The 143,326-nt window shown below is 40.7% G+C and overlaps 7 protein-coding genes and 1 pseudogene across 8 annotated transcripts in view; 5 read left to right on the forward strand and 3 right to left on the reverse strand.

Moving 5' to 3' along the window:
- The window catches only part of calb2a (calbindin 2a), a 16,476-nt gene extending 3,646 nt beyond the window's left edge, over positions 1–12,830 (forward strand). Inside the window, exons 2-11 of the mRNA XM_068603160.1 lie at positions 668–744; positions 814–903; positions 1,644–1,724; positions 3,931–3,987; positions 5,532–5,609; positions 7,147–7,202; positions 7,340–7,379; positions 7,510–7,563; positions 10,501–10,572; positions 12,237–12,830. Coding sequence (XP_068459261.1) covers positions 668–744; positions 814–903; positions 1,644–1,724; positions 3,931–3,987; positions 5,532–5,609; positions 7,147–7,202; positions 7,340–7,379; positions 7,510–7,563; positions 10,501–10,572; positions 12,237–12,353 — 722 coding nt within the window. The 3' untranslated portion in view covers positions 12,354–12,830. The remainder of the gene's footprint in view (positions 1–667; positions 745–813; positions 904–1,643; positions 1,725–3,930; positions 3,988–5,531; positions 5,610–7,146; positions 7,203–7,339; positions 7,380–7,509; positions 7,564–10,500; positions 10,573–12,236) is intronic.
- Positions 12,831–20,271: 7,441 nt separating this feature from the next.
- On the forward strand, positions 20,272–27,054 carry si:dkey-12e7.4 (uncharacterized protein LOC558132 homolog). The gene is made up of 6 exons (XM_068603894.1): positions 20,272–20,504; positions 20,754–20,805; positions 21,286–21,473; positions 22,653–22,820; positions 23,100–23,210; positions 23,310–27,054. The coding sequence occupies exons 1-6, from the start codon at positions 20,352–20,354 to the stop codon at positions 23,421–23,423; spliced, it is 786 nt and encodes a 261-aa protein (XP_068459995.1). The 5' UTR covers positions 20,272–20,351; the 3' UTR covers positions 23,424–27,054.
- A 1,832-nt stretch (positions 27,055–28,886) lies between these two features.
- On the forward strand, positions 28,887–33,839 carry syt19 (synaptotagmin XIX). The gene is made up of 8 exons (XM_068603488.1): positions 28,887–29,130; positions 29,237–29,310; positions 30,903–30,995; positions 31,381–31,566; positions 31,917–32,066; positions 32,173–32,292; positions 33,006–33,117; positions 33,210–33,839. Exons 1-8 carry the CDS (start codon positions 28,941–28,943, stop codon positions 33,515–33,517), a joined length of 1,233 nt encoding a protein of 410 aa, XP_068459589.1. The 5' UTR covers positions 28,887–28,940; the 3' UTR covers positions 33,518–33,839.
- A 3,439-nt stretch (positions 33,840–37,278) lies between these two features.
- Positions 37,279–48,347, reverse strand: LOC137803893 (myosin heavy chain, fast skeletal muscle-like). The gene is made up of 41 exons (XM_068602729.1): positions 48,313–48,347; positions 48,147–48,180; positions 47,602–47,823; positions 47,383–47,526; positions 47,133–47,289; positions 47,012–47,039; positions 46,830–46,926; positions 46,647–46,739; positions 46,496–46,559; positions 46,310–46,408; positions 46,116–46,219; positions 45,851–45,989; positions 45,635–45,753; positions 45,024–45,173; positions 44,754–44,924; positions 44,366–44,666; positions 44,164–44,234; positions 43,978–44,065; positions 43,735–43,852; positions 43,522–43,645; positions 43,020–43,156; positions 42,681–42,936; positions 42,347–42,589; positions 42,087–42,263; positions 41,861–42,006; positions 41,678–41,768; positions 41,191–41,580; positions 40,961–41,087; positions 40,753–40,871; positions 40,468–40,664; positions 39,988–40,171; positions 39,714–39,879; positions 39,476–39,600; positions 39,058–39,366; positions 38,760–38,963; positions 38,523–38,648; positions 38,264–38,434; positions 38,069–38,173; positions 37,869–37,964; positions 37,496–37,627; positions 37,279–37,379 (listed from the first exon to the last, which is right to left on the reverse strand). The coding sequence occupies exons 3-41, from the start codon at positions 47,806–47,808 to the stop codon at positions 37,359–37,361; spliced, it is 5,796 nt and encodes a 1,931-aa protein (XP_068458830.1). The 5' UTR covers positions 47,809–47,823; positions 48,147–48,180; positions 48,313–48,347; the 3' UTR covers positions 37,279–37,358.
- Positions 48,348–49,461: 1,114 nt separating this feature from the next.
- LOC137803766 (myosin heavy chain, fast skeletal muscle-like) lies at positions 49,462–59,895 on the reverse strand (annotated as a pseudogene).
- Positions 59,896–67,140: 7,245 nt separating this feature from the next.
- LOC137803767 (myosin heavy chain, fast skeletal muscle-like) lies at positions 67,141–78,488 on the reverse strand. Its single transcript, XM_068602487.1, has 39 exons — positions 78,269–78,488; positions 78,050–78,193; positions 77,800–77,956; positions 77,679–77,706; positions 77,497–77,593; positions 77,312–77,404; positions 77,161–77,224; positions 76,975–77,073; positions 76,780–76,883; positions 76,516–76,654; positions 76,300–76,418; positions 75,724–75,873; positions 75,454–75,624; positions 75,064–75,364; positions 74,849–74,919; positions 74,663–74,750; positions 74,419–74,536; positions 74,210–74,333; positions 73,796–73,932; positions 73,457–73,712; positions 73,123–73,365; positions 72,863–73,039; positions 72,637–72,782; positions 72,453–72,543; positions 71,966–72,355; positions 71,729–71,855; positions 71,521–71,639; positions 71,235–71,431; positions 70,755–70,938; positions 70,481–70,646; positions 70,243–70,367; positions 68,827–69,135; positions 68,537–68,740; positions 68,300–68,425; positions 68,043–68,213; positions 67,843–67,947; positions 67,648–67,743; positions 67,379–67,510; positions 67,141–67,161 (listed from the first exon to the last, which is right to left on the reverse strand). The coding sequence occupies exons 1-39, from the start codon at positions 78,473–78,475 to the stop codon at positions 67,141–67,143; spliced, it is 5,796 nt and encodes a 1,931-aa protein (XP_068458588.1). The 5' UTR covers positions 78,476–78,488.
- A 412-nt stretch (positions 78,489–78,900) lies between these two features.
- Positions 78,901–111,442, forward strand: nlrc5 (NLR family, CARD domain containing 5). Of its 2 annotated transcripts, XM_068602939.1 has the most exons (54): positions 78,901–83,005; positions 83,782–83,868; positions 85,663–85,848; positions 85,944–86,098; positions 86,747–86,878; positions 87,568–87,883; positions 89,016–89,481; positions 90,321–90,465; positions 90,959–91,089; positions 92,546–92,777; positions 92,872–93,113; positions 94,256–94,339; positions 94,524–94,607; positions 94,802–94,885; positions 95,019–95,108; positions 95,305–95,355; positions 95,478–95,507; positions 95,748–95,831; positions 96,123–96,206; positions 96,424–96,513; positions 96,754–96,831; positions 97,409–97,492; positions 98,133–98,216; positions 98,543–98,632; positions 98,871–98,918; positions 99,008–99,037; positions 99,156–99,239; positions 99,328–99,411; positions 100,325–100,414; positions 100,569–100,628; positions 100,739–100,822; positions 100,956–101,039; positions 101,242–101,331; positions 101,486–101,548; positions 102,273–102,356; positions 102,562–102,645; positions 102,903–102,989; positions 103,129–103,203; positions 103,774–103,821; positions 104,172–104,255; positions 104,362–104,445; positions 104,528–104,611; positions 104,713–104,787; positions 104,885–104,968; positions 105,609–105,692; positions 106,396–106,494; positions 106,597–106,680; positions 107,845–107,928; positions 108,433–108,516; positions 108,637–108,720; positions 108,825–108,902; positions 109,570–109,653; positions 109,914–109,997; positions 110,151–111,442. In XM_068602939.1, the coding sequence occupies exons 1-54, from the start codon at positions 82,684–82,686 to the stop codon at positions 110,230–110,232; spliced, it is 5,784 nt and encodes a 1,927-aa protein (XP_068459040.1). In that variant the 5' UTR covers positions 78,901–82,683; the 3' UTR covers positions 110,233–111,442. The 2 variants fall into 2 exon arrangements, with proteins under 2 accessions (XP_068459040.1, XP_068459041.1); XM_068602940.1 differs by lacking the exons at positions 95,305–95,355; positions 95,478–95,507; positions 95,748–95,831; positions 96,123–96,206; positions 96,424–96,513.
- A 2,746-nt stretch (positions 111,443–114,188) lies between these two features.
- The window catches only part of cpne2 (copine II), a 40,046-nt gene continuing 10,908 nt past the window's right edge, over positions 114,189–143,326 (forward strand). The window contains exons 1-13 of the mRNA XM_068602701.1: positions 114,189–114,464; positions 117,387–117,584; positions 123,484–123,663; positions 123,944–124,018; positions 124,661–124,732; positions 125,380–125,463; positions 125,705–125,794; positions 126,127–126,225; positions 127,696–127,782; positions 129,380–129,439; positions 139,007–139,140; positions 140,523–140,577; positions 141,055–141,106. Coding sequence (XP_068458802.1) covers positions 117,411–117,584; positions 123,484–123,663; positions 123,944–124,018; positions 124,661–124,732; positions 125,380–125,463; positions 125,705–125,794; positions 126,127–126,225; positions 127,696–127,782; positions 129,380–129,439; positions 139,007–139,140; positions 140,523–140,577; positions 141,055–141,106 — 1,162 coding nt within the window. The 5' untranslated portion in view covers positions 114,189–114,464; positions 117,387–117,410. The remainder of the gene's footprint in view (positions 114,465–117,386; positions 117,585–123,483; positions 123,664–123,943; positions 124,019–124,660; positions 124,733–125,379; positions 125,464–125,704; positions 125,795–126,126; positions 126,226–127,695; positions 127,783–129,379; positions 129,440–139,006; positions 139,141–140,522; positions 140,578–141,054; positions 141,107–143,326) is intronic.

Consider the following 143,326-nt stretch of genomic DNA (forward strand, 5'->3'; position numbering starts at 1 on the left):
GAGATAGGAAGACAATCAACTTCATTGTCATGATGGAATCCAAGGAAATGTACGATGACATCTTCTTCGGGTGAACCCCCATTTGACAAAAGTGACACTTTGTGTGTCAAAGTGATTGACAGCGTTCAGTGAAACCGGGTTGAAACACTTGAAAATGACCGTTCCTCGGGATAAAATATCACTGCTTTCGCAAGTCTGGTTGAAAAAAGTAGAAATTGTCACATACACTGTTATCCATATTGATTCATCCCATTTGCCAAACTCTCCCGCCGACAGCCGTATTGATCTCTCCGTGGAATAAAAGAAGCTGGCTGTGGCTCATCACCTTCAGAAACTAGAAACTCCCCAAAAAAAGCAGCTTTCCATATATAGCCTCTTCTCGTGAACAACCCTGTGAAACACAGTCTTTGAGTAGTGATCAGTTTGCAACGTGTCAGTCAATAGTCTAATCTATTGAGCTAGTGGGGGGAAAGAAGAGAGTTGCTGGTAAAGGCTCATGTTTGGATCAATACCTGGGCCAAACCGAGCCATGCTGGAATCTGTTTGACACTGTGGCCACATCTGCACATATGGGTTTCACTTAGTTATTTAGTTTGGCGATACTGAAATGCTCCCTTTGTGGTATGTTTCAGTGACATGTGTTCATGGTTCTGTGTGTGTCTCCCAGGTAATGGCTACATCGAGGGGAAGGAGCTGGAGAACTTCTTCAAGGAGTTGGAGATGGCCCGGAGAGGAGCAGGGGTGGTGAGTTCATGGACTAGAGATTAAATGCACACTCAGGTTTCACTTGTACTGAGTGCAAATGTTTTCCAGGATCCTTCAAACCCCATATTCAGAGAAAAGATGAAGGAGTTCATGCAGAAGTTCGACAAGAACAAAGACGGACGAATTGAGATGTCAGAGGTAAGGCCCGCGAGGCGCTCCTTTTATGTTTAGAAATCTGCAGTTTTATCAAAAGAGTATCGGTTGATATTTTGGGTAAAAAAATCTTTTTGCGGAGATAATTATTATTTTTTTGTTGGTGACATATTAGAACAGACAAAAGAACACATTTTTGCGGTGTATTAGATGGACGTCACTTCCATTTGTGTAGCCAGCAGCCGGCTAGCTTAGCTTAGCATAAAGACTGAAAACAAGGGAACACTGCTTTTATGTCTGTTTTCTATGGAGGGGGAGGAGGAGTAGTAAAAAGAAAAAGATCAGATAACTCACAGAGCCGGAGCAATACAGCACAAGGCTTTGGTCAATATTCCGATCGATTGCATAAATGCAGTCTTTATGATGGTCTCAAGCAGTGTCAGTTTGGCATATTGCTTTCCTTCAATTTTAACCATTTTCAGATCGTGATTTGAAAGAGATGCAAGAAGGAGGTCTTCTACACTGTCAATAATCCTCCGGTCGCATGGAAAATCTGAGAAGGAGTTTAAGGTTCAGTTGGAGGGGTAGATCAGATGAAAAGGCTTTGTCTGAACCTAAAACTTACTTAGGTACCAGCCCAACTTCTCTATTATTTATGTCAGAGTTGGCCATTTGAGGCTTTGCAGACAAAAAGCTCCCCGGTCGCCGTCTTTTCTCTCCCAGCACATCAGCCCCACCATCTTGTGTTCTCACCACTCCCGTTCTCCTGTCATTTCTCTCTCTAGCTGGCCCAGATTCTCCCAACAGAAGAGAACTTCCTTCTCTGCTTCAGAGAGTTTGTCAGCTCCAGTGCTGAGTTCATGGCGGTAAGAGAGTGTTTCTGAGTGTGTGTGGATGGGCCGATATATATATTTTTTCTTCTTCTTTTTCTTGCAAAGCTGCTGTTCCCACTTGCCAAACACTGTTATTTGAACGGTTCCTTGCAATGCTTTTTGTGCAAAGGCTTTTTTGTTCACTTGGAAATGCCATTAGTCAAGAAACACTTCCTTTTAACCAACCATACATTATAGACCAGAGTCAGTCAGCCATGAACGGGGAGACAGCCTGCATGGTCTCACTCCTGCCTACCAGCTAATTTCACGGATTAATTCCCCATGTATGGTTGAAGGTCTACTAATTAGTGACATAAACCGGTGTAACCTGGCAAGAAAAATGCAGACTTTCTGCTGTCGCACATGGTTGCCTGATTTCTGCTGCTCTGGTTTAGCAGTTGAATCACAAATCGAGCAACCACACCTGACGGTCCATCATGACCATTGGCTGCAGAACGGGCTGAGCCCAAAAAGGCTTGAAAAAGACCGCTGCGGTTTGTTAAAAGGAGGTGTGAATTGTTTGAATCGCGCTAATTTCCTTCAGCGGTTTGGTTACACACAGTTGCGTTGTATCACAGTTGCTGAGGCTGTATTTGTTCCCCCAAAGATTCATGGGAATGTTTCTGCTGGTGTAACAGCGAAGCTACGAGCTGTGATGTGAAACCATGGAGGTTTGCAGCAGAGGTTTCCCAACGCGCAGTGTGAATGTCAATCATGATCGGTTCAATTTTTCTTTCAGGAGAATACCAATAACATGTCAACTTCATGCCGTAAAATCTGTAAAATGTAGAAAACACATGTGACAATCTGTAGTGAAACATCAAGCACTGAGTTGTAATTTTGAGCTAGCTTTCCTGAGGCTAGCAAGGAAGCGAAAACAACAACTAGCATGCGCAAACAGCGGAATTAGCGGAAGAAAGCAACGAAGACCACTGGGAACTAGTCCAGTAGAGAAGTTTCAAGTGGTTTATGCAGACACATTTTAACATTTTTTCCTACAATTGTAACATCTTTGTCCAAGTGAGAGTTAACAGAGCACCTAACTCCCTTTAGCTAACGAGCATTGAGACGTTAGCGACAAACAAAGCTAACCCTGTGTGATTAGTTACAAGCAAAACCCAATATTTTTCAGTGCTGTTTGTGTATTACAGCCAAGCTGTGTGTTTAAGGAACCATTTATATAAAACACACGTCAACACATTTGGTGCAGCTGTGATTTATGAAGAATGAATGATTGTAGAGGTAACAAAAAGCCCTCAGCAGAGCGAGACGTGTGTTGAAATGTACCAGAAATAAGTGGAATCATTTATTCCACAAAATACCTATAGAAGATAAGAAAATGGCAGATTTCATGTACAATATGCCGCAATGAAAGGACGGGCCAATTAGAAACCAATTACATGACGGGAAGAGGCTGTCCCTTGTCTCCCGTGTCATATTGAAAAGGAATAATGAAATGGGTAAAGGAGGATGAATGAAGAGGAAGGTGCTTGGAGAGGGAAGGATACAAAGGGCGAACAAGAGAACGCAGGAACAGAGAAGACTTAAATGAAACGTCGATGGGAAGTTGAGAGCCAGAGTTTGAGACCATAAAACAAGAGAGGAGGATTAATCAGTCTTTGCTGAAGGGTGCAGGGAGGAGGAAGTGGGCAGAGAGGTTTTTTAAAGGGTTAGAATGAGGAAGCAGAGCCTTCTATTTTCAGAGTCATATATAATGGATAACGCCACTGTAACTCCTTTTCGCCGAGCCCAAAGGAGGAGCAGAGGGGCGGGGAGGAGGAGAAGGAGAAGGGCGGGAGGCCATCCATCTTTGATAAGGAGCCCCTTCTTCGGACAGGGACAGCTGCTAGATTAAAACATTCATTAAAATGACTTTCTCTCCCTCCCCCCGTCCTCTCTCACGGGCTCTGGCCGGCCCCTCGGCTCTGTATGCGGGCAAATGGGATCGTATTGAAGACCGCGTGGTTACAGTGACGGCCCAGGGCTTCTGCGGTCGTCTCCCCACGGAACGATTTCTGCTCTGCACCAGAGAAAAATGTAACTGTTAGAGCACTTAAAGAGCAAGCTGGGGGGTTCAGCCAGGGGAGGATTTATGTATAGGGGGGAAATAAATGTAAATGTCTTGGCGCTTTGAACAGCAGCGCTGTAAAAGAACTGCTTTCAATCCAATGCTTCTTGTGTGCTGTTGATTTTCTTGCAGGCATGGAGGCGATATGACACAGATCGCAGCGGTTACATTGAAGCCAATGAGTTGAAGGTTCGTTATGACCCAGTTTAACATATTGCATACATCATATACATTATGTTATACCTACATCTGCATACCAATGGAAAGCACAACCAATAACATAAATACGCCTTTTATGTATTCATCTGTTTACTTTGTCATACTTATTTCTCATTTTATTGTCTTTTTTTCAATCCCCCCTCCCCCTGCACACACATTCAAATCTACATTCAAATGCTTACTAGCAGAGCACCCAACCTAAACTGTAGCTGGCATATTCTCTGTCTTTTCCTGTATTTCCTATTATAATATATTTCCACTGTAATAGTCGTGTTTTTCTGTTTTTGTATTTCCTATAACTTTAATTCATTCTGAGTGTGAAGTGTGGATGCAATGTTTTCTATTTATTGCCTCCCAGATGCCATTTTGTTGTGCACCAATAAAAAAAAGGAAAGAACGAGACAAAAATAATTCTCTGCATTTGTTTGTGTTATGATAAGTAACTACCCTATTATAAAAAATGTATTCTGAATCTGCTAGCTGAAAGAAATAGTTATGGAAAACAGGTAGGAAATATGCTTATCCACTCTCATATAAAAGTCCACAGATAAACAACATTTCAAAACATTCGTTGCTGAGTTCCAGTCTGAGTCCCCTCTTTCTTTTAAAAATCATGCGAGCACACGGGTCAGTAGAGCCAGACAGCAGATTTGACTGAGGAGAATTAAGTGGCTGCTCCACAGGAAATCCCCCAATGACCATGAGTGTTTTTTTCCAGGTGAGGATTCAGATTTATAAAAAAAAGCTTTCCAAAAAAAAAAAATGTTATTCACTTCAACACCTCCACTGAAACGTTGTGTCAAATGCTATAAAGGAGAACACTCCACACTGGGGAGTTGAACGTTAATGGGGTCAGCGACTCCACGTCAAGTACAGATTCGGCTGCTCGGGTTGTTAGGGGATCACATTTCTTCCAGCTGACCAGGTGCAGATGAGTTACTCAGGTGTGGGCTTTTGAAAGCTTTGGAAAGGATGCAGATGAGCTCACAAACAGGAGACATGTGTCTCTACTCATGAATGTGAGCAGACCGGGAACACATCCCGAGTATATCGACTCAAGGACTGAACAAGTGATGTAAGATGCTGACTGCTACATTTACTGTGACCAAAGGCTGTTGTTACTATTTCCTTTGTAAATCAGGTTGTTGAATAGAAAAACACAAGATCAGTTCGTCATTTGTTTTCTGTCTCCATAGTTTATTTTCTTCTTTCAGTTGTCTTTCCTACCCTCCTCCTGTCCTTGTTCCTTTAGTCTTTCCTTTATGCCATCTGCCATTACTTTGACCTTTCTTTTCTTTTTTTCCTTCTTCATTGGTTCCTTTTCGTCCTTCATCAGCTAATCTGAAAGCCGTGGACACCCACAAACTCTTGAACAAACTCAACTGTGCATAATTTAAATTAGCAAGACAGTTAACGGAAGAAGTTCTTGCATTATCAATGGGGTCCTTGTATGTGCCATATTTCTGCCTCATTTATTTTTGTATTCTTTAATCTATGTGTGTCTCTGTCCTCAGGGCTTTCTCTCAGACCTGCTGGAGAAGGCTAACAGACACTACGATGACAAGAAGCTCCTGGAGTACACACAGACCATCGTAAGACTCACACACATCCACACGAGGAGTCCCAGATGCAGAAGTGTTATTAGCCAGTTATTACAATTCTGTTGGGTTAAACGTCATGCATTTCAACTTTAATTTCAAAAGGTTGCACTGATTTCTACACTGAGAATGCTTTGAAAGGGCACAAATACATAAGTAAGATGAAACAAATGAATCTAGAAGTTGTCTTCCCAGTTGGGTTATTGCCCAGCTCCCATCGGCAGGTGCTCCTCCTGGACCAGCAGGCAGCTCGAGGGACATTTTCAGGCTCCTCGGCTTCTCACAGTAGACAAGTTATTCAATAGATCTTCTGCTAAATATGACATTTTAAGGCCGCCGAAACGGTTACATCCCATGAACTGAAAACACACAAGACAAAAACGCGGACAACTCCCAGACCAGACCAAGCGAGTTAGCTACGCCCTGAAAGCACACCCTGCATTTCATGAACTTGTGTTCTTAATGTTTGCTGACGTCATAAATTAAATAAGAAAGATTTCTGAACAACTGAACTTCTTTTTGCAACCAAAGAAGTCGCCGCCCGACGGCCATGAGCAAGTTTAAGGCACTTTCACAATCGCTTCACTTTACTGGTAAAACCACAAATGAGGTTTATGCATCAGTGCCTCTCAAAGTAGTACAAAAATTGCCATAAGTGGCTTAACTTAAATCCAAAGTGACATCTCAGAGACGGCGATGAATCCTACAGAAACACCCTGAGCCAGATGCAGTCTTTATGAAATGTATATGTCAAGCGTCCATCTGCCCGGAGGACCTCAGAGGCCTATCCTGTTGGTGGCGGCGGCGCTGCGCGGCTGAGCGGCCGTGACCCATCATCATTATGTCCTGCAGGTTGTGGGGGTTTGTGAGCACAGATGTGCTCACATCTGCTTCTTCCTGGAAGCCCCAGAGCTGACCTGACCTGATTTTTCTGAAACAGAAGCAGTTTCCACACACTGAGATACACTTCATTGTTGTTCCTTTGTGCCTCCAGCTGCAGATGGCGAACGATATAATTGAGGAAAGACAGCAAGTTGATAGATTTTCTGTCAAATAATTGTAGATTCTAAATAATACGTAGTAGATAGGTCCGGTGGTAGTGAAATAATGCTAGGGATATCCTTCATGTAAAAGGAATCCTGTCGCGAAAATCAGAACCTCAATCTACAGCTCAGTCTTCTGACATAGCAGAATCTAAACTTTTCTCAAGACATTACAAATGCGTCAAACAACTGTGTGTACGATTAATAGGTTTCAAACCAAACAGTGTGCAATAACAATTTGTTCAGAAGCCAACAAAAATATGTTTGCAAACCTCTTTTGCATTCTTTTCAAGAAATGTGAACATTTAGCACACAAAAAATAAACATTTGGAACCAGGAGGGGGGAAAGTACAAAGTGTCCATTCCATTTCTCGGTCAATGAAATTCATTGGACCATATTTGCCTTCATCTTGACAGCGTATATTTATAAACAATTTCAGTCTTTCTCTTCTGTCCTTTCTTATCTCTGTTCTGCTTCCACTTTGTAGCTCAGGATGTTTGATCTGAATGGAGATGGGAAGTTGGGCCTGTCAGAGATGGCAAGGTAATGCGCAATGTCTTGCCTCTGTTCGCTATATAAACGTTGTGACACATTACTTGCTGATGTTCATTCTCCGTCGACAGACTTGAATCATTTCGCTAACTTTCGTGTCCGCTAACGAAGTCCTTCTCTCCCCGCAGGCTTCTCCCCGTTCAGGAGAATTTCCTCCTCAAATTCCAGGTACGGAACAAACATGGCGCAGAAAAAAAAGGCTTGTGTCAAAACGAAATGTCGACGCACAATCAGCATCTCTGGACAACTTTGGTGCAGCAGCGGTTGAGTTTTTGTCTTGTTGTTTTTTTTTTTGCAGGGTGTCAAGTTGACCACTGAGCAGTTCAATGCCATCTTTGCATTCTATGACAAGGTAGGTGACATCTTATTCAAGGGAGCAATAAATACACACCCACCAAACACTAAACGTGCGATGGACCCTGAAAGGCTGAATTACAGCAACATAAGGCAACTGTTGTGAGGTTCTTTTAAAAACCACGAAAACCAAGCAGGCTGAATCTTGAAATGTACACTTCATTGGAAAAGCTCCCTTTTCTCTCTTAATAATTCCAGGCACATAATCTACTCCTCATCATTCAACACTTCCATAATAGTTTTTTTCCAGCCATTGGAGTTGTGTTTGGCCAAACTGATATGGAACTACCTGCGGACAAGAAAACGTGAGAGCTCATTGGAGCTGTTGAGGCGTAAATTAAAGTTTTGTTGTGGTTAAATTAATATGCTGTTAGAAGTCGATACAAGCTTCATGTAACTGAGGCCGGTGGGATAAGAGCTAGCTGAAATATGGGTGGTAGGTGTGTGTCTGCATAATGATATGCTGTATTTGAAAGCTAATACGCTAACATGATAAGAGGACAAAGGATGTGTAGTGTATATTTACACTGTAAAAAAAGAAACAACAGGGCTACAAAAAAAACATAGCCTGGACTCTCAGGTCAAGCTGTCTGGATGACTCATCGCTGTTTGTTTTGGAGATTCCCCTTTTGGTAAAAGTCATGAACAGGCAAATTCCTTGTTTCGTACCTGGAGCGCTCCCTAATTAGCGAGGGAAATGAGTCGGACTTGGCACACCTGTCCCTTTGTCAACAGCTCCGGGTGGTTGAGCCGTGGTTCAGTTCATGGGCTCATTTTCCACATTAGCACTAGATTGGTGGGGAGAGACGACAGGAAGCGATGTGATACGAAACACAGCAGAGTTACAGGGGAGAGTTGTTCATCTGCTAAATCATTTCTCATCTTTATCATATCTTGTGAGGTTGTTTTGTCAGCGTGAACGACCTGCCTTAATCTAGGTAGCTGTGAGAATCTTTCAAGGAAATAAACAACTCAGCAGTTACCTTGGTTGTTAACTCAGCCATAATGTTGTAAAAGCCATCGTTTAGAGATGTACAACTTTGTTTTACATGAATCTACTCTAATGTTTTTTTTTGTTGCAACGATTGAGCCAATTCATGACACATTTATTGTCCTAAACATTCATTGTAATCTGCAAATATGCATAATACAACCATCTGAGTATGTTCACAGTAATGTACCAAATATACTTTAATACAGTATGGATACTAGAACTGCTTGAGCTTTGAGTTAAAAAAAACAAACATCCTTACTGTATTTGTAAAGTTAAATACATTTTAAATTGGTAGTCTTGGATGCTATGCTACAATGGCATTGACATTGTAGCATTTTCTATTGGAACATAATTGTATTGTGTAGCACTGTGCCATATTGCACCGTCAGCATTCTTTCATGGTCAATAATGTAGAATATTTGCTGTTTAATCGAGACGCATCAGCCTTCGACAATTTGGAGTATCTTGAGATTCCAGTGGATGGAGAGAGGCTTGTTTTGGGTTTGCGAGTGGGGATGTGTCGAATTGTTTTGAATAAAAGACTATTTGAAGAAGAAAGATGAACATTAAAAAAAAAATCCTAATAATTGTCACTTGGATATTCAACATTTGGCTGTAACAATAAAACCACTTCACACTATAGTTCCATGGCTTGAAAACCATTACCTTGACAAAACATTACTGGCCCAAGGTGCACATTTTCCAGAGCCACATTGTTATTTCCTTTTTAAAAAAAAAAATCAAAGTAGTATTTCCAAGTCATTAATGAACATATTATTTCCTCCGTGAAGACGGCAGGGCAAATAACAGCAGTGGGTGGTCACGTGCATGTCCATGTGTCTCGGGTTAGACTGAAGGCACGCTCGCTCTCGCTCGCGCTCACTCTCTCAAGCTAGCTCACTTGCTGAGGACAGGGTCGAATGTTCTGTTTTAGATAAGCCACCGCGGTTCATTCATGTAGACTATCTGCGGGAATGGAGCACGACCATTTGTGGGCGTAATTAGTTTCATCATTTCATTATGCGCTCAGCCCCTGCGGCGGAAAACACAGGCAGCCACTGTCACTGAGAGATCCGGAGAGCGGCCGGTCAGCTGAACGCTAACATGGCTCATGGTGCCCCCCCCCTCCAACCGACCTCCCCGAAATCTGTGCGAGGCCGTGAAAATGGCTGAGATTTCAAGACTGCACGTAACTTTGACAGACCGGCTGATACCGGATGTTGCTTTCCTTTCCCGCTACTTGCAGAGTTGCGGGTCTTTCAGACCTAAAGTGAGAGTGAATATGATTCACATTTTATTCCTGGGATCTTTTAGATCTGGGACACTTGAGTCTAGCTTTGTAAACATCAAAGAGCATCTCCTAAAGTAAAGCAAAAAATAAGACTGGCAAGCCACTCAGCTCTGAAGTCATCTTGAGACGGAGCCTAGATGAACAGAACATGATTTTTGTTCCGCATGCCAAGGGAAGATTTCCAACAATTTTGACGTATTTCTTGGCCCCAAACTCGAAAGTCTACTGCGAGACATAACTCATTAATTAGCAAAGTGGCTCCACATTGACTTTGCAGCTAACCCCCTTTACAGAGTTGTGAATGGGGAAGTCTTTTTTAAAACCATCATTCACGAATGCTCATTTGGCTGGTGCATTCGCGATGGCTGTCATACAATATTGAATGAGCAGCAGAGCAGAGCATCTAAATATAGCTGCTTCACACTGTTCAGGAAGGAATATTCTGATGAAAAATAGAAGAAAGAAACCCAGGTGTAATAGGCAGCTGCATACTGTTGAGCCGTAGTTTAAATGGCTGCGGTTTAATTTTGTTTTGAAGTCGGCCCGCTGTCTGCAGATCACTCCAACGATCTCATTTTTCCTTCCAGTCTTCTCTGAATGGTCGGTGGTGGAAATAACATTTGTGGTGTGTTTCTGTCAACTTCTTTCAGGATGGGAATGGATACATTGATGAGCTGGAGTTGGATGCCCTGCTACGAGACCTTTACCAGACAAACAAGAAGGTGGGTTGGGGGGAGGGGGGCGTTTTGTATACCAGTACATGCTGTGACCCTATGGCAAACAATATGCACCATTTACTATTCATGAGTTTCGACCTGCCTTGTGACCTCTGGCACCTGATGCTGTTTCTTTTCCAATCATTCATACTTCTCTCAGGTTTTGACTCCCTGTGCATTTTGGGTATCTTACTATGTATCAGAATCAAAATACATCCTGAAAAATAAAGCATTTTAAACATCTTTAATGCTACATGCTATGCATCTATGGTGGAGTAACAATATAAGTAAACATGAACATGCTGCATGTCACCTGGTGGGGTTCTTAGTGCCGGGGAAGCTCCGATCAAAAGCTTTACTGATACCACTAAATTATTTAAGCTGACTAACTGTTTTATTATGTGTATTCAGGATGTGTGTATTGGTGTGGGCCCTGACTGAAAAGTAATAGAGCACAGGAGGCGGCTTGTTAGCGAGGACTGAACGCAGACACATAAATATCTAATATCTAATTGACAAAGAAAACATTGCAAGTCACAGCATCTTGTATTTCAAATCATATTTGGTTGACATTGTGAGGATTAACATAATATTAGGTTTATAATTTATTTACAATATAGCAGTTCTAACGAGCTTCACACTACAATAACAATGTTGTTAAGTTACACAGTACTTCACGATGGAGAACTGGTGAAGATGCAGTCACAAAGGCTGGATCGCGGCCGCTGTTAGCAGCGTATAGAGATCTCCGATTCACAAAAGATATAGCAATTATTGTACAACGATGTCCATAAAGTGTTTTGGGAGGAAGGGAGAGGGAATACATTATTTGTTTATATTATAACTTTTTTTTTTCCATCATTTTTTTTCTTGTGTTTTTTTTTTTCCTCCATATATTTTCAAAATAACACGTGAGCGATCTTTATTCATTTATTTTTGACACGGCATTCGCATGGCTTCATTGAACGTTGCGATGTTCACCTGGTGCGAAGCCAATGAGCTTCAGTTACAACCAACTCTCTGAAGACGCTCATGAGTCCACTGTAACTGTTACAGATGCTTTTCAACCTTTGTGGTTGCTTTGAGACTTACAGGTGTTTTCATTTAACATTTTTTTGTCTCACTTTTGTGAATTCGCTCCTCCGTTAAAAAAAAACATTTTTGCATTTCATAAATGTAGCCGCCTTGTGCATGTCCAAGCATTAGACAATCAACACAGAAATAGACACATATTCAATTTCCAATAGAATATTAAACCAAAAATAAAGTGCACAGATAACAGTACTAAAAACAGGTGTACTGTAGGTGTATGTGAAAGTGTAATGTGAAAGTGACAAGTGTATTTAAATATGAGGTATGAAGGGCTGTGCAGGGTAGTGGCCGGTAGGAAATAGTCCTGCGGGTGATCGCTAAAGTTCTGACCTCTGACGTCAAAATCAATAGCACTCGACTGAAAAAGAGAGGCCTTGTTTTGTCACTTGTGTTGTGCGGTAACAGAGAGCTTGACAGCAGCAACAAGAAAATCTCACCGTCCTGGACAATACTGGTTGAATTTGGCTCCAAATAAACCATGGTATCTTTATAAAGACAAAGGTCACGAGTTCAGTTGTCCATCATAACCCTCTCTCTCTCTCTCTCTCTCTTTCTCTCTCTCTCTCTCTCTCGTGCAGGAGGTGGATGTGAAGAACCTCACGGGCTACAAGCAGAGCATCATGAGCCTGTCTGACGGAGGGAAGCTCTACCGTGGCGAGCTGGAAATTGTCCTGTGCAGGGAGCCCATCGTGTGACTCTTCCTCCTCTCTCTTGTTGTGCATCTTCATTTTTCTCTGCCTGCCCCGCCCTGCTCTCCCGAGACCACACCCACATCCAGCTGCCTGGCAGCATATACCAGGTGCATGTGCCAGACCACCCCCTCCTTGTCATCTCCCCGACCCCGCCCCGGCCTAAAGTTACAACATCAGAATGAATAAGTGGCCCGTCAGCACGCAAAAACAGCTCTTCCCCCGCAAACCCTCCTTTCTCTGCCACTTGACCTGTCTGAAACCTCTCCAGTAGCTTCACACCTTCTCAGCTCCTCACCCATTTCCTTTACTATTTCTGACCTCATGAACGCTCCTGCCATCCATGCTGTGCCTGACTTGCAAATCCTGAACAAAAGCCCAAACTCAGTTTTTTCACAGAAACGACCTTTAGACCCGTTGATAACCCCAACCCGATCCCTCCATCCCCTCGCTCTTACAACTTTGCATTAGATTATATATATATATATATATATATATATATATATATATATATATATATATATATATATATATATATATATATATATATATAATATATATATATATATATAGTGAGACAAAAACTGCAGACAGCTGTGTTTGAATTTATTTAATTTATAGTCTGTAATGGAATTGGTATTGATTTTCTTCCGCCTGTTTGCCCTGAAGCCCTCCTGTTCCACTGCCATATGATATGATTTTTCAATTTCAATGTTTGTTTTTGGCTGATACTGTCGATTGAAAATATGAATAAAATGTCTTAAGATAAAATCCGTTTTGGCGCTTTATGAACATGATTTCTGTATGAGAGTAAGTGCCTGTGTTGGTCATGCCTTGATGGAGAGGATCACCTCCTGAAGTTTCCCGTGGCAGTCTGAATATTTTTAAGCCATGCACCGCTGCGTCATTCTCTGTCTAAGTTAAGTTTGACCTTCTGCATTCCAACTTGATTGTTTCCTCAAGGCTGTAAATGACTCCCTCACCTTCAGCTCATTCGTGCGAACATAAAAAAGGATGAATGGCGGACGCTTTCCCCTGGAAATGTATCACTTAGTGCGCATTGGAATCAAGAAGTCAATGGAAACACTGAGTCTGTTTCAATAGCACCGACTCAGTCAGACGGCTTCATTTGCAGCTTGATGTCTGTCTCTCAGTTGCATAATGAAAAGGACTGAAGAAACAAGTAGAGTGACATTGCTGAGTCTGCACTCAGGCATCGCCTTGTGTTTTCAGGCAGCATAACAAAACACTTCACCGCCCCTTTCTCTCCCTGAACGGAAGCGAAAACTGACCTGAACTTCTTCCATTTAAAATCAGTTTCCAATAGATTCACAATTCAGCTCCTGTCATTAAGTCGGGATGTGAATTCATTTCCACAGCATCGGGCTTAAAACGTTTAATTGTCCATACGATTAAGCACTCAAGCTCAAGTGGACGCAAATATGAAAGAGCTTTTAAAATCACATTCAGAAACAAATTGGGGAACACTGACTGGGGTCTGATTTTTGAAACTCCTGAATGACCAAAGTGAATCTAAAAGGGAGATAATCGGATCTGACATCACCCCAAAAGGAAAAAAGTGGGTGTCTCAGAGCCTGTAAATGTCAATAAAAACATAAATATGGAGCCTGTTACATAAAACATGCAATTAAATACAACTACAAAACTTAACCGTACCAATGATCTGAACTGACAACAAAAATAAATTGTCTGGAATTTCAGCGGTGCCACTGGAAGCCTCCATCTTTTTTTCCGGTTGAATCTGGGGTGGGAGGCATTCCTCCTGAGCTGAGATGTTACTCCTGACATAGTAAGACAGGACTTGATATTTCTCTTAAAAACCCCGTAATTGAGTTGACATGCTTTTAAAGCCATCTGAATAATACAGCACGCACACAAGCTTCCATCTCAGTGTAGAGCTGGTGCCAACCCGCATCAATTAATCAGGGGCATTTAAATCTTTATATCACATCCAGAAAGCTGGAAGAAAAATGTACACTAGAAATACAATATGAATTTAGCTGTGAAGAAGTCCATCTAATATTATTTCAAGTGGTCAGAAAGTCAGCAATCTAAAATACATATTGGCCACCTTGAAGAGCTAGTGTGGAGCATGTGTTAGCTAAAATGGAATATAACAGTCACAACTATGTTTTTATTAGTGTATAATCCTCTGGAAACATCCCAAAAATGTTGTATTTTCTTTAGAAAGAGCCAATTTTATCTCCGTAGAGAGCCGGCCCTCTTTCACGGAGCCTGCCATTTTGCTCCGCCATATTTCTACAGTAGCCCAGAATGGACAAACCAAACACTGCTCCAGATGGGGCCTTGTGCTAGCTGAAGGCCACTGTAGCTCACTTGTTTGAAACTATAGGTTAAGACTGTGATAGCTATACAATGAGGCGAGGAGTGTTCAGTTGGTTGCGATCTGCGACCCCACCGCTACGAGCTGTTTCTACGTTCGCTAACCCAGGCTAAAAATTAGCCACCATAAACTGTCGAAAAATAAACTGTTTGTAAGAGAGCATTGTCCTACTTATGAAAAAGACCATATCCCGAGAATGAGATTTCTGTCCGAGCTCACGTAGTCTCGCTTTAAAGCACAAGTGATATGCAAAATAAAACACAGAGCTACAAGCAATATATCACAATCGTGCTGTGCTTTCTTCTGCATGTCATGAAATTACGTTGAATGTCATTGAAATCAGGCCTCAATAGCGGCCCATTTCTCCCTCTCAAGCATACATCTATTTATCTTGCCGTGTGAGACAAAGTGAGGTATTTATTTATATATTTGGCGTCTGGAAGACCCGGTGAACGAAACCATATGAGGGGACTCAGATGTTGTCGTCGGAAGTTCAAATAGTGGAGAGCGCTCTGAAAAGACAATGCTCGAGGGGGGGAAAGTGCATTGGCGTGGGAATGATTTCTTACAACAACCACATCATAAAAAAATAAAAATAAAGGAGCTGCTGATGAAGTTTGGAAAGGAAGCCCCATCTGATAAAACATTTTGCCGAAGATGCAGTCATTGGCTACATCGGCCAGCCATGGATGCCTCAGTGCCATGCTCGAAAAGTCTCTTTCCTCACAATATTGTGTCAGTCATCCACAAGAACGAAAGAAAAAAAGAGCTCTCCGCATGTTCTGTACCATCTGAGTGGATTTAGCATTTTGAATTAGACTGATCTCAAACAGACGCAGGATGAACCCTGTTGTTTAGCAATGAATCTGCTCATAAGAGGAAATGACAAACTAAAGCAAGTAGCATGTCATTTTATGACAAACATAAGTACGTGTTAACTTATTTCATATTTCTTTTCCAAAAAAGGTCAATCTCAAGACGATTCATTTGCTGAAGATTTGTTTAATGGTAAAAAAAAAAAAGTCATCCATCTTCTCTCTTGCCTTATCTACAGCATGTTAGACTGACAATAGACTAAAGGATCGTTAACAATTGCAAGGACAGTATTAAAGGGACAGTTCACCCCCAAATCAATAAGACATATTCTTACCTCTGATCTGTGGTGCTGTTTTGGTTTTGTTCTGGTGTGAGTTACCTAGTTATGGAGATATCGTCAGCAGAGATTTCTAGATTGATAGATAGCACTAAAGGTAAGAGGAACATTTTTTATTTTGGGATAAGCGGGCCCCTTTTGATTTTAGCTATTCTTTTGGATGGATTGTCATGGTTCCCAGAAGATGGGGGACATCTTAGGATACACTGAGCTCCTCTCTCCTCTTCTCTTCTTCTTCCTCTCATTCTGGATACATTATTGTCTCTTTAATTACTAACTCTAGGTCTTTGCGGGAGGCAATGTGCTCTCTTGCCTCAAGTTTCTATGGATCCTCTGCCATGGCGACCCTGCTGATGCCCCAACTCTCTACTTCCTTCTGCTGACATGGATCGGTTATTTGGATCATGGTTCATGCCTTCTCATAATATGAATAATTTCTGTCATATTTTTTGAATGTGCTGTAACTCCATTACGCTATTCATTGTGGTCACAGAACATCCATCGCTTCTATCCATCGGGGGAGAGGATCCTTCAGTTTTGCTCTCCTGAAAGTTTATTCTATTTTTTTTCCTGTAAAGTGGTTTTTACTATTTTTATTTGGGGGAGTTTTTCCTGATCCGAAGTGAGGTCCCGGGACAGGGATGTCATGTGTACAGATTGTAAAGCCCTTTGAGGCAAATTTGTATTTGTGATTTTGGGCTATACAAAATGAACTCAATTGAATCGAATGAATCTGACTAAAGTGATCGTTTATTTTTTCTCCACAAAGTCACCAGCAGATTGAATGTTGTCCCTTTAAGTGAAAAGTCTATTCTCTACTGTTCTTTGGCTGCAGTTAAATTATCGACGAATGTTTTCCTTTTGAACTCAACGGTACAGGGGCACCAGATCTGAACTCCAGATGTTCTTGAGCTATGTAAGATAGCAAATAACAAACTCTTTATCATCTGTTGGGTTTTGTGGTGACAGAGTTTGCAGTGCAACCCCCCCCCCCCCCCCCCTCCTCAACCCTGTACCATGTTGAATGCTCTGAGAAAAATAGTTCACAGCAGTCAGTGGGATGTAAATGTGGTGCAGCATCATTGCTGACCCAGACATTTTTTTTCATCAGGGTCTGTAGCATTGATAATTTACAAATTATGCATTCTTCAGATTTTCCATTGTGGAAAGATGATAAACAAAAACAACAACACTGCATGTGGTGCACAGATGTGACCCGACTTCTCGAAATAGAGGGCATTCTCCTTCAGCAGCTCAGCGTGAGAGGGTGATTTATTTTTCTGCTGATATGGTTTTTACTGATTTGCACTATTTTCTGTTCTCTTCTGGCAGACTGGATTTTTTTTCTTCTTTTTCTCTGGACATTAAATAGTATTGAATCTTAAAGTGTGTTCAGGGTTCCATATGACAGGGTTTTTGTAAACAGCATTCACGCCAGCAAACTCGATAGGTGAATTGCTGAGTAGACAGAATAACCGAAGGGTACTGTTGTGCATGTAAACACATCATCACTTCATCCATCATCCATCCAGCCCACTGTGATAAACCAACGTGATAAAGACTGGAGGCAGAGTACTACACTGTGTAGAGGGGAGGGAGAGAGAAGAGATTATGAATGTAAGAGGATAACGGCAATGATTTATGCATCGATGAAAGGAACCCTTATATTTTATTTATGATCCCCTTAAATATAGCTGATGTGAATTAAATAAGTGATTGGAAAATGGATGTTACAACCTAGAATCTTGTGTATCTCACACAACTGCACAGACACTGAATACGAACCCTAATGAAGTTTCTTCGGTGTTACCTGACTGACAACTTGACTCACTCTTAGGTGTCACACTGACACACAAGGAAAGTCATACGCAGCTGGATTGACTGCTACTGGTTGAAAAGCAGAATTCTCTATTTATTCATTTGGTTGTGTCAAGCAGAAAACTATTTCAAGATCTACTTTTTTTTGGTCATTTGCAGAAATATCCTAATTTGCGTTCTCTTTGTGAACTAGATGAAAAGAGCAACGCCACTCATCAAGCTCAAGCCTGCAGATGCTTAGCTTAGAATGAGTTGAAGACTGGAAACAGGGAGGAACACCTGTTCAAAGGTTCAAGGAATCACCCTACCAATGCTTGTTCAAGGGTACCGACAACAAAGTTGAGATTGTGCATGGGGGTAAAACTATTTCCTGACCGAGTGCTACTGCCTCTAGTCTGTATGCAAAGCCATAAACTGTAAACCTGCAATGACCAATTTTGGCCACTTGGGGGCAGCGGGAAACAACATAGATTCATCACCTTTTAAGTTGATAGGGCTAATTTGTCAGCGAAAAGTTGAGTATTTACTCATCCAGCAGTTCCAGAGCAACATGTCATAAGTTATTTGGAGCTTTTTGGCTAATAAACTGCAAATTCTAAGAGTTGCTGAGAGTTTACTAACACAGTAAAGCTAAACTGAAACTTGTTGTAAAGAACTGTTCTCACAGAAGATATTGGTACTTTTAAAAGAAAAGAAATGTCAACAGATTGACATCCACAAAACTGTGGAAGTTTTGTCTTAAGAAATAAATCATAATGATGATACTTCACATGTGTTAAACACCTAAATTCAATCTAATTTTAAAGCATAAACTTAAAGTTGGCTGACAACATTTACATAAAGGAACAGTGACCCAGAGTCGTATCAGCTTGGAATCGGGGGCGCCCTCAAAACCGTGAAATGGGAGAAATGAATACCCTTTTCCTTAGTTTGCATGCAGATTGCCAATGTGATTACGCTTCATCCTTTCATCTTGAAGGAGTACCCATGGCCCGTTAAGTGTTTATTCCTTACTACCGAGCCAATATTAGGTCAAATAAATATCGCACATTGAATTGTAATTGCACCACTCTAAGAAATTCCACTGCCTTTGCACCAAGTGTCGCTTCGCCTTCTTTTCTGTCACATTCTACTGTGAAGAATGGAGTTAAAGTTTGGAGTTCAACAACTTTATTCAAAGAACCTTCTGGTCACTCTGGGAGTCGGTATAGGTCTGATGCAGCTGTTTAAAGTAACAGCAGCGTTAAATGAACTCTGATGAAATTGGACTTTAGACTATCCACTTATCATGCAATTTTGTTGAGGGCTTTTGGGATTTTATGGCAAATATGGAAACATCACATTCTGTATGTCTACTCTGCAGAGCTTCCTGGACAGACCACCTCTTATCTAAGCCATTAACTGGTGGCGGATTTTTCCTGGAGAGACAATACCTCACTATTGTGTACGCTCAGTGGAGCCAGTTAACACCCTCCAGCTATGCACCACACATTGTGCCACTACCAACCCATCATCCACAATGTGTGCTCCTGTGCCAAAGTAATGTGTCTGTAAATGTAGGCATATAGGAGCCAAAATCCAAATTAACTGACCTGAAGCAGACCAGGGATATCGGCTGCTCCCAAGAACCAGGAGCTTTAAGAAAACCTGGACTCGGGAGGCTGCCAGAGAAACCATCTGTGTGCTGTGAGTGCATAAGCTCCATCAGCTGTGCCGTCACCCTCATCTCTGCACCTCAATCTCAGCTTCAATATTTGAAAACTAACTGAATGCAAAAACAAACCGGGGATGCCTCTCTCCTTTGCAAAATTAGAATTCATGAAAGCCAGACTATCTAATTATGAATAACAAATGGATCAGGGAAATCACATTATTTTATTACATCATGCGTTGGCCTCTTGGAAAGTATCCTTTTCATTTTGTCGAGTAATCTATTAAAGATGAAAATTGAAAACACTCTGCAAATCATGTAAAAATAACAGCTTTCAATTTTACTATTTAAATAAGTATTGACATATTAAAAGGCAACATTTTGCATGGGGTAACTTTGTCACTGACAAAATGGGTGTATTTCTATATACTCCATTTTTGTGAATGTCATAAGCACATAATACAACAAGTGTACAGAGGTAACTCCTCATACAACTTTAAATAAAAATTTAATTTGATTTCAAATCGAATAATTGGACAGAGCTGTAAATAAATCCAGATATTTATCTGTAAAATGGTATTATTATGGTACTTTTTGAAACCATAATTCATGTCATAACACAACACAACAGAAACAATGTGAATATTGTTCCATGCAACATACTCTATAAACTCCTTTGTCAATTGTGTCTAACCTAAATCGACATAACCCAAGATTAAATATTTGCTATATTGATATTTTGTCATACGAAAAGGACGTTTCAACAACGTGACGTCAGCGTGTCATCTGTTTCAAGCCTCTGTTGTCGAACCTTAACTCTCGTTGAACTTTCCTCCCCGTGAAGCGGCTCTCGCGAGGTTTGGTCCGGTGGAGCAACCCTCCCGCCTCCAGAAGAGTCGCGCGACAGCGTGAAGCGTGCACGCCTCTAGCAAAGCCCCCGTTACGAGCTAATAAACACCTGACTAGACAGAGAGAGAGACAGAGAGACACTGTCATTTGTCTCCGGCAACGTCAGCAATGAGTGGCGCCATGCATTTTCAAAACTGCGGCTCCGTGCTGGTGACGGGGGCCAGCCGAGGTCTCGGGCTACAGCTCGTCGACAGCCTGGCGAGCGGTGGCTTCTCACCCGGCAAGATAATAGCCACAATAAGGAGCCCCGCGAGCGCGCAGGTAAACAAGAGGGCTACAAGCAGCTTAGTAGCTTTGGCGCTCACCATCCTGCCACCAGCACACGCAGCGTTTAATCTCGTTGATTAATATTAGCAAGCGAGTAGCTACCCGACGCCCTGTCCACGATGTCCACGATGGCGGGTGGAGGAACATCTGACAAGTTCCATAACTATCTCGTGAAATACAGTTAAACCACCCACACTGCATATTTAGCAACTGACAATGACATTGTGTTGTTTTGACCTCCAGAAACTTCAGGAACTGGCAGAGAAACATCCCAACATCCACATCATCCCTTTGGGTAAGGCAGAAAAGAACCATGTGTGCATGAACAAATAATCGGTACAATATGTATCGTAAATAAAACAAAACATCATAATAACCATAAAAACTAACCAATGGTACAATAAATATATATCACATATAACTCTCAACACACTTTAAAAACCATGAAAACTAACCCAAACACTACCTTAACTTAAACACACAAGGCCTGCTTATTTTAGATGCAAATGAATCATGCTAAATTATTGTTTCCATGGCATTATTTAGAGAGATTACCTGAGAAAGTTCCTAAAAGTATAGCAACCAACATCTTACGACACAACCTACTTGTTGACCTCATGTATGTTTGAACTATATAGACATGGCAATAATCCCATACACATTAGAGACGTGAAGTGAAACTGACATATTCTTGAATAAATCTTCACCATGTATTTTCTTTTTTTTGTTTAATCCAACTTTCATGCTGGTCAGTGTTGCTGTGTCTCTGCACTAGACGTAGTGAACCAGGAGAGCATAGAGAGGTCTGTGGAGCAGGTGGACCAGCTGGTCCAAGAGGAGGGTCTGAACTGCCTCATCAACAACGCAGGGATCAACGTGGTGGCCGACTTTGAAACCGCTACTGCAGAGATGATGATCGAAAACTTCCACACCAATGCGGTGGCTCCTCTAATGATCACCAAGGTAATGTTCATTATACTCGTATTAATAATATTGTAGATTTTATGCTTGCGGCGCTCACTTCACCAGCTTATGAAACATGAAAGAGAAGAAGTGACAGGACCTTTGTGAGTAGTTAATTTCCTGAATGCTGCACAACTAAAATAAAAGGATGACCTTGTTGGCCAGAGGGCCAAAACTCCTGAGGCCAGGACAAACTGTATTTTTATACATATTCATTTGAAGTCTGGTTTCAGCTGGCCCCAGAGGGCACATGGCTCTGATTGAGAACATGCACGCAGCGGACAGATGTTCGAAGGACAGTCACTGTAACGACGAGGCCACGCTGCACCCATATTGTGTCATGGCAGCAGGACGTCTGTAATGAATCTCATAAAGCAGATAACGCTCCGCTTTGTGGTCTGAAACCTTGAAACATATTAGGGTGAAACTATAAATATACACATTAGGTATTTTAGCAGTTTTTTCATTCAGTGTTGATTACGTGCATGTGTTTAAAGACAATAGCTTAAATCAATCATTGCAGTAGCAAGTCATCATTTAAACTACAATGTGGTCAGAGGTACTTGTATACTCAGTTGCCAGTTTATTAGGTACATCTAGCGAAAGCCAATGCAGTCTAAAACAACGTGCACAGATAAAACAGTCTTCCAATGAATCCTACCATGATCTATTTCTTCTATTATTGGTTTAAACAATGCGAACAAAGCCATAGAAATGCAGTACATTGGTTACACATTTAAAATGGATAATACAAGCATGTCTGTGAGTTTGACATGCTGCCACCAGATGGCACCAGACATTCACGCGGGCAGGCCCTCTGTGGGGAGGATATATATATATATATATATATATATATATATATATATATATATATATATATATATATATATATATTCGAGATTTGATAATGAAGTAATTTCTAAAATATATGTCTAGAGATTTCAACTTGTCTGCAGATGTCGTTTTTGTTGTTAACATGATAGTTCGGCAAAATAGCGATTGTGTTATTAAACTCCTCGTCATAACAGTTAAATTGCCCTGCTCCTGTAATCTTCGTGGACACAAGCTTTTGAATATCCCGGAATATCTCCATCTCATGAAAACCCCGTGTAGTGGGTTGATTCTGGCTTCAGCAGTGATGCGTGATCTTGTGTTTTCTTTCTTTTCTGCCCCTGCCAGGCCTTCCGGCCTCTGTTGAAACGAGCTGCGTCGCGAGGAGGAGCCGGGGGGAGCATGGGCATCCAGAGGGCGGCGGTCATTAACATGACGTCTCTGCTGGGTTCCGTGGAGCTCAATTGGGGCGAAGGGGCCAACATCTTCAAATGGTACCCCTACAGGACGTCCAAGGTATTGCAACACTTGATTTTGAAAAGTACATGTTTTTTTAAAACGCATATAAGACAGGATTGGAAAAAGGAGGCTCCTATTGCAAAGGGTTGGGTATTTCTTTTCTGACCCGCCATGAGCCCTCTTCTGTTTGAACATTTTGCAGCAATATATATTTATAGATACTTTCCGCCGTCTCCAGACGGATCTACTTTTGTGCTGTTGGGCAAAATTGTCGCGTGGTTGGTAATCGGGTTTGCGCCGGGTCGCTCAGTCACCCGTTTCTGCGTCTGTTCTCAGAGCGCCCTGAACATGGTGAGTCGCTGTATGGCCGTAGACCTGGAGCCTGATGGGATTCTTTGCATGGCTGTACATCCCGGCTGGGTCCGCACAGACATGGGGGGTTCTGAGGTATAAGAGCGTCCAACTCCCATCACCGTCTTTTTGGGATGATCTCCATTGTACTGACATTTCTAAGAAGTGTGTCACGACCTTTGTCTCCCTCTTCAGGCGCCACTGAGTCCGGAGGAGAGTGTGTCTTCCCTGCTGTCTGTGATCGGTGGCCTGACTGAAAAGGATCATGGATCATTTCTAAACTTTACGGGAGAGATTTTGCCTTGGTGACTTATTATAAGCACTTAGTTTGGATCATCGTCAACTAGCTAAACTAGCTAAGTTAAATGACTCTGAGAGCACAGTGTTTTAGACAGTCCTACATACTGTACAGCCAATATACTGTTTGGCCAGTTTACAAACAAAACAAATTTCTTTAAACACAAAATGTTTATTAACAATAAGTAAACATTTGTTTGCATAACTATATGAATTCCAGGTGTCAACACCTGAACATAGACAGCAGAGGGTCAACATCCTTAAAAATCCAAATAGCTGCATAAAAATAAAAAATAAAATCCAAAATCAAGGCCTTGAAACAGGCTTAGGGACATAGTATATGATGGAACATATATAAAACACAGAAGGACAATGGCATTCCCTTGAAACTGGGCTGCTTGAGGATGGTTTTGGTGCAGGTTGCAGTTTTATTCAGGAATTGTTTTTAAATTTTGTTCTAACACTAGACTGTCTACTAGTCAGGCCGGCTTGACCCCACTGCAAACATTGGTGGGAGGTATAAAATGGCTTAAAATCCTCTCTTATCCATGCATCTGTCCACCCATTTACTGTTTAAAACTGCAATATCTTAAGAACTGTTAAGATGCACAAAAAAACACACTTCAGTACAAGTTATGCTTTCTTAAGCATACACAGTAACAATGCTGATTCCATTATCAGTTTATCATTATGGGAACCGTACACTATCAACAGTGGGACATATTGTCATATTGTTTTCACAATGAATGGACATCAAAAACATATTGTCTGTAACAAGACAACTGCAACCTGTACATTAGCCTTCAGAAACGTTTTGGAACTCTTACCCTGCTCAAAATCCAGTCAAGACCAGAGGCGGGGTTTAAGTATGGCGGGCTACTAGCAAAGTGTTTTTTAAGAACTGAACCCGGGCAGAGCACTGGGTACCAAGGTTCATGAACAATTTCAAATTACTTCAAAAGTGTACCTCAAGTCCTTTGGATACTCCAGGTTGAGGGCATAAATGAGTCCAAACAAAAGGGCGAATGCAGTTGGGACGTCGCATATATCATCCAAGACAATCCGTTCCGCAATAATCAGGGCGATGCTTCGTGTTGTTGGACTTGAGTGGACCGTCCCAACTTCATCTTCAAACTAAAATATAATACTTTTATACAAGAGTCACCTCCTACACATTGGTATTATAGTATTTAAATCTTCATAGTCTGTTAAATTAAATAAATAAATTGAGCCAAAGACAGGGAAACATTTGCTCTCACGGTAAAGGCTCCCTTTAATTCAATAAGTGACAATTCAATAAGTTCTTCCTCAATGTGCAACCGTAATGACAAACTAGTCTTACCAGACATGTCTTCAGCAAGCCGTCCAGCTTCTCCTTCACAACGAAAGGTAGACCTCGCATAGCTGTACACTTTCTGTAGGCAATTGAAGATTAAGAATTTGACATAATAAAAAAATTAATCTGGAGAACACAAAATCACTAAATCCACTTATTATTTGCTAAGTTGCACTTTTAGAAACATGCAAAACAGTTTGCATATACAGAAACAATGATGCAACTTTACGTTCAATTGTATAATTGTCCAAAATCTCTAGGTAAGTGCTGCTCTCTATTTCAGAACAACCAACACTAGGCTGTGGATCATTCTGCTCTGCCGGCACTTCTGCATCTGCTTCTGGTAGATCAGTTGGAGTTGTTGGAAATATTACAGATAATCTAAAATCATTAACACTGTAAGATTTGTGCTTCCGGCTTACATGATTACTGAAGGACATTACTGGTAAATTCACAGTTTTTGAATGGACAACAAACAGTCACATGCTGCTTTAAATGAGCCCTGAAATGGCCTATGTATTTTGCTGGCGCACAGAGGTCTTTAAAGTCACACAATTCACGACACAATGTGAGCTGCACTTCGGGTTTTCAAGGCTGTTTTTGTACTCATGAAAAGTGGGATTTTAACGCACCAGTTGTCTTGAAAGTGCAGACGCACTCTGTATACAGGCACGGGAGTGGCCAGAGTCGTCCCTGGTAATGTCGGAGCCCGTCGTGCTTTAAGAGGACATCTTGATTTGGGTAGGAAAACTTGCACTCTTTACACTGCATCCAAATCCTATAAAGCAAGGAAAGAAGAAAATGTTAACTGTGCATAATTGTCAAAAATGCATGCAAATGTAACGGCTCACATCCCCTTAGTTTCAAAGTTGCTCAAAGATTGGCAATAAATATTGCCGATGAGTAATAGTACACATTTTACTAAAACAGAAAAGCAGTTTGCCGTGATTGATCACCTTAAATGTACACTGAGAATCTAAAAAATAAATTTCACTAACGTCAATCTATGTTTACCTTAAGTGTGTAAAGGAGCTCGTCATTAACAAGGTTTTATCATAATGACAAACAACATAATGAGTGATAAGGAAGGGGGTGACCACAAAAAGCAACACACACTTCATCCCCCTGATAATATAAATCTAAATTTTCTGTAGATGCTTTTCATATTCATGTCTGGTGAAGTTTAGGTTAGGGAGGTCAGTACAACACAGCTATGCAGCTGTAGTTGTGTCTAGAAATGTTCTGTTCTCAAGGGAACCCTTAGTCACATACCTGCACTCCTCAACACACACACCTGTTTATCAGTATATTGACATAAGAGAGAAGCAGAGGCGACGTTGCACGTCCCTTTCTGTGAGAAGAGATGAGAACACAGGACTCTCCTCCTCTTGACAGGTTAGAGCCAATTACATGTTACTTTGCTGATGATATGTTGACGGAAAACCGTGCATTAAAGAGCCAAACTTCCGGCTGTTCGGGGTGTTTTAAAAGGTCAACTTGTGCGTTGACTGGACGACTATCTGCCTTTGCAACTGCAGAGCTTGGTACTTTATATGATCGAGGAAATAAATTACGGGAACGAGAGAAGTTGTCAAACTGAATTCTTCTGGAGGCTACAACAGGCTTCCAATAATTATTCACGCTAACAGAGATATGAAGCAAGAGAGGGAGAGAGAACAGACACGAGTTGTATGAGGTGTGAGGCAACACCATTACTATACTAAGTTTTCTCAACTTAACATTTTCAGTGGATTCCAGTCCTTATTAATAAAATTGACATTTTGAATTAGTTCAACTTTTTTCAGAGGTATTTGTTGACTCGACTTAAAAAAAAATGTGTTAGGACAACAAATTTGAAGTTGGGCTTTTTAGAGTGTGTGAGGATTTGCAGAAGTGAAGTGAATTATCTGCAGTGGCACTTTTAATATAGTATCTACAGACTGTATGTGCATTACCATGTGTGCAATAGTTCAGGCTGCTGCTTCAGTACAGTAAAATAGAAATGTGTTTCCTATTTGTATCTTTACTGTTTCGAGATTTCAGCATCATTATTGTAAAACTGTATTAAAAGATGTGAGTTTCCATAAGTGTGTCTTCCAGTAAAAGATGTCCACACTGTACACATTCTTGTATTCTTGTAGTTGTTTTTGTGCCCGACTGTATGTTATAAGACGATCTTGATGTCAGCTGTTGGTGTCGGAGGACATTCTTCCTCGTGGGATTTAAGAAGGAAGTTTTGTCAAAATATTTTTCTTCCTCATTCTTGGAGTGACAAGTTTCAGCCAGCTTATAATAACTTACTGTTCCAACGGGGGGTGATGCATATTGTACCATTTGTTGAAGACACATTTGTACTTTACCCATTGTGCCTCTCTCAACAGGCAGTCCTGCAAGAATAATAGACAATGAAAACTTAAGGTGAGGTAAATGTCATTCAGCGTCACGGTACTGTCACAGTGGTACTTTTAGCTGCACAATTGTGGCAGAGTCAAGTGCGTCTTATCACTGTCAGTTTACAGCTCCTGTCTCCACTGCTGGTTTGGATACAGGTGCACGATAAAGCAAAGTGCACTGACTGATATAAAGTAGAGAACAGTTCTGCTGCTAACTGGCGGCGGGGGCTTGGCCGGATCGTTGAAGCCGCCTGACCTCAACATTTGGTCAGGAGGCCTCACTGGTGGATCTTTTGAGAGGTACAGAGTTGAAGATAAGGGCACGCCAAGCTCCCTGAATTATCATTCAAATCTTAACAAACCAGTTTGCCTAGACTGCTGTGCAGGAAGTCATGTGCTCTGTGTGTGTGGAGAGCCAGAGGAGAGAGGGAGGGTGCACACCGGCAGTAATGGGAGAAACAGTTCTCGGATAAGGCACTGTTTTGGGTTTCTCTTGTGAATGAGTTATTTTTGTTCATGAGATTTGGAGAGCTGTGCGTGTGCAGCACGGGAAGATGCCTGTGTTCCTGAAGGAAAAGAAGATGAACTTTTCATTACTTGCTGCAGGTAAATGTGTTAGTGTGTCATTAGTGTTTGTTGTTAAAAAAAATTGAATACGTTTCTGAGATTATTTGAATAGTCCTGTGTTGTGCCAACCTCATTTTTTGTATCAATATGAATATTACTTCCAACTTTGTCGTTTTCATTCCCTGCAATGTTCACGTTTTGCATGCAGTGTGAGCAAGAGTAAGTGCTATTTGACTAAACCGTTTCTGATGGCAGATAATCAGGTCTGTCTGACCACGCTGCAGTTATACCGGAAAATAATCAGACTATTAAAATAAAACTTTAATTTTTTTTAAACAATTATAGTTCCCTTAAGGCTTTAAATTGACATTTATACAAGTTGATCTACTTACTGGCTCACCTCAAACTGAAGTCATACCAGCGCTCCATCTTGAGCAGTTTTGCCCGCAGGCGTAAAAATACAGTTTTTAATAACGGCATTAAAGGTCGTACGGTTCCATTTCAAGTGTCCCAGTAAACCAGGACATCTTGGAGGAAACAGATTGAACAATACCAGGAAACTATGGCAGCGACATGGAATTCACTTGTCATTCATTTTATTGATTTACACCTGTGCTTTTCCTGTTATCTGTTCAATGACTCATTAATAACACCTTAACTTAGTCTTTTTTTTGCTTTCTATCTATATTACTACTACAACCTAAATGGTTCACATGAGGCCTAAATTAATAGACAAAACTCCTGTAATGGCTATAACTAATAATTATGTTTATGGACAATCTGTTGACAGATATATTTATTTTTAAGGTAATTCATTGGTCCTCGGAGTCACAAGCTGACCAGGTTATTTTAGTTAAAATTTTTGTCCGGAAACCCGTTTTTTATTTTCCGTGAACGTCATTTTCACATAAACATTCCACATTATTTCTGACATCACTTCCCAAGTCCTTCATGACTTTGTGTGACTGTTCTGGATCAGGGCTGTGTGCAAAAGCTCTCATATGTCGCTGTCATGCCAACTTGTCACAGCTCTCGAGTGTGAACGCCGTCTGCCACTCGTAGTGACTGAATCCAACGGGAATCCTCTATTGTTGATATTGGTGCTGCTCTATGGCTGAAACTCAAATATGGCAGCCCACTGGCCCAATCCGTGGGCCCAGAGTTCTGTAATCTACATCTATTGTGTCCTCTTGTGGTCCATATTTATTGTGTTGCAGAGTTACGGTTAGGCTGATGGAATATCCAGCCCCCGAGGGGCTGCTGTCGACTGCTCAAGAACTGAGAATGCCGTTCTCGGACACGGTCAAGTACTGCATCCTGGGCATCTCGGTCGCTCTTTTTCTGCTGGCGCTCGGCATCTTGGTATGGCAGAGCTTCAGATGCTGCACGGAGACACACAATAGAATCCCCCGGCAAGGTGCTGGTGAGTAGATCGGATCACAGTACCGAACGGGTACAGCACACATCGGGGGTAAGGGGTGCATTCTTGTGTCTTGTTTTTTTAATTTGATTATTTTATTTTATCGTAGTGAACAGTGATCCGCTGTACTCAGCCCAAAAGTCAAGAACAGTTGGAAACTACTTAGGAGCTCCAAGTACGAGGGTAAGACAAAATGCATTCGAGAGGTGTGGGTGGAACGAGAGATTTTTTTGGTTGTTGATATCAACATATTTTCTTAGAACCGTAGTGTCGTATGTTGTCGGTGGCTAACCTTCAGGTGGCCCAGAGTTCAAAGCGGCCCCCTATACTACAACATTAGCCGTGACCCCCAAACCCTTCTTCCCATCCCCGTACTCCCCACCCATTCTCAAAGTCGGCCTTCATTTTGATCTCTACCGCATGCGCCTGTTGAGTTTTGTTAATTTGCATTTGGCCCATTATGTGTCGTGTGTGTGTGTGTCGATAGGAGCTATCCACAGACACGTAAACGCACATACTGACTCGAGAGGCGTGAAAAACAATACCATTCAAATGCGAGAGAGTGAGAGAAAGACAATCTATGGGAGAGGAATGCAGGGCATTTCAAGTTTGACGACCTCGAAAACAACACACGAAATCGGGAAACACTTCTTGAAAAATGTAGACGTTCTCACGGTGTGATCTTGGTAGCTTCAAGTTTCTGCTGGGTGAGAGGAGTGTGGCGCGTTCAGGGACTTCCTGCTGCTGTTTTACAAGAAAAGCACATTGCGTTTTTTATTGTAAAGCTAATTCAGGAACATAGAAGCCTTCTAATAATCTGCTAATCTAGCAGAGAAACGGCTCCAGAGGCCACGCAGCAGGATACAAGGCTGCTGGAGCTCGCAGCATGGCCTGTCTCAGTCTGAAGGCAGGAAGCTGTCCGATGAGAAAATAATACATGGAGGACCGAGCAAAATAAGCTTTTCACTGTATAGAGTCTGTTATTTGTGCATATGACAGTAAAAACATCTTGAATCTAGTGTATTTGTGAAACACAATTACATCGTCAAATAGCTATAACTTTTATAACTATATAATAACTTTTATAATATATATATATATATATATATATATATATATATATATATATATATATATATATATATATATATATATATATATATATATATATATAAATTTTTTTATTATAAAAAAAAGCTGTAACTTTGTGATTCTGTTTAGGCCAGCAGGGAAGGCTTAGCTGGCCTTGATGGCTCGCCACTGATTCATAGAGATGAGGAAAAAGGGAACTGCCTTCTTGCCCACACTTCAGGAAGTCTTTACTGTAGATTTCTATCCTGACATTCATGTGTTTTGCTGCACTATTATCATTTTGGTGAGACAAATCTGTGTTGATCTAGTACATGTGAGCTGTGTTTTATAACTTTTATTGGGCAGTTTACTATTTCCTTTCCATCCTCTGACTCCTTGAAAAAGTGTTTACCTTTTTAACATTAAATGTTCATCCAATGTTTTGATTTATCGATACCTTTCAATGGCACATTAAATGCAAAAGATTATATTATGTTGTTGCGTGTTTCAGGTATTTTGTTCAGCCCTTGTAGTTGATAAAGATGTTTCGACATTGGCAACATTGTCTATGTCAATAAAGATTAAAATGAACTTGTTCAAACAAAGGAGAGTTGAGGCTTGTCACAAGTCAAATAAAAGCTGGCAGTGCTGCAGTTAATACCAACAGCACTGATGGAAATGTGTGTGTCCTTCATGCTCCCCAGATAGAGAACGTCAGCACAGAGGTCCGCAGGCTGAGTCGCTGTCTGTCCAGCCAGGCGGACGGAGGCTCGGAGGAGCAGGTCAATGTTAAAAAGGTAGTATAATAACGTTGTCACGTGACAATCAACCAACAATGTTTTTTAGTCTCCTCGAGCACTTTCTGTCTTCAAAAACTTTGTCTTCTTTTTTTTTTAACTATAATACAAGTTTCCTATTACATACTTTACTTTACAATAAATGGCTTACGTGCAACCTAAGTGGAAGGAAATGTGTGTGACGTATGTTTTATGGGTGGATTATGGCATTTTTGACTGTCTACTGTGCAAAAAGATTTAATTTATTTGATTTATTTCATATTTAGTTTAGCTTTTCAAGACAGATATTGATTTTAGTTCTCCATCGTCTGGTTGCTGGAACCAAGAATCAACCGCAGCCTTTGGGTTACTTATGTGCCTTTCCTAACACATCCTCTTATACCAGGTCCATGGATCGCTACGTTTTTCCATCTATTATGACCAACTGCAGTCCCAGCTTGTGGTCACCGTCCTGCAGGTGGAGGGGCTTGTGGAACCCGGCCAGATGTGCACCCTCCAGCCATTTGTTAAGCTGAGACTCATGTGGGCAGGTTTCGAGGGAGTGGAAGTGGACGACCGCACGGACGACGAGGTAATTTGGTCTCGATCGGTTCCGCATGTCGGCTAAAAAGATGATTCGATTCGATATTCCTTTATTAGTCCTGCAGTGGGGAAATTTGCAAGATTACAGCAGCAAAGGGGTAAAGCGCACACAAGGGGACTGAGTAAAATAAGAAAAACAAGTAGTATAAATAAACAGTTAACCAGTAAAGAATGCACAAGAACAATATGATACAGACAGAATAACCTAAATTTATATTGCACAGTTTGGGGGATCAAAAAGATTGAAGTGACGAATGAATCGGGCACAGAACCTACGGCAAGTATTGTGTCTCTGTACTGTGTAAAAGGGGTTGTGGATTACCGCTGTGACCCTCTCAGGGCGAAGGGACTGCGCCCGTCTTGTGGACGGTGCTGCAGGAGTGGCGGACTCGCATCGTGAAAGGCAGCTGTAACCCTTTATTTGGAGACCAGTTCAGCTGCATCATGCAAGAGGGCAAGGGGCTTCATCACATCAACCTCAGGATGGAGGTACTGCAGTAAACTGACCCATCTCTCCCCCTCAGTATCTCCTGAATCACTGGAAAGGGTTTTCCTTAGTTAACTCACGTGTGACTCGTGTCTGTGTGCGTCCCAGGTGAGGCACTTTGATAAATTCTCCAGACACACAGTGTTAGGAGAGGTGAGGGTTCCTCTGGGGCAGCACAACATCTCCTACCCTCTGGAGCTCCAAGAAGATCTGAAGACACCCCAGAAGGTACAGTCGGACGTTATACATGCAAACGCACACATGTTCTCAAATAGGACTTTTGTGTTGTCTTCTTCTCATCTTTCAGCTGAGGTGAATTAAAGAATTCATCTTTTTTCTTTTCTATTTTCAATGTTGAATGATTAAAGTGAAAGAAATCACAAAACACGTGACAGTGTAGCGTCCTTATCTTATTGTGAATATTATTTAAATAAGTGATAAGGCATTGGCAGAGTTAATTGAAGGAAGACAACCTTGTAGGAATAAAAAAGTACACATTGGAAAAGTGAATTTTCATCCTGGTATGTAAAGCATTTGAAAACATATTTTCAATTTGGGATTAAGTTTTAATAGTTTTTACAATTGTGCATTATTTCTGGAATATATAGCATTATTATTATTATTATTTCTTTTTGATTGAAAATATCTATTTATGTGTCCACTTCCATTTTCTGTAAATCCCACGACATTACCCGAAGAAAATCTAGATTGTATGAAAGCAATTAGAGTATGATGTTGAGTGTCATATTTCTCTCTCTCTCTCTCTCTCTCTCTCTCTCTCTCTGTCTCTCTCTCTCTCTCTCTCTCTGTCTCTCTCTCTCTCTCTCTCTCTCTCTCTCTCTGTCTCTCTGTCTCTCTCTCTCTCTACTGTACCTATCTATATGCAAAGGCAATTATTTGAGATGATTTGTGCTGATGGGTTTTTTCCACTTTATGGACAGGATCTCGTGGGAGAGGTGCTCCTGACTTTAAAGTTTCTTCCCACCTCTCAGAGGCTTGAGGTTGGACTGCTTAAGGTCAGAACGGTCCTCTCTGAAAATTGCTCAGACGCAGGTAAATAACAAACACTGTCATAAAAATGAAGCTATGACGATACAGCTGTTGTACACATGCAGTTCCTGATCTGCCTTCTCTGTGTTGTACAGCCCTGAACGCCAGGATCAGTGTGCAGTGCAACCAGTGCAAGATGAGGTACCAAAAAACCTCTGCCGTGGCCCGCTCTCTGGTCACTGTCTTCAATGAGGTCCTCATGTTCACCCTGCCAGAGTTTCCTCTGGAGCAGTGTAAAATAACAGTTTCTCTTTATGAGACTCGTACAACTGGGAAATCACCCAAACGTCTGATTGGACAGTTGACTTTGGGTAAGGAGAAAAGTTCAGAAGACGAGCATTGGAGCTCAATGATGCACTCGGTTCGCCAGCCGATAGCAAAGTGGCACGGCCTAATGATCTGACTTGCATCTCGTAAATACTCTCCCGCACTTCCTGGATGTCTGCACCTGCTCATCTATGACACAGAGCTGTCGCGCTTGTGCGTGTCGGCCCGAGGAATCTGCACTTGCTTCGCTGTGGGCCAAACATAGACCCCTCTCCCTCTTGACAGACCTTTCTGTTCCAATCAGGACAGGACGGCAGCGGAGGGACTGCTCAAAGAGCTTTTTATAGCCATTTGCACTGCTTGTAGCTGATGAAGTTTATTTTAGTTTTGCACTCGGTGCATAACTCTGCTGTCTGTGAAACGTTTACATTTATTTTGAATATGTGCTTGTTTTGAAATCCTTTCGTTCCGCTAATAAATCTCTATATTGCAGCTCTGAATGTACAGTCAATATCGTAAACAACTGTTAATAAGTAAATAAAGGCTTATCTGTAAGGGAAAGTATAAAATATCTAGTTTCAACTGACAATCTCACCAAGGATCAGTAGCCTTACTGGATTAAAACAAAAACATAACACAATATTCATTAGCATAGTTAGCAATTTCAATATCGGCCCTTTTTTTCAGTAACACCATGCTCACAATCGCACCATTAAACAGACACACACCTTGTGTTAGTTTTAGGCTGAAGGGTGTTGGGTCTTTAGAGACTCCACTCGGTGCACCACAGTGATTTCCTTTCATTGACTTCGGCTTTTGCCTCCATCTGTTGGTTTCACATTTTTATGTATTTAAAAAAAGCAGCACTGTACTTCTGAACTTACTCGTCAGTGGTGGAGGAAGAACTTGGATCAAGTAAAAATACACAAGTTTTAGCATCAAAATATAATTAAAGTACACAAAGGTAAAACTACTCATCATGCAAAATTGTCCATTTTGAAATATTGTATATTATATTGTTGAATAATATTTATAGTGTGTTTATTATGTTGATGATGCAGGTGGTGAAGATGGAGCTACTTTTAACCACCTAATAGAGGCAACAGCTGGGTAGCTTGTGAATTTTCCCTTAGAAATTAATCCCTGATAATAATAATGATACAATATAATTACGTTTTGTATTCTTAATCTAACTCTGTCAAGTAACTAATAACTAAGGTTGTCCAATGTGCATTTCCATATAGTTTCAAGAATACTTTCAAGTCAGTACTTTTACCATAGAGAAACATTAAATATGTATGGAAAACAAATGGCTATCTTTAACAAAAGTAAAATCATTAATAGCATAATGAACGTATTGCCTACATTTCAAGTAAAGAGAGAGAAAAAAAGTAAAACGGTACATGGTTTTAGGTTATTAGGCTGATTCAATCCATGTTATCTATAATATTTGATCATGCGTTAACTGCATTTGTTTTTGCATTGGGAGGGTCTTATCACTGCCGCACACAGGTTGCACTTTAAATTTCTCCCAGACAGTTTAAAAAAATAAGATGCACGCCATATATGCAATACAACAACACTGCTTTTACTTTGACGGCGATTAATGTACGTGCGCGGGCGCTTCCGTAGCCTCACCGACAGGCAGTGTTGACGACTTGCCGACTTGAGCCTGACTTGAAAGCACATATTGTTATGTAGTTTTGGTCCTCGACGAGCAATGATGTTGCCGTGACTCTCACAGGCGGTCAGTCTCATGTGAGCCTTGGCCTGCAGTCTCCAAGTCCAGATTGAAAAGTAATCAAACAAAGCTCCTGGCAGAGCACTTTATGTCAGTATCACTTCAGGATCTTTACTCTTCTCTCAAAGAGGGTAACTTTCCACACAGGAGGAGGTATGCTCAGAAGATGTTCAGTTTGCTTGTTCAAGCCAACACAGGCTGGACTTCTCTCACTGAGTAAGAAAAACTAAACTGAAAAACATCAAATGAATCAATTGCTGGTCTTTAACATAATCCCCAAGGGGAAATATATAGGGCTCTCAAAGGTCACGCATTGAGCGTGACTGTCACGCATTTCGGTCTTAAATCACACCCTCCCGACACACATCGTATTTCTCATATATCCCCCCCGCGAGGAGCCACTCATCAGCCAATCAAAAAAAAGAGAAATGTGCTACAGCCAATCAGAAAAACGTATCGTTTGTATGTGTTGTATCCGGGTAAGATGTAATGACAGGCGGAACCGGAGCCGTCCGGCGGCGCGTTATGGTCGTTGTCACCGTAAAATTGTAATATAAATCATTCGGCTTCATATAGTTGATAAATGGCATGAGTTTAGTGTAACTTCGAAATTAATTGGAATCGTTTAAGTGTGACGTCGTCGGCGTGTGTGTGTGCGTGTGTGCGTGCGTGTGTGTGTGTGTGTGTGCTCGCGCGCTAGTTAGCTGAGGCTAGCTCCGTTTGGAGAACTTTTACGTCTTTTATCTCTTGCCGTGTCGCGTGGCTACGAACGTGGCACCAGTAACGTTACCGAGCACCACTAAAGGTGAACCAGAACGCCACAACAGGTGAGACAGCACAACTTGTAAGACTTTTACACAGCACAACATGGCGTGTGTTTTCTGAGCTAACGCTACATGACAGGGCAAACTACAACAGCTAGCAAAAAGGTGTGCCCGTCCCCCCCACGTGAACCACACTTCACAGACTAAACAATGCTTATCTTCTCACTTTCCCCTGAAATACACCTGCTGAGCACTCCAAGGCTCATCATGTTTGGTAAGATCAGGGGTGTCAAACTCATTTTAGTGAAGGGGCCACATGCCGCCCATTTTGATCTCAAGTGGGCCGGACCAGTAAAATCATAGCATAATAACGCATAAATAACGACAATATTTCTCTATGTTTAAATCATTGGTGAAGGTTTTTGGATGATAAACCCTATTTTAAGGTCTTTCAACAATTAAGTCGAAACATAAAGACCAAAAATTCAGACATCAACCCACTGTGTATCTGCCTGGGCTCTCTGCAGATTCCCTCGCTTTGTGACACGTTTGTGATGCCACTTTCATGACTTGATCAATTGTGACTGTGGAACAATGGTTTGCGTGTCCGTCTTACAAGCACAGGATCAGAGGTCCGAATCCCTGCTTTGCTAATTTTGATTTATCTATCTATCTATCTATCTATCTATCTATCTATCTATCTATCTATCTATCTATACACACACACCCCTGGTTTAAAACAGTAGATGGCGTGATGAGCCATTTTCAACTAATAAACAACGGATGTTTCTACATTTGGAATTTCAATATTAACACCAGAATGTAAATATTAGTAATATAATTTAGTTTACAGCTCAAAATAACAAATCTTGTTTAAGTGTGTAGTATCTCTCAAAGTATTCAGTTGGGTTGGTAAGTAAGTTTAAAGCCAACCCAAGTATCATTCTAAAACCGACACAGAAGCATAGCTATTTACTTGAAGTACAGACTTGTATTCCTTCAAAATCTTTACCTCTGGCATTCGCGGAACAAAATGCCACGTGAGAAGGTGAGTTTAAGCCATGTATCCATCCATTGCTTTTCTCTGTCAAGTTGTTTGGGTCAAAATGACATTAAGGCATTCAGAGGCACCCTCTTGACTTGGTTTGAACATTGACATATAAAGGGTCAAATATGTCACTTTAAATGACAATGAGAAACAACATACTTAATTTTGTGGCCAACCATTACAAACAAATGTGTGTACTTTTGCTGATAAAGCCTGGTCAGCTGGGTATTATATTACTTCTTATTACAAATGAGATTTCTGGATAGCCAATTTTCCAGCCAATATCACTTATCTTTTGGGACAAACAATACCATGGGAAAAAAGGCAGACAGCAAATTTCAGAGTGAAAGTGAAAACATTTATTTTTTAAAGCATATTTCACATCATATTATATGATAAGAAACCGCTGATCAGGGAGTGTACTTTACTCGGCAGATTCTTTTCCCTAAAAACACACAAAGATGGGGTTTGATTAGGTTGATTTATATCAAACTTAACTCACAATAGCGTTCTGTCACATAAACTGAAATTTGATTTGATTAAACAGAATTGTAGAATTACCTTGCCAGAGTCACGGCTCTTTGCTCTCAGCTTGTTGACCTGGGACTCTGCAATGTCAGCACGCTCCTCAGCCTCCTCCAGCTCATGCTGGACCTTTCTGCACTTGGACAGGTGAGAATTGGCCTGTTCCTCCTGGAATAACATAGACATAGTTCAGAGGTTACATTTTGGTAAAATGTGTTATCCTTATGTGTACAACATGAATACGCTATTATACTCAAGCATGAAAATGAAAATGTATGCTTTTACTTTTATGTACATTATTTTTACTTTAAGAAATTGATCTGTGCAAAGAATATTGGATGTTAGCTCAAAATCATTCTGACATATCATCTACCTGTCAGTAATAAAAAGTAAGACGTTTTGTCCTTACCGCTTCCTCAGACTGCCTCTTGTAGGCTTTCACCTTGAGCTGCAACTTGTCAACCAGATCCTGCAGCCTGGCGACATTTTTCTTGTCCTCTTCAGTCTGTAATAGATGATATAGATGTTGAAGTTGAAATATTTTTAATGTTATATTAAGTACATTGGATAATTTTGTCCTGTACATTTTAACTATCAAAGCGACTGTACCTGATAGGTGAGCTCCTTCACTCTCCTCTCATATTTGCGTACACCCTTAACAGCATCTGCTCCACGTCTCTGTTCACCCTCAACCTCTGTCTCCAGCTCACGCACCTTCAAAAAACAAAGAGGGAACAAATAAGTGTCAATATATGTGTCTTGCTTCAGCTGTGCAAATCTTAACATTCTTCTTGACTTTCTTACCCTAGACTCAAGTTTCTGGAGCTGCTTCTTGCCACCCTTCATGGCCAGGTTCTCAGCCTCATCCAGACGATGCTGCAGGTCCTTAACAGCGACCTCCAGGTTCTTCTTCATCCTCTCCAGGTGACTGCTTGTGTCCTGCTCCTTCTTCAGCTCCTCAGCCATCATAGCAGCCTAGAGGAGACAGTATGACATGTTATTTAGCAGTATCCTTAAAAAATAACATGTTAGAGTAAAAGTGAGAAATTAATTTTAAACCTACATCAGTGATGGCCTTCTTGGCCTTCTCCTCTGCATTTCTTGCTTCCTGAACAGTGTCATCCACTTCACCCTGGACCTGGACCAGGTCAGCCTCAAGCTTCTTCTTGGAGTTCAGAAGGCTTGTGTTCTAAAAGATACAATGAAAATCTCACGTAAATCATCCTATGCCTGATATTTACACTGGTCTTAGTTTCATTAGACATTTTAATTATTGTGGATATTAAAGGAGCTTGTTCACCTGAGAGTGCAGAAGTCCAACACGCTCACTGGCATCCACTAGCTCTTGCTCTGCGATTTTGCGGCTTCTCTCTGTCTGCTCCAGAGCAGTTCTGAGTTCTTCAATTTCAGCCATCATGAGACCGTTTCTGCGATCCACCATGGCAGCTTGTTCTTTGAAGTCTTCCTGGGCTCTGAGAGCGTCATCAAGGTGCAGTTGTGCATCCTAGTGAAAAAATATCATGACAATGTTCCCATGAATACAAAAATGCCCCTGTACTGACTATAGTCTTGTGGAACAGCTCTATGTATTACAATACCTTCAGCTGTGTCTGCACATTCCTCAGTTGTTTCTGGGACTCAGCAGCCTGGCGGTTGGCGTGGCTCAACTGAACCTCCATCTCATTCAGGTCTCCCTCCATCTTCTTCTTGATTCTCAGGGCATCGTTCCTGCTCCTGACCTCAGCATCCAGAGTGCTTTGCATGGAGTCAGTCACTCTTTGGCTGTTCCTCTTGATCTGCTCCATCTCCTCATCTTTCTCTGCCAGCTTCCTGTCCACCTCACCCTTAATCTGGTTGAGCTCCAGCTGGACACGCAGGATCTTAGACTCTTCATGTTCCAGAGTTCCCTGATGATTTCAAAGAATGAGATATTAATTTCTGCCTTTAAACCTTTTAAAATTTGCCACATGATTTATAATTTATTTTAAGAAGATCTCATATGAAAAAATAACATACCTCAGCCTCTTCAAGAGCTGTCTGGATCTCACACTTCTCAGTCTCCACCTGCTTCTTGGACTTCTCCAGCTCATGGATGTTCTTGCCAGTCTCGCCAATCTGTTCAGTCAGATCTGAGATCTCCTCTGCAAATATACATATGTGTTTTGTATTGTTAGTCCTTAAAAAGTAAAAGCTTTAGTGTAACACATTCACGTGTGGTGAATACAATATCACTTTTAAATGCTGTAGAACTCACGTTGGAGGTTCTTGTTTTCACGCTTCATGGTCTCCAGTTGATCAAGAGATTCCTCATAAGAGTTCTTCATCTTGAAAAGCTCAGTGCTGAGAGAACGAGCCTCTTTCTGTGCTCCCTCAAGCTCTGCCTGACCCTCCTCATACTTCTGTTTCCACTCAGACAACACCTGAATAATACAATTACATGGGTCAGTTGGTTATGTAGCACTATGGAGACACATATATATCCATATAATTGTTTGTCTGGCTTGGCCACACAAAGTGACCAATGCTACCTTGTCAAAGTTCCTCTGCTTCTTGTCAAGATTGGCAGCCAGACCGTTGGCCCTCTCCACATCAATCATGAGGTCCTCCACCTCACTCTGGAGTCTCTGTTTGGTTTTCTCAAGAGAAGCACACTTTGAATTCACTGCCTCAATCTGTTCCTCAGCCTCCTGAAGGCGCTGGGCCAGCTTTTTCCTGTTTGAAAAAAATGTGAAACTCATTAAAATACAAATAGTTACAAAAGAAAATTCCAGATATTGTTGCATGTATGAAATAAAAACAAATACATTTTCTGAGAACTTTAATAAAATATAAAAACAGTGCTGTATTCTAAAATATTTTCAACAGAAAAAGATATCACTCCATGTCAAATATAGATATTTTCATTCATATCAAATCAAATATTGAAACAAGTATTATAGTTGCCATTTTGAAATCCCTAAAACACCAAACATCTGAATTGACCATTTCATTGTTTGAATGGTACTCACTTGGATTCCTCAAGCTCCTCAGTGCGCTGGATAGCATCAGTTTCATACTTAGTTCTCCACTGAGCCACCTCACTGTTTGCCTTGGACATTCCACGCTGCAGCTCAGCCTTGGCCTCCTGCTCCTCCTCAAACTGTTCCCTCAGCAGATCACAGTCATGGCGAGCTGATTGCAGTCCATGGGCAAGAGCATTCTTGGCCTGTTGTAGAAATTATTCATGAATCTACAACATTTCTAAATGTCCAAAACAAATAATACCAATAAGCACAAACTCAATGGTTTCTTACCTTAACCTCCTCTTCAATCTGTCGCTTCATTTCCTCAATCTGCTGTGTGAAGGCCTGTTTGCCTCTGGTCAGCTGGGAAACAAGGGCTTCTTTCTCTTCTACTTGACGGCTGAACTCACCTTGTGTGACAGATGTCATGATACATTAGTTTATGTTATGTTTCTCAATGACATGCACAACAGATCATTCAATGATTAATTGTAGCTACCATTTTCTGTAAGGAGACGTGCTTTCTGTGCACTTGTGTCATTGATCTGGCGAACATTTTCATCATTCTTGGTCTTCAATTCACTAAATTGGTCCTCAAGAGTACGGCACATCTTTTCAAGATTTCCCTAATGAGTAAAAAGAGAGATGAGATCAGTAGTCATATTTTATTCATAATATAAGATGCTTTCTACCTTCATTTGGGAAATACAATAGTTATGCAATGTGTACCTTTGCTTTAGCAACATTCTCCATGTTGCTGGAGAGGTCATCGATCTCCATCTTGTATTCACTCTTTTCCTTCTCAAGCTTCTGCTTGACACGCTGGAGGTTGTCAATCTGTTCTCCCAGCTCAGCAACGCTGTCGGCCTGCTTCTTGCGAAGAGCAGCAGCAGTGGCTTCATGCTGCAGAGTGGACTCCTCGAGGTCACGACGGAGCTTCTGGAACTCAGCCTCACGCTTCTTGTTCATCTCAATCTGAGCAGAAGTGGCACCACCAGCCTCCTCAAGCCTCTCACTGATCTCCTCAAGTTCCCTGGAGAGGTCAGCTCTCTGCTTCTCAACCTTGGCACGAGCAGCGCGTTCAGCCTCAATCTCTTCCTCCAGTTCCTCAATGCGGGCCTGTTGAATGTACGTGTAATTTCTTTAAGTAAACGTTCACTTTTGATACACAATAGGAAATGGGTGCAGTAATGTTTTGTGTCACACAATATGTCACCTGAAGCTCCTTGATCTTCTTCTGAAGCTGAGCACCCAATGACTGCTCATCTTCAATCTTGCTGAGGAGCTGACTGCATTCGAATTCCTTCCTGTAAGAGTTATTGATAAAGTACATTTAGTTTATGCAGTTGACCATCATTTTCAAAAGAGTGGTTGTTGTACAAATTCAAAAAACTTTTACTTTTTAATCTTCTCATCAGACTGCTGCTTGTCATTCTCAAGATCCATAATGGACTCCTGGGCCAGTTTCAGATCACCCTCTAGCTTTCTCTTGGCTCTCTCAAGATCCATACGCAACTTCTTTTCTTGCTCCAGAGAACCTTCAAGCTGAACAAATTAAATACATTTTAATCCTCACGTTCAAGAACAAACTTGCTTTTCCAACCCAAGTGTCTTGGTAACCTTACATCATCCACTTGCTGCTCAAGCTTGGTCTTGGACTTGGTCAAAGTGTTGACTTTGTCTTCCTCAGCCTGCAGGTCATCAAGAGTCTGCTGATGAGCCTCCTGAAGGGCTTTCTTTTCCTTGGTCAATTTAGCAATGCTCTCATCCTGAGAGGCCATCTCCTCTGTCAGATTCTTGACCTAAATGTGCAAGAAAGATCTCATCAACAAGTGCTCATCATAATCATTTAATTCATTTGCTGGATAGATTATCATTTACAAACCTTGTTCTCAGTGGCATGTTTCTCCTTCTCCACTTTGGCCAAGGTAAGCTCCAGGTCATCAATATCCTTTTTGAGCTCAGAGCATTCATCCTCCAGCTTTCTCTTTTTGGCAGTGAGCTCAGCATTGATTTCCTCTTCATCCTCCAGTCTCTCGGTTGTCTCCTTGAGTTTGGCCTCCATCTGAATCTTACTCTTGATAAGACCCTCACACCTCTCCTCAGCATCTGACAGATTCTCTGATTCCTAGTCCATTGAATGCAAATAGACATTAGCACACCAACAATTAACGAGAAGAAAAAGCTAACCTTTAAACTGTCTTCAGATCTGTACTTACAGATGCTACTTGCAGCAGCAGATCATTCTTCTCCTGCAGGAAGGACACCATCTTCTCCTCCAGTTCCTTCTTCTTTGCCAGGGCAGCAGCCAAGTCAGTTTTCATCTTATCATAGTTCTCCTTCATGTTTGCCAGCTCCTTCTCAGTTTCAGCAGACTTCAGCAGAGGCTTGATCTTGTAGTACACCTTCATCCATGGCCAATGTTTCACATTCATGAATGAGCGAACATTGTACTGGATGGTATAGATGGCTTCCCTGCAGACAAGAAGTAGCAGTTAGGGACCATGTTTGTTCTTATTTGTAATACCATCGTTCAGAATGAGCTGTTTTCAACATGCCTCCTCTCTGTCATCTTCACAAACTCCTTTCTCATAACGTAACCACGGCACAAAGCTTGAGTCATTGTGACCAGTGATGCCAGTTTTTCATCTCTCATCTCCTCAAGGGTACCCAGCAGACCGGCCTTGAAGAACACCTGAACAAACAAAAAATAAGTTATAGGTAGGATATACTAAGGAATTGAATACTTCTTCCGGGACAAAAGCACGACTTTAGTCTCTTGCCCTTTTTGTAAATGATCGTTGCTGTAAAGTTTCATGGAAGAATCCAAACTGAATCAGGTGTTGATTACTTTTGGCCCACACCACCAGGTTAATAATATTGAGGAGTAACCACTGTAACCATGACAGATCCTTGAGCATACCATAATACATTAGCATAAAAAAATAACATTTGGCTGATGGGTCCAGCAGAATGCCACATTATCCGTGGACTGACAAACAAAAAGATGCAAAAAACAATCATACTTTATACTGGATTGAACAAAAGAAAAGTGCTTACCTTGGTGTGTCCAAATTTGTACTCATCATGATTGACATCAATTGATCCAAGCAGCTTCTCTGAAGCCTTCTTGTTGTCAATGAACTGGCCATCAGGGATGACACTGGCATTCAGCACCTTGTACCTTTTTATAAGAGAGTTTATAATCATTGTTTTTGACCTTTTCTATTTAAATAATCCACATTACAAGTATATAAATATATCTATTGATACCTCTGCTTGAAGTCAGCATAGAGAATTCTGCTGGGGAAACCTTTCCTGCAGATTCTGATACCCTCCAGTACACCGTTACACCTGAGCTGGTGGATGACCAGGAAGTTCTCCATCAATCCTGTAAAAAACAGACATTTTAAAAACTTAATTGAATAAATAGTTATTCTCTAGATGTATGTGAACCACACCAACAAAAGCAAACCACTCCTTGAAGACTCTATTGAGATTATGTTCTCTATGTACCTGGAGTCTTTGACTCATTGGGAATCAGGCAGCGCACAAAGTGAGGATGGGTGCTCCTCAAGTTTGTCATCAGTTTGCCCAAGTTCTCCTGTAGATCCAAAGTGGTGTCATATCAAGGCTTGTTGCAATTGTAAGAATGAGTTTAAACTGAGGCATATAAGATACATTTGCAATGTTATGCCTTACCCTAAACTGTGAAGACACAGTCTGCATAGAACCACCCTTCTTCTTGCCTCCCTTCTTGCTGCCACCAGTCTCTGTTGATTATTTAAAGTAGATATATTTTATTAGAATCACACATTCAATTTACCTGAACACATTCTATAATAAAAATTGTACAGTATCTATAACCTAAAATGTGTTTAGTATCTAGTAACTAGTGTCATACCTTCAACTACAGGTGGGTACAGAATAGGCAGCAGTTTCACGCCGGATTTCTGGTAAAGCTGAATGACAGAGTCATTCAGTGGATCCTTGTTCTTGTCCAGCCAGCCAGTGATATTGTAGTCCACTGTACCAGCATAGTGCACCAGGGAGAAGTGGGCCTCAGCCTTGTTTTTTGCAGGCTTTGGCTTCTCAAATGCTTGGTTTTTGCCAAGATGCTGGTCATACAGCTTGTTCTTGAAGGATGTGTCTGTGGCCTTGGGGAACATGCACTCCTCTTCAAGGATGGAGAAGATGCCCATGGGCTTGAAAAAGTGGGAAGAAAAATGTCATTTAGTGAAACATTAAGTCAAATTAAGGAAAATTGTATAGTCCTTAAATGAAATGATTACCTTTTCAATCAGCTCAATGCAGGCAGCCAAGTCCATGCCAAAGTCAATGAACTCCCAGATAATACCCTCCTTCTTGTACTCCTCTTGTTCCAGGACAAACATGGTGTGGTTGAAGAACTGTTGCAGTTTCTCATTGGTGAAGTTGATGCACAGCTGTTCCAATGTGTTGAACTACAAGGACACATATATTCATCAGAACATATTTATGTTCATAACAATCATTCTGTCATTAAAAGTATTTGCTATTGAATTGTGGGAATATAAGCTTACGTCAAAGATTTCAAATCCAGCGATATCCAGCACACCAATGTAGAACTGCCTGGCCTGTTTAGTGTCCAACATCTGGTTGATACGGATGACCATCCACAAGAACATCTTCTCATAGATGGACTTGGCCAGGGCGGGCACAGAGTTGTTCACCTGTATAAAAATAACAATGTTATTTAATTAGTTATCTGTTTCATGAAATATTTGATTATTGGGGTTTTTAAAGTAATTGTGAGATGAATACAATAAAACAATGTTGCAGCTAAGATTCAATTAACTTTAATTAAATTGTTATAGCCCAAAATCACAGATTTGCCACAGAGGGCTTTACAATTTGTACACATAAAACATCCACTGTAAGCACCTTCACATTGCTATATAAAAAGCCCTTTTAATGGGGAGGTATGACCATGTCCAAAAAGTCAAGCACAACATGGTGCTTGACTTATTCTAGATTCAGCATTCAATAGATACAACTCTTTGAAAGTATTAACAATAAACACTTACATGGCTTTTATTTAATCTAGTGATCCATGTTCTAGTCGAACCAAACCAATTAATTTGTTTACAAATTACAGATATAATATTTACAGATATTAATAATTCATTTTTACCTGAGGTACAGTCTGTCCCTTGGTGACATACTCATTTCCGACCTTCACTCTAGGATAGCACAGAGCTTTCAGCATGTCAGCGGAGTTCAGACCCAGCAAGTAAGCAACCTTGTCAGCATCTGAAAATAGTTCAGTGATTTCCATCATGATATGAACAGAAACCAGTGTGATCAAGAACTGTATTTATCTTAATACTGTTGTTCCCAAGCTACTCACCCTCTGTGCCATCAGGCTCAGCCTGCTCCTCACGCTGCTTTTGCTTGAACTTCATGTTACCATGATGGAGCACAGCGCCTGTCATCTTGTAGATGCTCAATTTTTCTTCATTGGTGAAGCCCAGGATATCAATAGCGTTCTGGTTTTAAAAGAGAAAAGATGTGTCAATACAAGGGATAATCACTTTATAAAATGCACTTAAAAAAGCAGTTTTACACACATTGCTGTATACATATTTAAATATTTGTAAGTGAAGTTCACTCACATCAGTGGCTTCCAGCTCAACTTTGTCATCAATACTGGCCACAGTGATCTGACCCATGCTGCACATGGGGAAGTCGTAAGGGTTGGTTGTGATGAGTGCCAAATCTGGTGATCAAAAAAGGTTGAAAATGTCAAAACTTTGTTTTTTATGAAAACTTTAAGTATGTGAAATGTTGGAAGAGCTCAGTCATTTACCAAGCAGCTCAGGAATGTGGGCTGTCATCATCTGGTAGAAGATATGGTAGCCTCTTTCCTGCTTAAGCTGGAATGTCACTCTAGACTTCTCCAGCAGATCTACAAATCATAATAATGTTCATAAGTCACAGATAGGCCAATTCTCAAATCTAGTCATTTGTGTGTACCAGGAGTATTATTACTTACATGTCTCAATATCAGCACTAGCCAGTTTGCCAGTTGAGCCAAAGTGGATTCTGATGAATTTACCCTGTTTGGAACAAGACAATGTTTAATGTGCCTCTACATGGACAATCAGTAAGGCTTCTCACATGTGTAGAAAGTATTTCATACTTACAAAACGAGATGAGTTGTCATTCCTGATAGTTTTGGCATTACCATAGGCCTCCAGCAGGGGATTGGCTGCAATAATCTGATCCTCCAGTGAACCCTATAAACCAGTATTAGAGTGACATCAGAAAAGGACTTTGAAAAATGTGCCTTTTCCAAAAAACACAAATTGTAATCACCAGGAACATACCTTTGATGCGTCCCTCTTTGGTCCACCAACTGAGATTGTTGCAAAGTACTGGATGACACGCTTGGTGTTCACAGTCTTTCCAGCACCAGACTCTCCACTAGGTATAGACACAGACTTATAAGATTTTGATCAAGATATTTGGTTGTCCTCAAAGTCAACAATTGCAAATGTACTAAACTTACGTGATCAAGACAGACTGGTTCTCCCTATCTGTTAAACAAGAAACAAAATAATGAACTATGTTTCACTGCAACAGAAACTTCATGTAGTGATATATTCTCCATTGTTATGATTATGACTTACCAGTTGCCATGAACTGAAAAGCGTTGTCAGAGACAGAGAAGATGTGGGGTGGAGCCTCCATACGCTTCTTGCCTCTATAGGCAGATACACACTCAGCATCGTACACTGGGAGCCACTTGTAGGGGTTCACAGTGGCACAGAACAATCCAGAGTAGGTCTGAAAGTTATCATAAATATTCAACAGTTAACATCATGTTTCCTTCATATAAAGTAATTTTAAATACTTATGGTTCTCCTTTGAGTGTCTTACGTAGATCATCCATGCTGCATAACGCTCTTTGAGGTTATACAGCACAGAGGCTTCATTGAGATGGGTCATCATGGCCATGTCCTCAATCTTGTCATACTTGGGAGGATTCATTGGATGAACGTCAGCTTCTTTTACTGTTTTCTCCTGGAATAGAACATTTGTTACAATGAGATCTGATCATTTTGCACTCTCAATTTGCTCTGACTTTATGATGCCAACCTCCTTAGTATCCAGGACTGAGACAGTGACTTTGTCACCATCTTTCTTGAGGATTGTTGCCTTCAAGTACAGTTCCTTGGCATCGGCCACATAGCAGGCACTCTTGGCATCAAATGCTTGGCTTTGAGCTGCAATTCTCTCCTTCTCTGGCTTCCGGAGGTAAATGGCAGCTTTGCCATATATGGCCATCTCCGCGTCTGTACTCATGGTGGCGGCTTATGTCTGTTAGATAGTTACAAAGGAATTGCCGTCTTAGACATTTTTTTTTTTTAAATCCATGTAATTTGCATCACTTCAACTTGAAATATATAAACAAATCCACCTTGAAAACATGTCCATGTATAGTTACAGGTGGCCTTCAACTTTACAACTTTACTTCCAAGTGAAGTCTTAGTCATACTCCTTATTACAGAAAATCCATTTAAAGATGTTGAGTTTTGTCAAAATGTTTAGATGAGAAACTGCATACTTTAAATGTATCAGAAATATTTTCCATACGTATTAAACGCGTGCAAAGACAAATTCATTACTTAAGTTACCCTTACCTGACACCCTCTTTTTCAATCGTATTCACCAATCCTGTTCAAAACAGTTTTTGTTATTTGAGTATGTCTAAAAACAAAATGCATGCAACAATTGTTTCTATTATTATAAGTTATTTTTTAATGAACACATTCAAATTGTGTCATGCTTAAGATAAGATAGTTTTACCACAGGCAGGAACTCAGATCTTCACTGTCACACACATTGGTCCTGCCCTCGAGTAGCCTTTATATTGAATCAGGTTTTGATGACGCAGTGAAAGTTAAATATGGTGTACAGACCAAATGTGGTAAGGCAGACAGCTGACCATAACACACATGTTGTCTGATGTTTCAGGTTTCAGTTTATATGGCCAGGTCTTGATTTTTGCTTCATCATTACTTCAACAGAAGTTTATTTTTGGCTCTTAAAGACCCTCTTCACTTTAAAGAAGGCAAACTATGTGTTTTAAATACAGCAGTGTTTTGAACTTCAAGCTTGTTATACTCATTTTCAAATTACAGAATTTTATTGCAATCATACAAAATAATATAAATAAGTCATGGATAACTGAAATAATGTATTTTCAGTTTTATTTCAGTATGAGGCATCATAGCACTAAACAAACACAGAAAGAATCAGAAATTTAAAGACACTACAAATCCCCAAAACATGAATCAATTAAAAATGAAGATTCTTGAAGCAGTGATAGGGTCCACTTATGAGGCTACTCATATTATCTGAAAGAATAACACTGATCTTAGTGTACAGGTTGATTATTCTCTGAAAGGTTGGAATGTGCTCTCTGTCAAACATTCTTATAAAACTTCTTTAACTCCTCTCTTCCACTTCACTATTATGTAGCTAGACATGTTTTGATCAGGTACAAAAGTGAGGGTATTTTTGGAATGCCAGTGGTCATTGTTTCTTTCAAAAGTATTGGCCTCTAAACCTGGTTTATAAAGGAACAATTATATTGAATTACGCCAACTATTTATTCATGCCCATGCAAAATGTTTTTGTTGAAATTTCAGTAACTTGGAGGACACATTGAGATCAAAATAACACAGACCAAGCAAGTCAAGATCAAAAACTATTTTATTTCACATCATATTTTATGATTAGAAAGAAATACCCTCAGCCGAAGTACTTTACTCAGCTGTCTCTTTTCCCTGCAAAAACATTAAACAATTAATACATATCGGGCATATGCGCCTACATACACATCATCTTCTGAAATGGTTTTGTCTGTTGTTAATTTTTTTAACCTTAAAGCTATATTGTATTTTTTTCAGTCAAGACTTAACTATTACATGATTCACATGAAACAGTTCAAATTTAATTTGATTTAATTTTCAATAAGTTGAATGTTATGTTATTTACCTTGCCAGAGTCACGGCTCTTTGCTCTCAGCTTGTTGACCTGGGACTCTGCAATGTCAGCACGCTCCTCAGCTTCCTCTAGCTCATGCTGGACCTTCCTGCACTTTGACAGATGGACGTTGGCTTGCTCCTCCTTAAAAATCATAGAGATTTACACATGTTTAATGTCCTAAATGACAAAAGGTCAAATAAATCTGATACAGTAAAAAGTTTGCATTGTTAAGAGACTAAATGTTTTGTCCTTACCGATTCCTCAGCCTGCCTCTTGTAGGCTTTCACCTTGAGCTGCAACTTGTCAACCAGATCCTGCAGCCTGGCGACATTTTTCTTGTCCTCTTCAGTCTGTAATAGATAAGATAGATGTTAAAGTTGAAATATTTTTAATGGTATATTATTTTTTTTTTAAATGTTTTAAATAATTTTGTCCTGGACATTTTAACTATCAAAGTAACTGTACCTGATAGGTGAGCTCTTTCACTCTCCTCTCATATTTGCGGACGCCCTTAATAGCATCTGCTCCACGTCTCTGTTCACCCTCAACCTCTGTCTCCAGCTCACGCACCTTCAAAAAACAAAAAGGAAACAAAACAGTGTCAATTTTGTTTCAAAGTCATGCTTCAGCTGTGCAAATCTTAACATTCTTCTTGACTTTCTTACCCTAGACTCAAGTTTCTGGAGCTGCTTCTTGCCACCCTTCATGGCCAGGTTCTCAGCCTCATCCAGACGATGCTGCAGGTCCTTAACAGCGACCTCCAGGTTCTTCTTCATCCTCTCCAGGTGAGCGCTAGTGTCCTGCTCCTTCTTCAGCTCCTCAGCCATCATAGCAGCCTAGAGGATACAGCATAACATGTTATTTAGGAATATCTTAAAAAACACACGGAGTAAAAGTGAGAAATTAATTTTAAACCTACATCAGTGATGGCCTTCTTGGCCTTCTCCTCTGCATTTCTTGCTTCCTGAACAGTGTCATCCACTTCACCCTGGACCTGGACCAGGTCAGTCTCAAGCTTCTTCTTGGTGTTCAGAAGGCTTGTGTTCTAAAAGATACAATGAAAATCTCACGTAAGTCATCCTATGCCTGATATTTACATTGGTGTAAATCTCATTAGACATTTTAATTATTGTGGATATGAAAGGAGCTTGTTCACCTGAGAGTGCAGAAGTCCAACACGCTCACTGGCATCCACCAGCTCTTGCTCTGCGATTTTGCGGCTTCTCTCTGTCTGCTCCAGAGCAGCTCTGAGTTCCTCAATTTCAGCCATCATGAGACCGTTTCTGCGATCCACCATGGCAGCTTGTTCTTTGAAGTCTTCCTGGGCTCTGACAGCGTCATCAAGGTGCAGTTGTGCATCCTAGTGAAAAAATATCATGACAATGTTCCTATGAATACAAAAATGCCTGTGTACTGACTATAGTCTTGTGGAACAGCTTTATGTATTACAATACCTTCAGCTGTGTCTGCACATTCCTCAGTTGTTTCTGGGACTCAGCAGCCTGGCGGTTGGCGTGGCTCAACTGAACCTCCATCTCATTCAGGTCTCCCTCCATCTTCTTCTTGATTCTCAGGGCATCGTTCCTGCTCCTGACCTCAGCATCCAGAGTGCTTTGCATGGAGTCAGTTACTCTTTGGCTGTTCCTCTTGATCTGCTCCATCTCCTCATCTTTTTCTGCCAGCTTCCTGTCCACCTCACCCTTAATCTGGTTGAGCTCCAGCTGGACACGCAGGATCTTAGACTCTTCATGTTCCAGAGTTCCCTGATGATTTCAAAGAATGAAATATTAATTTCTGGCTTTAAACCTTTTAAAGTTTGTCACATGATTTATAATTTATTTCCACAAGATATATTTTGAAAAAATATTAGAAGTAGGGGGGGAAGCACGTTTTGTGCGACTTCACTTCAGACCCATCGTTATGATGTGCTCAGGTTTCCCCGAGACTAGGCATAACAATCTCTTGTGAAAAAAATAACATACCTCAGCCTCTTCAAGAGCTGTCTGGATCTCACACTTCTCAGTCTCCATCTGCTTCTTGGACTTCTCCAGCTCATGGATGTTCTTGCCAGTCTCGCCAATCTGTTCAGTCAGATCTGAGATCTCCTCTGTAGATAGATACATGTGTTTTGTATTGTTAGTCCTTAAAAAGTAAAAACTTTAGTGTAACACATTCACATGTGTTAAATGATGTAGAACTCACGTTGGAGGTTCTTGTTTTCACGCTTCATGGTCTCCAGTTGATCAAGAGCTTCCTCATAAGAGTTCTTCATCTTGAAAAGCTCAGTGCTGAGAGAACGAGCCTCTTTCTGTGCTCCCTCAAGCTCTGCCTGACCCTCCTCATACTTCTGTTTCCACTCAGACAACACCTGAATAATACAATTACATGGGTCAGTTGGTTATGTAGCACTATGGAGACACATATATATCCATATAATTGTTTGTCTGGCTTGGCCACACAAAGTGACCAATGCTACCTTGTCAAAGTTCCTCTGCTTCTTGTCAAGATTGGCAGCCAGACCGTTGGCCCTCTCCACATCAATCATGAGGTCCTCCACCTCACTCTGGAGTCTCTGTTTGGTTTTCTCAAGAGAAGCACACTTTGAATTCACTGCCTCAATCTGTTCCTCAGCCTCCTGAAGGCGCTGGGCCAGCTTTTTCCTGTTTGAAAAAAATGTGACACTCATTAAAATACAAATAGTTACAAAGGAAAATTCCAGATATTGTTGCATGTATGAAATAAAAACAAATACATTTTCTGAGAACTTGAATAAAATTTAAAAACAGTGCTGTATTCTAAAATATTTTCAACAGAAAAAGATACTCACTCCATGTCAAATATATATATATATTTTCATTCATATAAACTCAAATATTGAAACAAGTATTATAGTTGCCATTTTGAAATCCCTAAAACACCAAACATCTGAATTGACCATTTCATTGTTTAAATGGTACTCACTTGGATTCCTCAAGCTCCTCAGTGCGCTGGATAGCATCAGTTTCATACTTAGTTCTCCACTGAGCCACCTCACTGTTTGCCTTGGACATTCCACGCTGCAGCTCAGCCTTGGCCTCCTGCTCCTCCTCAAACTGTTCCCTCAGCAGATCACAGTCATGGCGAGCTGATTGCAGTCCATGGGCAAGAGCATTCTTGGCCTGTTGTAGAAATTATTCATGAATCTACAACATTTCTAAATTCAAAAACAAATAATACCAATAAGCACAAACTCAATGGTTTCTTACCTTAACCTCCTCTTCAATCTGTCGCTTCAGCTCCTCAATCTGCTGTGTGTAGGCCTGTTTGCCTCTGGTCAGCTGGGAAACAAGGGCTTCTTTCTCTTCAACTTGACGGCTGAACTCACCTTGTGTAAAAGATGTCATGATACCATTAGTTTAAGTTATGTTTCTCATTGACATTGGCAACAGATCATTTAATGATTACTTGTAGCTACCATTTTCTGTCAGGAGACGTGCTTTCTGGCCACTTGTGTCATTGATCTGACGAACATTTTCATCATTCTTGGACTTCAATTCACTAAGTTGGTCCTCAAGAGTACGGCACATCTTTTCAAGATTTCCCTAACGAGGACAAGAGAGATGAGATCAATAGTCATATTTCATTCATAATACAAAATACATTATTATCTACATAAATTTGGAAAATACAATAGTTATGCAATGTGTACCTTTGCTTTAGCAACATTCTCCATGTTGCTGGAGAGGTCATCGATCTCCATCTTGTATTCACTCTTTTCCTTTTCAAGCTTCTGCTTGACACGCTGGAGGTTGTCAATCTGTTCTCCCAGCTCAGCAACGCTGTCGGCCTGCTTCTTGCGAAGAGCAGCAGCAGTGGCTTCATGCTGCAGAGTGGACTCCTCGAGGTCACGACGGAGCTTCTGGAACTCAGCCTCACGCTTCTTGTTCATCTCAATCTGAGCAGAAGTGGCACCACCAGCCTCCTCAAGCCTCTCACTGATCTCCTCAAGTTCCCTGGAGAGGTCAGCTCTCTGCTTCTCAACCTTGGCACGAGCAGCGCGTTCAGCCTCAATCTCTTCCTCCAGTTCCTCAATGCGGGCCTGTTGAATGTATGTGTAATTTCTTTAAGTAAACATTCACTTTTGATACACAATAGGAAATGGGTGCAGTAATGTTTTGTGTCACACAATATGTCACCTGAAGCTCCTTGATCTTCTTCTGAAGTTGAGCACCCAATGACTGCTCATCTTCAATCTTGCTGAGGAGCTGACTGCATTCAAAGTCCTTCCTGTAAGAGTTATTGATAAAGTACATTTAGTGTATGCAGTTGACCATAATTTTCAAAAGAGTGGTTGTTGTATAAATTCAATTTTTTCTTTACTTTTTAATCTTCTCATCAGACTGCTGCTTGTCATTCTCAAGATCCATTATGGACTCCTGGGCCAGTTTCAGATCACCCTCAAGCTTTCTCTTGGCTCTTTCAAGGTCCATACGCAACTTCTTTTCTTGCTCCAGAGAACCTTCAAGCTGAACAAATTAAATACATTTTAATCATCACATTCAAGAACAATCTTGCTGTCCACATCTAAGTGTCTTGGTAAACTTACATCATCCACTTGCTGCTCAAGCTTGGTCTTGGACTTGGTCAAAGTGTTGACTTTGTCTTCCTCAGCCTGCAGGTCATCAAGAGTCTGCTGATGAGCCTCCTGTAGGGCTTTCTTTTCCTTGGTCAATTTAGCAATGCTCTCATCCTGAGAGGCCATCTCCTCTGTCAGATTCTTGACCTAAATGTGCAAGAAAGATCTCATCAACAAGTGCTCATCATCTATCATTTAATTCATTTGCTGAATAGATTATCATTTACAAACCTTGTTCTCAGTGGCATGTTTCTCCTTCTCCACTTTGGCCAAGGTAAGCTCCAGGTCATCAATATCCTTCTTGAGCTCAGAGCATTCATCCTCCAGCTTTCTCTTTTTGGCAGTGAGCTCAGCATTGATTTCCTCTTCATCCTCCAGTCTCTCAGTTGTCTCTTTGAGTTTGGCCTCCATCTGAATCTTACTCTTGATAAGACCCTCACACCTCTCCTCAGCATCTGACAGATTCTCTGATTCCTAGTCCATTGAATGCAAATAGACATTAGCACACCAACAATTAACGAGTAGATAAAGCTAACCTTTAAACTGTCTTCAGATCTGAACTCACAGATGCTACTTGCAGCAGCAGATCATTCTTCTCCTGCAGGAAGGACACCATCTTTTCCTCCAGTTCCTTCTTCTTTGCCAGGGCAGCAGCCAAGTCAGTTTTCATCTTATCATAGTTCTCCTTCATGTTTGCCAGCTCCTTCTCTGTTTCAGCAGTCTTCAGCAGAGGCTTGATCTTGTAGTACACCTTCATCCATGGCCAATGCTTCACATTCATGAATGAGCGGACATTGTACTGGATGGTAAAGACGGCATCCCTGAAGACAAGAAGTAGCAGTTAGGGACCATAGTGTTTCTGATTTTTAATGCCATCATTCAGAATGAGCTGTTTTCAACATGCCTCCTCTGAGTCATCTTCAAAAACTCTGTTCTCATGAGGTAACCACGGCACAAAGCTTGAGTCATTGTGACCAGTGATGCCAGTTTTTCATCTCTCATCTCCTCAAGGGTACCCAGCAGACCGGCCTTGAAGAACACCTGAACAAACGAAAAATAAGTTATAGGTAGGATGAACTGAGGAAGTGAATACTTGTTCAGGACACCTTTAGTCACTCCCCCTTTTTGTAAATGGTCGTCGCTGTAAAGTTTGATGAAAAAAATCCAAACTGAATCAGTTGTTGATTACTTTTGGCCCCCACCGGCAGGTTAATAGTATTGAGGAGTAACCACTGTAACCATGACAGATCCTTGAGCATACCTTAATAAATTAGCATAAAAACATTTGGCTGATGGGTTCACCTGAATACAACATTATCCGTGGACTGATGAACAAAAAGATGCAAAAAACAATCATACTTCATACTGGATTGAACAAAAGCAAAAGTGCTTACCTTGGTGTGTCCAAATTTGTACTCTTCATGATTGACATCAATTGATCCAAGCAGCTTCTCTGAAGCCTTCTTGTTGTCAATGAACTGGCCCTCAGGGATAACACTGGCATTCAGCACCTTGTACCTTTTATGAGAGAGGTAATGGTCATTTTTTAATTTTTTAATTTTAATAGTCCACGTTACAATTTTATAAATAGTTCTATTGATACCTCTGCTTGAAGTCAGCATAGAGAATTCTGCTGGGGAAACCTTTCCTGCAGATTCTGATACCCTCCAGTACACCGTTACACCTGAGCTGGTGGATGACCAGGAAGTTCTCCATCAATCCTGTAAAAAATAGACATTTTAAAAACTTAATTGAATACATAGTTTGTAACTCGATGTATGTAAACCACACCAACAAAAGCAAACTATTCCTAGAAGATGCTATTGAGATTATGTTCTCTATGTACCTGGAGTCTTTGACTCATTGGGAATCAGGCAGCGCACAAAGTGAGGATGGGTGCTCCTCAAGTTTGTCATCAGCTTGCCCAAGTTCTCCTGTAGATCCAAAGTGGTGTCATATCAAGGTATGTTACAACTGTGAGTTTAACTATAAACTGAGACTAATAAGATACATTTGCAATGTTAAGCCTTACCCTAAACTGTGAAGACACAGTCTGCATAGAACCACCCTTCTTCTTGCCTCCCTTCTTGCCACCAGTCTCTGTTGATTATTTTAAGTACATAGGCTTTCTTAAAACTGCACATTACATTAACATGAACAGATGCTATAATAAAAAATGTAGAGTATCTATAACCTAAAAAGTGTTTTAGTTTACTGCAACTAGTATCATACCTTCAACTGCAGGTGGGTAAAGAATAGGCAGCAGTTTCACATTGGATTTCTGGTAAAGCTGAATGACAGACTCATTCAGTGGATCCTTGTTCTTGTCCAGCCAGCCAGTGACATTGTAGTCCACGGTACCAGCATAGTGGACCATGGAGAAGTGGGCCTCAATCTTATTTTTTGCAGGCTTTGGCTTCTCAAATGCTATGTTTTTGCCAAGATGCTGGTCATACAGCTTGTTCTTAAAGGATGTGTCTGTAGCCTTGGGGAACATGCACTCCTCTTCAAGGATGGAGAAGATGCCCATGGGCTTGAAGAAGTGGAAAGAAAAATGTCATTAAGTGAAACATTAAGTCAAATTAAGGAAAATGGTATAGTCCCAAAATGAAATGATTACCTTTTCAATCAGCTCAATGCAGGCAGCCAAGTCCATGCCAAAGTCAATGAACTCCCAGATAATTCCCTCCTTCTTGTACTCCTCTTGTTCCAGGACAAACATGGTGTGGTTGAAGAACTGTTGCAGTTTCTCATTGGTGAAGTTGATGCACAGCTGTTCCAATGTGTTGAACTACAAAGACGCATATATTCATCAGAACATATTTCTGTTAACAACAATCATTCTGTCATTCAAAGTATTGGCTATAATATAGTATTGGCATAATCTTACGTCAAAGATTTCGAATCCAGCGATATCCAGCACACCAATGTAGAACTGCCTGGCCTGTTTAGTGTCCAACATCTGGTTGATACGGACGACCATCCACAAGAACATCTTCTCATAGATGGACTTGGCCAGGGCGGGCACAGAGTTATAAACCTGTATTACAATAACAATGTGATTTTATTAGTTAGTTTGACTGCAACTCCTCAAATATAAGCCGTAATTCCAACGGATTCTGATTGCTAAGAAGCGGTTACATTTAATTTCTATAACCTCAAAAGCTTTTTTCATGTTCATTTTCAATTGTTTAGAAGAGAAATATGATGAAAATTCCAATATGTTTCTTTACTTTTTAAGTTTTTACATAGCGTTTTAAGCCTTTATAACATAATAATGACAAATACTTGCAAGATTTTGAAAGTTATATTTCTCCTGAAAAAAAGGAGCAAAATAAGTTTTCCTTATTAATAAATAAGACAAAAAAAACAGGCGGCCTATCATTACAGTACTAACGAGATGCTTTCTTCTTCTTTTTTTCCATCCCAAATTGATAAAAATCGCATCTAAAATTAAATTCACTTCAATTAAATTTGTATAGCCCCAAATCACAGATTTGCTCCAGAGGGCTTTACAATATGTACACATAAGACCCTCACATAGGTAAATACAGTTAATCTGTTTACGAATAGTACGATATTGGATATTGATAATTCATTTTTACCTGAGGTACAGTCTGTCCCTTGGTGACATACTCATTTCCGACCTTCACTCTAGGATAGCACAGAGCTTTCAGCATGTCAGCGGAGTTCAGACCCAGCAAGTAAGCAACCTTGTCAGCATCTGAAAATAGTTCAGTGATTTCCATCATGATATGAACAGAAACCAGTGTGATCAAGAACTGTATTTATCTTAATACTGTTGTTCCCAAAGTACTCACCCTCTGTGCCATCAGGCTCAGCCTGCTCCTCACGCTGCTTTTGCTTGAACTTCATGTTACCATGGTGGAGCACAGCGCCTGTCATCTTGTAGATGCTCAATTTTTCTTCATTGCTGAAGCCCAGGATATCAATAGCATTCTGATAATAAAAGAGAAAAGATGTGTCCAAACAAAACATGATCACTTTGGAAAATGCACCTAGTTTTTCATGCTTTGCAGAATATTAACATTTTTTGAAGTGAAGTTCACTCACATCAGTGGCTTCCAGCTCAACTTTGTCATCAATACTGGCCACAGTGATCTGACCCATGCTGCACATGGCAAAATCGTAAGGGTTGGTTGTGATGAGTGCCAAATCTTGGAGATCAAAATAGGTTGAAAACATCAATACTTTTGTTTCATATGAAAACTGTAAGTCGGTGAAATGTTGCAAGAGCTCAGTCATTTACCAAGCAGCTCAGGAATGTGGCCCGTCATCATCTGGTAGAAGATATGGTAGCCTCTTTCCTGCTTAAGCTGGAATGTCACTCTAGACTTCTCCAGCAGATCTACAAATCATAATAATGTTCATAAGTCACAGATAGGCCAATTCTCAAATCTAGTCATTTGTGTGTACCAGGAGTATTATTACTTACATGTCTCAATATCAGCACTAGCCAGTTTGCCAGTTGAGCCAAAGTGGATTCTGATGAATTTACCCTGTTTGGAACAAGACAATGTTTAATGTGCCTCTACATGGACAATCAGTAAGGCTTCTCACATGTGTAGAAAGTATTTCATACTTACAAAACGAGATGAGTTGTCATTCCTGATAGTTTTGGCATTACCATAGGCCTCCAGCAGGGGATTGGCTGCAATAATCTGATCTTCCAGTGAACCCTATAAACCAGTATTAGAAGTGACATCAGAAAACGACTTTGCAAAATGTTCCATGGCCAAAAAACACAAATTGTAATCACCAGGAACATACCTTTGATGTGTCCCTCTTTGGTCCACCAACTGAGATTGTTGCAAAGTACTGGATGACACGCTTGGTGTTCACAGTCTTTCCAGCACCAGACTCTCCACTAGGTATAGACACAGACTTATAAAAATTTGATCAAGATATTTTACTGTCCTCAAAGTCAACAATTGCAAATGTACTAAACTTACGTGATCAAGACAGACTGGTTCTCCCTATCTGTTAAACAAGAAACAAAATAAGGAACTAGGTTTCACTGCAACAGAAACTTCATCTAGTGATATATTCTCCATTGTTATGATTATGACTTACCAGTTGCCATGAACTGATAAGCGTTGTCAGAGACAGAGAAGATGTGGGGAGGAGCCTCCATACGCTTCTTGCCTCTATAGGCAGATACACACTCAGTATCATACACTGGGAGCCACTTGTAGGGGTTCACAGTGGCACAGAACAATCCAGAGTAGGTCTGAAAGTTATCATAAAGATTCAACAGTTAACATCATGTTTCCTTCATATAAAGTAATTTTAAATTCTTATGGTTCTCCTTTGAGTGTCTTACGTAGATCATCCATGCTGCATAACGCTCTTTGAGGTTATACAGCACAGAGGCTTCATTGAGATGGGTCATCATGGCCATGTCCTCAATCTTGTCATACTTGGGAGGATTCATTGGATGGACATCAGTGTCTTTAACTGTCTTCTCCTGAAACAGAGCATTTGTCACAATGAGAACTGATCATACTGAATTTACTGTTGACTCTGACGTTATGATACCAACCTCCTTAGTATCCAGGACTGTGACGGTGACTTTGCCACCCTCTTTTTTGAGGATTGTTGCCTTCAAGTACAGCTCCTTGGTATCGGCCACATAGCAGGCACTCTTAGCATCAAATGGTGCGCTTTGAGCCTCAAGTCTCTCCTTTTCTGGCTTCCGGAGGTAAATGGCAGCTTTGCCATACACGGCCATCTCCGCGTCTGTACTCATGGTGGCGGCTTATGTCTGAGAAGAAAGTCAAACAATAGCAATCTTAGAATTACTCATGGTGGCAGTTTACTCAAAGGTAATACAAAAATAACAGTAATCATACTGTTCATGAGTTGATCGTGATTACATTAACATTAACTTGCATTTTTGACAACCTTAGATGAGCTTGCAATTGAATGAAGTATTCATACAAATTAGTGTAAAGATGTTCATACCTGACCCAATCTATTGGAAAATGTTGATATATTCCACAATCCTATTGACAACATATATTTTCAGTTATTAAAGCAGTTTCAAAAAGATTAATTCAACAAAAGCATTGTCTCAAATAATGGATACATTCTCTAAAACAGGTAGAACATATGCTCACCACAAGCTGAAGTCTCCGGGGTCTTCTAACACACTTTGCTCTGTGCTGTTGGGCTGCTTTTATTCAACCTGGTTTGCTGACGCAGTAGATAAATATGGGCATAAGCCTAACTTGGAGTGTGCAACAGGCATCAATTGAAGGACACATAGCTTGTGTTTTGGATTCCAGCCACCAAGGTCAGACATACATATCATACCAATCAATAAAAGAAGCGAGATGGGTACAGATCAAATAGTTGTTTTACCTTACATTTACATTAAGATTTATTGTTCTGGGATTTCTAAATTGACTCTGAGCATTCTCCCAGTAACGCTGGGACAATGCTCACAGAATGCTTTTTAGCTAAAGATTTCAGTTGTCTGATGTACAGATTTTGGAACAAATATGGTTTATTTTAAAACCATAAAGATTTCTACAATAGTTGTGTTGCATTTCACATTTCACTTGTGCTTTGCGTGTGTGACTATAACCTTGAGGCTCTTCATAGACTCTTTATAGGCTCTCGAGTTTCAATTCTTTGTCTTCAAAGTGTTGCTATTTTGGTTGCAGCAAAGCAAGGACACTCCTCATTTATCATTATTATACATCCGTGTTGAAGTAAGCCCATCGCTATGATCTTCATACTTAAGAGTATTCTGCAATGTTTTAAAAAAAACAAAAAAACATTGTTCGGAGCTCTTGAATAAAAGTAGGTGGTGTTCCTGATTTGTTCCCATATTTAGCCAGAATTATCATTTCCCATCTACCAAATTCCAAAAAGACAGGTTGACCCTTATTGTGTAGTAGATAAGGATTTATTCCATTCTAACTTTACTAAATTAGAAAGATAATGAAGATGATGTACAAAAATAGGACAGCAACTATTATTCGTGCAAACATGAGCAACACATGAGTGATGGTAACCCATTCTATAGCTTACATAACCAGTGATTTGTATTACTTAAATAGTTGTACTCAAAGTAAATGAAAAGCATAAAGTAGTAACTGGTGTAAAACAATTAAAATAAGCCACACAAGTGGAATATGCTGCAGGAATGCTTTGAGACATTGAGACCTGTACCCATTTTGATATATTTAGACATTTTTCTTTTCTTTTACTCATTGGAATCCATTGCAGCTGCCAAGTTGACTGGCAGTCATTGTCAGCTGTCATTGTCCTAAGGAAATGAGTGAGACTTAAATGTTTAAATAGGACTGTTGAAGCTTACAGGTGGTGAGTGTAATGTATGGAAGGGGAGTAACACAGGGCTGTGACGTCAAGACAACCCAAAACATTTTAATATTGGGAGCAATCATTATTTGAGAAATGCAGATGTTTGTGTGTAAAGTATATTTAGTTTTCTTTAATTCAAATTTAGCATGAGTGAACACTTAATTTGTCATTTATAAAACATTGTTTCAACATGAACTGTCATTAGTAACTAATCATTATGCAATTCATAAACACAATTCTAAATGTTTTATTCCTGATTGAAAAGCTTGACTATTATATGTTTCATGATTGGGGTTTCATACTTTATAATTTTTGGATTCCCTTTCTGCAAACTAATTATTACAGACTTATAGATGATGTTTAATAATGTGTTTATTTGCTTTACAAACTTGTTTTAATACTGCATTTAATACTGAAATTCATGATGAATTCAGGTAGTTACAATTTAAAGTGAGGACTCTCAATGCTTTACGAAGTATTAATAAATGACACTGAAAGGCTAGCAGTGCCTTTGAAGCTAACAAAAGTCTCAGTTATCTTCTCTGCAGAAAAGGGAAAAAGTTCCCAGAAGAAAAGGGGTATAGACACAACACAAAGTGATAAAGAACATTAACATGATAGTGATGGAGTGCAATGCCTGCCAGGGGCACAAGTGTGGAGTATGTTTCATTGTTTGCCGGCACACACTGTTGATTACAGCTAGCTAGCTGTCACTTGTTCGCCCTCTAGCAAGCTAGTCACTAACTAGCGGTCGTGAGACAGGCACGCGCTGCCTCAGTTGTAAGTAGACCAATCCAGGTGATAGCTAGATACTTATAATACATAATAATATGTATGTGCTAGCAAACTTTATTACATACTCAACACTCGTGCCACTGACGGGCATCTCCTCAGTCCCATCGCGTGTCAGGCGTTCTTTTTGGCTTGTCATCACCGTGGGACACACATTTACGTTGTAGGCCCTGGCTTGTCTCACAGTAACTTAATTTTACAAATGGGGAATCCATAATTTTTGCTTTATTTTTTTGCAATAATTTGAATGAAAACACAATCATGAAACGCATAATAGTCAAGCTTATTAATAAAGGACATAACATTAATAACTGTTAATAACTTTATGAATTGCATAATAATAGTTACTAATGAGTCTTCATGTTAGAACATCCATCCATCCAGTTTCCGCCGCTTATCCGGGGTCGGGTCGCGGTGGCAGCACACCCAGCAGACCGACCCAGGCTTCCCTCTCACCCGCAACATTTTCCAGCTTGTTTTGGGGGCCCCCGAGACGTTCCCAGGCCAGCCGGGAGATATTATCCCTCCAGCGTGTCCTGGGTCTTCCCCGGGGCCTCTTCCCAATTGGACGTGCCTGGAAAACCTCTAATGGGAGGCGTCCAGGAGGCATCCGGATTAGATGCCCGAACCACCTCAGCTGACTCTTTTCGATACAAAGGAGCAGCGGCTCGACTCCAAGCTCCCTCCTGATGTCCAAGCTCCTTACCCTATCTCTAAGGCTGAGCCCGGCCACCCTACGGAGGAAGCTCATTTCGGCCGCTTGTATCCGCGACCTCGTTCTTTCGGTCACGACCCAGAGTTCGTGACCATAGGTGAGGGTTGGATCGTAGACCGACCAGTAAATAGAGAGCTTCGCCTTCCGACTCAGGTCCCTCTTCACCAAGACAGACCGGTACAGCGCCTGTTTTACTGCTGCAGCCGCACCGATCCGCCTGTCGATCTCCCGCTCCACCTTACCCTCACTCGTGAACAAGACCCCGAGGTACTTGAACTCCTTCGCTTGGGGCAGGCATGTTGTCCCCACCTGAAGGGAGCAATCCACCGGTTTCCGGCAGACAACCAGGGCCTCGGATTTGGAGGCGCTAACCCTCATCCCTGCCGCTTCACACTCGGCTGCAAAACGCCCCAGCGAATGCTGGAGGTCACGGTCCGAGGAAGCAAACAGGACCACATCATCTGCAAACAGCAGAGAGGCGATCCCAAGGCCCCCGAACCGGATTTCCTCCGCCCCCCGGCTGCGCCTAGAAATCCTGTCCATGAAAGTCACAAACAGGACCGGTGATAAAGGGCAGCCCTGGCGGAGGCCAACACCCACCGGGAACGTGTCTGACTTAATACCGAGGATACGGACACAACTCCTACTGCAGGCGTATATTGACCGGATAGCCCGTGCCAACGGATCCGGCACCCCGTACTCCCGCAGCACCCCCCACAGAACCCCCCGAGGGACCCGGTCGAAAGCCTTCTCCAAGTCCACAAAGCACATGTAGACTGGTTGGGCAAACTCCCAAGACCCCTCCAGTAGTCTCGCAAGGGTAAAGAGCTGGTCCACTGTTCCACGACCGGGACGGAATCCGCACTGCTCCTCTTGAATCCGAGGTTCGACAAGCGGTCGGAGTCTCCTTTCCAGCACCCTAGCATAAGCTTTTCTCGGGAGGCTGAGTAGTGTGATACCACGATAGTTCGAGCACACTCTCCGGTCCCCCTTCTTGAAGATGGGAACCACCACCCCGGTCTGCCAGTCCATGGGCACTGTTCCCGACCCCCATGCGACACTGAAAAGGCGTGTCAGCCTAGACAGCCCAGCAATGTCCAGCGCTTTCAGCATCTCAGGGCGGATTTCATCCACCCCCGGCGCCTTGCCACCAAGGAGCTCTTTAACTACCTTAGTGACCTTAGTGCCAGGGATATGGGTGCACCCACCCCAAGGTCTTCAGGCGCTGCCCCCTCCACAGGGGACATGTTGGCCGGGTTTAGGAGTTCCTCAAAGTGCTCTTTCCACCGTCCGACGATGTCCCCAGTCCGAGTCAGCAGTTCCCCTCCCCCGCTGAGAACAGCCTGGGGTAGGCCCTGCTTTCCCTTTCTGATCCGCCGGATGGTTTGCCAGAACCTCTTTGAGGCCAACCGAAAGTCCTTCTCCATGGCCTCCCCGAACTCTTCCCATGACCGAGTTTTAGCATCCGCTACCGCCGCAGCTGCAGCCCTCTTGGCCTGCCGGTACCCATCAGCTGCTTCAGGAGACCCCTGGGCCAACTAGGCCCAAAAGGCCTCCTTCTTCAGCTTGACGGCTTCCCTCACCCCCGGTGTCCACCACCGGGTTCTCGGGTTACCGCCGCGACAGGCACCGACGACCTTCCGACCACAACTCCTGGCAGCCGCTTCCACAATAGAGGCTTTGAACAAGGTCCACTCGGACCTTGTTAGAACAATGCTTTACAAATGATGAATTAAGTGTTTACTCATGTAGTTATTATAAAGTGTTACTCAAATTTGCTCTTAAGGGGAAACAATGTGGTGAAAATTAGTCATGTGGTCATTGAGCTAACCACCAGATCAGCAGAAAGTGTCTACATCTCCCGCCGCAAACTAAAAACTCATCTCTTTCGACTACACCTTGAATAAAGACAATGACAGCAACACTTAGGCAGCACTTAGATGGCTCTTACTGATAGCACTTTGTAGTTTGACTTTATCTGAGAAATTGTACTGTCTTGATTCATGTTGTTCCTAGTACGTACTCACAGTTGAATGCACTTATTGTTACTCGCTTTGGATAAAAGCGTCAGCTAAATGACATGTAATGTAATGTAATTTTCATCATGACTTTTTGATATTACGTCAATGTGCATGTTTTAAATGTTTTAAGATTTTATTTATTTTCTGTGTCAAACTCCTTTAGTTTATTATCCTTTTTTTTATTGCCACTCTTCTCAGCCTCATCCAGGCAGTGCTGCAGGTTTTCAGCAAAAACTTCCAGGTTGTATTGATTCACTTTAATCGTCACATGACAGATGGGAACATATTGTTTGATGTGTGAAATGCTCATGGAACGTTTGCATGAACTCACTAGCATCATCAGCCTCTCAAGCACTTCACAACCTCTCTGTCTATTTCAGAGGGTCCCTTAGATCCTCAATTTCTGGCACCTGTTGACTGACTCGACACAAAGTGGGGATACTTATGTGTTAATTCCAGTTGTATGCTTAGTTAATGTAATGTAGCTTTAATTGTATCATATCTAGAGTTAGTTAATATTCATTGTGCATCCCTAACTTGATTTGTTGGTAAAATAGTAAATAATGAATATCAGCATTTCAAATGAATTATAACATATTGTAAATGTTGGACAACAGTACTGTATATTTGGGCTACTGTGATCTGAAGCATAGATAATTTCCCCACAAACACTAGCTTTATACTGTAGTTCTTATACCACACTCACAGAGTGGAAATGAAGTCCTTGTGTTGAATGTGTTTTGCTTACAAAGCAGAAGTTAAATGTGGGACACATGCCAAATATGGTAAGTTTCACAGCTGTTGCTTACATGAGTGACACTTGTCCCTGGTACATACATCTCATGTTTCAGGTTTCGGTCAGTAAAGGCACATATTTAAAATAGACATCTTTCATTTTAGGATAACCATGTAGTCTAGTCTAGCTCATAGATTGTTTAATTTGTTTGATTAAAAAATACTAAATGGAGAAAGAAGCTTTGAAATAAAAACATTTTGAGCAATACGTTTATATAATGGTTCCACAATAAATGCACACTGAAAAATAATAACTACGATTTGTGTGTTAGTGTAAGAGATATGTCTGTGCCTTTTTACACTCATATGTCAAGCTATTAACACTTCTCCTGACTCTGCAGACATAGCTTCAAGTCCATTTTTGGCTCCTTGCAGTTCACATTGAATGTCAGCCTTGTTCCACTTGTTGAGCAATATCATTTTTAAATGTCATAGGCAATAGTGTTGAACCGTCAGTGTGAAAAACACTCTGACAATTTCCAATTTAAATTGTTATCAAATAAAGTAATATGGTTTTGGAATTTGCAATCTGAAAAAAAACCCTGAATGATGTACATTCGTAAGAACATTTTCTTTGAAAATAAGGTGTTCCCAATAGTCACTCACATCACACTCCATAATTAAGATCCATAATTATCCTTAAATGTCTGTTTAAATGTGTGTGCATTCATAGTTTGATTTGATATACAGTGACAACATTTGTTAATTTTGGGAATAAGTGTGTCTGACTGCTCTCTGAGCAAAGACAAATATGAGTAGACAAGGTGTCATTGTAGGATTTATCAGGCTGTCTCAGTCCTTCCTGTGGCTTCCAAAAATAGCCCGCAAGTGGGAACTGGTCTTGGATTAGGCAATTAATATGTCTATATCCATGCCTGTTGTCCAGGATAGGATTAAAGTGATTTAAGTGACACTTTTGTTTATTTCCTTGTCAGCTGCCTATACCACCTTCACCTTAATGTAAAGGACATTTATTTATTTATTTGCATTTTTGGTCACTGGTTAGCGTAAAACTTTGTATTGTACAAGTGTTACAGTGGAGATTGTTAAAGTCTTAGGAGACTTAGGAGACAATTTTAAATGGTAAATACATAATTAACAGTTTAATTCATGTTTCACAAACTAAATTAGCGTGAAATAGGTTACCCTTAAAGATTATATTTTTTTGGGAAAAGATTTTCATGTCCCAAAAAAATAAGTGTTATTCAAATCTCACAACAACTACTTTTCATGGGAAACTCAGTTATAGAAGTACTACAGACAGAATTTCAGATCAACAGCTTAACCTTTATTATTTCAGCAAAAAAGATATCATATTTTATGATTCAACACAGTAAAACACTCAGTGTGCTTTACTCAGCTGCTTCTTTTCCCTGTAAAAAACAGATATATGGTTTGTGTGAGTTTGAATAAACTTACGGTGACAATCATTTTTGATCAGTTAATTGTATAGTATTTAAATGTAATGCTTTGTAAGGGAACTATAAAACTATAAATACTCTCTAACATATGCGTTAACATATTGACAGATATATCAAAGAATGATGATTAACATCTTGGTTATTTTTCACTAAACAGGCTCATAGTTACCTTGCCAGTGTCACGGCTCTTTGCTCTCAGCTTGTTGACCTGGGACTCTGCAATGTCAGCACGCTCCTCAGCTTCCTCCAGCTCATGCTGGACCTTCCTGCACTTGGACAGATGGACGTTGGCCTGCTCCTCCTGGAATAGCAGAAAAATACAGCATACATAGATATGAATATTTAAACATTCAAAACAGTCCAATGGTATTGTACATGTAATCATTTTGCAATCATAAAAAGTTTGCATTGTTAAGAGACTAAATGTTTTGTCCTTACCGATTCCTCAGCCTGCCTCTTGTAGGCTTTCACCTTGAGCTGCAACTTGTCAACCAGATCCTGCAGCCTGCCGACATTTTTCTTGTCCTCTTCAGTCTGTAATAGATGATATAGATGTGCAAGTTAAAATGTTTTTAATGGTAAGTATACGGGATAATTGTGTCCTGTACATTTTAACTATCAAAGTGACTGTACCTGATATGTGAGCTCCTTCACTCTCCTCTCATATTTGCGGACGCCCTTAACAGCATCTGCTCCACGTCTCTGTTCACCCTCAACCTCTGTCTCCAGCTCACGCACCTTCAAAAAACAAAAAGGAAACAAAACAGTGTCAATTTTGTTTCAAAGTCTTGCTTCAGCTGTGCAAATCTTAACATTCTACTTGACTTTCTTACCCTAGACTCAAGTTTCTGGAGCTGCTTCTTGCCACCCTTCATGGCCAGGTTCTCAGCCTCATCCAGACGATGCTGCAGGTCCTTAACAGCGACCTCCAGGTTCTTCTTCATCCTCTCCAGGTGAGCGCTAGTGTCCTGCTCCTTCTTCAGCTCCTCAGCCATCATAGCAGCCTAGAGGATACAGCATAACATGTTATTTAACAATATCTTTAAAAAACATATCAGAGTAAAAGTGAGAAATTAATTTTTAAACCTACATCAGTGATGGCCTTCTTGGCCTTCTCCTCTGCATTTCTTGCTTCCTGAACAGTGTCATCCACTTCACCCTGGACCTGGACCAGGTCAGTCTCAAGCTTCTTCTTGGAGTTCAGAAGGCTTGTGTTCTAAAAGATACAATGATATTCTCATGTAAGTCATCATATGCCTTATATTTACATTGTTGTAAGTCTCATTAGACATTTTAATTGTTGGAGGAATTAAAGGAGCTTGTTCACCTGAGAGTGCAGAAGTCCAACACGCTCACTGGCATCCACCAGCTCTTGCTCTGCGATTTTGCGGCTTCTCTCTGTCTGCTCCAGAGCAGCTCTGAGTTCCTCAATTTCAGCCATCATGAGACCGTTTCTGCGATCCACCATGGCAGCTTGTTCTTTGAAGTCTTCCTGGGCTCTGACAGCGTCATCAAGGTGCAGTTGTGCATCCTAGTGAAGAAATACCATGACAAAAATTGACTAAATGCCCCTGTACTGACCATAGTCTTGTGGAACAGCTCTATGTATTACAATACCTTCAGCTGTGTCTGCACATTCCTCAGTTGCTTCTGGGACTCAGCAGCCTGGCGGTTGGCGTGGCTCAACTGAACCTCCATCTCATTCAGGTCTCCCTCCATCTTCTTCTTGATTCTCAGGGCATCGTTCCTGCTCCTGACCTCAGCATCCAGAGTGCTCTGCATGGAGTCAGTCACTCTTTGGCTGTTCCTCTTGATCTGCTCCATCTCCTCATCTTTTTCTGCCAGCTTCCTGTCCACCTCACCCTTAATCTGGTTGAGCTCCAGCTGGACACGCAGGATCTTAGACTCTTCATGTTCCAGAGTTCCCTGATGATTTCAAAGAATGAAATATTAATTTCTGCCTTTAAACCTTTTAAAGTTTGTCACATGATGTAGAATTACTTTTTCTTAGAAGATCTTGTTATGACTTAGAGCATAAATGTCCAACTCAAGGCTCGCGAGCCAAATTCCGCGCACCACGTAATGCTGCTTTACAATGTACAATCACCCTAGACTACATCTCCCACAATGCATGTTGGTTCTGTGACCCGCGAATGAACTGCGAATGAACTGCAAGAAAGCAGTGTTTCCGTATCAGCGTTTATTTGAAGACAAGTGATTAAGTTGAAAAAGATTGAGAAATAATCCCAAAATGTCAAAGTAGAGAAAGGATGATGCAGAGGGAAGGCCATTTAAAGAAGATCGGAAAGTGAATACATGGTTTTACTTCAACGAGAAAAAACGGTAAGTCTTCTATGTTATGACACGGTGTCCGTGATGAAGGAGGACAATTCGCCTCAGCGTTTTAATACGAAACATTGAGACAAGTATGCTAAATTTAGCCTCCAAAAAATATATAAAATTGTGCAAGAATGAAAATGCAATCACAACTGAATATATTCAGTGATGTGGCTTTCTCAATTCTAAATTAAATGGATTTATGTTATAATAACAGAGAAATACATTTCTACATTCATAAATGCATGTACAATACTTTTACACTTTAAAAAACACTAATCAAATGTAAAAACAGTTATATTATCTTCGGAGTTTATACAGTATTCTAGTAATAATCGGCCCTTTGAGGGCAACCAGAATGAGTTAGAGCACCATTTGAAGATGACGAACAGAAATGCTGTTCACCTACCTGCCTGAGGGTGGTGCTGTTACATTGTTTATGTGTTTTGCTCTGTTGCGCTGCAGGTGATTGGACAGAGGGAGTTAAGGGAACCTCTCTCTTGTCTCTCCAGCTTACAACCAGGCTATGCTACACTTTGCTGATCCTTAAGGTGTGGGGGTATTAAGCAGTTCAGGTAGATTAGAAGTAGGGGGGAAGGCCTTTTTGTGCCACTTCACTTCAGACCCATCGTTATGATGTGCTCAGGTTTCTTCTAGACTTAGCATAACAATTTCTTGTGAACAAAAATAACATACCTCAGCCTCTTCAAGAGCTGTCTGGATCTCACACTTCTCAGTCTCCACCTGCTTCTTGGACTTCTCTAGCTCATGGATGTTCTTGCCAGTCTCGCCAATCTGTTCAGTCAGATCTGAGATCTCCTCTGCAGATAGATACATGTGTTTTGTATTGTTAGTCCTTAAAAAGTAAAAGCTTTAGTGTAACACATTCACGTGTGGTGAATACAATATCACTTTTAAATGATGTAGAACTCACGTTGGAGGTTCTTGTTTTCACGCTTCATGGTCTCCAGTTGATCAAGAGCTTCCTCATAAGAGTTCTTCATCTTGAAAAGCTCAGTGCTGAGAGAACGAGCCTCTTTCTGTGCTCCCTCAAGCTCTGCCTGACCCTCCTCATACTTCTGTTTCCACTCAGACAACACCTGAATAATACAATTACATGGGTCAGTTGGTTATGTAGCACTATGGAGACACATATATATCCATATAATTGTTTGTCTGGCTTGGCCACACAAAGTGACCAATGCTACCTTGTCAAAGTTCCTCTGCTTCTTGTCAAGATTGGCAGCCAGACCGTTGGCCCTCTCCACATCAATCATGAGGTCCTCCACCTCACTCTGGAGTCTCTGTTTGGTTTTCTCAAGAGAAGCACACTTTGAATTCACTGCCTCAATCTGTTCCTCAGCCTCCTGAAGGCGCTGGGCCAGCTTTTTCCTGTTTAAAAAAAATGTGACACTCATTAAAATACAAATAGTTACAAAATAATATTCCAGATATTGTTGCATGTATGAAATAAAAACAAATACATTTTCTGAGAACTTTAATAAAATATAAAAACAGTGCTGTATTCTAAAATATTTTCAACAGAAAAAGATATCACTCCATGTCAAATATAGATATTTTCATTCATATAAACTCAAATATTGAAACAAGTATTATAGTTGCCATTTGGAAATCCCTAAAACACCAAACATCTGAATTGACCATTTCATTGTTTAAATGGTACTCACTTGGATTCCTCAAGCTCCTCAGTGCGCTGGATAGCATCAGTTTCATACTTAGTTCTCCACTGAGCCACCTCACTGTTTGCCTTGGACATTCCACGCTGCAGCTCAGCCTTGGCCTCCTGCTCCTCCTCAAACTGTTCCCTCAGCAGATCACAGTCATGGCGAGCCGATTGCAGTCCATGGGCAAGAGCATTCTTGGCCTGTTGTAAACATTATTCATGAATGAATACAACATTTCTAAATTCAAAAACAAATAATAACAATAAGCACAAACTCAATGGTTTCTTACCTTAACCTCCTCTTCAATCTGTCGCTTAATTTCCTCAATCTGCTGTGTGAAGGCCTGTTTGCCTCTGGTCAGCTGGGAAACAAGGGCTTCTTTCTCTTCAACTTGACGGCTGAACTCACCTTGTGTGAAAGATGTCATGATACATTAGTTTATGTTATGTTTCTCAATGACATGCACAACAGATCATTCAATGATTACTTGTAGCTACCATTTTCTGTAAGGAGACGTGCTTTCTGTGCACTTGTGTCATTGATCTGGCGAACATTTTCATCATTCTTGGTCTTCAATTCGCTAAGTTGGTCCTCAAGAGTACGGCACATCTTTTCAAGATTGCCCTAATGAGGACAAGAGAGATGAGATCAATAGTCATATTTCATTCATAATATTGAATGCATTTTTTTAATCTACATTCATTTGGGAAATACAATAGTAATGCAATGTGTACCTTTGCTTTAGCAACATTCTCCATGTTGCTGGAGAGGTCATCGATCTCCATCTTGTATTCACTCTTTTCCTTCTCAAGCTTCTGCTTGACACGCTGGAGGTTGTCAATCTGTTCTCCCAGCTCAGCAACACTGTCGGCCTGCTTCTTGCGAAGAGCAGCAGCAGTGGCTTCATGCTGCAGAGTGGACTCCTCGAGGTCACGACGGAGCTTCTGGAACTCAGCCTCACGCTTCTTGTTCATCTCAATCTGAGCAGAAGTGGCACCACCAGCCTCCTCAAGCCTCTCACTGATCTCCTCAAGTTCCCTGGAGAGGTCAGCTCTCTGCTTCTCAACCTTGGCACGAGCAGCGCGTTCAGCCTCAATCTCTTCCTCCAGTTCCTCAATGCGGGCCTGTTGAATGTAGGTGTAATTTCTTTAAGTAAACTTTCACTTTTTATATACATTAGGCAATCTGTGCAGTAATGTTTTGTGTCACACAATATGTCACCTGAAGCTCCTTGATCTTCTTCTGAAGCTGAGCACCCATTGACTGCTCATCTTCAATCTTGCTCAGGAGCTGACTGCATTCGAATTCCTTCCTGTAAGAGTTATTGATAAAGTACATTTAGTGTATGCAGTTGACCATAATTTTCAAAAGAGTGGTTGTTGTATAAATTCAATTTTTTCTTTACTTTTTAATCTTCTCATCAGACTGCTGCTTGTCATTCTCAAGATCCATAATGGACTCCTGGGCCAGTTTCAGATCACCCTCAAGCTTTCTCTTGGCTCTCTCAAGGTCCATACGCAACTTCTTTTCTTGTTCCAGAGAACCTTCAAGCTGAACAAATAAAATACATTTTAATCATCACATTCAAGAACAATCTTGCTGTCCACATCTAAGTGTCTTGGTAAACTTACATCATCCACTTGCTGCTCAAGCTTGGTCTTGGACTTGGTCAGAGTGTTGACTTTGTCTTCCTCAGCCTGCAGGTCATCAAGAGTCTGCTGATGAGCCTCCTGAAGGGCTTTCTTTTCCTTGGTCAATTTAGCAATGCTCTCATCCTGAGAGGCCATCTCCTCTGTCAGATTCTTGACCTAAATGTGCAAGAAAGATCTCATCAACAAGTGCTCATCATTATCATTTAATTCATTTGCTGGATAGATTATCATTTACAAACCTTGTTCTCAGTGGCATGTTTCTCCTTCTCCACTTTGGCCAAGGTAAGCTCCAGGTCATCAATATCCTTTTTGAGCTCAGAGCATTCATCCTCCAGCTTTCTCTTTTTGGCAGTGAGCTCAGCATTGATTTCCTCTTCATCCTCCAGTCTCTCAGTTGTCTCTTTGAGTTTGGCCTCCATCTGAATCTTACTCTTGATAAGACCCTCACATCTCTCCTCAGCATCTGACAGATTCTCTGATTCCTAGTCCATTGAATGCAAATAGACGTTAGCACACCAACAATTAACGACAAGAAAAATCTAACCTCTAAACTGTCTTTAGATGTAAACTCACAGATGCTACTTGCAGCAGCAGATCATTCTTCTCCTGCAGGAAGGACACCATCTTTTCCTCCAGTTCCTTCTTCTTTGCCAGGGCAGCAGCCAAGTCAGTTTTCATCTTATCATAGTTCTCCTTCATGTTTGCCAGCTCCTTCTCAGTTTCAGCAGTCTTCAGCAAAGGCTTGATCTTGTAGTACACCTTCATCCATGGCCAATGTTTCACATTCATGAATGAGCGGACATTGTACTGGACGGTATAGATGGCTTCCCTGAAGACAAGAAGTAGCAGTTAGGGACCATGGTGTTTCTGATTTTGAATGCCATCATTCAGAATAAGCTGTTTTCAACATGCCTCCTCTCTGTCATCTTCACAAACTCCTTTCTCATGACGTAACCACGGCACAAAGCTTGAGTCATTGTGACCAGTGATGCCAGTTTTTCATCTCTCATCTCCTCAAGGGTACCCAGCAGACCGGCCTTGAAGAACACCTGAACAAACAAAAATTAAGTTATAGGTAGAAAGTCTGATGGAAGAATCTAAACTCAATCAGTTGTTGATTACTTTTGGCCCCCACCGGCAGGTTAATAGTATTGAGGAGTAACCACTGTAACCATGACAGATCCTTGAGCATACCGTATTAAATTACCATAAAAACATTTGGCTGATGAGTCTAGCAGAATACAACATTATCCGTGGACTGACGAACAAAAAGATGCAAACAACAAACATACTTCATACTTGATTGAACAAAATCAAAGTGCTTACCTTGGTGTGTCCAAATTTGTACTCATCATGATTGACATCAATTGATCCAAGCAGCTTCTCTGAAGCCTTCTTGTTGTCAATGAACTGGCCCTCAGGGATAACACTGGCATTCAGCACCTTGTACCTTTTATGAGAGAGGTAATGGTCATTTTTTAATTTTTTAATTTTAATAGTCCACATTATAATTTTATAAATAGTTCTATTGATACCTCTGCTTGAAGTCAGCATAGAGAATTCTGCTGGGGAAACCTTTCCTGCAGATTCTGATACCCTCCAGTACACCATTACACCTGAGCTGGTGGATGACCAGGAAGTTCTCCATCAATCCTGCAAATAAATAGACGTTTTAATAACTTAATTGAATACATAGTTTGTAACTCGATGTATGTAAACCACACCAACAAAAGCAAACCACTCCTCAAAGACTCTATTGAGATTATGTTCTCTATGTACCTGGAGTCTTTGACTCATTGGGAATCAGGCAGCGCACAAAGTGAGGATGGGTGCTCCTCAAGTTTGTCATCAGTTTGCCCAAGTTCTCCTGTAGATCCAAAGTGGTGTCATATCAAGGCTTGTTGTAATTAGGAAATTGAGTATGAACTGAGGCATATAAGATACATTTGCAATGTTAAGCCTTACCCTAAACTGTGAAGACACAGTCTGCATAGAACCACCCTTCTTCTTGCCTCCCTTCTTGCTGCCACCAGTCTCTGTTGATTATTTAAAGTAGATACTTTTTTTAAAACACATTCAATATACATAAACACTATAATATTTTTTATCTATGCTATAATAAAAAATGTACAGTATTTATAACCTAAAATGTGTTTAGTATCAAGTAACTAGTATCATACCTTCAACTACAGGTGGGTACAGAATAGGCAGCAGTTTCACGTTGGATTTCTGGTAAAGCTGAATGACAGACTCATTCAATGGATCCTTGTTCTTGTCCAGCCAGCCAGTGATATTGTAGTCCACTGTACCAGCATAGTGCACCAGGGAGAAGTGGGCCTCAGCCTTGCCTTTGGCAGGCTTTGGCTTCTCAAATGCTTGGTTTTTGCCAAGATGCTGGTCATACAGCTTGTTTGTGAAGGATGCGTTTGTGGCCTTGGGGAACATGCACTCCTCTTCAAGGATGGAGAAGATGCCCATGGGCTTGACGAAGTGGGAAGAAACATGTCATTAAGTGATCAATCAAGTCAAATTAGGAAAAAGTATATACAATCACAAAATGAAATGATTACCTTTTCAATCAGCTCAATGCAGGCAGCCAAGTCCATGCCAAAGTCAATGAACTCCCAGATAATACCCTCCTTCTTGTACTCCTCTTGTTCCAGGACAAACATGGTGTGGTTGAAGAACTGTTGCAGTTTCTCATTGGTGAAGTTGATGCACAGCTGTTCCAATGTGTTGAACTACAAGGACACATATATTCATCAGAACCTCTGTATGTTAATAATAATCATTCTGTCATTAAAAGTATTGGCTACTGAATTGTGTGAACATAATCTTACGTCAAAGATTTCAAATCCAGCGATATCCAGCACACCAATGTAGAACTGCCTGGCCTGTTTAGTGTCCAACATCTGGTTGATACGGACGACCATCCACAAGAACATCTTCTCATAGATGGACTTGGCCAGGGCGGGCACAGAGTTGTTCACCTATATAAAAATAATGATATTCTTTTATTAGTTAACTGTTTGGTTAAAAAGAAAATTGATTATTGGTGTTTTTAAAGTAGTTCAGTTCACTTCAATTACATTTGTATAGCCAAAATCACAGATTTGCCACAGAGGGCTTTACAATTTGTAATCATACAACATCCACTGTATGAACCCACACATCGGTAGATGAAAAGCCCTTTTAATGAGGAGGTATGACTAAGTAGAAAATGTCAAGCACTACATGGTTCTTGACCTTTTTTAGATTCAGCATTCAGTTACAACTCTTTGAAGGTAGTAAAATTAAACAATTACATGGCTTTTATTTAATTTGATGATCCATGTACCACACTATTTTTAGTAGAACTAATTCAATTAGTCTGTTCACGAATAGTACGATATTGGATATTGATAATTCATTTTTACCTGAGGTACAGTCTGTCCCTTGGTGACATACTCATTTCCGACCTTCACTCTAGGATAGCACAGAGCTTTTAGCATGTCAGCGGAGTTCAGACCCAGCAAGTAAGCAACCTTGTCAGCATCTGAAAATAGTTCAGTGATTTCCATCATGATATGAACAGAAACCAGTGTGATCAAGAACTGTATTTATCTGAATACTGTTGTTTCCAACCTACTCACCCTCTGTGCCATCAGGCTCAGCCTGCTCCTCACGCTGCTTTTGCTTGAACTTCATGTTACCATGATGGAGCACAGCGCCTGTCATCTTGTAGATGCTCATTTTTTCTTCATTGGTGAAGCCCAGGATATCAATAGCGTTCTGATATTTAAAGAGAAAAGGTGTGTCCATACAAAGGATAATCACTTTAGAAAATGCACTTAAAAAGTAGTTTTGCATGCATTGAGAAATATATATAAAAGATTTTTGAAGTGAAGTTCACTCACATCAGTGGCTTCCAGCTCAACTTTGTCATCAATACTGGCCACAGTGATCTGACCCATGCTGCACATGGGGAAGTCGTAAGGGTTGGTTGTGATGAGTGCCAAATCTGGTGATCAAAAAGGGTTGAAAACATCAATACTTGTGTTCTTTATTAAAACTGTAAATATGTGAAATGTTGCAAGAGCTCAATCATTTACCAAGCAGCTCAGGAATGTGGGCTGTCATCATTTGGTAGAAGATATGGTAGCCTCTTTCCTGCTTAAGCTGGAATGTCACTCTAGACTTCTCCAGCAGATCTACAAATCATAATAATGTTCATAAGTCACAGATAGGCCAATTCTAAAATCGAGTCATTTGTGTGTACCAGGAGTATTATTACTTACATGTCTCAATATCAGCACTAGCCAGTTTGCCAGTTGAGCCAAAGTGGATTCTGATGAATTTACCCTGTTTGGAACAAGACAATGTTTAATGTGCCTCTACATGGACAATCAGTAAGGCTTCTCACATGTGTAGAAAGTATTTCATACTTACAAAACGAGATGAGTTGTCATTCCTGATAGTTTTGGCATTACCATAGGCCTCCAGCAGGGGATTGGCTGCAATAATCTGATCTTCCAGTGAACCCTATAAACCAGTATTAGAAGTGACATCAGAAAACGACTTTGCAAAATGTTCCATGGGCAAAGAACCCCAAATTGTAATCACCAGGAATATACCTTTGAATTGTCCCTCTTTGGTCCACCAACTGAGATTGTTGCAAAGTACTGGATGACACGCTTGGTGTTCACAGTCTTTCCAGCACCAGACTCTCCACTAGGTATAGACACAGACTTATAAGATTTTGATCAAGATATTTGGTTGTCCTCAAAGTCAACAATTGCAAATGTACTAAACTTACGTGATCAAGACAGACTGGTTCTCCCTATCTGTTAAACAAGAAACAAAATAATGAACTATGTTTCACTGCAACAGAAACTTCATCTAGTGATATATTCTCCATTGTTATGATTATGACTTACCAGTTGCCATGAACTGAAAAGCGTTGTCAGAGACAGAGAAGATGTGGGGTGGAGCCTCCATACGCTTCTTGCCTCTATAGGCAGATACACACTCAGCATCGTACACTGGGAGCCACTTGTAGGGGTTCACAGTGGCACAGAACAATCCAGAGTAGGTCTGAAAGTTATCATAAAGATTCAACAGTTAACATCATGTTTCCTTCAAATAAAGTAATTTTAAATTCTTATGGTTCTCCTTTGAGTGTCTTACGTAGATCATCCATGCTGCATAACGCTCTTTGAGGTTATACAGCACAGAGGCTTCATTGAGATGGGTCATCATGGCCATGTCCTCAATCTTGTCATACTTGGGAGGATTCATTGGATGGACGTCACATTCTTTAACTGTCTTTTCCTGGAACAGAACATTTGTTACAATGAGATCTGATCATTTTGCACTCTCAATTTGCTCTAATTTTATGATGCCAACCTCCTTAGTATCCAGGACTGTGACAGTGACTTTGTCACCATCTTTCTTGAGGATTGTTGCCTTCAAGTACAGTTCCTTGGCGTCGGCTATGTAGCAGGCACTCTTGGCATCAAAAGGTTTGGTTTGAGCCTCAATTCTCTCCTTCTCTGGCTTCCGGAGGTAAATGGCAGCTTTGCCATACGTGGCCATCTCCGCGTCTGTACTCATGGTGGCGGCTTATGTCTGAGAAGAAAGTCAAACAATAGCAATCTTAGAATTATGTTTTCATTTTATATCATTGAACAATGCCTGAATGCCAGCTGTTGTACTGAACAGTTAATACATTCACATCAAAATAACTATTTTGCATATTAACAAGAGGCCTTAAGTTAGTAAAAGCCTTATAGACCAACATGCTGTTTGTCTATACTGCAATTATATTCAATTACTATGTTATGTTGTTTTGGCATAGGAGATAGATCCCCCCTCAATTGCTCTTCTGGAGATTTCATTCATTTTTACATTTAAAGGTGTCTGAAATGAGGATCTATTGACTTTATTCCATGTCGTATGCTGTACAGATTGTGAAGCCCCTTGAGAAACTTTTGCGCTACATAAAATTGACAAGATTTGACTCATCAATAGTAATTGTTATTAAGTGCAGTCAAAATTGAATGCACAACAAAGATTAAATACACAGCTAAACATGCATATAAATGTAATCAATAGTAAAGGTTGTACATACCGTTCTCTTTCCCTTTGAGAAATGAATGTTGTAAACAAACCTATTGAAAACAAGGATTTGTCAGTGACAAACAACCAAAGTTAATTGCTAAAATATAACTTACGCCTACACATACTTTATTACTTGTGTTACTTAAAAAAAATATACATTTTATCTTACGCTAGAGGAAAGCCCAGAGTGAATGAATTTAAATGACACTGTATTGTGTCAACTAATTTCTAAAAAAGAGGTATACATCTAAATGGCCATGCATAACAGTAGACCACCTCACCACAAGCAGGAACTCCACTGGTCTTCCACCACGCTGTCTGGGGCGGTCCTCGCACCCCTTATATTCAGTCTGGTTTGCTTGCAAAGCAAAGGTTCAAGCAGGCTAATGTGCCAAATATGGTGAGGATGACAGCTGAGTCTTAAAGCATTCGAAATATTTTAGTGCACTACATTTGGGAGAGTAAGCAACTTTGGAGTTCTTCTTTTAAGACACTTACACACTTGTATGTATAGATCTATCAGATGAATTAATTAATTAATTAATTAGACAAAATCAATCTAATTAATGTGTTTACATTCAACAGAAAGCTGTGGTGTTATCACTCACATCTTAAGGTGTGAACCCCTTTAAAGATATTTTATCTTTGCCAAATATTAATTGAGAGTTGAGATTATGTTGTGAGATTTAAAATTAATATGAGGAATTTGAAATTTGATCGCTGACAGTTGGAAAGCAAATACATGAGTGATAGATGACAGTTGACACCAGGTCTTAAAATATTTTGTACTTGCACTTGTTTTGTAATTTCTTGCCTTCAAATACATCTGCATGTGCTGAGATGAGTACAGAGGGATTAGAGGACAATTTAGTAAACATACAGGTTAGGGGCAACGTTGTCAGGTACTTGTTTTGATGAGGTGATAATGGCATCCTTTTTTGACTGAGAAGCAACTATTCAAAACAGAATAATATTGTTGTCATGCTATTTATGGATTTTATTGTGCACATGTAAAGTACCCAGATAGGACTTAGAATGTTGTTTTTCTTTAATAAATGAATAAACAAAACATTGTAAAAAAAAACAACATTGAGTGTAAATATCTAAAAAACAATATTTGAAATTGTACATTTATTGTTGTCTTCTAACCAAACTTTCCATGATTTCACAGGAATGTCACAGACTCTTGAAATGCAAACTCCAAGCCTTGTGATGTACTCTTAGCGGATATTACGTTTAATTTACAGATTAGTTGACTCAGTGCGGGTGTGCCAGTTGCCTCAGATAACTTTAGGTGCAATGCGAAACACATGGTATGTATGAGCCACATCGGTTAGGGGCCCCTCTGTCGTACTCGATCATGTAATTTGAGAAGTTTTAAAAGTTGCTGTGTTGAATTGAAAGAAGTAGGCAAAGCACACCCTCTCTGGGGTTTGCCTCACTTGGTCATATGCGATGCTCATGCTATTTAGGCTACTTTGAGAAGAAAGAGGTCAAACTTTTCAGATCAATTTATGCTCAACAAGCATGGTGTCTATGTGACAGACTTATGTACTACTACTGGACTGAACCAATTACTGCTTTTAAACAAACTATTTTAAACATGTTTAAAAGCCCAACCTCAATTTACAAAATGTGTTCGTTCATTAAGTGATTAAACTATTGATTAATTGATTAATTATTTCACATCTGTGGTGGCTCCTCGTGATCCCAGGGGAAAGGAAATAAATAGATTGGCATCATTTGCTCATTTTACACATCAGGCTGCCTGTGTTGAGAGGAAAAGCCGTGAATTCTTCTTTTTTTAAATTTGTTATTTACGCGTTAAATTAAAACACATTTTTTTCTTGTAAGCTTACACTTGGTGTCTTGCATCTATCATTACGCCAACTCCATGTAATAAGATAGGTGTCAGGCTACTGAGGAGGCAGAGAGAGGCTGCAAGGTCAGAGGTTTGACGCTGTGGTGGGGGCGGGACTAGGGAGGCACAAGGACAAAACAGTTGCTCAATCTTCTTTAAAAGGTGAGCCTGCTCAACAGTTACCGAAGTGAAAGGGCAAAAGCGTAAAAAAGCTTTGACTTCTAATGGTGTAACCTTTTTGTGTCTCAAAAGTGAGAACATAAGGGACTGCAGCTGCTCATCAAGGGTTAAGAAGAGATGAGCAGATAGATGGGGCATCTTCTTGCTTCTGTTAACCTGAGAGCCCTTTTGTGAGCATTCAACTTGAATTGTGGTGATCCTTTTTTTTCCCGTTGTGTACCAAATCACATCGTACCCACAAGTACGTGTTAATACAGGTGGATTAGATTTAAACTGCACAGCTGCAAAAATGTTGGGCAATATAGCTAAAGTGTCTCCTCCTCTTACAGTGGATGCTGAGTTAACTGCCAGGAGGTACTTGAACATGTGCCTGACACTCTATGCCCACTCTATTGCAAGCATTTACTTTTTGCACCTCGCTGTACTGAATCAATCCTTTCGGATGTATGATGTAACTCACACGACATCACTTGATTCATATAATCACGCTTGATTCATGTAATCAAAATGGATATCTATCTGCTGTGAAACAGAGAAAAATGCCCCACCCCCTCCCCTCTCTTCCTCCTCGCTCACAAACAAAAGGCACCCTCACAGCTCACCGAAGATGCATTTTCATGTAATAAAATGCATCCTCTATTGTTATAGACAACAATACAGATAAACTACCTTAATAATAACAGAAAACAATATAGTGAGTTGAAAAATAATTCAACTGGAAAGATACATAATAAGATAGAAAACAGAAGAAGAAAGAATACACACATTGTATAATAAAATAGAAACAAATGAGAAAGGTTTCCCCTCGGGGCTTTCAGCCAGAAAATGATTAGACTGAAACCAAATCGTGATCATTTTCTGGTCCTAACCCAATATGTTTGTCGTCTAAACACGAGAGGCTTTCTGGCAGAAATCTCCCGACTAGTCGAGACTGCGAAGCAAAAGCGAAACCAAAAATGTTATACGCAATTCTTTGGTTTCGTTTTATAAGAAGCGATCATCTGACTGCAGGGAGATCGCAGTCTACGACAGCATTTGTTGGTGAGTGTCTTTTTTAATATTTATTCCAGCATTATCTAACTTTCAAACCAATAGGAACTGCTCCGTTTGGTGCAGCCTCGCGTCTGTGCTGCTGCAGATCAAAAGCACCACAAGTTATGTGAATGACCTCGACGGCAAGTTCCCGTCTTGCGGATTCCCCGCCTCAATTCATTTACACTCAAGACATCAAAAGCGTTATGGCCGTGCACAACAAACGTAATTAAGTGTAAAAATGACCAGTGATGAACCCGTGTGCATGAGCTATGCATTAAAAAAAACAGCACTAAAAAGTGCTGCGTAAACGTGCCAATTATGTCAGACATGCATACGACTTCATTTTCATTGAACATGATATAAAACGTAACCCCCATGCCAATAGACATTATTAGAAGGTTAGTGAGATTCATGTAAACGCAACCACGTGTTTGAAACGTTTCCTGACTAATTGAAACGATTGGGAATGTAGGCAGCTCCCCAGTAGTTTACCTTTGTACATATTTTTGTTGCATATTTGTCCTCAGTCAAAGCTGCCCCTGATGTGTGAGCCCATGTGGGAATAATAACACATGTGCTTGTATTCACGTTTGCCTGTTTGTTTATCAGCTGATGGAGGCTGACCATGGCTGAGGGGGTTGATCCCGATGCCGAAAATGTGAACTCTGTCTTGGCTCAGGAGTTCTCAGAACTGCTCCACATCCTTAGCGGTCAGTCACCCGCAGTCATCATAGAATTGTGCCATTTGATGCCCTGTGATGCTGGTTGGAACAGCAATCCGGCCTCCAGTAGCCCCTCGACAGAGCACATCAAAGCCATGTTGGAGTACTTCAGGGGGGCCAACTCTGCAGATTGCAGCAACTTCCTTCAGAGCATGTGTCTATTGTGCGAGAACATCCCCATGCACCTGGAGTCCAGGCTCATGTCAGTGGCTGGATATGAAACTAGTGAGTAGAAAATGATTCTCTGAATATACTTATTTCAGTAGTCAAGTGGCCTATAAGTGGTCAATAAAGGGAACGATTAGACACACGGCAGGAATGATGTCAAATATAGGGGTCAAGTCGCTAAACGCATGAATTGTGGCTGCATTTCTCTCTGTAGACTGAAATGAAAGTGTTTAGTGAAAAGCACCTTCCATTGCAGGGTGTGGCCTGCAGATCAACCACGTGATGTGCCCTCAATATTTCACCAGTGCTGCATTAACAATCTTTATTTCATAACAAAGAAGATAGTAGTTCAATCAGTATAAAAGGCAACATTTAACGGCATAAATTCAATGCTTCTTTTCCGCAAAACACTCATTGTTGACTTTGTGCTGCTGCTGTGTATTTGCATATAGAGCACAGTGTAAAAAAGTGTCTGCCCAGGAACATTACACAACTTTAATTCATATGTGAGGCAAGTGATCCAGTCTATTTTTTTTAAGTTATAGCTGTTTCTTCTACTGTTGTTTCATTATCTTTATGTCTATAGTAAAGCACCCAACAGCAGATAATAACACATCAAAGAGGGAAATTGAAAGTAAAAAGCAACTATTTTTGTTGTTGTTGTTGTTAATTTGCAGATGATTTAGAAACTAAAAGTAACAGCCGAGGAATAGTGTGCAACACATGCAACATTCTTACAGCACACCTGATTGCATTAGTTATTTTGGATCTTTTATAGTAATCCCGGTATTTTCTTGTCTGGTTTGTATGTTTTTTTTTCTTCTGCACCGTAGGTGTTTGTGAACATTCCAGTGCCAGTCCACCTGATGGAAAGTCGTCATCGTTGCCTTCAGAGCAGCTCATCAAGCGCCCACGGATTGGTAGAACATCAGCACACACAATGCTTACATTGCTTACAATGCTGTTACATTGCAGCTGTGGCCAATCACTGATCCATTAATTTACTAAGAGAAGGGGATACAGAGTGGCAAAACCTCTATAAATGACATCCAAAATCACATAGGGGCATTTGTTTCTTTTTGTAATATTTAAATATTTGATATTTATAAAACTTTCTTTAGAGTTTTTTGTTTGTTTTACATTTTAATATAAAGTGTACCGTGTCTCTTTCTTAGGGCCAGAGAAAGAGACACTAAATTACAAATGTCCTGAGTTACATGGAATAAACTAGAGGGTGACAATAGTGGATTTTAAAGGCTGATATAATTATGATAGTTTTTTTTGCATGGTTTCCTTATTTAAATAGAGCTTCTGTTCTTTTGCGTGTTTCGTTCGTTTGTAAATGCCTCTCTTACAACTTATTAACGTTTGTGCATAGTTACGTGGCAAGGTCATTTGGAAGTGAGAATGCCAAATTGGTAAGTAAGTTACAGTATCGTGGATAAAGAGCTTATAGTGTTGCGCTAAATGTCTGCTTTGGTGGGGAAACAAAAAACTGGTCAGATAGGACTGCTTTCTTTTTTACATTTTCATACATTCCTTTAATAACAGATGTTATGACTTGAATTTAAAAATAATATATATATATATTCACTGCAGGCATTCATTTATATCCAGTGACACATTATACTTAATCACTATGAAGTGTAGTGGTAGCATATCATCTAATGTTAAAATCAGAGAAGAGATGAGGAGTTTTGTTTTGAAACATCATTTTAAACTGAGCCACGTTGGTTCTTAAAAAAGAAAATTCAGTATAAACCAATTCACGATTCACTGTTCACATTTTCTGGCCTGAAAGGAATACTGTCTGAGTGGGGAATTCCTTTCTTCAAAAGTTATCTTTGATATAGTCTGCATTGAAATCGGTAAATCTAAGTCTGTCACACAGCAGTAAAGCTTAGGCATGAAGTGCTTTCTCTTTTACAGACATTTCTTTCCTAAGTGTTGTTTGTTATAAACATCAAGATGTAACCATAACAAATCTAGTAAATGCCAAATGCAAAAGGAACAAGATATTTGCATTCCGTGTTAATGTCGGGTTAATTGCGGCCCGTAAACTAGACATCTTTACGATGCTGCTTTCCCTGAGTGTCATATTACCAGGCTTAGCCAGTTCTCATGTTCAGATGTGCTCCACCACAAACAAACACTCCGAGCATGAATTACAAATGCCGAGCAGCTGATATGGGGGGTTTTTGTTTGGTGTTGTGAAGTCTTTTTTATTTACCAGACACACAAAGACTTTTTGAAACCAAATAATGTTGTTTTTTTTGTATTGTGACTTTTTAAAATCTTTATTGTTGAGCGTGTTAAAATAGTTGTTTTATTATTTATTTATTTGAGGGGTTTACAGATGAAGTCCTAAACCCTCAAATTGTTCGTAGCCGCCCCATAATTTGCATCATGTCTCATATTTAAGAGAATCTGAATGATAACGGTTATGATTACAGCATAAGAGAGACAAGTCTGCTACTTGGAGACAAATGTGAATTGAAGGCCCTTTATGAAAAGAACAACCGTGAAATCTAAACTTTGGGTGCTTTGAACAGCTGATATGGACGTTGTGCAAATGTTGTGCAGAATTATTAGTTATGTCCCTTTACGAGATCAATAGGATTCATCCTTACCAGAACACACTCGGGCAAACAGTTCTGTGGATTTTTTACTCTGCCCTCTACAAATAATGTGTTTGTGATCTATTGCACCCACAGATTACTGGATCCAGTACATTGCTGCAGTCATGCATTTACTGCAAAGGAGGTGGGAGCGGCTCAGTGAGCGCCTGGTGAGGGGGGTGCAGCTGGAGAATGTGTGGGTCAGCCTAAGAACGGCGAACCGAGTCAGAGACAGACCTGATCAAACTCCTGGATCAGCGGACAAAGGGGGCAAAACACCAGGTCAGAAATACTTCCTCTTTTTGTCCAGACAAAATGCCTTTGAAAATCACTTTTAATCTTATTTAAGTCCACACATTTCTTTTCACTAAACTCAGAGTCTGATGGGGACTATGGGTCTATGGATTCCAGAGTGACATTGGAGACCTTCCTCCAGGAATGTACAGGGAAGGTGACAGTCCTTCTTGGCCCAGCTGGATCAGGGAAATCTCTGCTGATGTCTTGCTTAGGACAACAGTGGGCACATGAACTAGTATGTTTACATAATTTTCATCAGTATTCAATATTTTTTTTTTTTTAAAAACACGTTTTCATCATTATTGGGGATAATAGGTCCCAGTCTGTTGAATTGAATTGGAGTTAGGGTTTAAACACGTTATTATTACGATCATTATGATCACATTATTATTATGAAGAAGAAAAAGAGAGGTCTTTGAGTTATATAACAGAAGAATTTGATCCCTCTAATCTATTGGGATCTGCACATTTTATATTTTTGCAATCAAACTCTTAAGTCAGGTGACACATAGCATTCTGTGCAACTTAACCGTGGACAAGCAACAACCAATTCCACTGCAAGTGGAACCCCGGCAATTTTCCACATTAGTGTCGGTCCAGAGTTTGAAAACCATTTTGTGGCTCTAGAGTCTAGAAGGTTTTGTGTGAAGTCTGATAAATTGCCTCAAGTGATGTCATGGGCATCAAAACCGTGTTTAAATGCTTTCCATATATTTTGATCACAGTAAAAACACATTTAACAGTTCCCTGTGGAGTTAAGTTAACTGAATTTTTACACTTTGGTATGTTAACTATTTCTCTGCTTGGTTTATTCTCTCATTTTGTCTTTAGTTTATTCTCTCACTGTTTCTGTTTCCATCCCCTTCGCTGTTGTATCGTTAAGGGCCCGATTCCTTCATCTTACCTGTTTGTCCTGCTGGAGTTTCGTCAGCTCAACGTGCTGACTCACTCTCTCTCCCTGTCTGAGCTGCTATTCAGACACTATGTCCCCTTAAAAGAGGGTGACCATGAAAAGGTATGCAGGTAGCACTGCTAGAACAGTGCATTCATTTATCAGGACTTTTCTGATGTTACATTTGAAAGTAACAGCATATTATGTTTAGTATAATAGCCACAGCAGTGAAATCGATGTTCAGATTGATATTAAGTTCATTGGCAGGACATAAGGAGCTGTATTCATAAACCTGAGTAGTGTCAAGAACATGTATCTGCTCCATGATTCTGATCTGCTTCAAAATTCACTTGGTTGTTCCTTGGCCAAAGCTATACCCGTCCACCTAGTTTAGGGAAAATTAGGCCTGTAGTTTTTTTCGTAATCCTGCTGGCAAACAAAAATACAAATAGAATTAAACACAACTTCCTTGGTAAAGGAAATTAAGCATTTTATAAACTGTGTAGTTTTATAAACAGACAAAAAATGTTTAATTGTGCCTTCGGTAATAATGGTACATTCAGAGGACTTGTGTAGAGAGACTTTAGAGAGATTGAGGGGTTGATTATGAATACTCAACATGTGCACCAGTTAAAGACTATATTTTGAACCATGTGATAGGTTCCTAGGAATATGTATTAAAAAGGCAAATATACCACACACATTTTAACAAACAAACAATATCCTCAAATGTCTTTTTAGTCCAACATGGTGAACAAATACTTTTCCACTGTTGTTTGTACGTTCCTTATATATTTCTGTGTTCTGAGCAGGAAGCCATTGTGGATTACCTCCTTTCCAATCCAGAGCAAAGCTGTTGGGTGCTGGATGGCTATGACGAGTTTCACAGCAAACTTGCCAAACAAGAAGTGCACAGAGAGCTACTGGACCCAGAAAAGCCTTTGCCTGTTGCAGACCTCATATCAGGGCTGTTAAATCGTCAGCTTCTCCCAGGATGTACTGTGCTGGTCACTTGTCGTGTTCGCGATGTCCTCGATTTGGAAGGCAAAGCAGATAAAGTTGGGCAGCTGCTGGGTTGGGAATGCCATGAAATCAAGGAGTATGTGGACAGCTTTTTTGGCGAAAAAGGTAAAAGCATGCTGGCGACATTTTCTTTTTTCCGCACAGAGATAAATCTACATATATCTAAATATATATGCTTAATTTATAAAGATAAACCAATGTATATATACTATGCAGTTTCTTAGAGCGCAGGTTAGTGCATCCATCCATCAATCCAACCATTATCTATTCCCAAACTGTGATATGCAAGCTCCTGTTTGGCAGTGTAAGAGTCTTGCTAAATTACCTTTGCACTCAGACTGATCCTTAACTTAAAACCCAAAAAATTGGCATTGACTATAATTTGAATATGGACAAAAGGCATTCATTACATGTTTACATGTCAGTATAATGATATAGAAATTGGTTGTCAAACATTTTTAAAAAAGCAGAAAGAGTTGGTTGGACGTGACCTCCGACATATCTTGAACTAGTATCACTAGCTGTTGCAATGCTGACCGATTTGGACTCTTCAGTCATGGATTAAAGCATCACAATGAAAATATGTTACCAGGCTAGCTCCATCCATCTGGGATTTACCGTCACAGGGCCAGAGAAACAGCAGAGGCTGTATATAAGCAAAGTAGCTCTTTCATTGTTACATTGTTGATATCTGCAGTGGGATGTGGTAATTGGGTACAATTGGGTCAATCTGATACAATATTCTTTTGTATTTTTACTTGGGTTTTCCGAACATTGTACTATTCTGGTTTCCAGCCAGAGATATGGAAACGTTATCAACATGCCCACTTGCTCGCTATGAATTCTCTGCACGAAGGAAGCTTTATTCACACATAGCTTCAGTTGGACATTACACAAACTCAGGATATAGTCAGGTAAAGTCCAAATAATGTCCCGTCCGGATGAGTCGGACATTTGCATTCACACATACAGCTTCTCTGGTTAATACTTACGTCCTTTCAGGGTTGCAGTGAGAATATGTGAAAGGGACTAAAGAGACAGGCAACCACTCACACTTACATTCACACCTACGGCCTATTAACCTAACCTGCATTTTCTGTGGACTGTAGGAGGAAGCCACAGGTCCCGCATGCAAACTTTCTGTGAGGTCTGATTCGGCAAAATCAGACCTCAAAACATGTATGTCTCTACCTTTCATTTCTATGGGCTTAAACTAATTTGTGTCTCAACTGCAAAGGTCACTCAGCCAACCGGGCTCTTGGGGTGCAGGCAGCAGAAGTCCTTCTTTCCAATCGACACCTGCTCGGTATGTCCTCCCTCCCTGCCCTCTGCAACATCTGCTGCATCTATCTGGAGCATTTACTGCTGGAGCATACAGATCAAGGAAAGATGTGGATAGCTGAAGAAAGAGGAAGAGAGACAAGGAGAACAGCGGGTGGAAAAGAAGAAAAAGGAGTACAGCAGTGTCCAGGAGCAAGAAGAGGAGAAGAGGGCAGTAGGGGAGGGAGGAAAAAGCAAGGCGGAGGGAGTGAAGACATGATGACAGATGGAACAAACTCTAGAGCCCAGCTACCGCTCACACACGCCCAGATACCCTCCACCCTCACCCAAGTCTACCTCAGTGTTCTTGATACGTTTCTGAACCGTGACCCTGATCCAAGAGGAAGCAATGACGAGCTGAATACCATGAGACTTCCGCAGGGGTGAAGGCTGAGTAGATAAGCAACATATTACCACAATGTTACACCACTGACACCCCAGACAAAACACATCATTGCAACTAATTTATGATTGTTAATTCAGAGCTTCTTACGAAACCATTTGGTGCAATGTCGTTGATATTTTAATGAGAGACTTAGTTCTAACTCATACAGACACCGTCCTTTACTAGACTCTATGGGTGATACTCTCCCCCAGTCATGACGCAGTGCTGTGATGTCCTCTGCATCTTTCCAAGCCGACCAAGAGGGTCGCATTTAGGGATCTTATTACCGGCTCTGACTTTTCTATGTTTGTCTCCAATGGGTTAGTCCTCTGTTTAAGGAAGGTCTGGCGAAGGTGAAGTTAGCAGTGCTTTGGCTTCCTGTACCTCCAACAGATGTGTTGCCATCTCACCTTCATGTCTAGGTCCAGAGAATGGGCTTCTTTCTATGTTTCAGACAGACTGGTTTATCTTACAACTTTCCAATTTGAGGTTCCCAATCAACTGGAAGGCAAGCAACTCCCATGCCACACAAACAAGTGGAGTATCTTTGGGTTATGCTTGATACGTGCAGGCTGCACTGTTGGACGGCCATACTGCCGGCAGTCTGCAGTTGTTGGGAAGTGTAATGGTGAAGCACTGACTGTCAAGCTGGAAAATTTCAGTGGGCAAAGGCATGCCTGTGACTGGAGGAGAGTACTACCCATCGTGTCCTGTGCTAATAGAACTAGGGTTACAATATTGTAACCGTCATTCATTTTCCCCAGTTTTCGCTTTACTAATGCACTGAATATTTGTTTTTTGTTTTCATGTTATCGTTTGTTTTCTATCTCTGTGTAGTATTCTGACTCAGCATCGATCTGAGTTGTGCGAACTCAGTCAGCTGGCCTGGACTGGCTTCGAGGACAGCAAGATCCTCTTCATGGAAGAAGACATTTCTCAGGAGGCGTTGGAGTTTTCAATCAGGACGGGGCTCTTTTTACAGGTCAGTCTTGGCTGTGCATTATGTGTGAATGTTCTCTACATAGCTGGGGATATTCATATTCAGATCGTCCCATCATCAGCCTGGGGCACTGCCAGCTTGGGGGCAAGGGCTGTGGGGGGCTGCACGCAATGTATCTGCAAGTTTTTAATCACAATATTTCCAACGCCAACAACATAAATGAACCGTTGGAGTTTGAAACTCTTTGGTACAGCTTTAATGTCTAGTGTTGATTATATACTAAGATGAAACTATGACAGGGCAAAATAAAGCCATTCATTTTAATATAATAATGATTAAATATATAGTGGGAAAACAAGCCATATTTGTAATTGTAATGTAACAACCCTCTCCTGGCTAAAGACCCCACGGTTGAAATATTTGAGCCATTCTCTAGCACGAATAGCCATAGTTAGAGCCTCTGTGGACATAGTGCAAGTAAATTTCTATGCAACAGGTAATAACGGTGCTATGTTTGTGCATATCTTCTCATAAGGTGGAGCTCAGACATGAGGATGGGATGCTTGTCAACTCCTACTGCTTCACTCATCTGACTTTACAGGAGTTTTTGGCTGCACTCAGAATCATGACGAGTGCCGATGTGAGTGACACACAGCTCAAGAAGAGGTGGGGAACTAAGTTCAGTGAAACCAAATGAGATTGTGCTTTGTCTTGTTACCACATTTTTAAACGAGCAATTCAGTAAAAATGGATGTATAACTTCAGTGTAGCATGTACTGTATGATCCCATTTCCTAAAATTTACGAAAGCCAACACCAAGTGTTGAGCTTCATTTGAATGAAACTCACACCTGTCCACCCTCCATGAGGTCTGGAAAAATGCCAACTTGTTGTTGCAATGTGTGCACTGTCACCAAACTAAAACCATGTAACCTAAGCTTGATAAATTAAGGTTTAGGTTTATATATATATATATATATATATATATATATATATATATATATATATATATATATATATATATATATATATATATATATAAACCTAAAACCTTTAAATAGATCCTTTATACATACTCACCTTAATCAAATCAATAGTGTGGCAGTGATACACTATGATTATCCGCAGAGTAATATAGAATGTAAGCATATAATGTAACACTCTGACAGGAACATAACAGGAATAACCCAGCCAAGGAAATAGATGAACAGTGTAAATTGAGCACCATATGACCCTCCACCATAAAAGGAGGCAAGGAATTCACCGATGCATCGTCCAATCACAGTCTCGGAGACTCAAGGGGCCAGCAGAGGTGGTGGACATTGGCAGCCGACTTCACACGAGGGCAAACACTAATAACAGCTATTACTGTCAATGGACACATTATACATTATATTAATAGTCATTATATTAACAGTCTGTTTATTTCTGCGTATTATTTTTAATTAAAAAACACATCAACAGGACTGCCCAACTTGAAGTCTACACTTTATTTAATCAGCACTTTTAAGCACACAACCCATATCATGAAAAAAAAAAATTGACTGCAAAAGTGTGTAGTTTGTAATCAATAGGCATTACTAAAACCCTCTTTATAGCCCTGTGGACACACATGTTATGTTACTCATAATCGGTTACTTCTTCACAAGCTCTTTATGACACCAGAGAACACAACATCCACATTAGAATATGATTTCCCCACGCTGGTCCTGATGATGTGCTAAAGATGCAGGATGACAATCAACAAAAATGTTTCATAGATCCAAGTTTCCTGTCAGTTTGTATGTTTGCATGTTTGCACCTTTCGTGGTTTGTTTGGGGAAAAAAGAAGACAGGATCAGAAGCAAAACGCAACAATGTATATTTTTTCATCACATGGCTGGAACAAATAAATCAAACTACAGCTTTGAAAGTAACCATAGACTTCTTCTGTAAACTAAAAATCACAAAAAAAATTAAAAAAAAATCTTTAATGCCAACTGTACATCATGTGAGTTATTCCTCTCACCGGGCTGGAGAGGCCAGGAACTGTCCTCCATAGCAGTTATTGTTCTTGTGTACCTTGATCTTAAAGCAAACAAATTGCTTACTTTGGGCTTTCTTTTTTCCCATTGCTCTCTCAGATTCAGTCTGAGAACTCGCTGGACAACCAAGTCAGACCAGAGGACAGTCTTTACTGACTCCCTGCACCTGTTTGTATGTGGCCTGGCCTCTCCATACTGCACTCCAGCCTTAGTTCAATTAGCCAGGGCCCCTGGTGGAACAGGAGGCCAAAGTTGGGTCCAAAAACGACAAAACCTTGTTCTGAAACTGCTAAAAAACCTTTGTCACAGCAACACCCTGACTGGACCAAAGGTGAGTTCGTACAAAAGGATGTATAATTTAACTTTTACCCCTGCTCTTTTCTTACTGATCCTTCCTTACTAATCCTTCCTTCCTATCTTCCCAGATATTGGAGCTTTGCCACTGTGTTCAGGAGAGCCAGAACCACCAAATAGCTCAGCAGGTTCTGGGTGCGAGACCCACCTTGGAGCTGCGCAACATCCGGCTTCTACCTAATGATATTGATGCTCTGGCGTTCGTAGTTAACTCGGTCGGTGATAATGGCATTGGATTGGACTTTGGAGCATGCACAATGGAGTCGGAGTGTTTAGATGTCCTGCCAAGGTGTCAGTACATTCAATACCTCGGGTAAGTCCACACAAATACTCACACAAGCAAGACGTACATGGCATTAGCACACACACAAACACACACTATCTGAAAATCTGTGATTTGAAATAGCTTTAAAAGCTACATTTAATTATCACCTACATAGTTTTGTAAAGTGTGATCAGTCAAAATGCTGACACCCAGCATTTGGGTATGTGCGGCTAAGGACTATTTTTATGACCAAAGGCACGGTGCACTTGAGCCGCAGGGAACTGACCTTCTAACATATGTAAATGGAAAAGCAAAGTGTAGGGTGTTGAGCCGTCAAGAGTCTGAAAATCTGTGCTTCAAGGCATTTCGAGAGCATGTGCGTTTGGCTCCAGAAAGAGGCGCCACTTTGCCTTCAGCATTCCTCAGCTGATTAGCCACCTGTCCCACATACTGTGACTCTCACTGACACTTCCCATGTCCTGCTGCGTAGCCTGGACTCAAGAGCAAGAAAACAACCACTGACATCTTTTAAGGGATATTTCATCAGACCAACCAATAAATGATGCATTCTTTTTTTCTTTTTTTTGTTTAACTAGTATTTCCATTGAGTTTGTGTGTGTGTGTGTGTCGATAAATTAATTATTAAAACATTTCCCCATTCCTGGGCCCCATCCCTTTACCACAGCACACATATATATTCAGCAACCTGTCAACTTAAACCATAAATAAAATAAACAACCAACATTCCCTGATAGTTTCTAGTACATATACAGAAATGTGTTTTTGTTCCAGAGATAGCTACAGCTCTATTGTTTGCCCCATATCTTGTCAAATTCCATGGGTTGCCCCGTAATATTGTATATTATTTATTCTGGGATGCATCTACACCGTGAAGGTGAGAGCTTATATTTCCATGTTATGTAATATATACAGGTGTTGCTGCTGTCATTATAAATAGTATGAACTCTTTAAACATGTGTACATCTTCCAATATAGATATTTGGCGTTCCTGTGTAATTTCTTTCTGTAGTGTTTTTGACATTACTCTTCTCTTTACAATAAATAGTCGATCATTCAAGCGTGCGCACTTCTAAAACAACCTTTTATTTCACAGATTTCACTTATATGGGAGTTGTTGCCTCTCAGGTTTGTTTTAAGAATGTTACACCTCGCGGTTTGTGTGTCTTCAGGTTTCGCAGACGCAAGTACGACGACAAGTTCGCTGAGAAGTTGTCCTCCATTTTGCCAAAACTCACAAGCCTGAGGAAACTAGAGTAAGATTGAATTTCTCTTTAATTTATACTAAGCTCATCAAGACTGGTGTAGTTTAAAGGTTCTTTACCTCCGGACTATACTCACACGTGACTGTAATTGCCTTTGAAATACTAATCGGGAGTATAAATCATCTCTGCCGCCTTCATAACAATGTGTTGCTGATGCATTCTTTGTCCTATTCAGGTTCTGTGGTACCAGTCTGACGGCCACCGGAGCGGCTAGTTTGGCCTCTGCTCTACCGAGCTGTCCAGACGTCACTGAAATCAAGTATATTTGCTTCAACATAATTCCACTGCTGCATCAAATAACATGTATTCTGACAGCTCTATTGATGAAATGTGGAGCCAGATTCTTGTGTGTCCGACTAGATTGGGTCGTGCCACCTTATACTTAATGTGACAGTGAAATAGTTTGACTGTAGGTCTAAACTTTAACATCATTCTTTTGTTTTTAAATTACAGCCTGAGTGACAACAATCTGAAAGACGATGGGATCAAACACATAGCTGATATTTTTACCAAACAGCCAAAGCTGGTTTTGGTGAAGTAAGTACATACTGCCAAGGAGATGCTCTTTGTGAATAACTCCAATATCTCATGATTTGTGCAGGTTTGTAGCTCATTGTGCGTGTGTGTGTGTGTGTGTGTGTGTGTGTGTGTGTGTGTGCGCGCATTGCAGGTTGGGTCGAAACAACAGCTCTCTGGGAGCAGTGGACTATCTCATTGGGAAAATGTCTTCGTTCTCGAACATCCAGGAGGTTCATGCAGAGTATGACCACACGCCACACACGCACGCGCACACACACACACACACACACACACACACACACACACACACACACATTAACACTCACATTTTCTCACTCACATGCAACCTTGAGTCTTACAAACTTACTTTATAGCCCCAAGGCAATGACGTGAAGGAACATGTTATATAGCTGAATGGGTGTGTTTTGTTTTTGCAGCGGATTGAAGGAATTGACAGTCACTTTCTCTCAAAACTCAGATTTGATCAGGTGAGTTTAATGCCAGGTAAACATAATGAGAAAATACAAAACCTTAATTAATCATTGAGTGGATCATCAAACGAATACTGCAGAGTGACATTCTGCCTCATGTATGCTTCCTCCCTCTGCAGCCATAAAACTAAGTCTGAACCAACAATCTGGTAAGACATCAGACAATAACACCCGTGTCAAAAAAACACTTTCCTTGAAGAACTTTGCTCCTACTTTAAACATGGTCCTTGAACCTTGACTTTGTTGTATTATTGTTTTATGATCTTGACCAGAAACAACTTCTGAATCAATGTCAGATCATTCAGTTTAACACTGAATGATTTGAGTTTTATGTTTAGCCCTCGTTTGTGGACAATATGTATAATCTTGTGCTACTATTTGTTCTCTAGCTTGTTGAACCAGAAATGGAGCAAGCCGGATATGCAAAAACTTGCAAAGTCATTGGCATGTTGCCCTGCCTTGTCTGTCCTGGAGTAAGTAAATAGACCTCCTAAAATGTACCATGCTCATTACCAACATTCAGTAACGACACCCAGGTATTGGCGTATTGTTTTACCCTTGTTCCTGACTCAACTAAAAATATTATCTTTCAAACTTAACAGTGATTACAATTCAGGCAGTCACTCTAAATATTTGGCAGAAGTCTTTTTTTTTGTGAGCCATCACTTCCTGTTTTGCCATCAGAGCAGGGTTCACCACAACTGACATTTTGCATGTTATCGTTGACACTCACTCATTCGGCACTGCGTGCGTTTATTCCTCAGTATTTCTGGAGGTCGCTTGGATGTTGAAACTCTGAGGATGCTGATTAAGTTTTTGCCGAAGGTCAACGTTACCCAAAAAATCATGTAAGACGAGACTCACATCACAAAGCAGAAGAGTGACATAAAAACTACATGTATACAATTCCATATTTTACATAGCTATTGAAAAAGCAGCATGAAGACATTTCTACTACTACGTAATAAACTACTTAATATGTTGTGGTTAAGGATAGACAAATATTAAAAAACAGTTCTTAGCATCCATAAGAATTGTGTTAATGTTCACGTCTTATTTTGTCAGTGCGAATGACAGCTGCTTGACAGTGGAGGGTTTGACGATTGTGACTGCTCTGCTGGCCGATTGTCCTGCTGTGGTGGAGCTTCGTATCAGGTTCAGACAATTTAAATACACATATCTATAAACATACTGCACTCACAAAAGCATAATGAGGGTTATCCCCAGTCAGATTGGACCATCATATCAATTTTCTGCATCAACTGTGTAAAACATTTTGCAACATTTAACATTGTATTAGTTAGCCTTAACAGACAGCCGCATATATACATGTTTTATTTAATTCTTAAATACTGCAATGTGACTGTCTTATTATTTATTTTTTTTACGTTTCAGACTACAGAGTTCTGTTCAGGTGTCCATAGTGTTTTCTGGAGGGAGAGAACAAACTAATGAAGTGTCTAAACTGCTCTGGTACGTGTTAAATACCTCGCACATCGCATGCCACATACTCACAATTCTCTGGTTCAATTCCGTCCTTTGTTGCATTTTGTGTTAATGTAAGAAAAAAAAGGTAGTATTTGTTCAGAGGGGAGCAATGTTCTGACCTTGTCACGAGAATCAATGGATCACATATCCCCACAAAGACCTATCTAGTCAGGCTTCATGTAAAGCGTTAGTGTTAGTCAGTCACTGCGAGGAGCTCCTGGCAGCTACGGCCGTGGCTTTGGTGTGTTCATGAGATGACACAGACAGGTTCCTTCAATAGCATCTCTCATATCAGAAATGGAAATATTTACTCATTGAAAGAAGAGCAAAGAACATCACTGAAAGCTTTTCCGTGATGGAAAATGTTCTTAGTTCCAGTTTTCAAGGACTGCTCCTTAGACAGTTCTGTCGAACAAACCAACATAGCGTTATTGAGCTTCGCATTACAGCTATAGAGATCAGGGATTGCAGTGGTGTATAGATCATCTTAGAGATCCCCTTCAGACATGTAAAAACGCCTGTAAACGATGATGATGGCGATCCTGACACTTGCTTCTGTCAGCCTCAGCTGCTGTGGTCTGCTGCCGACTCATCTGGAGAGAGTGTGGAGGAGTTTGGGAACTGCTCCTGATCTCACTTCTCTGGAGTAAGATACACAAACAATAACCCACTTGCTTATCAATGTTCCTTGCATGCTAAAGAAAAATCACTGATGACACTCAGCATAGTAGTAATCGTGATTTAGTGGTAATCGTGATATAGGAATAATATGTTGCACACTGATAATATTAACAAAAAAAGTCATGCATCTCTAGTTTATAGATATTATTAATGGCAGTGAAATGTGTAATCTAGCCACTGTACCCTTCCAGCAATGCTCATAGGTGTCATACTAAATTTAGGCGTAGCCATAAATCATAATACAGTGTTGTTTTTATGATCTTTTGCAGTTTGTATTGTTCTGAAAGGGATAGTTCGATTTATTTTAGGTAAGGTAGTTTAAGGTACTCGTCCATAGTCGGTGTATAGTCAGTTTATGTATAGTCAGTTAGTGTATAGTCAGTTACAGACAGGACTAAGAGCCACGCAATTTTCTTGAGGTGATGACTGCTCCTCCCACAGCAGTACATTGCTTTGCTTCCATGCTGGTACTCCTGTTTATGTTTTCACACTGTTGGTGTGTCAGACACTGACTCCATTTGCGTGTTTCTTTTATTTTTGGCAGCTCCCCGCGTCAAACCCTCTCTTGTTTCTGACATTATTTTCATCCCGCATTCTTATCTCAGTCTGTCCAGTAACCAATTAGGCAGCAGCGGTCTGAGGAAACTGTTGGACTTCCTTCCCCATCTAAGAAGCATCCAGGAAATAGAGTAAGACTTTCGCTAAAAGTGATCACAAAGTAGTGATCAGCTGTTTCCTGTTGATCTTTATTGCAATCATCCAATATAAGGTGCAAGATATGTATTTGATAACAATGAGTATTATGTTTTATTGAGATAGGAGGACAGGGTTTCAATGAATGAGACTGTTGGTTGGTTATTTTGCAAAAGCTGGAACGTTGTTTTGTCACCAAACTGGTTCCAAGCTAAACGTGTCAGCGCTGGCACCTGCTGCTTTTACCTGAGGGTATTATTTGGTATGAATGGCTCATTTGGAGTGAAATGATGTCCTCATTGTGTTTGTGTCTGCTTTTCAGTGCCAGTAACAATGGGATTGGCAAGGAAAGAGTGGGCATGCTGGCTGGTGCTTTGTGCTCCCATAACAACTTAACACACATCCACATCAGGTATTCTTTGTTGTACATTTTAGACATTTATTGATTTTATTAAAGCAGCAACAGAGTAAGCACTTGTTTCACCAATATGGTGAGTTACCAGTTGGACAAATAATGCTTAACAGTTCAATTGTGGCTGTTTGCGGCTGCATAGAAATGAGTTGATTGAGGATAAAATGTTGTTATTTAGTATAACATTGTGTTAGAATGTGCAGTTTGTTAAACTGATTGTGTTCTGTTGTTGTTTTAGTGATGGAGACGGAGAGCAGGTGATCCTGAAGTTCTGCCATGACAAAAGGTAGAAAAGCTGAAATGCTTCACACATCTGTATACCACTGTCTGCTTTTTCATCAGGAATACACTAATTATAAGCAACCTTTTTTTAAGGGATGACAAACAGCAGAAAAAGATGTTCAGGTACAGTAAGCTGGTAAAGAGTTTGAGGAAAAACACCTATTTGACTTTCTTAAAATACATACAGTGTGGTAATGAGAAATACAGAAAAAATATGAATCTTCTTCTTTTTTTGCTGTAGGATAAACAACAGCAGTCTCCCACCATCCATTATGACCACACTCTGTAAACGATTGGTCCAGTGTCGCTCCCATTTGGAGTTAGAGTAAGTTTTATTATTGTATATCCACACATTATTATTTCATGATTATGACCGAACAAGAAGACATTGATGTATTTTTATTTCGTGGCAGTTTGTCTCACAGCTTATTGTCGGACAAGGCCATCGAGGATCTGCTGAAGGTCCTGCCCAAGATGAAGTCACTGCAGAGACTCAAGTAAAACAAACACACATGCACGCATTAATTAGTGTGGAAGATTTGCAAGATAGAAAAATAATATCAATGTGGAAATCTGTTGCAGCGAGTGCTGAACCAAGCACTGTGCCACTCCACCGGTGTGAAACAGGGTGAAACATTAAAGACGCCACAGTATTTCATTTGAATAGAACAATACCTTCAGGTCTGGATGGAACCAAAAGTGTGTCCTAGTTTGAACTCACAACTCTGCTGTTGCCTTCTGGGTGTCAATGCTGAGGATTTTGAAATATATTTTGCTTGTCATATTACATACATACAGTAGATCTTGTGCATTAGGCCATCCTTAGCAGGAGCAGTGGGCTGCTGCCAGGGGAGCAACTAGGGGTTCAGTGTCTTGCTCAAGGACACTTTGACTTGCAATCTATGGGGAGACCGAGGATCGAACCGGCTACTTCGTGGTTTCAGGGTGACCACTCATCTCCATGAGCTAAAGCTATCCAACAAAGGGCTTTATTCTAATTTTGCCAAGTTCACTGGCAACTTCACCACAAGATTTCTTTTTTTTTTTTTTTGCCATGTTTCTAATACGGTTGGGTCATATAGTGCCATAAAAAAAGAATAAATCTGTAAAACAACAATAACATGATTGTGGGAAATAGAGGTAAATACATTTGAAAATTAATAATGTGGAAATATAAAGACAAATAACGAAAGATAAAATATTCATTTTCGGCACTTTCATTTTTATTCCAATTTTTTTTTTTTTTTTTTATGGCACTCTTCTGACTTCATATATTCATGAAAAGCTTCCCTGCTTATTACTTAAGTTATTTAGTTAGTTAATGTAAAACAATGCCAGCATTTATTTATTGTATTATTATCAATTACCACCTTCACATTAAATTTGAATCAACTCCATCCCGTTCTTCAGTGTCAGCCACAGCTTCGAATCCACAACTGCAGCGCTGATGCTGCTCAGATGTTTGACTGTCAGTGAGCGAGTCACCGCAGTGGAGCTCAGGTACAATTTGTTTTTAGCTGTTTTGTTTGGTAGCAGTCCGATCTGTTATGACGAAAATTAATGAGTAATTGTTTAAAATTGTCTCTGTAGGAATTCTTTACGTTTTTTTCACTGATAAATATTTTGCTAAATACTGCTCCAACCTCTTCTTCAGGCCTCAGACTGCGTCCTTCATCCAGTTTGACAGTGTGAAAGCAGAACAAGCCAGCTGCAGGTCTGTGAGATCAGCAACTGCAATATTTATTTTTGAGTGGTGTGCGAACTTGGTGGTTGTTTGCTTTTCAGAGTGCTCAGTTAATCACTTGTCTGACTGTGTGCACACAGGTTAACGCATTGTAGCCTGAAAGGAGACAACGTGCAGAGACTGCTGGAGATCCTCCTGCAGGGTCCTCAACTGTCGGTCCTGGAGTACGTGCCGAACACAAACACAGCCTTACTCACACATTTGCTAACAGACATTTACTTTCCATAAATACCGGTACTAGTGCTGAAGTCTACACTGTTGGTGTGGATGCGGACTTGTTCTTTCTTTTGACTGCAGTTTATCAAGTAACCAACTGGAAGATGAGGGGGTGAAGCATGTTGTGGATTGTCTACAAAAGCTTAAAATCACACGCTATGTGAAGTACGTGATTTTTTAAAAGTTTTTTTACGAATTTCCGACCTATATTTGTTTGTAAAACCCTGTTACATACATTTAGACATGCAGCTTAACATGTAGGTAGTACTAAGTAAATAATAAATCTAATAGATTAGAGCTTTATCGACATGTGTATTTTTATGAATGTAGAACACTTTATTGGTCTCTAATGTGTCTTCATGCACAGTTTGAGCAACAATGGCCTGACGCAGGAGGGGATGATGGATGTGGCCAACACACTGTGCACCTATAACAACGTCTCAGGTGTAGAAATCAGGTAGGTCTGTGCATTGTGGGAATGAGTGAATAAAGGGAGATGAAGAAGAAAGCCATTCAATGAATTGTGGAAAGTAAAAAAACAAAAACTGTAAGACTTAAAGTATTCTTCCCTGTTTTTCTCTTTGTCCATCAACTCAAATGTCTGCTGGTAGTTTGGAAGCAGAGGAGAGATGTCTCGTCTGGTTCACGCAAAACAATTGTGTAAAATCGCTGAGGTAGGTAAAAGTTCATAATTACAATTGTACAAGTAACGAGCAAGTAATTGTGCAGAGGGTTTCCATTTGAAGTAGGGTAGTAGTATGAGGCACAGTATTAGTCAGTATATTAGTAGTATTATTAGTATTACTATTAGGCAGTGTGTTACCTTCAGTGGATAGCGGTGGGCACACCCCCTACATGGCGAGTCCTTTGAAAGAAAACAGTCACATTTTATCTGCAAAGTAAAGTTACTGCTTGTGGCTTTGAAGAGAGCACAGATGATAGAATGGAAAAACATAAAATATATAGACACAAATATAATGCACACTTAATGATGTTGATCCTTTCAAGTGGGCCTGTCTGTTAGGTGTGCCCCCTGTCCACAGCATAGCATTGCTTTTCTCCTGCGCTCGTTCGCCTTGTCTGAAACTAGTTTCTCCAAACTCAGGATGTGCAAACAGTTGTTTACTGTCGGTAACTATGGATGAGAACCTCATATATTCTCACTTTTAAAAAAAAATCAGAATTATCCTTTAATGTGGCTTTTTGTTTTTTGTTGCACGTCATGTGAGATGTTCTATAACCTATTCAAAAAAACTCTACATACACAGTTTGAGTCTGAGTCATTTTATCTGAACACGAGATATGTCTGGTGTAACATCTGTTAGGCTGCAGCTTTGAGAAGTCTTCATTTATCGTTTGATTCTTTGTTCTCTCCCCTCTGATCTGCCTCCCTGCCAGTGTCAGAGACAGCAGTTTGGAACGTGGCCATCTGGTCAGACTAGCAGAGATTGTGTCCATCAGTCCTGGTCTAACAACACTAGAGTAAGTACACCTCCATCTTCCCAACAGTAGCTTCTCTACAACTTCAGCATATATGGGATTTTTAAGGAAACAGAAAGGACATTGTTTTCACATACCAATGTATATATTTGTTTCTGATAAATACCACACTATAGTAGGACATCTACTGATCTCCGTGTGTCTCAGGTCATCTAGTGTATTTTATTACTCTGAGGTTTGTCCACAGGTTCAAGAACAATTTGCTACAGTTGGATTGGATTGAAGACTTTGTGAAGCTGTTGAACAGCTACCAGAGAGACTTCAGCATCAGGTAGGAATACAGAATACAGTATATGTTGCCTGTGTGGGAAACAAATGTATGGAGCTTATTTCTTCCACTTCACCACTAGCGACTTATTAGCTTGAGAGTAAGTTGCGGCTGTATACCCTCTGTAATCTTTTAAGCTTTTCTTTTTCTCAGCATACAATCCACAGTGTGTGTTAGTCTCTGTGCTTCTGTCTAAATAGTTGATGGAACTTGTGTAAATGTTGAAATACTGAGCTGTAGCACTCTCTCTTTCTTGCTAGTATTGAGGAACGTTGGATCAGATCTGAGGAAGCTGTGACTTTGTTGTGTCGCTGTCTGCATGTCAGCAGCAACATACAAACTATCAGGTCAGATATAAGAATCCATACGAGTAAACACACGTTGGGACACTGCATAAATAGTAAACAACATATTCAAAGTCACTTCAAAAGGCCCACAGTATGTGTGTTTTCATGTTTAAATGTGTTATATGTAATCACCTTGCAGGGTTCACAACACCACGCTACATCTGTTTTTGAAGAAGTCCACTGAACTTCAGAATCAGAAACCGTTTACTTCCAGGTATGTTTCACATACGAGGAATTTGTTTTGGCGTGCGGTGCATCCATTAGACAATAAACAACAGTCGACACAGCTGGTCTGGGAACGCCTCGGGATCCCCCAGAATGAGCTGGAAATAGTTGCGTGTGAGAGGGAAGCCTGGGTCGGCCTGCTGCCACCCCGCGACCCGACCCCGGATAAGCAGCTGATAATGGACGGATGGACACAGTGCAAGAAATAGAAACATATTAATGTGATAATAGAATATAAACTAAAGTGCACGGTAGGTGTACGACAAAGTGTAATGGGAAAGTGACAAGTGTTTTTAAATATGAAGTATGAAGGCATGTGCAGGGTGTGCTGAGCTCACACAGGTAATATGTTTAGGTTGCATATTTAAATAAAGTACCCTGCCACTCTAAAACATGGTTAGCATATTGTTTCTCCACATGAAGAAATGTAAACATATAGCCTCCAGTACACAAACACTGAGAATGGACTGTTCAGTAAAGTAGGAAACATCTTATAAATGTCCGTTGGTGGGGTCTTTCCTCTGATTGATCTACATATGACTTGTTTTTGTGTTTTCAGCGACGGCTGTGCAGATCTGACTCCACGAATAGCCACAGAGAAAATCTGGTACTTTTTTTTCTTTTACATGCAAAGCCAATACCTAGCAGTGATGCAGCACACTCCATCACAGTTCCAACTATCTACTGGCATACTATCAACTTCATGGCAGCTTGCTATGTATACATATATGTTGGCCATTAACAAGGACGTGTAATGCAATGACACTTCTGTCTCTCGAAAGCAAATTAGGCATTGTTATTCATTTTGACAGAAAACAAGATAATCCCAAATGTTTAGTAAATATAAAAGAGCCAAACCTGCTCTCCCAGTAGTTGATAACAGCAGGAAAGAAATGCTAGCACATAACATTTTGTACAGGTCCTGGATGAAGTATACTCTCCTCTCCTCTCCTCCAGCCTCTGGAACTGTGCAGTACAGGGGTACCACCTTGCATCCATGAAGAGCATCATCTCGAGATGTCCTTTACTCACAGACCTGGAGTTAGTACTCTCTATTTTCTCTGTGAATATAATATGCACAAGGCAGTTACAAGGGAGACATATTTGTAAAACAAAAACAAATCATGTTTGCTCTCGCTATTTGCAGTTTTTCCCACAACAGCCTGGGCGTGGAGGGAGCTGAGTTTCTCTGTTCTGTCCTGCCCTTACTGCCAAATATCACTTCTCTCAGGTGAGGGTTCCTCGCCACAATGGACACCATTTTATTATTTTAAAGTTCGAGCATGCCAAGCAACAACTTTTGTTATCTGCAGTATTTGTTCCAAAGAGACTTCTGTGACTGTGGTTGAGAAGCTGTCAGAGGCCCTGCTGCAGGCTGCAGCCATCCAGTGCTTAACGTGAGCTACACACACACACTCACACATTTTATGAGCTGTCTGGACCAACAACAACAAAATGTTTATGAGCTTAAGTTCAATCTTTATTTCCCCTCTCCCAGTCTGTCAGGTCATGTGATTAGTGACACAGGAGCCCAGATTCTGAGCAGAACGTTGTCTCGGCTAAGATCACTCAAGTAAGCATTTAACATTCGGCATAAACATGACATGATCGAATCCATCGCCAAAAAAAAGTGCATTCACAGTAATTGCTCGTTGGTTTTTCCTCTCTAGTCTGTCTCACTGCCAGTGGTCAGCGTCTGGAGGGCTGCAGCTCATCAAAGCACTGGGAGAGTGTGTCTGTCTGGAGGGCCTTTGGTAAGAGACACATACATACATACATACATACATACATACATACATACATACATACATACATACATACATGCATACATACATACATACATATATATATATATATATATATATATATATATATATATATATATATATATATATATATATATATATAACATACATACATACATACATACATACATACATACATACATACATGCATACATACATGCATATATACATGCATATATACATATATACATATACATATATAAAACATACACACACATACATACATACATACATACATGCATGCATGCATGCATGCATGCATGCATACATACATACACATACACATACACACACACACACACACATATACACACACATTCATACATACACACACACACACACACCCACCCACACACATACACACACAGGCATATGAGTGTATGAACATGTGTCCAAACATAAACTAGAGAGTGGCTTCTATAATGTGTTAACGTTCCTGGTCGATCCGTGTGCCTCTGTTGATGTTTTGTGTGTGTGTGTGTGTGTGTGTGTGTGTGTGTGTGTGTGTGTGTGTGTGTGTGTGTGTGTGTGTGTGTGTGTGTGTGTGTGTGTGTGTGTGTGTGTGTGTGTGTGTGTGTGTGTCTTACAGTCTGGACTGCTTGTGGCTGAATGAGGAGAGCAGAACGTGCCTGGCAAAAGTACTAAGGAAAATCAACTCTATACGCAGTCTCAAGTAAGAAACACCATCTGGTCTACTTCAGCTTTCTCATTAGAACTTCTGACCTTTCTGTGTCATTACAAAGATTAATTGAGTTTAATGCTGCCAGGTTATAGTGCATTAAGTATTTATCTAATATATGGAGCTAAGCCCACCAAGCTATTTCAGGCAGATGCTTTTACAACTACCGCTACAGTGATACTGATGCACTTTACTCACACATATCCGGTTCCTCTCTAATAATCTGGTCTATTTATGATTTGCTGCTCCAACTATAACTGCCAAAGCTCACTCTCACTGCTCACATTACAGCCACTGTTACTGCTGCTCTTCATACCAGCGTGTCATCGGCTTCACATGGACTTCACATACATTTTGTGGGTGGAAGGGATTCTGATCCCACAATCCTCTCCTTCCCACGGGGAGATGTACCATTCCCTGTTCTCTCATAGTGCTAAGTTGTAAATTGCTGCTCAATGATGAGTTGCAATGTCAGAACAGAATAGTCTGCAGATGTCAATGCTGTTTGCACAGCACATAAATACACATCACACTTATACGAATAAACATCCTCCCCCATGAGAGATATCAACTACTAGTTTGGAACCACTTCAACAATTTTAATGAGTATTGAATTGCCCAGTTGAGCACTACATTTAACCCTTTGTTTATGCATATTTTGTTTGTGTTGTGGTGTGTGTGTGTGTGTGTGTGCCAGGCTAAATAAGATTTCAACAGAAATGGGACCATCACAAGCAATCGGTGTGCTAGATCTCCTCGCTGCTACGGAGGGACTCACGCGAGCGCAGGAGATAGAGTGAGTGTGCTGCACATAAACAATTATGATGACCTGTGTGTCTAAAAGGCATGTTGTCGTCGTCAGTGATGTTGGATGTGTTTTTTTCTGTTGTTGTGTCAGGTTGGAGGGCTGGAGGATGGCTGATAGAGGAATAGAAGAGCTGACCAGACTCCTTCCTGCCTGGAAAGAGCTCAGAAAGATCAGGTGTGCAGGAAGGTCTTATATATAGGTATTCTATATAATATAAGCGTAGTTTAACTCTATGATGGGCCCTGACAGTGATGGCTGGTCTTATTACTATAATGTGACACGTTTCAAAAACGTACCTCGTCTGCCTCGTAAATCCATGTGTGATCAGATTAGATGCATTCAAATACAAAAATATAATACATTAAAAAAAGAATATATATATATATATATATATATATATATATATATATATATATATATATATATATATATATATATATATATATATATATATATATATATAATAAAGAGAAAGTAAGTTCAAATACAAAAATTACTGTAAAAACAAAAAAAAAGCCCACACTGCTTGGTGGAGTGAACTATTCATGCAGCAGTTATCCCAAAGACAAGACATAATAAAATATAATATAAAGACATAATATAATGATACAAATATCAGTTACACTAACAGTTAAGCTAACAATGATAGGCATGCCCCATGCTTCTCCCTACCTGTGTGAAGAGAACATTTTATTGTCATCACTTTCTCCCATTAGCCGCTTGTTTTTCCTTTTTTCAAACGTTGGACGGGCTGCCACCCCGTGTGTTCATTTTGTTTGGTGTGGCTGCAGGTATTTATATATTGTTTGTGGTGTTGCTGCCGGCTGCACGGTGGAGTAGAACCCAAGCCGCACTGGTGACAGTGCTGTAGCACCTCACAGCAAGAGGGATCTTGGGTTTGGTTCCCGGTCTGGCAGCCCTTCTGTGTGGAGTCTGCATGTTCTCCAAGTGGCCACACGGGTTCCCTCCAGCCTCCTCCCACAGTCCATAGACATGCGGCTCCGGTTAATAGGACTCCATATCAAATTTATTTTGTGCTCTTTTATTTTTCCTCCCTGTGTTTTTAATGTATTTATTTTACTTGCACATAGTGCTACATCTGTGTTGGAAATGTGATGTTTAAATAAACTTTAACAGTCTTTTCTTTAATAGGGTGTATACTGTATACTTTGATTATCTTCTTTTTATTTTTTACTTACTTTACTTTAGCACCACCAAGCGCTGGTATCAAAGTAGACACTGTGACAGTATTGAACCACTACCTGTTTTACAGCTACTGTGTGTGTGTGTGTGTGTGTGTGTGTGTGTGTGTGTGTGTGTGTACGTGTTTGCTTCCAGGCTATCAAAGAACCTTATCAGCGACCAGTTGGGAGTCGTGCTCCTGGAGGCTCTGAACAGCTGTACTCATCTGGAAGAGCTCCAGTAAGGACAGGATAAAATAAATATTATATGTTTATATGTGGCTAATTCATGTAAATTATGTACATTACATTATGGAAAAACAATGTAAGAGGTAAACATTCTGTCATGTTTTTATTCACACCTGCAATGATTGTATGCAAAGGTCCAATTAACACGTTTTTATTACCACATGTAAGCATTACTAGTCTTCAAAATAGTGTTCAGTGCTGCAAAATGATCATTTCCCACGTTAACTCTTCAGCCGTATGATTTATCGTCGTATTATCTGTTTCGTTTGTGTTTTGGAGAAAGAGAAGAATAGAAATTAGACATCCTCCTGTGCATGCATATATATATATATATATATATATATATATATATATATATATATATATATATATATATATACATATATATATATATATATATATATATATATATATATATACATATATATATATATATATATATATATATATATATATATATATATATCGCTACATACTGAAAACTTTTGTTTTACAGTCTGCCTAGCAACAGCCTCGGGAATCTCACTGCTGCCAGGATGGCCCTTGTTCTACCGTCACTGACACACATCACTGTGCTGGAGTAAGACACACACACACACACACACACACACACACACACACACTCAAATTTCTTGTTGACATATTTGTCAGACTTATCCTGAGGTTTATGTTGTTTATGAACATGTGTGTCTTTCTCTAGTATTTCAGAGAACAGGATTGGATATGAAGGATCAGTGAGCTTGTCCAAAGCAATAATGTGCATGAAGAACCTCACCAAGATCAAGTAAGACTCTTCAGACTCTTCAGACTCTTCCCCTGATGGATGATGTCTCAGTACACTGATTACGATCTGTGATCAAATGCTTCTTTCCTTGTGTGGTCCGGCAGTCTGACCTCTGTGGGGACCTCAGAGCTGTGTCCTGTTGCTGCGAGTCTGGCCCACTGTCCCGTCCTACAGGATGTGGGGTAAGATTAAAAAGGATCACATGATACATTTCCAGTAACTAACGATGAAGACAAATGTTTACAGGCAGCGATCAAGTATCCTTGCAAAGGTTCACAAAACAACAGAGAGGCATAAAAACAATAGGAGATGCTGTGTGTTGAACTCAAAATGTTCAAACGCATTCCTCTTGTATTCATGCAATCAATCAGAGGCAGCGATGTAAATCATCTGGGTTTCAGCAAGGTTTTACCGCCAGATCAACTGGTGAGCTATGACTTTGCACTATTGACCTCTGGCAAACTGTGCTGACAGTGTTGAGCTCGTAGGGTGTGGGACACATGCTCTTCTTTTAGCTCCCACTGTTTGAATCACTGCAACCAAAAACTACAATTTAAACTCATTGATGGGCCAAACTGACTAGATATTGCACTAATTGGCCATATTCTGAAAACATAAAGTGCATGTGTCTATTACAGTGACTTTGATGAAGATCACAACACGTTTCATGAGTGAATTATGCTTAAATGTAGGTCATTCCAAAGCCTTCACCTTCTTGGCCCTGTATATAGAACATAAACATGATAGATTATGATGTCAAATGGGAAGTTTGTCAACCTGAGCTGAAGGTTGAGAGGGATTGATTGTTTGTCCAGATGCTACACTGCTCCGTCTTTCTCTGTTTTATAGCCTAGGATGGAATAATTGTGGCGATAAAGTGGCAGTGGAGCTGGCCAGAGTTATGCCTCTATGTCAGAAGCTGATGAGAATAGAGTGAGTTTGTGAACACACACACACACACACACACACACACACACACACACACACACACACACACACACACATGTACACACAGAGACACACACAACAGCATTGGTTTTGTCTTTACTGCAGTTAATGAAATGTGCTCCTTTGGGTTTTGACTTCATTCACACTAAGTTCCTCTTGTAGTAGAGTTACTTGGTCCCCACATACTCACACTTTAAGGGAATAAAACGGTACGTATGTCCAGTATGTTTTTTTTATTCTTCCAGTCTGGAGTCAAACGCTGTGAGTGTTTCCGGAGCGGAGGCCCTGGCTGGAGCCTTAGAGTCGTGTCCTGCTCTGCAGCTCATCAGGTAAACTTGCTGTCATGGCGTCGCCCTCTTCTTTTCCCGCTACGGTTTTGAATGTCTCGTCAAAATAGCTACATTTGTTTTGGTTTTTTTAAGAAATATATAAAACCGTTGAGAATATAAAGTGTTTATAAGAGCCTCCACTGTGCTTTTCAGGCTGTGGAGGAACAACGTCTCCTCCACTGAGGCCTGCAGGCTCAGTCTGAGGGAGAGGAGGCTGAACTTCTCATCTACCTAATCGGGCTTTGTTGGACGGTGGCGCCGATAAGTAACATCCAAGTTCATCAGAAATCTGCAGAGGTGAACTAGTTCTACAGCTCCAGTATCAAAAAAGCTTGAGGAACGCTCCTACGGCAAAGGATGTAGACCACTACGTCACATAATGTGTTTAAAACCTTCATTCAGTTGTGTATCTGAGGACTGTAGCAGCTGGTGTCTACTGAACTAGTTTAAAGACCACTGTGTGGTCTGATACTCGAGAGAACCCTCATGCCTATTGACATACCATTAAACTGTAATAATGTTAAGCAATGCGAACAATGCGATTAACTACAGATTCACTCTTGAATGGTACTATTTTTAAAACTATTTAAATGCATGACGATGCACTAATTGGTCCCTAATTTCATGAACTGGCGTAACCAGCTGTGTCCTTTTGTATTCTGATGTTAGAAACACTGTCGCTGCAAGAGAATGCGTTGCTATAGGATGTGCTCGATAACAAAAAAAGATGAGTTGGGATTAGTGCAGGATGTAAAACATTTATACAATATGGACAATGTATAGAAAGCTACTTTGGGAATGTTAAAAAAAAGATTGAGGTCAGCATCAAGAGACCTTTAACCAACTAAATTAATAACCGGAACAATTGTGGGCCAATAAACTTAAAGTTCCCAAAAGGAATATTATGGGAAAATTATACAGGGCTTAAAAATGATTGCAATAAAGGAATTATTGCTGCTTTTTTGTTTGGCATGAACCACAATGGAAAGGGTTCCCACTAACTTCCATGTGAGAAAACAGGTATGCAGACTCTGAAGTCACTTTGCACCGTAACGTGTTTACAATAGTTAGAGGCCACATCAGTGAAAACACAACAAATCATAAACTCACAGTAAAAGAAAGAGTTGGAAACGCTTGTTCTGCTCTTATGCTCATTTTAGGTTGTGGTCTCTATCCAATCTGCGTATTTATTTCTGCTGATGTTGTGAAAAGTTATTGAGTTAGATCTAATTTAAACTGAGTTTACATGTTTTTACTCTCGTGAATAATTTTCACAAGAACACTGGATTTTTGTTGAGCAGAGACCAAGATGCACTCTGGTTGATCGTACTCTTAATAAGGTTTTTTTTTTTTTAAATGTATTTATGAATTTTTAAGTTTGTGATCAGGTTTGACATATTGCCTTTACATGAATGAATTTGCACTGACATGGCAATTGATGTATAAAAAAAAAATAAAGAAGAAAAAAGACTACATTGAGTTTTGGCTTTTATTTACGCGTTATTTAATTGGTTTCTTCACAATTTGTTGGTAAATTCCTGAATTTCTGTTCTCTAAAAAATGTGTTTTATGAACAAATGCATCATGATGTTTAAATAACTTAATATTGTTATTGTACTTATTATTATTTTATTGTATTAGTTAGGATGATGGGTGAATATAACCTAGTTTCAGAAGTACATGAGTCAATTTCTTTCCCACACATTGCACAAAGGGTGTTTTATAACTCTCTAATATTTAATCCTGACAAATGTCAACAGGAGCAGCTGAAACCACAGCTGTGCCTGTCAGTGACAAACTTTGGCAAGACTCAGAGGCAGAACACCTATTCTTTCATGTTGCTCTGACGCCCTCTGGTGGTTAAGACTGGTGGTGCAACTGTAGCGCAGTTATCTGCTCCGCTCTTGTGTTAAAGGGCACTCCCCTCATTAAAAAAGTATTTTTATGAAGGTCAGCTGACTTACAGGGAGTTCTCTGCCAGAGAAGCAGCTCTATTGAGTTGTCTGTGACTCTGCAGGGAGCTTTTCCCAGAGAGAAACAAACCCAATGGTGTCATTGAAATTTCAATGTTTCATAGAAAGCCTATTGTAAACTGAACATGTAGGATTTAAATACAAAAAGGGGGGATTTTGTGACTCATTGGCCTTGGCTCTTTTTTCTGTGAAGAACATAAATCAGAACACATTTTCAATGATCACACCCTGTACATCATCCTGACACATTTATGTTACGTACAGGAAGTTTGGGTCCACTAGACATGGGGCTAGTGAGAGTGTGGAAATTGTAGGTCCTGTTACCTTCACTGTGTCCCCCTGTCTGGGCCTGCGTGTAGAGTGTGTGTGTGTGTGTGTGCATGTGTGTGTGTGTGTGTGTGTGTGTGTGTGTGTGTGTGTGTGTGTGTGTGTGTGTGTGTGTGTGTGTGTGTGTTCTCTGCTCAACCCTTATGGTTCTATGCTCTGACCTCAGGGTTCTATGCTCTGACCTCATGGTTCTATGATATGGCCTGAGGATTCTCTGATCTCTAAGATGAAGACGAGCCTCAGAGCCAGCCCGTCAGCAGCCAGCAAGTGAAGAAATATGAACGTCAAGAAAGTGTGACATTGAATGACCTTCTTGAATAAAGCTCTGGCTGCCTGTGATGTCACTTCCTTGTATGCTTGATTGTTACACATCTACACAGAAGAGTCACATGGAAGAGCCACTCAGAAACATCGAGGAGTGAGCGTTGTCCTGGATATGACTCAGGGCCAAGACACAACATCACATGCAACAATATGTTTTGCTTCACAAAAGCTGGAACAGGAGCTGCTGAAGAGGAAGCTGACCTGACCTCCAACTGCAGACGACACAAAACAGGTCAACTCCTCCAGGGTTGTGTATCCTACGTGCCAAAGAAAGGCAGGAATGTGGAACTCATGAGTATTACAGGCATGGGAAACTTGTGGCCAGGAGCATCACTCATATCTTGAATATAATTGATTTTCTCTTTTTATTACATTTTATAAAAAAAACTGAGAAGCACATTAATTCATACATGTGATCTAACGAAGGTAAGGAGCAACTATTGGGTTAAAGTAAACATCTGTTGAGTATTTTAACATAAAATTGTTTGATTGTGTTGGGTTAAAAATTGTCCACTAGACCCACAAACACTGGCTGAATACCAACAATATGAACACCACACAAGGGTTAAGGATTCACATAAACAAATTATAGTAGAATTTCTACTATGATCAAGGTGTATTATATCTGATTTAACACTATACTACCATTGTTTTCCGTAGGCCTTTTTAAAAAAACAAAAAAACAACTATGTTTAATTAGTTTTAATGGAAATCCTCGTTATCAGTCTTTATCAGGGTTTAAAGCGCAACGAAGACTGGTGACTTCTCACGTTGCATGTTAATAATATGGCAACGCAAATAAAATATATGCATCCATGTACTTTGTACTTTACTGTAGCTAGCTCACACATTATGTAAACATGTGAAATTACATGAAAATAACAGTGATGCATAACAAAATATGTGCTAGAATATCCTGTAATACTTACACATGTAAAAAGAAAACAACAGTATGATGACGACAAATAAATACATCAAGGACAATAACATACAACAATGTAAACAGACAGCTACCTCATAGGGTCCTAAACAAGGATCAAGTAGAACAGGCAAACATGAACGGGAGTCCAACAGTAGGCTAATAATAATACAATATTATGTAATATAATATCATCATAATATGTTAAAACTAACACTCTAAAAGGATTCTGATGTTCATTACGTATTTGCATATTTTTGTTACATCTTGTTGTTACTACTGTTACTTATCTAAAATATCTTACTACTTGGGAACAGCAATGTGTTGAAAAGTAATGAACAGACTTTGGTCGTAATACTTGTATTCACCACAAGGGGGGCGGCAGGGAAACAATAGACCAATAGATTTTACATGTTAGACTTTACAATACAATTTTAATCTTACAGAAACGAAAGGCCACTGTAATTTGAGAGTATACTGGTAATTAAAACAACACACACTCAGTGACAACACTCGTCATGTAATACAACAACTATATTTGTTTCATTTAACACTGGGGACGGAAGCGTTTTGAACCTGCTCGACTGCTTTTACTTTGAAAGGGAATCTCGCCGTACTTCCGGTCGCACAATAGTGCCGTTCGCTTGACGCAGTTCGGTCCATCAGCAGCGCTGGGCAGAAAGAACAGAGTCCAGGTGACTACGAGGATGATTTACGTGCACGCACTGTTGCGCCTTCCAGGATACACGGGATAAAACAAAAACAATGTCAACAGCAACTTCTGTTTACACTCTTTGGTAGAAAAAAAAGAAAGAAGAAAGAAAAAAAAAACATTGAGGGATTTATTTTTCTCCTCACTGAGCGCGGTAATTAAATACATTGCAAACTGAAAAGCGGAGAAGAAGTTGGACGTCATTTATTCTGGTAAGTGTGGCATCAGCTTTCATAATTCGTTTCTCGTTGGTATTCCCTCCGGACACAAACATCAGTGAGCTGGTGTTTGTTGTCAGATGGAGACTGAGGGGCTGCTGTGACACGCTCACTTGTCAAAATGTCCAGTCTGTGGTGGCTGGAGAGGTTATATGGAAGAAGGACTGGTTGTACTTCATGTGTGTGTGTGTGTGCGTGCGTGCGTATGTGTGTGTGCGTGTGCGTGTGTGAGTGAGTGATTGGGAGAGAAGAGAGTTGCTGCTTTACTCTTTCGATCTGTTTTCAATATAAATGGACAAACCTGAACAACACCAAAAAGAGATGTCTGTTTGCATGCTGCACTTCCTGTCCATTGGCCTCCACTTTGTCTTGGCCGACAGGTGCAATTAGACTTAATGACGTGCGCGCGGGGTTTACTCCGCCACCAACAAGTCTGACACGGCCTCCGGCAGCTCGAGCCGGCAGCTCCCTGCTGTCCGCGTCCTGCCGCAGAGAGGCGACTCACGTGTGGACGTGAAGTGTGACTCGGGTGTGAACGTCTTCCGCGGGGTCAGAGCCACCCGGAGAGCCGAGCAAGGCGCCAGGTCTCTCGGGTGGGTGTGGCAGGTCCTCCTGCTGCACAGTCTCCGCGCGTACCTGTAATGCACTCAGCGCTGCACGCGCTCTCTCACGCGCAACGGGGTCCCTGGGTCATAACGCGCGGGAAAGGGCGGTGATGTGGTTTTTAAAGCAGGTCAAAGTTGTGTTCAGCCGCAGTAAATAGTTCCAAGCGGAGACGTCGCACCGGCAGCTTTTGGATTATTAATGGAAGAAAGTGACATTTTTGTCTTTATTTGTCTTCTGTTTTTAGTTTCTTCCTCACCCAAATAAAACACATGATGGAAAAACACACTTTAGCACAGATCACTTAAGCAGGAGACATATTAATAACAATTATTTTCAATTCAAGAGGCAGGATATCCTGCAACACCCGCCCCATCATGCATTGCAACATCATGCATGATTTGTGTAAGTAGTATCTAGTAATGGCAGACGTGCCAACAGACATTTTGTGTCTCTAATTGTCAAGAACAAAAAAGACAGCGGGGTCTTTAATGCATCCATTCATCAATCATGGTCAATCAATGCATTGTTTAAAGTATCTCCGCCAGTCAAAGCAAGCATTTCACTATCTGTGAGTGAGTGAGTAAATGAATGAGAACATTACAGTGGTGTTTTCAGTGCATCACCACTACACAGTGTGACATCACAGGAGCAGACCGGGAGGAGCACGCTGGTTATGACACATTAGTATCTTAGCAACAGACAGCATCCTTTTAGCTCGCCGCCCTGAGAACAAAACCACCCTTATGGACACAAGGTGCTCTGCGGGTTATCTGTCCTTAAAGCCTCGAGAAAATCATTTCAAATGTGACCCAAGTAATTACTGAGAACATCATGTTTTTACACTCAAACAGTGTCCAAGACAAACATGCATGTTTTTCTCTTTATGGCTATTGTGTTTTCCTCGGGTCTCCATTTTAGAGGTTCTGTGATAGCTGTGATTTTGTGTGTATGTACGTGTGTGTGTGTGTGTGTGTGAGAGAGAGAGAGAGAGAGAGAGAGAGAGAGAGAGAGAGAGAGAGAGAGAGAGAGAGAGAGAGAGAGAGAGAGAGAGAGAGAGAGCTTACCACAGGGTCAACCTGCAGCATCAGGATCTCACATTGTGCGTATGTTTACAGCTGTGTAAGTCTTCCCCAGTGTGTATTTCTAGCCAGACACTATCGTTACTCTAATTAAACTGAAGCCTTTAGGGCGTTCACACCAATGGAATGAAGTCCTTGTTTACTTTTTTTTTTTTTTTTTTTTTTTTTGGTGACACACACTTCTCAAAGGACTAAAATACTTCTCTGCCAACCACTCATTTCTGTCGGGTTAATACACAATCTGCCTGGCAACAGATATAACCACCGAATGTGTTAATAGCATCTTATTTTCCTGTGTTTCTTGAAATTCATGATTTTGCCTGTTGTCAGTGGAAGACAGACAGACAGACAGACAGACACACACACACACACACACACACACACACACACACACACACACACACACACACACACACACACACACACACACACACATGTGCACCCTGTAAAGTGTGTAAACAAGAACCTACAGTACAGTTCATCTCACAAAGATCATGTCTGGTGAACCTTTAATCTATAACTGTTATATGAAGCTCATGCAGTACTTTCAATGTCTCAACACCTGAAACACTTATGACACGCCATCGGCCTCTGCTAATATTAGCACGCTAAAACTCTAGCAGGGTGTGAGTGACCCTTAGCGGATCCTTAGGGTTATTGCAATAAGAAATTATTTGAAAAATGTTTATGCTAATGATAGTGTTAAAAACAATGTTGTCTTCAACTATGTCTGATAATATACACACCAGTTAAATGAAACCAACTTATTATTAGCAAAGATAAATTGGCTAATTTGTGGGGGGGGGACACATGTAATTTCCACAGCATTAATGATGGCCTGTTATCCTTGTGCCATCACATGAGCGAACTATGCTAAATCCCTGCGACACCCATCCGTAACGGTAAACAAGTGGCTACGTGTTATTATTTTAATAGCTTCGTATTGTATGCACCATGAAAAAGGTGTGTTGATACATGACACGTCATAGCCCTATATGCGTTATTGTAGGATCAGTTTACTATGCATCCTTAAGGTCTCCCTGGTAAAAGTTAAAGACCACTGCTCTGAACTAAGATGGTGAACTTAATGAACATTGTACCAGTTAAACATAAGAATGTTTGCACACTTGTGCATTTAGCTCAAAGTGCCAAGAAGCAGCCACTGTGGGATGGTGTGTGGGCATGTATGAAACTGGTTGTTTCCACTTATTTCTTTTCTTCTGTACTCCAGGGTGATTAATTGTAAACTCAGACCATGGCCTACACTCTAGGCTCGACCACTGACGGCCAGACGCTCAGTGTTGGACCTCACTGCGTCACCCGGGTGGAGCTGTCCGTCACCGCAGCCAGCCTGCTGGACCGAGATGTTGCCTCCAAGTCGGACCCGTTCTGTGTTCTCTTCCATGAGGTGGATGGAAACTGGGTGGAGGTAAGGATGGAGGGATGATGGTGGGGTCGGAGGAACACTGCCAGATGGAGAGAGAAGTAGAGGACAAAATGTGCTGGAGAGAAAAAAAGACACAAGTGAAGAAAAGGCATGTTTTGTCTTTTTAAAACAGGAGGTAAAATGGAGGGAAATCAGCAGGGGGATGCAAATGGCAGATTGGAGGGAAAAGCCTGAACAGAGATAATATATTACTGTTTGGATCATAAGGAGTCAAACGCATTTCTGGTGTGTCTCCATGCTGTTTATTTCAGCGCCAGGGAGGCGGAGGGAAGAAGATAAAAAGGAGGCAAAAATAAAAAGACGATTTAAAGGGAGGATGGAAAAATCTCCAAGTGTCAGAAGTGCTTTCAAGGTCACGTCCACCATGCTGGCTCTTCCAGTAAAGAAAGACCAAAGGATTTCGTTTGTTGTCTGTGTTGCTGTGCAGACGGTAAATGTCGTGAGCCAGATCCGAACTCATGATGCCTTGACCATCTGGCATGAGCCCTGCGTGCTGAGCCCAGTAGGACGTTCCAACGTTTGTGAACGTTCTTCAAACGTTGATCTGGCACCGCTCAGGCGCTGGTTGGGCTGCCAAGTTACTTATACAAGGTTCCACAAGTAGGTTCCTTAATGGACCAATATAGGCTGATGTCTGATGTAACCATACTTGTGTGTATTAATCTATGGTTTGCACAAAATGTGTGTTTTTGGTGGCCCAAACCTTGTTATTTTGTTCATAATGTATTGTTTTTTTGAGTAAACTGCTGAGTGCCACACAATGTGCTTGTCAACCCTGTCCACATTATATGAGATGGATGATTCCCATCACTGTGACTACTGAACGCTTGCTTCTGCAGAAACCTCAGGATGGTTGGATGACTGCAGAGTTGGTCTTGTGGGAGTTACAAACGCTGACATTAGAGTTCTATCAATTTTAATGGACATTTTGGATGATGGGCAGCGCAGTGTCTCATTGGTTAACAAGACAGCCCAAGCAGGAAGGTGCTGCTCTCTGTTTGTGCCCCCGGGGCTTCCTGTGGGCGTTCGCTGCTTCGGTCCAAAGAGGTGCAGGTTACAAGCTTCGGATTTAAAGGACTTAAAGCGGTGGAATAATCACGGCAAAATCAATTCACTCCACTGAATTAGTGGATCCAACTCTGACGAGGATATATTCACACAGTCCACCAATAGCGAGCCATCTGGACAGGGGGCACAGAGCCGGGAAGTCCATAAATGTAGGATGCTGTTGTAGCCTATCAGCACCGTTACGTTTTGTTTCAACCTCCTCTTTTGGAGGATAAACTGTTCCACAAAAGAGGAACCATTCGAAGGCTGTTTTAAATAAACTGTGTCATCGTTTGTGCTAACCCTTGAGCTAATCTGATCCGTTAGTTTGCCAACAAGTTAGCCAGCGTGTTGGGTCACAGAGCTCTTCAATGACTTTGCATTGAACGACATTTCTTACAATAGTGACCCAAAGCGCATGGCGGAGAAGAAGAGTAGAGAGGAAGTAGAGAGACGCTCTGAGCGCTATGACTTGAGTTGAGTCCCGGGCAGCGCTCTGCGCTCAGTGTTCCTGTGTCTTGTTTGGGGAAACTTCTTCCTCGCTTTGGGATGCGAGTGTATGATTGGATGCGGTATTTGCAGGGTGTGGAAAAAGAAAAAAAACAGGAGCGCTAAGTTGGAGCTGCTCCAGAGGAACATGGTGATGAAGTTTTGGTGTGTGTAGGCTGCTGCCTCGAGGCTCCTCTGTAGCGAACAGCTGGTCAACAGGGCACACTGGCTTTTGTGTGTGTGTGTGGGCGAGTGCCTCGGGTTGTAGCTAGTTGTCGGTCAGCAGGGCATGTGGCTCTGATGTGAAATTGCCAACGGTTACTATGGCAACGGGAAGGGAAACAAAAGCTTAGTGCTGCTGGAGTGAGGGAATGATGGAGGAGGCGAAATGAGGCCTGAACCTTTTTCTCTGATATTATCCACTGCTCACTCTTTCTCTCGCACCTCAGCTTTCTCACATCCTCCAATCAACCCCCCCTTCCTGTTAGCTTTGTCTTCTCTCTCCTCCCTTTTCCCTCCTTTTTCTTATTGTCTCTCTCTCATTTCTTTCACCAGTCTTCCACCTCTTTGTCTCTCTCCGTCTCACTTTCTGTCTATCTTCATCTGCCTTGTGAGATAGAGGTGTGAGAAGCAGCTGGGCCCATCCAGGGTAAACGAGAGAGAGAGAAAGAGAGAGTAAAAGAGAAAGAAAGAGAGGGAGGGAGAGAGAGAGAGAGAGAGAGAGAGAGAGAGAGAGAGAGAGAGAGAGGTAAAAGTGTTGGAGCGAGGAGGTGTGAGAGAGAGGGAAATGAGAAAAAGCTGGAGGGAAACAGAGGGTGAGGGGAAAATTAGCGTTAGAAATTGAGGTTTGAGAAGAAGAAGACGGAGATGTAAAAAAAAAGTGAGACTGAACAAGAGGAGGATGACGTGAAGAGGTTACCGAAGGTAACCACGATGGAAGATTATGATAACAGTGGAAGCTGATGTTAGAGCGGCTTTAAAGAACATGATAGGCCTCCAGAAATATGGATCTCTGCTCTGTAAAGATGGTGGCACCAGGTTTGCAGACTGCTTTGGCTATTCCTTCCTTTTTCTTTTTTCCTCTCCCTGAACTATAAATCCCTATGCTAATCTCAACACGTGTTATGGAACCAGATATACGCCTTTAACACTGAAAGTGAGAACTCACATTCAGTGTGATGTTTTACCACCTCCAGTAGGGATGCTAAACTCAGTGGGGTTCAAAGTCACATCTTTAGCGGTGCCTTATGTAGACTTGTAATGACATTCGCTGGATCCCTTTTTGTGATACTGAACTCTGTTTTAAAGTATATATCTGCTTTATTATACACATTTAAATAGAGCATCTAAGGGAGGTTAGCTGAATTACAAGGTCCTTTGTGAGGTTACTGTATGGCTTTGACAGATCAATTCAATTATCATATATATCAATGATGCTGAACCGTGGTCCTGCTAATCAAAATGTTCACGCAAACAATGGATCATTTCTCTATGTGTAACCTGAAAGGCTCTAAGTGACAAATCCACAGCCCTATTGGAGTATTTTTTGCATCTTTTAGATCTTTGTTTTGGTTTTAGATACCCAACTTTACTGTTCTGGTTCACTCCCACCACACTCATTGACCTCATTTTCAGTTGCAAGCAGCTCTTTTCAATGAAAAAAAAGCTCAGATAAATCCTCTGCACTCTACCTGTCCACCAAACAGACAAAGTTAGAAGCCAGAGAGAGACAGGATTTATCATGTTAGGGTGTTTTAGGAACCTGCTGTTGAAATACGGTAACTGCTTTCTTTTATTTGGAATTATGTATTTTTTTTTTTTTTGGTGTTGCAAGTTTGTCCACGTAATTCCTTTTTGACAACTGCTTCTCTGATGTGATTCTTTGAAACCAGTTGTGCTCGTCTTATTGATTCAACGTCCTCGCATTGAGCGCTTTGACTGTGATGTCGCTTCTCTGTCTATTAAACACCAGAAAGAACATAAACCTCAACCTCACTGTGTTCATCCTGGTCATTAACATTTTTTTTAAATCCCTAAGGAACTACACAATGGCCTCTAAACCACACAGACACACACTATAGAAAGTTTCAGATAGTTTTGAGCAGCCGTATTGCTCAGGTCCTTGACTAGTAAAAACACTTACCAGTCAACACCAGCTCACCGCAAGGAATTGGGAACTTGGCAGAGTACAATAGCAAAGTGGACACAATGTGGGGTGGTATTGAAACTTGTGTGATATTTATTCTTCGGGTTTGACGACAGTCTTGTTATCCTAACCCTGCAGTAACGTACTACTTAACTACCTACTTAGTACATATTGCATATCGTATTGGCCTGTTTCAGTTGTTTCTTGTTTTGGCTTCAATTTTTTTTTGTCTCAATTCTGCAAAAGTGAACATAAACAGATTCAAACAAAAGAAGTGCTGCAAGGCTCTGATTCATTTCCACAGTCCGGTGAGCCAGGTTCAAATCCACAGTGACACAAATATGAGACATGCACTTGAGCCTGCCGGGCTGCCGTGATGACCCACCAATATCAGTTTTTAAGCCGCAAAGTGCAGCCGTGCTCTCTGCTCTCTTCTCATGCGGCAGTCAGATGGAAAAGGGCTGTAAGCACTGTTAGCAGACTGGAGGTAAAACCTTTTTCCCTCTGAAGTACTGTGGGTCTAAATGCCTGCCTCTTCGTCGTTCTTTTGTAAGAACAAATCGCAGTCAGAGAAACATGAGATTTTTTTTCCGACAAAAGCATTCGTCAAACGTACATTTTTATTGAGGTACCTTATGTCCATACAGTTATTTGCTACTACCGCTTGCTCAAATTGAAAACACTGATAAATGATCATATCAAACAACGGTGGATATTTTCAACTGCCTCGGGACAGATTCATAGGACAAAATGATATATACGTTCCACTGTGAGTAAGTGAAATAGTGGCGCTGCATGGTATAAGAAAATGAGAAAATAATGTGTGAAAAAGAAGATGAATGGTGGAGGAGAGCATCTACAAAGTTAGCAGCAATCATTGCTTTCCCTCTTGGAAACAAATGTTTTTCTCAAAATGTCACAGTCATCCATCCAGTAGTTGAATGACATAATCATTGGTGTCACCAACCAAAGAAGTAGCATTTTATTCGGTATGAACTTGTTCAAAATAGCTTTCTTAAAAGTAGCAACACTAATCTCCAAGCATTAAAACGCCACATCAGCGATCACTGTACTGTTAAGTGACAACAACCAAAGCAAAGTGCTTATTAATCAGCTGGACAGATGCAATTTAGTGTTGACATTGCATGGCCACCGTCTCCGGTTCATCAGTTTAATGACCATTCAAAAGTGTTTTTTATATTCACTTAAGTTCAGAAGTGGTGACAGGCGAGACTCATACTGACCTTGTCTAATGGTGGATAAACACACTAAGCACTGTGTTCAGGGTGAGTCAGACTGGAGAGTAGCTCAGCCAGTGAGTATTAGTCATCCAACCACCTGGTTTAGAGGACCCAGAGCAAATAACATGACTCTCACGGTGCTCTTACAGACTCCCACTCACTGGGATCGGACTGTGTGCTGTCCGGGTTATTTTTTGGGGGCATCAGAATTCATCACTTGTCTAAATATCAAAGCTGGATCCACCTGGGAAAAGTAGTTGAGGATGTGGGAAATGGAATTTAAAATTAAAACATTAATTTATAATAATCTTTTCTTTTTTTTTGAACATCAAATTAGACTGTAAGAGTGTTTTGGCCTTTTCTAAAAAAAAAAAAAAATCTATTCTTTTGTCTTAATATTGTTAGGATATTGCATTTACTTGACTTTGACCTCTTGGCACTTGTTTATCGAGTCATGATGTAACTGTATAACTATTAAGGACAGTTATTTATTCATTTCATGACTTGTTGCTCTTGTATTTCTTTACTGGTTATAAGATGGAGAAGTTTAATCCAACAGTGTGAGTGTTAAATGCAGGAGAGTCCAGGCAGCCAGAGACTATAGTGTGTTCATCCTCAACTCATTTTGGTACAGAAATTACAGTATATGCTAAGATTTAAAGGAGTCAAAGACAAACCTGGATGATGTAATCAAGTTACTCTGTTTTCCATTTCAACATAGCATATCTTAAATATCATCACAACCCAGATGTGACTTATAGTTCACTAGTGTGTGTGTAAAAGAAACTATTTCATATAAACTTGCCAGATGCAGGTACTTATCCACAACCAGTGGGCAGGTTGATGTTAAAACGTAAAAACTGACCCTTAAAATGTAAAAAACTGACCACCACAATCCACTCAAGTTCATGTGTTTGATTTATTTGTTGTTTTTCTCCTTTTGTTTCTTGTCTTTTAGCTCAGTCGCACTGAAACAGCCGTGAACAACTTGAACCCAGTGTTTGGGGTGAAGTTTCATGTGGACTACCACTTTGAGGAGATCCAGAAGCTTCGCTTCGCCATTTTCGATGAAGACAAGTGTGCCACGCAGCTCTACGAACACGACTTCCTGGGAGAGTTCATTTGCACACTGGGAGTGGTATGGAAGGATTTCTTCTTTCCCAATTCAAAGTTGGTTTTGTAATCAATCGGACGACAGAGTGTAACAAGCCATGAAGTGTATTGACCTCATCTGGCCAACGCTACCCAAGCCCAAAGTCTCGATCACCATGAGTTCACTCAGCCTGCTTTTCATTCCTCAAAGTTGAGAGTATAGGCTTGAATAAAGATGCTCAGTGGTTTGAACACACATCTCTTTAGTCTTGTGTTTTGTCTTACTGTAATTGATTCCTGTGTGTCTCTTACTAATTGTCCATTAGATTGTGTCCAATAAGAAACTTCACAGGCCACTGATCTTAGCCAATGGGAAGCCAGCTGGCAAAGGATCCATTACGGTGAGAATAACACTGTTGCTCTCTCTGTATCTTTAACTTTCTTTTTGTCTCTCCATCACACAAACACACTGAATCACATTATCAATGGTTGTTGGTCATGTGGATGCAACCGCTAATGTTCACTACAATGCAGTGGTTCTCAAACTGTCGGAGGCATTGCAGGTTAGGAGGAGGGGGGATGCAGAATTTCTTGATTTCAAGACCTTTATTGAGAACATCACATGTTACAAATGTACATAGACATAAAACCTATTCAATAAATACATGGAAAACGAGCCTGCCATATCAAGCCTGCAACCCCATCTTAAAAAGATTTTTAGAGGAAGCAGGCTCATTGCAGCCACTAAAACTGATAAAACTTCATGGCTGGCACATATCTGCACTTGTCTTGTTTTGGACACAATGCACATTATTGTTATAATCTTGGAAAGATATTCAGAGTAAAAAAAGTCACAAAAATTTCATTTCAATTCAAATTCAGTTTCAACGTTTAAGAACCACTGCTGCAATGGCACGTTTTCCACTGTTGATGATGATAACGGGGATGATGACGATGTTGTTGAGACTGTGATTGTCCATGTGAATGTTAATAGCTGCCAGTACTTCAGCTGCAGCTAATGTTGTGCTGTTATTCTATTTTAGATAACAGCTCAGGAGCTGTCTGACAACAGAATCATCACTTTGACCCTGAGTGGGCGTAAACTGGATAAAAAGGTAGGCAGTTAGACCCACTCACACACTCACACACACACACACATACGCACATATACACATGCTTTGGATGCAATTAAGCGCACACAAAGGCACACATACACACACACACACGCACGCACACGCACTGTGCATTAGAGAAACACATACTGCTTTAGAACACACACACAAAGCCCAGTAAGCCACCAAATAAACAGTGAATGTTTTCACAACCTTCACCTTTGTCTGCCAACTAATCAGGTGCACCGATAGTTGGAAAGGAAAAGCATGCAGGATATTAATTTTTTTGCAACAGTTTATTCTCATTCTTGAACGTATGGAGTAGCTGTTGGTGGATGGTGAAAGGAAGAATGACAGCGGGTCAGAAACAGCATAGCTTGGCTTGTGATTTGAACTAATGCTGATGTGTGGCTGCTGTGCACCCTCTGGTTAAAACCACCAGGATCAACACAAAGCACAGCTATTGCAGAAATACAGAGCTCCTCTTTTAGTGAATACATCAATACAACTAACAAAAAATACATGATCAATGCTACTAAAATTCCTTGTATGTAAAAACATACGTAGTAAGAAATGGTTCTGATTCTGATGAATTAATTAGGATAAAAATAGGATACAACTTAAAATTACAAACTCTCTGTTCTGTGCAGGACTTCTTTGGGAAGTCAGACCCCTACCTGGAGTTTCACAAGCAGGGAGACGATGGCAAATGGATGCTGGTGCACAGGACTGAGGTGAGTCATCAGTGGGGATTAAACACACTTTGCACCTTGTACCTTTTCTGACTGTCATTATTGTCTACCATGAGTTGTCATCATCAGCTAAACCAGGTCTTACAGAAGGTCATACACTGTAACTTTAACAATATGTGTACTGCCACAGGTGTTGGTAACTCTGCTGTGGCTACAACTGCATTGTATATCTGCGGCTCTGTAATTCAATCATTACCTGCCTCTTTTCTTTCTGTTACTTCAGGTCATAAAGAATACTTTGGATCCAGCGTGGAAACCTTTTACTGTGCCGCTCATTTCTCTCTGCAATGGAGATGTGGACAGAAACATCAAGGTTAGAGTTTTATCAGTTATAAAACTGGTGTGATGTTTGCAGTGCAGATTGATAATAGAAATAAGGACAGGATGTAGAATGTTAATGCACGGTTATGTTATCAGATGCTGTCATGATTACAAATAGTAAATAATATACACTCCACATACAATGTTGCCAATCCATTTTGAGAAATATTTAACATTTTAGAAAGGAGAGCTTTTAGGATGAGCTGCATGGAGAAGTGTAAAGAGGGGAAAAAATACCATAGAAATAACCGCTTCAGTCTAAAAAAGGAAGCTGAACAAGCATGGAAAAGAAGATGGCATGATGTGCTGTGTTCTACATGACAGGTCCTGTGTTACGACTATGACAATGATGGAGGCCACGACTTCATCGGAGAGTTTCAAACCACGGCTGCCAAGATGAGTGAAGCCCAGAACTCAGTGGAGGTAAAGCATATTTGACATTTGTGCGATTAAGTGGGTGTTTGTCAGTTCAGCTATCACGTAATCCGTCACAGGGTGAATTCGGGGAACAAGGGTTGGACCCAAACAACGCAGGTGAGAAGGTGGTTGGGAAAGCGAGGCAGAGCAGCTTAGCGGATGATGGAAGTGCACACAGGTGTGTAGTTGGGTGGGGTAGTCAGGTGATGAGGAAGGAGAAACATAAGTGGATGGGATTATATCTGGTGGATAGGAAATGGCAATAAAAAGGACCCGGGGAATAGGGGATGTGGCGAGGTGAAGACACAAACCGTGACAACATGTAATTGTATTTAATTGCAGTAAATCCTGGATCACCTCAGTGTTAGCTGTAACTTTATTTATTTTTCAGTGTTACATTTTTTTCCAATGCCATGCAACAAACATAAAAGGAAGGGGAATTTGACACAGAAGGACATGAGAAAAATACTCTGTCATCAACCAATGAATAGCAGTTTTATTCATATTTTAGCGATGCTGAATTGGCCGCACCTCGACCCTGTACTGGCTAATTTACAGTTTAAATGCAAAGAGTCGCATGTGACAACAGTGAAGCAGGAATAATCATGCACTGTTGCGCACATTATGGCCAGAGGATAGCCAATGATTGGTCGGTCTTGAGTCTGAGCAGCTAATGAATAAATACCATTGAGACATATTCTTTTGACTTTTCTGGTATGCTCAAGAAATAAAGATGCAGGGATCAGAAAACCGTTCATTCATTAGTAGCTCTGTGTGTGTTTGTGAGGAAACATGTGTGTGTGTGTGTGTTTGTGTGTGTATTCATTTGTGAAACTGCATGTGCCAAAGCAGCCTCATGACTTGTTCTCCCACTGAGTCTCTTCATGTGTGGTAATGATGTAGGGACTCAGACACACATACAGTCCACACGCACAAGCACACACACAAAATAACACGATGGGGGATGGAGAGAGAGAGAGAGAGAGAGAGAGAGAGAGAGAGAGAGAGAGAGAGAGAGAGAGAGAGAGAGAGAGAGAGAGAGAGAGAGAGAGAGAGAGAGAGAGAGAGTGTGAAAAGGAGGATGAGAAAATGAGAGGTGCTTTTGAGATGTAAAACAGCCTTTAGCTGAGCCCTAGTAACACGACAAGGCATTTAGAGCTACCTGTCATATGAATCACCAGCTGACTCAAGGCATGTGAGCCTGTGTTGTGTGAGTGTGTATTTGTGTGTGTGCGTGCATGTGCATGTCTCAAATGTATCTTTTCACCAGAACATATTGCAATCTAATGTGTGTTTGTGTGACTTACAGTAATACAATCTCAGCTTCTCAGTCGTCTGGTGATTCCTCTCCCATCTCACTGATTCTGTACAACTGTGCTGTCAACTCCACTTTTACCATAACCCCCCTTCTTTTGTTTCTGATGCTGATGCTTGTCATCTTTTTTATTCTTTACAATTGTATTTCTGTCTCCTCAGGTAGAGTTTGACTGCATCAACCCCAAGAAACAGAAAAAGAAGAAGAATTATAAGAACTCTGGCTTCATCATTGTGAAGTCATGTAAGGTAAGGATGGAAGGATGTATGGAGGGATGGAAGGATGGATGGGATGGATGGATGGAAAGGTGATATGATGGATGATGGATGGAAGGATGGATGAATGAAGGTTGGATGGAAAGATGGAATAGATGGAAGATTGGTGGCCGGATGTTCAGAAAGATGCAAGATGATGAATGAATGGCTGGCTGGATACATGGATGGATGAATGGATAGAAGGATGATGGAATGGATGAATGACACGATACCATTGATGTGAAAAGATGTATAGTCTTGTCATTTTTCAGCAGTGCATCGTAATCTTTGGTTTCTTCTAAATTCCGGCTGCTGGTATTGGGGCAGAAAGTGTAAATCCAGACTGGTGGTCGGGTTCTCACTGTTAGGCTATAGTTAGCCTGGCACATGGACCTGTGGAATCACGTGCAAAGCACATTTCCCACATCATCTCTCCCTGTGCAGTTTTGCATTGGGTTGAGGATCATTTTATAGCACTGCAGAATCCACAGTTAAGGTATCATAGGAATTAATGTGCAATGAATTCAACTCTATTTAAGAGTAGAGTCAAAAACACAGGTGTTGAATTCAAAATTCAGTGTTCATTTCAAAAGTAATTAATGCTGGTTTAAGCTGTATGAAAATCATTGTTATCTGTCCAAGGGGAATTCCCATATAGAGTATCAATAGTATAAATTGAATTCATTAAAATTCTGAGCTGGAGGGACAACAAATAACTCTTGACTGACTAAATCTCTGCTTGTTTAGCTCAGCTAATGAAGCGTCCTGCTATCGACTCAATACAACATCTAATTGAACCACTGTGGTTTTGATCAACTGACACACTTCTGATTGCGTGTCTTTAACTCCCTCTGAATAACTCATTTGTGTGTTAACGTTGAGTCCCACACATAAAGCTGAAACACCGAGTCTTTAGAATTACATGAAAGCTGTGTGCATACAAGGACAAGCTTTCATCATTAATTCTTTTTCTTCCTTTTCTTTCCATGCTCACAAACATGACCAAGCATGTTCAGAGCATTTTACATGTACTCACATGCACAAAATGGCTAATAAGTAATTATATTTGTTGGCTGCCAGCAGGGATTAGACTAATGACAGTAAAATTCATGCTAAATATTCATTGTAATTGGAGTGGAAATTTAGTTCAAACAAGATAATAATTGGTGCTCCATTGTTGCTTTGAATCAGAAACATATTGCTACAAATCTACTCATGAAAAGAGTTAAGAATGTATTTTTAAATGTGCTGTTTTTAGTTTGGTTGTTTACTACAATGTCTATATTGTTAAAATAATTAGATAATTAGTCAGACTCTAAAGACTTTAAAGAGACAGATTAGATATTTTGAAGTTGGTTTGTATAAGGTACTTATTCATATTCAGTGTGTTGCAAGTCTTCAGTTTGGAGAAGCAAAGAAATGCACTCTTTTTGTATGAGGGCATAATAATAACACATATTATTAGCAGAATTAACTGAAGGTTCTAATGTTTAACATTTCTACTCTAATTTTCTTGTGAAACTCTTTCGCTGGTTATATTTATTTCCCTCCAGTGTTTTATTCTTCTGCCCCGTGACTCTTGTCTCCCCAGATTACAAGAGACTACACTTTTCTGGATTACATACTTGGAGGGTGCCAGCTCATGTTTACGGTGAGTATAATGTTAGCCGGCCTGTGTTTCTGCTTCGGCAATGATGTGGTAATGAGATAGATGTTTCTGCATGCCTTGCTCTCAAAAACAGATGGAAAACATTTAGATTTTTCTATTTTCATCTCCTGGGGTTACAGTCGGATCATGATCATTTACATGCAGAGAGGAAAAGTTTGAGGGACAGAACTCATTTGTGGAGTCGAGAAGAGAAGGGCAATGAGGTTTTGTGAAACATTGAACCATGGGTACTTTTGTTGAATCGTGAGAACAGGAGGGCAGAACGCCATCGGGAGAAAAAAAACAGTGAATGCACGTGTATTTTGAAATAGTGAAGCAGTTAGTGTGAGATTAAGATATGGAGCTGGGGAGAGAAAGAGCTAAAGCTAGAGATATTTAACCGTCATACTATATTTTGGTCTGTTTGGTCAGTTTTTCGAGTCTTTTGTCTGGTGTTCGGGTCTGTAGGACCTGCTTTCATTTCAAGAAAACAGGTCCCACAGCTGCTCAAGAAAATTGATATGCTTAATTATTTTTTCAGACTCATTGGCTTTGGCTCATTTTCTGTAGAGAACATAAATCAGAACACGTTTTCAATGACCACACTCTGTACACCCCTGGACACATCCATATTACATACAGGATGTACGGTGGACCCGAACATTAGTGGGCTAATGAGAGTGTGGAAATTGTAGGTCCTGTTACCTTCACTCGGTCCTCCTGTCTGGGCCTGCTTTTAGAGTAGAACAAAATAAAAAAATAACACTGCGTCTGCACATATGTAGTATATAGCTGGCACAGTGTGTGTGTGTGTGTGTGTGTGTGTGTGTGTGTGTGTGAGAGAGAGAGTTTTGTTTTCATGCCGCTGCTATTGTTACACAAGGTTGCAACACATTGTTGATCAACTCAAGCACAGACACCTGTCTGCTCTCACGTTGCCACACATTTTATCCTCTGTCTTGTGGGAACCAATCTTTATTTGCTCATACTCCATCACAACTGCAAATTGGGTGCAGGACACAATAAATATAGCTTTTCCCGTGTGGTTCCTTATCACAATGGATCAATGTGGCCAAAAGATTCTCTGCTCAGAGGGCCTTGCAATTGATTTTGGAAGAGACAGAAGAGAGAGAAGCTTTTTGATGACGATGTTGTAGAGGAAGAGGCTCTAACCTCAAGGTTCTAGTATGCACTAACCTCAGGGTTCTATGCTCTGATCTCAGGGTTCTCTACTCTGACCTCAAGGTTATATGTTCTGATCTCAGGGTTCTATGCTCTGATCTCAAGGTTCTATGTTCTGATCTCAAGGTTATATGTTCTGATCTCAGGGTTCTATGCTCTGATCTCAGGGTTCTATGTTCTGATCTCAGGGTTCTATGCTCTGATCTCAGGGTTCTATGCTCTGATCTTGAGGTTCTCTACTCTAACCTCAAGGTTCTATGCTCTGATCTCAGGGTTCTATGCGCTGACCTCAGCTAGTTCCAAAATGAAGTGGCATATATGTTGTTTATATTGCTTGTAATTGGGATGAAGTATTTTAACATGAATTGTGTGATTGTGTTGAATTAAAAACTCAAAATGTCGCAGGTCCACCAGACCCACAAACACTGGCTGAATAACAAAAATGTGACCACCACACAATCTCTTGTGTGTCCCTGGTGATGTCACACCTTTGTGCGCAGCTGAGTGAGTGATTAAAGATGTGTGATTTGTAATACCAATCACTCTCTCTCACTCACAAACACACTCGCTCACTCGCTCACACACACACACACACACACACACACACACACACACACACACACACACACACACACACACACACACACACATACTTTGTGTCAGCTATACACTACATATGTGCAGACGCAGTGTCATTTTTTGGTCTCTTCTTTATCTCAACAACAATTTCCCAGCTTCATGAGCTGGAACCCGGCTCCAGATGATACATGAGAGTTGTTGTGTGGAGGTGACTGCAGACATGTCAGTGTCAGAGGATGTGTTCGGTTGGGGGGGGGATAAGCCATGAGACCTTTTCTTAAATTCAGGGCATTGTTATGGGGCATTTACACGCAAACACACACAAACAGACCTTGACAAGTGTCACTGACAGCCAGTTATTTTCATCTTATTGTTGGAAATGAGGCAAAGAGCATAGGGGTGTTGCACCATGATGACAATATTTGCACTCATGATTTGTTATTTGAAATGACTATTCCAAAAGTGACAGTTTTGTTTTGGTCATTCAAATTCATAATGCAGACAAAACAAGTATAAAAAAAAGTCCATTTACTGTTTAGCAACTGGCATATTGCGACACAGGTCAGTCAAGCTTTGGATCCCTCCCGATGAAGCGGTGTACATGTTGGTGTAGTAAGAGCGATAGCTTGTTCGAGGTTGGCGTCTTTTTTTGTGGCTGTCCCAAAGTTAAAAAACACCAGATATAAAATGTGAGGAATGGATTCAACTTCTTGTTGACCTGCTTTATCGAATGAAGCTGGAAACTGAGTAAACAAATGGTAATTGCAGCTAAATTTCAGCGGCTCCCACTTCATTTCTCGATACCTTGGAGTAATAATTCCTCGAGTCCATGCTGTGGTCAGCTTGTGATGACCAGTTAAAACCAGAGCGTGGAGTTTTGACTTGTCCAACGAAGAGGCCATTTGGAGTTTCCAGTTATTTGAATGCTCTCTATCCAGCCTGCTCTTTTTTAGATCACACACGGGAAACACTTCCCTTCTTTTCAGAGTCAGCAGTCATTTGCAAGCCCTAAGGTCCAGGGCCGTTTCGTTATGCCATTGGGCCCAATAAGACTTCTCCCATAGACTTACAATGGGAAACAGACATCTGTAACTCAGTATGTATTTAGTTTTAACTTCTTAGTCTGAACACATGAAAATCACTTTCCTAAATTATTAGGTCTGACACAAATAACCAAACCAACCCAGAGTTATTTTACTTCCTCTGCTCATGTGTGAATGAGCAGAACGAGGTTGGACCGAGCAGCTGGCAGGTTACAGGAAAAGGTTAAAAGAAACGCAAGTGCGCTTGCCCTATAGGTCCCATTGATACAAAAGATTGCCTGAAGATCACAGTAATTTTATCAGAATTTCAAACTCAAAAGTCAGAGTTTTCTTTTGCTTCATGCACAGCTGAGCAACTTTCGTAGCTCTCACCCGCGTGGACTTATTTCACTGCTGGGTTTGAATAAGGATTTTGCGGCAAACACACAATGTTAATTAAAAAAAGTTGCAATTTGTGGAATATTCAAATGGTGGTTATTGACAGTTTGATTTACTCAGGACCTGGCTTGTCTGTAATGAGCATACGTTCAGTGCAATGGGAACATTTGGCTGTTCTAGTGCTGGTGAGATGAGCACATTTAAGGCAGAATGGGAAGTCTTAAATCCTCGCTGCTCCCTCCTAATCTTTTGCCTTTTGTCACAGACCTGCAGCTCTTTCACAGATACGCGCACACACACACACACACACACACACACACACACACACACACACACACACACACACACACACACACACACACACACACACACACACACTTAATTCTGTCTTAACACAGATACTTCCTCTCTCCTGCTTACAAACTAATTTACATACACACACACACACACACACACACACACACACACACACACACACACACACACACGTGAGCACAAACATATGGTATCGTTGTCACACTCCTGCTATGCCACACTACGACCGCTTTACATGCAAACCACCAAACCATGACTTTGGCACACAGATCAACACTCAGTATCTTTTTCATACAGACATTTTATCGCACGTGCCCTCTGCACTCTGTGCAAGATTCATACTGTAAGTGTGCGCACAAACGTGCACCTTCCCTGCTTACACACACTGACTGATTTAGACATGCACAAGCAGACATAATCTCACGCAGACGCTCAGTCACCGATGACATCTTCTCCTCTTGTACACACACTGCCACCTATGTGCACATATTTGACATTCACACACATACAGTGAGGATCCGGCGTGTACAGAAACACACACATGCAGAAAGAGCTGTTTTGCGCTGTTCAATCAGACTTAGCATGGCTCTAATCCTAATCTCCAGGAAGGGAAAGTCTCTCCTCGGGGCTGTGGGAGCTGGAGGAGAGAGAGCAATGTTTCTCTGTTACACACTCCAACACAAAGAGACAGCCTGCTACTGCCGATGGGCTGTTTGTGAAAGACTTGATTCAACAGAATTACGCTATTATTCATATCTTATGTTTGATGTCATTCAGAGCTGTGTTGAGCGTAGTGCCCGTGTCCATGTGGATTCATAGAGAAAACAAATGTTTCATGAATGAGAGAACAGACAAGCATCTTCACGGCTGTTGACAGACAATGTCAGTTATCAGCTGTGTGTCAGTTAAGACACATAGCTGTACCCCCCCCACCCCCCCCCCCTCAATTTCTGCCTTCTCTGTACGTCAGTCTATGACACTGTCGAGATATCACATGTCATTCTAACAGAGTTATCAATTTAACCATGTGGCGTTGGAAAAAAATTTGATTTGAAAGCCTGACGGTATCTGATGGTATTTGTTTCTGTTTCTGTTATTACAAATACAAACTGATGGTAAAAAAAAAAAGTAAATTTAGAAGGCAGAGAAGGTCCAATGCAAAATGCTCTTGAGTTGCATTGTGGGAATTGTAGGATCCAGTGTTTTTGGAACTTGACCTATTTGAAAAATCAGGACATCTCGGCCTCAGATGAATGATTGTGTTCGTTCTATTTGGATCTGTCTCTTGAGTCTTTGGTTGTCACTCTAATTGATTTCAGTCACTTCTACGCTGTTGTTCTGCTGTTAATGAACTCATTTCCTGCACACATTTAAAAGCCAACCACGTAAGGGAGGGAGTATAGATGCATTTGGGGCTAAAGACTTGTATTGTTACCTGGATAAGTAACCATGAGTCAAGTCCCTTTAATCTGAAGGCCAGAAGATCTTATGGCATGTTGTTGTACTGACTGAAATGATGAACAATAAATAGCTCGAACCAAACTGTGTTTTTGCGTATATGAGCTTAAATACTCAGTTATAAAGTTCAACAAATCAAAGAAAGACTTATCTTTTCTTATGTGAACACGTAACACAAAGATGTTGGGAAGTATTTATTCATTATTATGACTTGTTGAGTTTGCACTAACAACAAAGTGGAGCAGATAAAACATTTTTTTTACTAAAGTTTACTAAATGATGAGCAAATATACTTCAATGTATTCAAATACTTTAACAATCAAATACATTGAAATTAGGAATAAAGACATTTATCCGATATAATGCTGTTTCACAAAAAGGCATAATTATATCTCCAGTTTTGTTTAAAAAACAAAACAAAACATGCAGCGGCTGTTATGTGTTGCATACAACTTGGCATGGAGGACACACTACCCGATGACACACAAGAACCAATATCAACAGACCATAAATACACTGTCCCACATTAGACGTCTGGCAGTGGACAGCCGCTCCTAGTTTCACTGGGAACACCTTAGAGTGAGACATACAGCTCTTCCAGAAGATTTTCACACAGGCTCCAACACACTCATCCATCCAAAGTGGATGCAGGATCCATCCCCCAGGCTGTTTAACTGCAAATGAATCTGAGAGGTCCTGGCGTGACAATTGGCTGATACGCGACAAGGCACAGCTGAGAAAACTCAAATGTGATTGTCAGTATGTCAATTATTTGCCAGTAATTTGCCTGTAGTGGAATCCTTCTCATTTATTTCAGTCACATACCTCTTCTGCCGTTTTGCTGCTCAGAGATATACAGTAGTGCTGCGCCGTCGGCACCTCTTCATTTTTTAATTCTGAACACTTGCTTGTTGAAACCGTGTGTCTGTCATGTTGTGTTTGGTCTATTTGTGTGTTAGCAATTACTAATAGCTCGGGGGGAGGAACAAGTTGAAACAGAACGGTGTCATCTCCCACTGTCAATTTCACAAAAATCAAACTAATTAATGTCTGTCACCGGAGAGGTCACTGGTGAAAAAATGCCGCCATAGTTTATCTGCCATAGGCTGTCAGATTCAACATACAGATTTTCAGGTTCATAGTTAGACAAAATTAATAATTTCAAAATCAAAAGAAAAAAGACACATTCTCCTGAGCAGTGTACTATTATATATGCATGCATAAGGGGGAACAACAATGGGTTTGCCATTAAACATTTGGAAATTGAATGTAGATTTTTTCATACAGTTATTTTAGAGCCACAATTATTTTTTTCCCACTTCATGTGTTGAAAATATCTTTCATTTTAGTTTTTTACAGATGATTTTCACCAGGCTTGCAACATGTTGCATATGTTTATGATTAAAACATAAAAAAATAATAAACAGAAATGTCCCCCCCCTATGGCTCTCCCAGTAAATGTTTTCAATTTAATTTCACTAAATATGTTTGGATTGCAAAAAAATGGATAATAGTAGCTTTGTAACCATGTCACTGGGCTGTAGAATAAATGAGCTGTCAAGCAGTAAGACATGATCATTTCTTTAAATTGTGAAATGGATCATCCACACCTCGTAAAAGCAAATTCACACTCTCATTCTCTATCACCCTCTGCATTATAGCTTGACACTCAAGCTGGACAAGCAATGCGTCCGGTCCGTTCTCGTGAGTCTACTCGGACTCAAGGAACTGATTCGATTTGAGTTGTCGAAGGTCAGTGGGTACACAACGTATCGACATTACTGACAAACTTATCAGGATGTCATTGATTTTCCTTTGGTGTGCCGTAGAGTTTGTTGAACTCGTCTACAACAAGAGGAGGATGCTACATGGGTCTTTTCTCCCACATGTCGGTCCAGGACTAACACACATGCTGTACCAAATATCTAACAGCACCCTAAATCTGTCAGCCTGCATCTCTGTGTCCGTCACTCCTGCCGCCCCTGCTGCTCTTTACTCTCTCTCTCTCTCTCTCTCTCTCTCTCTCTCTCTCTCTCTCTCTCTCTCTCTCTCTCTCTCTCTCTCTCTCTCTTTCCTTATTTGCCCAATTTCCTCCCTTCTACTCACAGACCTCGCACCTTTGCGCTCTCTTCCTGCTTCTCCGTTTTCTCTTTCCTCGGTCATTGTCATATAACACTCCAAACCAAAAGAGAAAGAAGGAGATGCTTAGACCGTGTTTAAGCTGATAGGAAGGAGGGAGAGTTTCTGGGTTAGGTTCTTGTCAGCACACAGACCCTTATTCACCGCCTTAGGGAAAGCTTGTCACTCTTAATCTCATATTATGTTAGGCCGTGTGACTGTGTGTGTGTGTGTGTGTGTCTTTTGACTTTGGGTTCATGTGTTCAAAGCGCCTGTGTGTTTGCATTTGGAGATACAGTATGTGATCGCTGCATCACCCTGTGGCCATCTGCGTGGTTTCAGGCACATTCTGTCACTTGGAGACGCAGCTGCGCTACAATATTTTCTTTTGTATCCATCCTTGGAGGAAAATTGTGTTTTTTTTTCTTCAAAAATTACATAAGACAAATTCAATTCCTTGACTCGGTAACCTTTAAGATTAAAATGACAATGCTGTGAACATGTTTGAGGAATTCAGTTTGGTAATTGCCAAAATTGCAAAAGCAACAACAGTTGGAAAAAATAATAACACTATCAACTAAATCATACCAATTGGCTCTTAAATAACATGAGCGAGTGATGCGCTTTTCTCAAAATAGGTTGGTGTTCTCTTACTCCAAGATAATGAGAGGTTCCAGCTCAGAAACTGTTTTCAAAACATATCAGTAAGCCTGCGCGATATAAGCAGAATCTGCAATGCGCGATTGCATTGTTCAATATTGCGATATGAGTCACAATAGAGAAAAAAATATTGAAATGTGTATAAATTTGCGACACATTTCCTGTGTCAGCTTGGTTGTCTTTCATAAACTCTGGACCGAAATAGAATTTAATGTTTTAAATCGAACTCGGCTGCATATTTTTTATAGGACAGCAGCAGATATGTTCACAAAAGCAAAGTCACAAACTCATTCATATTTCACTGGAAACAAATCTAGAATGTCAATTTAAAGAAATTGCATCCCTGACATCAAAATACAGAATAAAGTTTGTCAAGGCTGAAGAACATAGACAACATATCTGTCTCAGTCCTCCTTCCTCCAGTTTCTTGTTTTTTCTTTCAGACCTTCACCTCCTATTGTATAACGCCCCCGAAGGAATAGATACTGCCGTTGTCAGTTTGTTAAAAGTAGCTTGTTTGTGTGACATTGGATTGAGTTTTATACTTGAGCTTAACATACATGTTATGTTTTCTGAGTTATTCAGGCTTTGTGAACATAGAAAACGTAACCATTGTCTGAACAAAAGGGCCTAACAGGCAGAACATCTTGTAATGTGAGGTCAGTAAACCTTACACAACACAGAGTTTTCTACTATTTTGTTGATTTGGACAAAGAGGGCAAATCAGTGTGTGAATCTGGAGGATAGCATTGATGTGTACTTCTCTGGCTTTGCGTCTATGTATTCTGTGCAGCTCGGTGCGGGCAGGTTTCACTGACTTCAGGCATCCACGCACTGGTTTGCATTTCGGAATAAATTTGAGTTTTGGAGCCGCGTTTTTTAAAATCCTTTTGGTTTTTTTATATGGGTGACTCATTGACACAAGTCCATGGCTGGAGAAAAGACATTGTGGAAGAGTTGGGTGAGGGGTAGGAGCTCCGGTATGTGGAATGAATCAGGTGTAACAATGATTGCAAACGGTTGTAACAATCTCAGCTTTCTACAAGCCGACTCTGCAGCTCTGCGAAAGCTTTTCCACAGAAGTATAAACAAGGCACAAGTCCGTTAGTTGTAGTTCAGTAGTTTTTCATAATCCTCTTAACTGCATTTTCTAAGATTATTTTCATGTCTTTTTATTGTCTTTATTGGTGCAATTAAGAACAGGGAAAGGGGGGAGAGAGAGAGGGAGAAAGAGAGAGAGAGGGTACACGCAGCAAAGGGCCGCGGGTTGGTATCAACGTGGGCCGTTGACAAGGACTCAGCCTACGTAATGCACACACTGTGCCGGGAGGGCGCCCCCCAGTCCACCCACTTTAAATAGAGACGCAAACCCAAACCAGCTAATCGATTGAGGCATCAATGACAGCAGCGTGCGGCACGTTGAGAGCAAACATAACATTTCTTATTCCACATTCAGCGAATGTACAGGAGAGCTGAACAAAACAGAATATTAAAACTCACAGCTTGTGTCGTTGCCAATCGAATGCTTTCGCCCTCCAGCTTCCTAAACAGAAAAAGAACAATAAAACTGGGCTCCTCCTGTGATAATATTGTTTTATGTCCAAAAAAAATCAGACATTTCTGTCTGTTCACTGCTGCTGCCGATGTTTAGTCACCAACATCTAGGGCATTCTGCGTTGGTATGCTTTGGTATGCGTAGTGAAAAAAAAAAAAAAGGTTTAGCAGTGGTTAGCAGTCCCATCCTTCAATCAGTGGATCGGTGGTTCGAGCCCCAGCTCCGCTAGCCCATGTCGATGTGCCTTTGAGCAAAACACTTAAACCACTTCTCTTTCCATAGGTCGGTATCGACTTCACAGCATCTAATGGGAACCCTCGAGAGCCGTCCTCGCTCCACTACATTAACCCGTTGGGCAGCAATGAGTATCTCGCTGCCATCTTAGCTGTGGGACAAATCATACAGGACTATGATACGTGAGTATCTTCTTCTTTTTAATCAGTTAGGACTTGAGTCATCTTAGAGATAAACAAAAAGAAACAGAAATATGGACACTGATCTATACAGATTACAAAGCAGAGAGAAGCTGAGATTACAACCTCCACTCCACTCAACACCATTACTCAACCATATCTTCACAAAGTAAATACTTATTTTCTGCCGTATTAATGCTCTGAATTTTGAATGTAGCACCTGTATTCTGGGGGTAAGAAGCTGATTTAATACAAAGTCAGATATTTCCAATGAGATGGAGCATTTGAGAGAAGAAGAAAAAAAACGATGATATAGAATATCATGTGACAGGATGTTACCAGGTTAACAGTGACATTACATATGTTTGGCTATTTCTATGCATGCCACTGTGGGCTCTGCAGTAGTAATTAAAGTGGTTTATCAGTTCTTTAATATCCTTATGAATCCTATCACACCCAAGAACCACAGTAGAAAGCGTTAGAATGGGTGTCAGCCAATTCTGACGGAGGGTTGCACAAGTTATAATCTATGGCCACAACCATATTTCTGAAATATTAGCAGCCTCACTGTGCTGTGTTGATATATCCATGGAGCTGAAGTAGCAGACAGATTTGTAAGTGGGACTTTTTATTTGAGTTCCAACCCTTTGTCAGTTTTGTCATAAACTCAGGTCAGTCTTTCATCGCTCAGCAGAACTAGAGACTGAAGACAACAGCTAATGTCAACAACACTGCAGACACAAATGCAAAGAACTGCTGTTGTTCCAGCTTCTCTGCTAACGCGCTAACAGACATACACGGACATGGACGTCTGTCCAATCCTAGCGCTTGAACTCTGCACAGGGCGGCTCTTGATAACAAGGCACCACCAGGGTACGTTCCTACTGCTACAGCTCTGGTTGGCCTGTCTGAATCCAGGACGGATTAGGGTCATATGTTTATTAGTGGCGTGAGACCATGAATACAAAAATTGCCTACTGACCACAACCATCTATTTCTGTTTTACAGAGTAAAGTCCAACATTTATGTCACTGACAAAATACTGACGAACACCAATAATTCATAGATTTCGATGGCGTTTGTAAGATAATGTAAATGTATTCTTTTGTCTGAACAGGTGGTTTGAAGAGTGATAAATCCCTCAAATTAAAAAAGATAGCATAACGTGTGTACATGCTTGCCTTCAGTGAAAGGTGCTTCTCTTAGTGAGAAGCCATTTTACAACATTGCTTCATTTTTTTCGGCCAGCTCTCAGCTAGTTTTTCTTTAAGTGTCTTTGAATTTGTCCTCTGCTGTCTAAATCCAGCTTGTTGAATTTAGATGAAAAATAAGAAAGAAAAAGGTTTAACTAACGGTCCAATCTGTTGTCATGGTTTCATTTTCAGCGACAAAATGTTTCCTGCTCTAGGATTTGGAGCTCAACTGCCACCAGACTGGAAGGTATGTGTGTGTGTGTGTGTGTGTGTGTGTGTGTTGTTATTGTTGTTTGTGTATATTCATGTATCCTAGACACATATGAGTGATACGTGTGTGTGTGTGTGTGTGTGTGTGTGTGTGTGTGTGTGTGTGACAGAGAGAGGAGGGGTTGTGAGGATTGTATGTACACACACACACACACACACACACACACACACACACACACACAGATAAAACTGTAAGCTATATACATGCATATTCACATGATTACGCAACTGTCAACCCATCTGTGTTGCCATGGCACTGAGCTGATGAAAAGGACAAAGGAGAGAGAGAGAGAGAGAGAGAGAGAGAGAGAGAGAGAGAGAGAGAGAGAGAGAGAGAGAGAGAGAGAGAGATGGGAGGAAGGTGTGGAGATATGGATAGTATTTCTCAACAATATTCTACAGTGTAGTGAAGGAAGAATATCAAGTTTCTTGTGTGGGTTTCTTGTGTCCTCAGGTGTCACACGAATTTGCCATCAACTTCAACCCCACCAACCCGTTCTGTTCAGGTGAGTTACTGTCACCGATACCATCGATGACCTTGCTGCTACATTTGAAATGATCAATGCCGATGTGTACACATACATGTACACTGTATATGCAGATACAGATACGAAAAAACTAGAGCACTGCAGGAATGAGTCCCAAAACCCCGAGTTGACATATTTGCACTTTCGTTAATTGGTTTCTTGTTTTCTTTTGGTGAGATGTCTGAAATAAGGTCCGTGGTTAACACAAGTAGATTTTAAGGCATTGTTCTATGATATGAAATGCTTCAGTAAATATTCCTTTTGTGTATTTTACTCGTCTTGGTTACTAAGAAATGACTAAATAAGACTTCTGGGGTTGCAGGGACATTAAACCGTATGACACGAAACACAAGTCTGCTTTCAGCTTTGTGGTGGAGTTGTTGAAGTCCTGCAACAGTGGTGTTGTTTGCTTTATCTTAACGTTGGCTTATTATGTCTGGCAATTGTATTTTTGTTTACATTTTTTCCCCCCAAAGTATACTTTTTTTTAACGTTATCTTACTGAACTGAACATAGAATGTATCACATACTTGTGTTTGCCACAGAGCTTAGTTTCTGCAATTTTCAAAATCCCACTGGGTCAGTATCAATGTAAACTTCTGGGTTGGCCTCCAAACATACGTAGCATCCCTCCAGCATTTTATATATCTGTCTTTGTAGAAAAGAGGGTTGGTGAGTGAAGACCATTGCAACGTTGTACGAGACGTTGTTGCATACAAACTTGTTCGGAAGAACCATCTGATCCTCTGTCGGCTCTCGTACCACACTGACACATTGACTTGTTTTTTGTTTTTAACTCTATTCCATTTATAATAGCACAAGCTGAAAACACTCTCCCTTATCTAAACTAATAGGTTGTTGGCTTCTTTATGGCCCGGAGCTACATCTTCCCCGGAGCAAGCTGCGTTAACAGATAGGAGTTACTAAGCTGTTCTTTCCCTATGAAGATGTAAGACATTGTCTTATGCGTCTACAAAACACCCTGTCATGCCCGTAATAAAATATGACTACACTAGTATCGCAACAGCAACGAGGTTGCCAGCACTCTTTAAGAGACTCGTGTTCTCTCTATACATTCATATAGAAGGTTGCAATGCTAATGTGACTTTGTGGAAATAAATACAACACGACAGAGAAAGAGATGACACATCACTGCAAGAGTATTTTTTCGGTTTAACAACGATGCAACACACCCTGTGAAAAAAAACCCAACCTCTCCAGATAATATGACAGCAAAGTTGGAAATTTGCTAATTTTAGTGATGGAGCAAATGCAGATGTTAACATGTTAACTCGTGTGCCGAACGTGGCAAACATTGTACTTGCATGTCACTTTTGTTATGATGAGCAACCTCACAAAGCTGCTAGCAGTCCAAAGGTTACTCAGCAAATACACACTATAACTAATATTCCCTCAGTATCTTGCACCTTGTTTTGAAGAACAGTGCATCAGTGAACGCAACAAATGTGTTAATTTGCATTGCCAAACGCATGACTTGAGTACCGACTGCTGTGAGCCCAACTGTGCGACCCAGAAGGAAATTGTGCACCGCCTATTTTAGTCTGACAGAGGCAGGAGGTTCTGTGTGTTTCTTTAAAATAGATAGTGCAGCATGTCGTTATTAAACATGTGCCTCCACAAACGCCCTTTCTTTTTCAGGTTAGCTGGTGAACTGCTTCTCTAAAGCTACGTAAGAGAGCATTATAGCTCAGCTTTTCTTGGAAAGGTCAATTCAGCCTCCAGTGCACTCTAAAATTAAAAGTTCCGGGCCAAACAATAAAACCTGATTTGAAAGACTGCAGTCTCAAAGTGCTGCTCGAACTACCATATAAAACAATTTTGATATATAGCGAGATATAAAGGAAGCGAACACAACTTCTAAATCAAGAAATAACCTGTGGAACCAGTGTTTAAGCTGCAATGTTGACTTCCCAGTTCCCGTAGTAAACATAAAAACATGCAGGTTACCAATGAAGTCATTCACACATTCAATCGTCTGGTTGTTTACGCTGATTGGAGTCTTATGAGAAACAAAAAATTTCATTAGCTGCTGCCCCAGTTAGAAAATGTCTCACTTGAGATGCGACAGACATTTTTTTTCCACATTTCCCTCCCCACCCCATCACAAACCTCTCTTCCTCCACCACTCGCTGTCTCTCTCCGGCCCTCTTCACTTCTCATCTGTCTTACATTTAAGGT

This window comes from Clinocottus analis, unplaced genomic scaffold (genome assembly GCF_023055335.1).
Source record: "Clinocottus analis isolate CAN_PGR_092001 unplaced genomic scaffold, fCliAna1.0.p SCAF_6, whole genome shotgun sequence".
Classification (NCBI taxonomy): Eukaryota; Metazoa; Chordata; class Actinopteri; order Perciformes; family Cottidae; genus Clinocottus; species Clinocottus analis.

Excerpts from the sequence above, each read along its gene's own strand:
- LOC137803767 (XM_068602487.1), bottom strand. The coding sequence starts at position 78,475 with ATGAGTACAGACGCGGAGATGGCCACGTATGGCAAAGCTGCCATTTAC. Across the intron at positions 75,874-76,299 it reads AGGGACAGACTGTACCTCAG|GTGAACAACTCTGTGCCCGC; the intron begins GTAAAAATGAAT and ends ATTTTTATATAG. Across the intron at positions 73,366-73,456 it reads TGCTGCTGCAAGTAGCATCT|GAATCAGAGAATCTGTCAGA; the intron begins GTGAGTTTACAT and ends TCAATGGACTAG.
- LOC137803893 (XM_068602729.1), bottom strand. The coding sequence starts at position 47,808 with ATGAGTACAGACGCGGAGATGGCCATATATGGCAAAGCTGCCATTTAC. Across the intron at positions 41,581-41,677 it reads AGAAGATCAAGGAGCTTCAG|GCCCGCATTGAGGAACTGGA; the intron begins GTGACATATTGT and ends TACATTCAACAG. Across the intron at positions 38,649-38,759 it reads TTGGACTTCTGCACTCTCAG|AACACAAGCCTTCTGAACTC; the intron begins GTGAACAAGCTC and ends TGTATCTTTTAG.
- nlrc5 (XM_068602939.1), top strand. The coding sequence starts at position 82,684 with ATGGCTGAGGGGGTTGATCCCGATGCCGAAAATGTGAACTCTGTCTTG. Across the intron at positions 104,612-104,712 it reads GCAGCCATCCAGTGCTTAAC|TCTGTCAGGTCATGTGATTA; the intron begins GTGAGCTACACA and ends CCCCTCTCCCAG. Across the intron at positions 107,929-108,432 it reads ACTCATCTGGAAGAGCTCCA|TCTGCCTAGCAACAGCCTCG; the intron begins GTAAGGACAGGA and ends TTTGTTTTACAG.
- si:dkey-12e7.4 (XM_068603894.1), top strand. The coding sequence starts at position 20,352 with ATGAGTGGCGCCATGCATTTTCAAAACTGCGGCTCCGTGCTGGTGACG. Across the intron at positions 22,821-23,099 it reads ACCCCTACAGGACGTCCAAG|AGCGCCCTGAACATGGTGAG; the intron begins GTATTGCAACAC and ends GTCTGTTCTCAG. Across the intron at positions 23,211-23,309 it reads CAGACATGGGGGGTTCTGAG|GCGCCACTGAGTCCGGAGGA; the intron begins GTATAAGAGCGT and ends CTCCCTCTTCAG.
- syt19 (XM_068603488.1), top strand. The coding sequence starts at position 28,941 with ATGGAATATCCAGCCCCCGAGGGGCTGCTGTCGACTGCTCAAGAACTG. Across the intron at positions 31,567-31,916 it reads ACGACCGCACGGACGACGAG|GGCGAAGGGACTGCGCCCGT; the intron begins GTAATTTGGTCT and ends TGACCCTCTCAG. Across the intron at positions 32,293-33,005 it reads ATCTGAAGACACCCCAGAAG|GATCTCGTGGGAGAGGTGCT; the intron begins GTACAGTCGGAC and ends CTTTATGGACAG.